Source organism: Buteo buteo, chromosome 12 (genome assembly GCF_964188355.1).
Source record: "Buteo buteo chromosome 12, bButBut1.hap1.1, whole genome shotgun sequence".
In the NCBI taxonomy this organism is placed as follows: domain Eukaryota; kingdom Metazoa; phylum Chordata; class Aves; order Accipitriformes; family Accipitridae; genus Buteo; species Buteo buteo.
In genome coordinates this window covers 26833546-26956822 of record NC_134182.1, presented here as the reverse complement: position 1 = coordinate 26956822, position 123277 = coordinate 26833546, and the positions used below count along the sequence as shown (strand labels likewise).

General features: G+C 45.5%; 1 protein-coding gene and 2 pseudogenes across 1 annotated transcript in view; all 3 read left to right on the top strand.

Moving 5' to 3' along the window:
- The first annotated feature begins 2675 nt into the window (after positions 1-2675).
- LOC142038098 (TOG array regulator of axonemal microtubules protein 2-like) lies at positions 2676-41708 on the top strand (annotated as a pseudogene).
- Positions 41709-59031: 17323 nt separating this feature from the next.
- Positions 59032-103807, top strand: LOC142038097 (TOG array regulator of axonemal microtubules protein 2-like; annotated as a pseudogene).
- Positions 103808-120724: 16917 nt separating this feature from the next.
- The window catches only part of LOC142037700 (TOG array regulator of axonemal microtubules protein 2-like), a 25335-nt gene continuing 22782 nt past the window's right edge, over positions 120725-123277 (top strand). The window contains exons 1-2 of the mRNA XM_075042183.1: positions 120725-120756; positions 121042-121371. Coding sequence (XP_074898284.1) covers positions 120725-120756; positions 121042-121371 — 362 coding nt within the window. The remainder of the gene's footprint in view (positions 120757-121041; positions 121372-123277) is intronic.

Below are 123277 nucleotides of genomic sequence, written 5' to 3'. Positions count from 1 at the left end.
TGTGTTCCATTTTTTCTTCTTCAGAAAGCCATTTTCTAACGCTTTTTTTCACTCAGCAGTGAACCACTGCTACTGTTCTCCTCTGTACAGAGAATGGCACCAGCTTGTTTTCCATGCTCCTGTCAACAGTGGCAAAAGATGAATCCTGCACACCCAGTGCTTCCCCCAGGCTGCAGGCAAACTGCTCTGCTATTATCATTTGGGTTACAGTGGTTTCAGTGCAAGGGAGAAAGGGGTGGCCCTATATAGCTGTACATTTGGGGCTTTCCATATCATGTAGCTGGCCTGAATTAGGTACTATGCCCTGAATTTAGGCAATCAAGTCTTTGGGGGCCATGGAGGTGCCATAAGTAATGCCCTTCCTAATTATGCTTTATAGCATGCTAGCATTTAGGTAGGACAGACTGGCAGAGGAACAAAACTGAGGCATGGAGAGCCTGACTTTGTGCAACAGGGTTAAGTCAGTGGTAGAGGCAGCCTCTGTTTTAGCTACAGGATAGATTAATTTCTGGTACTTACTGCTTTCTTTTGGGCATTTTTAATACCTTAAGCAATGGGACATGCTCAGCTTCATTTAGGAGGTGATCTTAACCAGGCAAAATTGCTGCTGGCATATTTCTTAGATATTCATCCTATGCAATGAGACCAAAGAAAATATACCTTAATCCCTGCTTTATGTCCTAGTCCCACTTGCAATGATACCTCTATGCCTTGTTTTAAAGTACAGTCCAAATAGACCTATATTTGTATTTTTAAGGGTGTTTAGTGCCTGCCTTTTGTTGAAAGTAATGGGAATTAGGCTCTAAAAGCTCTCCAAGCACCTTCATTCATTGACCTTAAGCTGTCTCTGTGAATTTATCTAGACTAACAAAAAGAGTGAAAGCCAGAAGTGGGTTAACTGTCTCCGCTAACTCCAGCCTTTCTGAAATCACTTGTTTTACTCCAGATGAATGCTTTGATAGCTTTTGAGCAGAGTTAAATCTTTTGGGCAGGGGGTGGAGCAGCACAGGGCCTTGCTGCAATACGAACAATTTCTACTAAAATTTGCTTGAGGATGCCATTTTATCTGATTGTAAGTTTGATTGATGGTAGGGTACCTCAAGTCCTTGTACAGCATTCCTTGTTATTTGTTTTAAGCTTACAGAACAAATGAATAGGGACCTGCCTTTGCTTCCACCGAGTACAGAGGCATTTTTCCTTCTGTAATACTTTAACTGAACTGTGTCTGTGATTGATCCTTCTGGCTGCACTGAGCTACCATGTGATAGTCGCTCTGTTTGCAGAGCTTTGGAGGCACCCATGAGTGGATTTTCAAAAGCGGTTCACACTGGCATCCTTCTGTACTTACTGACGTTTATAGGAATTTTACTGCTGGCTTACCATTCTGACCTCTGATCCTAAGGCACGCTCTGCAAAATCCCCTCTTACCTCTCACTTAGGCCATAAGAAATGGGCTGATATGTTTAAGGAAGCCCAAGTCCTGTATAGTGACTAAAGTCTGTCGGAAGGTGAAAAGAAATCTCTATAGAGAGTTTTGAAGTGAAAGAAATCAAACTGGTAAGGAAACAGACTGCAGGGACTGAAGCTGATGAGTGTCACGTTTTGCTATAGCACTAACCTGAAGGGCTAAGCCTAAACTTCCTTTACTCTCATATACCTGTGCCCTGTAACACCGTCTACAACTCCACTGGCCCTGTGGGATGTGCATTTGTTGATGTGAGCGTGGCATATAGTTTCTGGATAGCTGGCATCCCTAAATATGCGTTATGCCATAGCCTCAGGCTTTCTGAGGTGCTGCAAGTGCTATAGGTAACTCGGCAACACTATAAATGCAGGCAATTTAGCTACAAGGGCAGTTGTTTCAACCGCTTTTCTCCTTCCTTTCCCACTTGGTGGCAGATCTGGCAGTATTTGGCTTGTGTTTTAAATTGTGGCTCAGAATTACCCATGGATGTGTGATAAAATCTTACCTATCCCTTTCTATGGAAAAAATCTTGCAGATGGGTGGAAAGTGCTAGAGAATAGGGGTTACACACCAGTCTCCAGTATTGTTAGCCCAGTGCCGCCCCCCCCCCCCCCCCCCCTTAAATCCAGGTACATTTGTATTAAAAAGGAGCAAATGATTCTAACCCCCATTTTTTTGGTTGCTCTTGGGGCAAGTCCAATGTGGCCTTCAAACTCTTTGTTATCAAATGTGTGAAATGATGCTCCTGCTGCAGCGGCAGTGCCGAGTTCAGTGGGAACAACTCCAGCATGCTGCACTGGGGCCAGCAGCAGTGGGTGCGGTGAGAGCCTTGCCTCGGCTGCCATGCTCATACAGCCATGGGGAGAACAGCTGCTGGGGCGGAGTTATGTCTCCCCCGTTATGCCGACAGCAGTCTTCCTCCAGCATTTGGAGTTTGTGGCCATGATTTTGACAGAATTTGGAAAATGCATAGCTTGAATATATTTCTATGCTGTTTTAACACCACCTGACTTGAGCAGTTTCATATGCAGGAACCCCTGTATGCGGGGCAATGCCAGGGATCGGTGGCTGTCACTTGCACTAGCAGTGTTATTTTTCCATATAGGCTCCTGATGCTGCTGGGAAACCCACCAGCAGTTGTATCAGGCCCAGCGACCAGCGGCACATCGAGTAGACTCTCATCTGCAAAGAGCCCCTTGCCTCCCCTGCCATGGAAACACAAGATGATTTCGCAGCAGGTGAAGGGCTGCAGCAGACCGGAGACTTCTTCATCCAGGGCTTGTTGCAATCCCGTTCCTGCAGCCTTTGCCTGGAAGATGTTCGCCTACAGCGGCCGTGCCACTGCCCAGGAATGCTGCTCGGCTCAGGGAGGCAGAGCGTGTACAAAACCTGCATTCAAAGCGCTGATCACGAGACCCTGGAGATGCTGGCAAGTGCAGCAGCTATTCTTCATGCTGTACAAGTGCATCTTCATGCTGAGAGCCCAGCCTCAGAGGCTGCGTAGTGGGGAGGATATTGGTCAGGACAAGGGGTAGGGAAACATGCTGTGTATAATTTTGAATTTTCAGGAACAGCCAAGATGAGAAATTCTTTTTTGAGGCAGGCCATGTTTATGTTGGTTTTGAGTGTCTCTGCAGTAAAGAAAGTAGGGAATAAACCTGTGTAATAATGAAGCAGAAAAAAGGAGTGTAGGGTTCAATTATATGGAACTTAGTTATCGGGCCTGAAGGTGGCTCATGGTCACAAGAGTGTTCCAGACGCCTTTAGAAGGCTTTGAACAGACTAAACAAGAAGATAGAAAAAGAAAGATCCCAGTTAGAAAAACACAGGTGCACATTCCACGATAAAGGGAACTTGGCACAACCAACCTCAGTTCAGGGGCTTATCTTGACCAATTGGACTAAGACAAGTCTTGCATGCTCTAATTAATACGGCCAATTATGTCCTATGTTTATGCGCGTGTACAGAGCGGGTATAACTAACTTTATCTTACGTTTGTGCGCGTGGACAGTACCGATGTAACCAATCACCGTTTATGCTTGTGCGCGTGGACACCAAATGCTTGCATGCAGCAACCAATCAGAGTTTCTAAACAACTTAGAGAAGTGTATAAGAATGATCAGCTAGGCTCAATAAAGGGGCGACTTTAATCATCATATTGGTGTTCTATCGTCCGGACCCCGCGGAAATAAACCCTAAACCCTGCATTTGGTGACCCCGACGTGATCCGAAGAGGAACAAGAGGCAATGCTACTGAAAAGGCGGGGAATTGCTGCGGACCACGGTGGCTTGAAAGACAGCGCCGGACACTGCTCGAGAGAGGCAGGACAACACTGCTCGGGAGAAGCAGGACAACACTGCTCGGGAGAAGCAGGTAAATCGTAAGCTTACGTTGGTAAAAAGGGCGGCATGGGTATCGCAGCATCTGCGAAAGAAAAGGCAGCCGGAAAGATATTTATGAGGCTGGTTGAAAAAACAGAGACAGATATTAAAAAGGACAGAAACCTTTTAATTAGTGTTGGTACGGCTTTTGAACTTAGTACCTGGAAAGCTATCGGAACCTCCCTATGGGATGAAATTAGTGACGGGTCTAAAGAAGTTAAAGGTCTTGCAACTTTATGGAAATTGATTAAGACAACTCTGCAAGAAATGAAAGCAGATCGTAAAGCATCTGCGTCTGCTTTTGCTGCTCTCTCTCTCCAACCGCAAGCGAAAGGGAAAAGCGGGGAGAAAAACATAATGCAGCGAGAGAGACTTTTTGGAGCTTGTCCGCGTGCTCCTGTGCCCTTGACTTCTGCTCCACTCCCTGGGACTGCCGATATTAATCAGCAATCTGACAGTTTCCAAGCCTCCCTAACCGTACAATTAAAGGAAACCCTACAGAATCAGGGACTGAGTAAAAATCCACCTACAAGAAAACAGCCCCCAGGTACCACCGTTCAACATGAACAAATTATACCGAGCATATACCCTGATTCAAATAATGCAAACAAGGACTTGGCTACTCTAATAATAGAGCAAAAAGAGAAAATGTTAGAATTGCTGGAGGAAATGCGGAAAAGAGACGGGGGTAAAGGTGGGCAGCCGTTGACGAGAAAGAAATATGAGAAAGCAGTAACTGCGATCGTGGAAAGTATGGATTCTTTTGCTAAAATGGTGGGCAATGGGGAAGAAAAATCCCTCAAGGATAAAACGCAAGAACTGATTAACCTGTGTGTACAAAAAGGGGAATTAATGCCTGATGAGGGAAAAGGGTCTGAAGAGAGATACGAGGATAGATACAAAGGAATGTGACGGCTAACAGACCCGCCCTTACAAAACACGGAACCAGCCCGGGCAGGACCCCCACCACCACCACCCAGCGATCCGTCTTTTTCGCCGGGACAACGTTGGCGCGGAATTATTGAACAAGCCACTATAGAAGGAATAACACTGCCACCTACTATCGGATCATTTCCCGTGTTCACTGAACCAGGAGGAAAGCAACAATGAGCGCCTCTGGACTGGAAAACAGTTCGAGAACTGCAAAAAGCCATCATGCAATATGGAATAGACAATAAGTATGTACAACAAATGATACAACAATTTTTTAAGGCACAAACCTTAGTGCCAGCGGATATAAAGATTTTGGTGGAAATGTTCTTTGAACCAACTCAGAGGTTGCTGTTTCATGATCGGTGGAGACAGAAAGCAGAAGAAGCCCAGGTGAGAAATTTAGATGCTGGGGCACAAAATCCACTTGCATTTGTCAGTGTTGATATGTTACTTGGCATGGGACAGTTTGCTACTGGTCCCGTTCAGGCTGCATTAAGACCAGAGATTTTACAATTGGCACAACAACTAGCTCTGGAAGCTATTTCAGAGGTGCCCCAAGTGGGTAAACCAGTCCCACCATATTCTCAAATCATACAAGGGGAAGAGGAGCCGTACATGAAATTCCTTGACCGTTTAAAAACTGCTGTCGATGCGTCGCCCACCTTAACCCCCAAAGCGAAAGCTGCGGTCGGAAAGGACTTAGCTATTCAAAACGCGAATGCAAAATGCAGACAAATCATTGCGTCGCTTCCATGTACAGCTACATTAGTGGATGTCATAGAGGCTTGTAATCGCTTACCTCTGATACAGGAACAAGAGAAAGCTAAAATACATGCTGAAGCTCACGCTGCAGCGCTTGCGGTAGCATTACGACCGATAGTGCAACAGGGAAAAGGAGACCGCGGCCCACACAAAGACCCCTTAGCGTGTTATCGGTGTGGTCAACCGGGGCATTTGAGACGTGCGTGCCCCCAACGCATAGCAACGCAGCCTCGATCTATGCCAGCACTAACTAACAGCAGTCAGTCAAACTCTCCTGGGGTCTGTAACAAGTGCGACAAGTTCGGACACAAAGCCAGTGACTGTCGATCAAGGTTTAAAAAAGATGGAACACCGTTAACACTATATTAGGGTTTGCAAGTTGCGGAAGCCTCTGTTTGTCCACAAAAGCTGTCGCTACACAAAGACATATGAAATATACATGATGTACAAAAACTTGTCGGAGACCTACAGTGGATTTGGCCTTATTGTGGTATCACAAATACAGACTTACAACCACTGCTGGACTTATTGCGGGGCAGCAATAGCTTAACTTCTGTACTACAACTAAATGCATCGGGACAGCAAGCCTTGACAGCAATTGAGCAAAAAATTACATCATCTATGTCTGGCAGATATATCCCTGATTTACCCATGAATTTATATGTATATAACTCAGATAAGGAAGTTGTGGGAATTTTGGGTCAGTGGGATGAGCGACAGAAACAAAACCCATTGGTAATACTAGAATGGATATTCTTGCCTGCTAGCATGTCAAAAACGGTAGTCACTAGAATTGAAGCTCTGGGAATGTGCATTCAAAAAGCAGGGGTGAGGGCAATACAAATTTCAGGGAGGCAAATGGACAAAATTATTTTACCTATGTCACTTGATATTGTGAATAATGCCATGATGAAAAATGACTGTCTTGCAGTAGCTCTGCTGGACTTCAAGGGGGAAGTGGATAATCACTACCCCCCTCACCCATTCTTTAAAACAATGTTAACAATGGAACCACGCTCTATTTGCAGCGAAAAGCCGCTGGAGGCCATTACCGTTTTTTACTGATGCTAGCAGCAGAACGGGTAAAGCGGGATTTGTGTATCTTCAGGACGGATCCTGGAAGTCCGAAGTCATTTTGCCAGAGGGGTCAGTACAGGTGCTTGAGCTATTAGCTGTATGCGCTGTTTTCAAAAGGTGGGATAAAACACCTGTCAACATTATTTTGGATTCTCAGTATGTCGTTGGGGTAGTCAAACGTATGCATAGGTCCTTGCTAAAAACTGTAAATAATAAGCAGCTGTTTATGACATTTTTTGAAATTATGGATGCTATTAGAAAAACGGACAGACTTATTTTTTATCGATCATATTCGTAGTCATACAACGTTGCCAGGATTCATTGTGGAAGGTAATGCGTGCGCAGATCGACTGGTAGTAGCCAATGCAAACGTTCGTTCTAATACACCCAAGCCTGATTTGTTTGGGCAAGCGCTGCTATCCCATAAATTTTACCATCAGTTGGCAAAAGCGCTGAGTAGACAATTTAATCTTCCCTTACAACAAACCAGAGCTATTCTTGCTGCCTGCCCAAACTGTGCGAATATTCCAAGCTTACAACCACAAGGGGTGAACCCCCGGGGATTATCACCATTGCAAATTTGGCAAACAGATGTTACGGAGTATCCCAGTTTTGGGAGATAAAATTTCATTCATGTATCTATTGACACATATTCGAACCTTATGTGGGCTACTGTTCATGTATCAACCAATGCCAAGGCCGTAATTAAGCACCTATTGGCAGCATTTGCGGCCATGGGAGTACCAACAGAAATTAAAACAGACAATGGCCCGGGATATCGCGCACAGTCATTAGAAACATTTTTACAGCTGTGGGGGGTAGCTCATAATTTTGGCATACCCCATAATTCTACTGGCCAAGCTATCGTTGAACGAGCACATCGGACATTAAAGACTCGTTTAAACATTTTAAAAACAGGGGAAGACATGCGGCATTGTACCCCTCAAGAATTAATAAGTAAAGCACTGTATGTTTTGAATTGGCTACAGCCACGTGGCACTGAGGATCAGATCCCAATTAATAGGCATATGTGTGAGAACAACAATGTTGATAAATATCAGCCGCAGGTTTCAGTATTTGATCCAGTTTTAAAGCAATGGCAGGGACCTTGCAAATTATTTACTTGGGGAAGAGGGTATGCTTGTGTTTCCACAGGTAACGAACAGCCCCATTGGGTACCGGCAAAATGGGTCAAGCCGTGGATTGAGTGACCAGATGACACAAACAACTCAGAAGATCGAGAGCAAGAGGCAGCGGAGACATCAGCAGGTCCCGAAGCCCTAGACAGACCGACTAGACAAATCACGACGGAGACCGGCAGTCAATGTGGAAATTAAGAATGCGTGTGAAAAACGCGGAGTATGATACCGGCTTTAGATATGTATCTTAGTGCGAGTGGGTAGAAAGGAAAGTCAAAAAAAAAAAAAAAAAAATTTTTTTTTTGTGTGTGTAACCATTATAATAGACATTTAACTAACCAACTAACCTACTAACCTATACCTAATCGTATAGAGAATAAGCAGTTTAGAGTTCTTATAGCAGATATATATATATATATATGATTTAATATTGGCCAGCACTCGGTGAAACATTACTCTTAAGAACCGAGTGTGGAACTAGTTTTAAGATACCCTGATATGTAGTCATTTTAAAAAAAAAAAAAAAAAAAAAAAAAAAAAAAAAGAGTGAGTTAGTTAAAACTAAAATTAGAGGTAAGGTCATTGACTTAGTTAAGAATCTAGAAACAGAGCAATGGGGAAGTCCACTTTTTCATTAATAACCTGGGGCGAGATTATGCTTGTGTTTTCACAGGTGCAAGCCCACAATGGACTTCTGTTCAATTTACATGATCATCATCATCCGGAGCATCATAGATGGTGTGGCAATACGAATACCACCTCAGCCAAAAACTAATGCGTAGGTCATCTTGGCTAACATAACAGATCAAAATTCTCAGTGCATTGCAACCGCATCACAAAGCCCATGAACAAATAGACAAGATGGCTATGACTCGTGCAGCGCGCCTGGCCAGCGAGCGCATGCGTCATAGGTTTCCAGATGAGGCGGATTTTGGCACCCGCTGGCCACGTGTGCTAAAATCCGTTCCTCTACAAATATATAAATACCGGGATTTTCCAAAGCGCATCAGGCTGGTGTACAGCAAGACCATAGCTGCCTCCGTGGGGACGCCTACATAAAGCTGACACCTACTGATTGCTGGGCTGAGTTTGCGGAGCAAGACGGCACAAGAATGTACAAGATGGTCCATCCTTGTATGTTGCAACGTGTTTAAAAATTAATTGATAGATCAAGTAAGGCTGTGTTAATTGAAACAAAAAAAAAAACCAAAAAAAAAAAGGGGGGGGGGAGATGTAGGGTTCAATTATATGGAACTTAGTTATCGGGCCTGAAGGTGGCTCATGGTCACAAGAGTGTTCCAGACGCCTTTAGAAGGCTTTGAACAGACTAAACAAGAAGATAGAAAAAGAAAGATCCCAGTTAGAAAAACACAGGTGCACATTCCACGATAAAGGGAACTTGGCACAACCAACCTCAGTTCAGGGGCTTATCTTGACCAATTGGACTAAGACAAGTCTTGCATGCTCTAATTAATACGGCCAATTATGTCCTATGTTTATGCGCGTGTACAGAGCGGGTATAACTAACTTTATCTTACGTTTGTGCGCGTGGACAGTACCGATGTAACCAATCACCGTTTATGCTTGTGCGCGTGGACACCAAATGCTTGCATGCAGCAACCAATCAGAGTTTCTAAACAACTTAGAGAAGTGTACAAGAATGATCAGCTAGGCTCAATAAAGGGGTGACTTTAATCATCATATTGGTGTTCTATCGTCCGGACCCCGCGGAAATAAACCCTAAACCCTACAAGGAGACTGTTTGGATGGACAATTTGCATCATACAAATACAGTAATCAAATAAGCCCACTGAATATTGGGGACATCTAATGCAAAGTGCAAACCTTCTTTTAGTGTAACACCTGGTGAGTCATTGTTTGTGTCTTCATACTTTCTTTATTGTGATGAGAAATAAACAAACCAAGAAACCCCAACCCCAAATTGACTGGGAATTACAGAAACAAAGGACTTTCAAACTAGTTTTGGAAAGCTTCTACTTCCTAGACATTGCCAAATCCTAACGACTGTTGTGGGTTGCCTGCCCTTTGAAAGGAAAGGAAAGAGCTCTGTAAGTCCTGGCTGGGCCACCAACAGAAACGTATGCAAATTAGTAGAACGTTCCGTTGCCGTAGCGCTGGAATGGCCGTTCCACCCCAGGCAGACTAGGCTGCAGTCAAACAGACAGTTGTAGCGGTCAGGAGTGCGGGTCAGTGCTGGTATGTATCCTGGTTTGACTCCAGCTGGCAAATAAGAACCACACAGCCGCTTGCTTCCTCGCCCCTGGTGAGATGGGGGAGGGAATTGGAAGGGTAAAAGTGAGAGAATTCATGGGTTGAGCTATAGTTCAATAGGTAAAGCAAAAGCTGCATGTGCAAGCAAAGCAAAATAAGGAATTAATTCACCACTTCCCATCAGCAGGCAGGTGTTCAGCCATCTCCAGGAAAGCAGGGCTCTATCATACCTAGTGGTTACTTGGGAAGACAAAATACTATCACTCCAAACACCACTCCCCCCGCCCCCCCCCCCCGCCCCCCTTCCTTCTTTATCGCCCAGCTTTATAGGGTGAGCATGACTTCATATGGTCTGGGATATCCCTCGGGTCAGTTGGGGTCAGCTGTCCCAGCTGTGTCCTCTCCCAACTCCTTGTGCCCCCCCAGCTCCTCGCTGGTGGGGTGGGCTGAGAAGCAGAAAAGGCCTTGGCTCTGGGTAAGCACTGCTCAGCAGTAACTAAAACATCCCTGTATTACTGAGGCTGTTTTCAGCACAAATCCAAAACATAGCCCCATACTAGCTACTATGAAGAAAATTAACTCTATCCCAGCCAAAACCAGCACAGTGTGTTAGTCTTCTATGGAGAAAGGGTGTCTGTTTTTACCTCTCTATATCAAATGCTGCAAATTTGAGTATTTGTACTGTCCTTATTTTAAGGCTAAGTACCACGCCTCTGTTGCTCTGTACTACGGGACCTTTCCCAGATTCAAACCCAGATACACAGCTCTGCGAGGTGGAAGCATTCGAACTTGCAGTTTTGTGGCAGTAGTTGGATCACTGAAGAAGGTGAGAATGGAAAGGGGTTGAATATGCAATGGTGGCCTCAGCCAAATGGAATCCCCCCCCCCGATTTCAGGGAGAAATGGTCCTTGGAGGTCAGTCCTCATGTGCTGGCTCCGTGTCAGAATAGGTGGCTGGCAGAGCTCTGCAGATGATCCTGCCCTCCTCCAGTGGTATGCATGGCATCACATCTCTCTGTCACTAGTTCATTGTGCTTTCTCCTTTATCAACAGTAGCCAAATCACTACTACTGCCAGCCAGGACAGGGCCTGTGGCCCAACTGGCTATAAATTTGGCATGGGAATGAGATGTGAGTTCTGTTCCTAGCGTTGCTATCAATATGTGGTCTTGCAATAGGTAAATTCCCAGTTCTTCCTCTGCTTGCCCATCAGATCAGACCTTGGGGATGGGATGGTGCTGTAGAAACACTGGCAAGGTCTGCCTACTTGCTGACATGTCTTTATGCTTTCCAGAAATAACCAGTAGCACCGTGTGGGTCTATTGGTAGCTTTCACAGAAGCCAAGTCCTGAAATGGGAATCTTTTTTTCCCTCGTACCAGTGGGGCCTTCAACCTCTCTCTCCTGGCTTGCTAGCTCAATGCTGTTCAGAAGAATTAAACTGATGCTAGTTTATGAAAATTAAAACCAAACTGATCTTCTGAATGATTAAAAAAAAGTTGAATGCCTCACTCATTAGATGGGCTGATTGTAAATATGCGAGGTCAGCTAGCTCACTTGTTCCCTTTTACCTGATCTACAGCTTCTTTTCAGTCCATATTAACAACGCAGATGAAGAAGCAGCCCAGTTCACGGTATGGGGATGGAGTTAGGAAATTTGTGCACCCGAGGGCGATCTCTCCTGTGCCTGGCTGGTTCAGCAAGGCTAGCATGCTTGACCTCAGCACTGGGGCTGGAGGATGTCTCCCCCGCCTTTCTCACGAAGCCTTGACCCAGGACCCCCGAGAGAGGGATGTGAGCAGTGCTGCCCTGGAAAGCATTCAGATCAAGGACAAGCTGAAGACAAGGATGATGTCTGAGGACCTGTTAGCCTCACAGAGAGGTAAGGTGGGAGCCTGCATGCTCTCTTGTGGAAAGAAAGGTCTTTCCCAATGATTAAAAAAAAGTTGAATGCCTCACTCATTAGATGGGCTGATTGTAAATATGCGAGGTCAGCTAACTCACTTGTTCCCTTTTACCTGATCTACAGCTTCTTTTCAGTCCATATTAACAACGCAGATGAAGAAGCAGCCCAGTTCACGGTATGGGGATGGAGTTAGGAAATTTGTGCACCCGAGGGCGATCTCTCCTGTGCCTGGCTGGTTCAGCAAGGCTAGCATGCTTGACCTCAGCACTGGGGCTGGAGGATGTCTCCCCCGCCTTTCTCACGAAGCCTTGACCCAGGACCCCCGAGAGAGGGATGTGAGCAGTGCTGCCCTGGAAAGCATTCAGATCAAGGACAAGCTGAAGACAAGGATGATGTCTGAGGACCTGTTAGCCTCACAGAGAGGTAAGGTGGGAGCCTGCATGCTCTCTTGTGGAAAGAAGGGTCTTTCCCCAGCCTACAGAGGTAGCGCACATTCCCAGTGAACATTTCTCCCCTGCACGTGCCCCCCTGCGATAACCTGCCCAGCTCTCGGTCCCCTGTGTAGCCCTCCTGTTGCTGTAAGGGTGTACAACTGTGGGGCAGGGAGAGGAGCAGAAGGGTGTACGTGCAGGAGAGGTATTCTGTGTAAGTACAGGTCCGTGGGCTCCCTGTTGCCTGACAAGAGCCTGGAGGACCAGGGTGTTCCTCTGGTGGCTCTGTGGAAGTGGGAAAGTATTGTCCACTGGCCTGCTTCAAGTGGCTGCCAGCATGAGCATGTTTCCCTGTGCAGTTATTTAGAAGTTTCCAAGAAATCTGTCCGATGAAATATCTAGCTTCAGGTGCTTTAAGTTTGTATTGCTGCTTCTATTACGCTTTGTGTCTCCACTTTGCAGGCCTGACTGACTGCAGTGACTGTGAGGGGGTTACCCTGAAGGCAGTAGTTTCTAGGTCACCTTCCCAGAGGCTCCTGGTAACCTCCAAGTCCACGTCTCCCATCCCAAACAGCCTTCCTTTCTCAGAGCCCAGCAGGATGAGCAACGGAGAGCAGGAGCATGGGGAAAACGACACAGGCTGTGATGACAGTGATGGGAATAACAAGGAGTTGATGTCAGAGGGAAAAGGACATAAAGTAAGGAAACCAAGCCATATCACATGTGATGGATCTTCAGTTTATTTCCTGTAGGCAGAGCTCTGAGATCTTCTTCCCCTGTGGTGTGAGCCCAGGGAAGCAGCTGAGCCAAGGAAGAGCTCAGCTGGACATCACGCTTCAGGCTGTCTTTGCAACACGTGTACTGCAGACTTCATGTCCTCAACATCTATCAGTGGGAGAAGAGGGCTTTAAATAGTTTCTATGCTCTTTAATGGCTCCCGCTGTGTTTTATGATTGAAAAAACACCAGCAACCAGTCGGAGCAGCTAAATGTGTCTAATCTGGTCAAGCATATCCTTCTACAGTTAGTGAAATACATGTACCTGTGAACCATCTGTACATTGCAGTTACTGTTGCAGACCCACCAGTGTCTTGGTGGCTTTTCATATCAGCTCTGTCTGCTTTAGATGGAAAAAGATGTTTGCTGGAGCAGGCAGTCCTCCAAACTAAAGTTTAGGTTGCCTCAGCTTTTGAGTTGTACAGCTATGTCCTTCTGCACAGTTATCTTGAATAATATTTCTGGAGTTCAGCAGCTTCTGTGTAGCTTCATCCTCTCCCATGGGTCTGCCCAGGGGTAAGTTATGGGAACTGGCAATTCTGGCCATGGGGAATGGAGTCCAGACCCCATCTACTCAATTGCCTTTGCAGGAGGGGCAGAAGCTGCAGTTGTTTTTGTTTTGCCATGGTGGGGAGGAGAAGGCAGATGAATAACGGCTTTTGTAAACAGGATACCTAATATAAGGCTAGCGTACTTTATTTCAGCCCTGCAGATAGAGGGCCAAATGTATCCCTCACGTTAACTCTGTTGGTTTCACTGGAGTTTGAACAGGTCCTGATTTGGCTCTTTAGCTGTAACAAGAATGATGGGATACTAAGGAAGGGTATGCGTTTGCCCCTGCTCCCTCCACCCCCCTTCCTAGCCATGGCATGGGGAGCCTGAAGTAATTTCAGCAGGCAGGGAGACCCTACACAGAGCAGCAGGGTAGGGAGCTCTGCTGAACTTCATAAATGACAGTGAGCTTGAGATGATGGATTGCGTGGAAGCTGGAGAGAACCAAGCAACCTGAGAGCACATTAGCATCTGGGCCGAAAGGCTGGTTGGGGACTGTAGGAAGGGCAGGAGCAGAAAAAATTACGGGCTTGAAAAAAGCAAGTTTTGACAGCGTGTAAAATGACTTTGTGGGGACTTGGCTGGATTTCAGCAATGGCTGGTAGGCGCTTTAGGGACAGCGAGAGGATAGTGATCTAAACCCATTCCCATACCATCAGAAAGGCTAATAGAGGCAATGGCACCCCAGAACATCCTTATGCCAAGCAGACGGATGTCAGGTGGGAATGCAGCCACTGCCAGAGAGGTGAGCGAAGGGAGAGACCTGGCAACAGTGTGGGACATGGTCTCTCCCTCACCACTTTTCTTCCCATTGCCCATCCTAGGCCAAGCTGCTCCACCAGCTTTACTTTTCTTCTCCTGCCAAGTCCTAGCTAAAAGCGTGGCTAAACTTTTTGAGACATCAAAGGGGGAAGGTTGGATGCTCAAGCTGAGTGCTGTGTTCTACTATTTCCAGGCTTCCCCGCTGCCCTTCCCTTGCAGTGGTGGAGATGGGAAGAAGTCAATGAGAGTGGCTTTGATTCCCCCTGTCTCCAAGCCAGCAAGACCATCTGATGGGGCTCCTGGCAGTGCTGCAGTGCCTCTTCCAAGCTCTCAGCACCTGGTTTTCCAAGAGGGTCTGGAGATGAGGTAAGCCAAGGTGACCGCCTCTCTAATATGCCATTCACCTCACACTTCTTGTCTCTTGAGGTTGTTTTTCACAGTCAGCTTTCCAATATGTTTACGCAAACTTCTGTGCATTCACAATTTTTTCTTATATATGATGATCCAGCACAATGTCAAAACCAACATCATACACTCTAAGGGCAGGGGTGGGGGGGGTGTGGAGGAAGCAGGACTTAAGAGGACCTTAAAAGCAGGTCCTCTGCCGGACTCTGATACTGATTCATTCTGTAATCTTTGTGGTGCCATTTGGGAACTGTATTCCATGGATCTGAATACAGCATCTGGTTTTGTGTGTGATCTTTGACTGCCAATTTCTGTACCTGCAAGAATATGTTAAGGCAAATATTGGCTATTGTATAGCTGCCTGCAAATTCAGATGCTGCTTCTGTAAATGTCAGTCGTAACTTCTCTGTGTCGTGTCTGGGCCTTCACTGTGAAATGAGAGCCCAGGTAAATCTCAGTTTATAGATGTATAATCCTATAGACGTTTAATATTTACATATGGTTTTAAGATCAAAGGGGGCAAGGTGCTAGAGAACAGTTACAGGGCTGTAACTGATGGAAAGATATTTGCTTGGATATGCACGGGGAAATCTAGCTGTCAACCTTATCCTAGTTATAACAATAAATAAGGAGTCATAGAAATATAGTTCCAATTTAAAAGCTTCAGCATGGCTTTTAAAGCGCAATCTGAATATCCTTACCTACCAGTTGAGTTGGAAAAACCCCTTTTTCTTCTTGAAAGAGCAGGGAGGTGTAATATTCTTCTCAGGAGACAGCAGTGGTATTACCATGTGTAACCAAGATACTCTCATCAGTTGAAGTCATGACCAGGCAAAGTTAGGCTTCTGCAGCAGTATAAAGGTAGCTGCCCACAATACAGACTTATGACTGGCTTAACATCTCTTGCTGATTCAGGAAGGATGTATGTAACAGTGAGCCACTTATCTCCAAAAGGAGAGACAGCAAAATTGGATATTTAAGGCCCAAATTGAAGAATGACTCCTGTGTTTCAGCTGGAGCTTGATGAGCTCTGTGTGACTCCAGCAACTGAAAGTTTAATGGCAATTAATCAACTTTGCATATTGTTGGTTTTATGGGTTGCATTTGCTCCTTCATTGGAACGACCATGCTAAGAAAGTTTGCCTCCTTTAATGCTATCCCCCCTTTCTTTTTCTATCTCTTCATATATTCTTTTATCCTCAATTCTCTTAAGGCCAAGATCAGGCAGAAGCAATGAAGAGAAGACCCTTGAATCTCTAGGTAGGTACAAGGCATGGCTGTCCTAAAATGACAATAGGAATCCTGACCCATGGGTGGCATTGTGAAAGTTTGGTTGAAAACCATCCTGTAACTTTTTTTAATTCCTTGGTGTGCTCAGACGGCTCCCCCAGAACCCAGTCACTGGGAAATGTGCTCTGGTGATCCAGTGAAAATGACTCCAGCATGGAGTTATGAATGACAGGAGCTGGAGGGGTACCTTGGGGCCCTGGAAATGCACAGTAGGAAAAGAAAACATTCCTCTACCTCATGCTCATACCTTTTGTCCCCCTGCACACTCTCTAATGTCATGAAGATTAGAGAAAGATGAGGCATTTCACATGAAATGAGAAATGTTCCCACTCCTTCCTCCTACACTTGAAGGAGAAAACCTTCCATTGGTGCAGTTTCTGAACCAAACCCTTTGAGATCTGAAGTAGATTCATCAATATTGCTTATTTTTTGCACTGGGAGAAATAGTGAAACCTTGTGTGATAGGAAGTCCTTGTGAATTTTCCATTTCCAGAGAAAGAGACTCAAAAAAGGATCCAGCCTATGCAGGATCTGAGCTTTCCATCCTCTTAAAGCACAAGCCTAAACTCAATCCTGAGTAATGAACTGAAGTTTCCTCTGTGCAACTCATTTACTTCAAACCACATATGCTAGCTTTATGATTACAAATCTTTTCCCCTACTCTATCTGCATATGTCAGTATTGCAAACGGAGGCTGGGGTAGGAGATGCCTACTGGCTTCTCCCCCTCCCCACCTTGCATTATTACTAGTAATAAGACTTCTGCGAGACAAAATGTGGTGTCTGGTGCATCTGTGTTAGCCAATACTTTTAAGTTGAAAACCTCACTGACACCATTGCTGTCCCTTTGCCATCTGTGGGTTTGTAGTGATAGGAGAGATAAGAATTTAACAAATAATTTTGCTGGTGCAGAAGAAGGCAGAAGATCCACTGGTCCCTTAGCTCAGTGTTAGTTCCGCCAAATAATCATTCCCAACGGGCTTATGGGAATGATTCCTTTATTACTGGTATGCAGCTAGTATGCTGAATGCAACTAGGGAGAAGTACTGCTGAGTTAAGTAAGGTGACAGTTTTGCTGGATACATTCTGGACTAGAAATGAGCTATATTGTTAAACCATCTCTCTCTTTTATTATTGATCTGACCATTCTGCAGGGAAAAAAATCCTGATGTAAGAAAGTTATTCCTTTTTTCCTGCTTGGCTATCACATGATTTTATCATCTGTGAAGCCATGTTAGGAATGATTAGTTCTCTGAGTTTTAACAGCTCTGTTTGGAGAGTATTTCAGAAGGAGCTGCACTGTGCTGTTCCCATTAAGAAAATCAGCCTTTAGTCAGGCTGCCCAGAAAGTGGGCTGATCTGCTGCAATTTGGAATGAAACTCCTTGGGGAGAATGAATTCTCTAACCTCAAGAACACAGTTCTGGTTTTGGTAACACTCTAGCAATCCTAAGCTTTTCTCTAAATGCCCTCTAAAATATTCCAGCGAAGAGGAGGAAATGTTGATTCTTACCTCTACAAAGGCATATAGCCATTAAAAAGCAGGAGTTCTTTTAGTAACTAGGAAGAAGAGGATGTTTACTAAAATCAGAATGGATAGGAACAGATAAGAACCTTTTTGGCAAGAGCAATCTCCATCTCTCTGCTCTTCTCTATCAAACACAGCTAGCTGTTCACCAGAAGCCAAGGGCTGAGGCCTTTATCATGCAGTAGGTTTGAGTCTGATGGCCAACAGAGTAATGTCATTTCTGCTGCCAGTGCAGTATGGTAGTACTCCATCTGTTTGGAGAGGTCATATGTACCTCGCTTTTCTCATACACAAGCTATATCCATGTCTTATTAGAGCTCCAGACTCTGGCACCCGTCTTGCCTGTTCTCAAGCATCAACCTGTTGGTGGCATGAAGTCTCCCAGACGTTTATGTGAACCCGTGCCCCAGTTAACTGGCCTCCCACCCAGCCAGGCCGAGAAGATGGATCATCTCATGAGCGCTCCCCTTCTGAGTGACGACGACTTGAAGGACAGCAATGGAAGGGTAAGGGCTAAGGACAGGGGTGAGCAGGCTTCCTTTTCAGTGAGTGTTCAGTGCTTAGCACAAAATGTCACTGAAAATCATAGTCTTCCTCTCTTGGGGAGTGGATTCTCTTGGGAATACATTTGAAAGCTGCAGAGCAACTGCTTGAGCATTTTCACTGGTACAGAAGTCACTGGTTGGGAGATGGCGCTAAGGTTATGCCAGAAGCATTCTTTATGTACGAAGGCCAATTTAGAGCACATCTGAATGGCAGAGCAAGTTACACATCAGCGAACATGTGCAAAGTGCATGCTTGGAAGCACAGAAGCAAAGATTATAATATTGAGTGTAAGCAAGGCTGCAAAATAAAATGGGAGAGCTTAATTTTCCTTGGTTACCTTTCTTGCTGTATCTCCCAGCCCTCTCATTCTCAATTTTTCTATTCATTAAGACCAATGTTTCTCCAACTTGTTTTCACATGACTCCTTTTTTGGACTCATGTGTTTTCAGAGAGCAGCTGAATCCTTCAGAAGCAAGGAAGTGAGAAGCAGCTGCAATTACTGGCCGTGAGTGTTAGGAAGCAGCAAATTACCTCTCATTGCTAGTTATTGCAGATAGTTTTTGTTCCCCCACCCTGGCCTGAGGGAACTGAACTGCCTGTTCGCTGGTCATGTGAGCTCTTCTTACATCTCGGAGCATTCCTGACTCTCTTAGATCGAGCAGGGCTTCCTGACATAGATTGAGAAACAGTGTCTTGGACCAGTGGAAAGTTACAGTAGTAAAGTGTTATACATAACTTGGTGTAATTGTATGCCACAGTGAGGAAAGGAGGAGTTCTTCTGAAACTATTGGGATGTATATGGAGCTGCATTAAAGACTATGACGCTATACCACTGTGTTCCTGAAGAGGTGTTGTGTATGCTTTGTGTATCTCTCTTTATGCCCCATGATGTATTTCCTTTGCGGCTAGATCCGTGTTACCTTGTCTAAGTCAGCTCAGAAGAAAATAGACCAGAAGCGAATGAAACAGCTGGAGCTATTGCGTAGAGAAAAGGAGAAAGAGAGAGAGAAGGAGAAAGAGAGAGAAAAGGAAAAGTCCCTGCAACTCCCTACACAGAGCGTTGACCCTGGGGATGCAGCTGAAGAAAGTAAGTGGTTGCTATAGTTGTAGGCCTTTTTGTTCACTTGCTTGCTATTTGCATAGTGGTGCAAGTGTCTATGAAATCAGACTGGAAGGCTGTTACACTTGCATCTAAGTGGAAATTAGAAGAGAATTTATTTCCATTTTCCAAAGGAAAATACAGAGGTATGAAGTGTCTTGCCTGTGGCCCACCCTGAGTCAGTCACGGATTATCACCTTCCCCCCTTCTACAAAGTCTTTCAGGCTAGATAATTCTGTCTTGCAAACTACATTGGGGCTGCAGACTCTCTAACTGAGAGTAGCCTCCAGGAAAAGGGAATGGATGAGTCCAAAAGAATGCTTTTCAACCAAGGTGCAACTTGGAAGAAACAAAATGAAACCATTTCTAATTAAAACACAAAAGATCCTGCTCACGTGATAGGACAGATTATCCTGGTCACAGCACTCCTTGCTGAGGAGCTTGCATTGCAGAGCCATGCTGGCGCCCTTAGCCAGTGCTTATGTTTTACCCACATGAGCAAGCAGTGTTACTGACTTAATTGCAGCTGACGGGCTCTGATTGTACTGCTGCATGCGCTACCACGAGTGCAGTGGCAGGGAACTTAAAAGTCAGCACTCAGCCCAAGGGCAATGACAAGGTTATCTGCTCTTTTTCTTGCTATTATTTTGTGAAGTGCTGATGAGGAGTGCTGAGGTGGGAGCCCCAGAAATGTAACTTCTCTATCCAGCCTCTGAAACAGGAAAGCGAAAGAAAAGCAGTACTGAGTTTTCCTCATTCTTAGGGAAAGCATCACTGCATTCAGTTTTAAACTAAAAGAGGGTAGATTTAGGTCAGATATAAGGAAGATGTTTTTTACAATCAGGATGGTGAAACACCGCAACAGGTTGCCCAGAGAAGTTGTCAATGCCCCATCATTGGAGGTGTTCAAGGTCAGGCTGGACGGGGCTCTGAGCAACCTGCTCTAGTTGAAGATGTCCCTGCTCATTGCAGGGGGGTTGGACTAGATGACCTTTAAAGGTCCCTTCCAACCCAAACTGTTTTATGATTCTGTGATCACTGTCCCACATTAGAAGGCAACTGTTATTTATGCTTGGAGTTGTCTGGGACAACAAAGGGATGTTACCCAGCTCCAGCAAGTTTTCTAGCCCTTTCCAAGCCTGTAGCCACCCTGTCCAGCACTCTTCACTTACAAGGTCCTTTTCAGCCTCTGCAGGTTTTGGGCCACCGCCTGTCAATGGGACAGAGTTCACTTCCCCCAGCATGAGCAATGCACGTAGAGAGCGCGTTGGTAGTGCCTTGAGGAAGCGGGTCAACAGGCCCTCACTGCCCAGCGTGCCTGTCATCAGAGAGCGTGGCAGCTTCCCACGCAAGTCCTCAGGTGAGCCCCCTCTGCTGAAGCCCCCACATCAGCTCTTTCCTTGCACAATGAGCACAAACTGCCTCATTCCTCAACCACAGGTAGGATCTTGGGTCCAAAGCCTGTCCTGAGGACTGAAAGCAGACTTGCTTTGGTTCCACTCCAGCTTGGCGATACTGGAACAATTAGTGCTGACAGATCCATTGGAAAGCTTAGCTGAATAAAGTAGTGGTAAAGCCTTAAGCTCTAGCTTTTGCCCATACCCATAGTCCAAAATATAACACTGGTGCTGGGAGGCAGCTGTAAGTGCAGGGCTGAGCGCCGGTGAATTCTGGCAGGGTGTGCTAACTGTACGCATATGCGTACCACCATCATCAATTAGCCACTCACCATCTTGGCCCTCTGCCTGTGCTGCTGCCTGGCTCTCCAGCCAGCTTTTCTGCTATCACAGCAAGGGTTGTCTCTGCATGCAAATTAGTGACTTGGTACAATCACGCTATTGCACCTAAAAGTGCTTAATGGTTTCTAGCCTCTCTCATTCCACCGCCTGCAATGCAAGCTGGGAACAAGCAGTGCCTCTTCTGTCACCCCACCCAAACACAGTGGCTGTGTGTAGCAGATGACATACAGGAGAGGCTGCCTGGTGCTCCCAGGCTGCTTGCTACCTGCAATAAATCTACAGCAGATAGCAAGTCCATAGTGATTCTCATCTCTCCTTTGTGGGTAGCCTACCTCGTGTTATGATCCTGAGTAGTGTGAGTTAAGAAAAAGGGAGCTAGGAATGATACTTTGAATGCTCTTTTCTAGTGATGCTACTCTGATTTTCAAAATTGACCAGAACTAGCCTGACATGGCTCTCCATTCATATTGAATGTAGATGTGTATATCTACATACTCATGCAGCGACATCACTGATGTCAGTGACAGTGATATTGGTGACATCCAAATTAGTCCCCATCTGAATAGTTTTTGATTTTACAGTTCCTCCATCCTCCATACTTTGTAGAACACGTGAGGTAGCATAAAACCCCTACAGAGTCCATAGCAGTTCATCTAGTTTCTGTGCAATATTTATACTCAGTACTTTTAGACAGCTCAGATGTTTTCATCTACACTTTAGAAAATGAGCTTTTGAGTGCAAGACATGAAATTTTTGACCTACAGTGCTTTTGATGACAAATAGGTTTCATAACAAATGCATTTGTCATCTGATTTTTTTTATACCTTGTATATTTATCATCAAGAGAGTGCGTTTGCCAACAATTTGCATCTATATTTACATATTTTTATTCTCGGTTCACATTTGGAAGGCTTTTTTGTCACAACTATCTGCACTAGAAATTGCTTTTTTCCACAAGAGAAAGCTTAGGCTTTGCACAGTTTGCAAACAAGTACATTTGATGACAAATAAATTTCACCTCAGCATCTTCAAAATACAGCCAGTGAGTACCTCTGAAATAGTAAATATTCATAACGCTTGGAAAATAGCAAAATCCATAAACTACTACTTTCCCAATAGTATGCTAAAATGTGTGTGCACTCAGCTGCCTGCTGTCTAGAATACTTGAAGTAAATGGAAACAGAGGCACTGTCAGATTTAGAGGGTCAGGTATCACTGTTCCCTGGTGGTTGCTCCTTGGGGATTCACCCGAGCCCAGTGGGACTCAGGCTTGGTGCTCACTGGGGGCAGCTGGAGGTGTTTCCTCAAAGTTACAGGGTGCCTCTGTCCCCAGTGCTCCAGGTAACAGGGAGGTGATACAGGGAGTTATGTGCATATTTCAGGAGCTCATTCCTGGGGTAGCAAGTCTCGCTGGGTGGCACTGGCTCCCAGTGTGTGAGCTCGGTGGCACTAGGAAACTGCAAGCTGGCTGTGGTACCTATAGGGACTCGGGAGCTGGCTCTGTGTGGGCAATTTTCAGGTTTACACAAGAAGCTGGTGCCCAGCTGGGGGTGACTCGGAGGTGTCTGGGTGCTGGGGAAAGCAATGAGCCAGATAGCAGGGAAGTCTGAACCAATGCCGGTTTGCACCCGTATGTAACCTTGGCTGGGAGATTAAGTTGCAATCTGCTTGGTGGCCGGGTGCCTTGCCCGGGGATATGCGAAGCTGGTGCCTGACCCTCTCCTTACAGCGATCTCGCTGCCAGCCATTGCTCTGGACGTCCTGGAGGAGGAAGATGAGCCAGAGGGTGGGATCGCGGAGGAAGCCAGACCCTTCCCTCACCCACAGCAGGGGCTGCTTGATGCGCTCACGTGGCTCAGCAGTGATGACTGGTAAGAAAGCCCCCTGTTCGGTCTTTCTCCCTCTAAATGTCAAGCTCAGTTAGAAGCAATTACTTCCAGTGCCTCTGGGCCCAGACAGCCCAGATGTCCAAAGGGAACTAGTGAAACCACTCCAAAGCAGTCACAATATAAAGATGTGAGAGCAGCCTTTTATTTGCCTTGGTCTGTAGCAGTGCTACAGCCGCAGCAGGTCCATGCTGTTTCCTAGCTTTGTCTTCTGGTCCATGTAGCTGCAAACAAAAATCTTCAGGGAAGAGAGAAAGTTGTGGCACAAGATTTGCTGGCTGAAGCCAGAAGCATGATGGAAGCTGTCTTGAGTTTAGAGATTGGGGGCCTCAGGTCACTGGCCCAGGTGGGACTGATTAAGGATTTATCTCTGCTCCCGCTGCTGGCAGCAGGAGACAGGGCGTCCCTGTGACCTGCTGCACCTACGTCCCAGGAGTGCCTACGGGGAGTTCCTATTTCTGAGAAACAGACTGAGACATGGTGCAGAGTTCCTCGGCCTGTCATTTCTCCTGAAGGGCTCGTGGCAAAAGATAAGGAAAAAAAAAAAAAAATCCTTCAGGAATCTTGCACTTTTAGAATTAAACTTTTTCCTCCTTGCTGCTTAATATGGGCCTAAGATGTTTTGTTGATAATCACAGTGTGTCCTGAAATTAGACGCAGACAGGAGGACACTACAAATTTCAGGTGATACTGGTTGTCTTTTTGATTTCTGGGTCAGCATACACTCACTAGGGCTCTGTTCATACTGGGATAACCATGAAAAATCTCCCATGATGCATCTCCTTGTGCGATTGCTTTGTTTTGCACCTCTCCCCTTTCTCTTCCCTGCTCCTGTCTGGTGCCCTGTGAGGTGCGGAAAGCTGCTGCAGGTGCGTGGGGTCCGGGTTACATTCAGGGACCCCAGTGGGGATGGGTCCCTAGTCATGCCCTGCAGCCCTGGTGAACCCATGATGCGTCATGTGCCTTCATGTAGCTCAGGTCCTTCACAAAGAAAGTGCTGAAAGAGACGTGGTTTTACTACTTTTAAATAACATGTTGCTGTTGTGGGTGTTATTTTAAGTAGTCTTTTTCTGGAAAATCCAGCGTTTTGGCTGTTCTTGCCCAGGTGTGGAATCTCTTAGGACATACTGCTTTTTTTGGCAGCAGGGGTGGAGTGGGGTGGTGGTGGACATGGCGACTAGACTGCAGAGTGCAAACTCAGCTATGGAGTGGCAGTGCAGACTCTCACTCCTGAACTGCCCTCTGGGGATGGCAAAGAGGGAAAATGCCCAGTGACAGCCAGGCAGGACTGTGTCTCAGAGACAGGGTACAGAGAGGGTGCAAGAAACGGAAACATGGCACAATGTCCCAGCTTCTAGGAAGCAGTGACATAGGGCCTTTGTGTGCCAGGGATTTCAGAAAGGCTGTCTTGTTGAATGGCCACAAATTAACCCATCCCCTCTGAAACCATCTATTTGCCTTTTGGATTTATGTATGCTTTTGGCTGCCACAGCATCCTGTGGCAACGAGTTCCGTGATTTAAGTAAGTCCTGTATGAGAAGCACCTGCCTTTGTTTGTTTGAGCTGACTCCCTGGTAATTTCAGAGGGTGCTGCCTAGTTCTTGGGTGGTGAGAAAAATCAATCTTTTTGGTAATTGCCTTTCAGGGAGCAGAAGATGAAGGGACTCTTCAGCGTCAGACGCCTGGCTATCTGCCACTCAGAAGTCCTTCTCTGTAGACTTCATGATGTTTCCTTGGCAGTTACCAAGGAGGTAAGAACATTATGTTTAATTGTGTCCCATGTACCTTGTACATGGGGTGTAAAGTAGATATGTGCTTATTCATTTACATGTGTGCTCAGTGTCTGCCTTCATTACTATTTTTAGACCTCATTTTTCTAATAGCTACGTCACCTATCTATACGATCTGTCTGTACATATAGCTATATTTACTGGTATGTAGGACATCTCTTCTCTTTGAGCTAGGTGTCATTATAATGCAATATACAAATGCAGAAGCTGAGACGCTAATCAGGTGATTTGCCACAGCCCAACTCTCTGCCCAAGCTGTAATTAAACACTGCAGCTTTTGCCTCCCAGCTTCCTCCCACTTCCTCCTCCTCCCCAGCATCCTGGGGGATTGACTGCAGGTTTTTATTTTCCAGTGTTTCCTGATGATGGCTTCTCCTTCTTCCTTTCTGTGTGCGTTTTGGTAATTTGCCCATTGGTCTGTTGCCTCCGTGCACCGATGGAATTTTGCACTGCAGCCACTGGGTGCTTGGAGTGGCCTGGCTGTGGGGTTTGCAGGGCAGTCGCACACAGCTTCACTATCTCATCTCTCAGTTAACAGAGAGGTCTCAACCTCAGCTCCTTAACATCTGTGGCTATATTTCTGACTTGGCACTTGTCTCTGGCCTGAACCAGCTGCCTTGTACTCTTATTACATGATTGCCAAATACATTGAATTTTCCTTTGCTGGCAGAAGACAGTAAGACTTAGTTAATTTCCATGAAAATCAGTCCCCCTATCTAATATTTAATGACGCTGGAGGCTTGAATGCCCCTTGGGTTGTTGGACTCTTCAAACCTTTCTGTTTAGATATGCAGGACTCGGATTCTCCCACTCTGATATCTGGGTTAGGAGAAGCCCCTTCAGCTTAGCTCATCTGATTCTTATATCACTTTTGTATTTCTGAGGAAATTTCCTCCTCTCTGTCATGTGCAGAGACATCTTTCAGCTTTCATTTCATTCCAGTCCCAGATTTTGCTTTCACAAGCACTTCTAGCATTTACATGGTTCGTTTTTATTAACAGGCACAACTAAGTCCAGCAGAAAGAATCACTGGTCTGTCCTTCAAAGTATCTTTCAAATGAAGCACATGACTCTGAGATGCTTCTTCCTTACCCTTGTGGGGAGAACCTTTTGGAAGCAGGGATCACTCCAGAGCAGCACTGAATGCTGTAAAACCCCACCGATTGCAGCTGTAATTACATGTGATTTCCAGGATCCTGAAGTGCCTTAAGTCCAACTGCTAGGGTTCTCCTGAGTAGATGGAGCTGCAGAAGGACTCAAGTTCCTGCTGTGAATTAGTCTGTAGACTTGAGCCCATATCTTCTGTTTCCTGGTTGAGTGCTCAAACTGCCAGTGCTGCAATTTTTGATAGGAGGAAACTACTACTTTTCCTCTATCTTGTCTTTATGAATTGCACCTTTATAGTTTAAGAACAGCCCTTGCTTTAATTTTGTTGTTTGTTTGTTTGTTTTCAGTAAAAGGGCCTAAAATCAAAGCAGTGTACGTTATGGCTGAGTAGCACAATTTGTTCTAGGTGAAACAATATTTTTAAGCCTGCAGCCTCATTAAAATTGTATTGTATAAGTGGGCCTGAGGCCAGAGAAGAAGTTGGTATCAGAGTAAGTGTGGTTTTGTTCTTGTAGTCTTCTGCTCTTACCATGTTCTTATGTTCCACCTGGACACAGCAAGAAGTCTTGTTGTTTCCTAGGACTTTTGTCTAGGGGAACTGATTTTCTTTACAAGGTGATTCTTACGTTTCCCCTCATGAATTCCCCAGGTGAACAACCTCCGCTCAAAGGTGTGTCGCTTTGCAATCAGCACTCTTGGAGAGCTCTTCAGGACCGTGACGAAACACATGGACCACGAAGTGGATGAGGTTGCTCGGGTCTTGCTCCAGAGGATGGGGGATTCCAACGAGTTCATTCAGAAAGCCGCCGATCGATCCCTGGGGATCATGGTGGGGACCGTGACTCCTGCACGAGCAATGACTGCTTTCATGGCTATTGGAGTCCAGTACGTTCTTCTCTTAGTGATAGCCTTCACCTTAAATTGTGTGGTAGGGGGAAGGGATGGGAGGCAGAAGGGGAATGATGGGAGGGAAGGGTCATTTCTCCTGCATCCTCTGTGAACTCGGTGATTAGATTCTCTGATCAACCTCACTCCCTTTCTCTTGTTGTCTGGTTCTGCCCTACTGCAGCCTATTTGTTCTCACAGTCTGTCAACATTGCCTAGATATGGTAAATGATGGGGAAGTGAAAGTCCCTGTAGAGGGTGGTGATACAGCCTTCTGGCTTTGTGGGAAGAGGGACAATGGCAATTCCAGCAGTGAGCGCCCTTTGATATTTCATGCTAACCACAGAGGCCCTGGGAAAAAACATGCATCATCATTATGCCATTAACTTGAGAAATAAAGACGCTAATTGCTGGGACATGGAGCACGTGGGGGAGAACCCGCTGCGTGTGGCACAGCCTGCTCAGCAGGTACAGCTCCTGCTGAGAGGAGTCTGTCTGACTCTCATGTCCTTAGAGTTCCACTTTCTATTCACATTGAAGCTGCATGTTAGCATTGAGATGGTGAGTCACTTTACAGGCGCCTTCACAGGCTGGCTCCCATGGGATAGCTGAAGCAAATGCTGCCTTAAAATAGCAGTGCTGTGCCTGATAGTTTCAAACAGGCACCTTCTAGAAAGGACAACCTGGCTAAAATGACTGCTACCTTTTCCTCAGCTTTTGAAAAGGGTAAAACATTCAAATGCACCTCTTGCCCCAAAGAACAAACTGGCTGCATTGCTGGATATTCTGCGGCTTCGTGCCCCACAGGGCTTTTCCCCCCATTTGTTTTTTTTCAAGGGTCTGCTGATTTGGAGATAAACGGGTGAAATAAGCCTAAATCCTGCTGCAGCTCTGCCTGTGTAGGGGAAGCCCTCGGCCAAGTCAGCATGAATTGTCTTTCATTTCGCTCTTTCTCAGAGTTAATTTTGGGAAAGAAATGGAGTATCAGATAGTCCAGGGAGATTAAATTCCTCCCTCTTCCTTGCGGGTAGTCTCTTTGTACAATGCCAACTTTGTGTTTATCTGAGGACAGAATCTTCTACAGGTGGCTACAATTGCAGCAAGAACACATGCCTCCTTCCCCCAGCCATTATGGGGAGCATGCTGTGACCAAGGACTGTGCTTCTGGCCCTCCTTTTCCCTCTGCCCCAGTGTTTGTTCTCTTGTTTCAGGCACCGCAACGTCCTGGTGCGGAGGTGTGCGGCCAAACACCTAGTGACTGTGATGGAGCGAATCGGAGCTGAGAAGCTCCTGTCGGGCGCGCGTGCCAGTACTGAGGTACTGGTGAGCACGCTGGTGAAGCTTGCTCAGGACTGTCATCCGGACACAAGGTGATGATCTTCATTTCACCTCCTAAAATATGAAAACTGTTTGATGTCTGGCTATTAATGATAAAACCACAAAAGAATGGAAGGTGAAGTAAATATTAAGAAAGTTACTTCACAGTGTGGATAATGTTGTCTTGGGAAATGGCAGTACTGGGTAACATGAGGTTGTCCAGCAAGAATGACCATTGCCAAATGCCTGTGACTTGAATGATTCTTTGCTCAGATCAGCTGAGCTCAGATTAGTCAGTCAAACAATTTTGTTTGGTCTCATGTGCTTAATGCCAAGCTGAAGCGTTGGCCACTGTTCATCACTGAAAGATCCCAAGCATATATTTCTGATAAGGCTAAGACTGTCCTAGAAAAATTCCAGCTGTCTTTAACCAATGTAATCAGTCTTTCTAAACCTCTTCTTCAGATATAGCTAAGATAGTCACAAATTTTTCCTCCCAGTCATTGTATAATGTTGTTGTCTGTGGCTGAACGACCTCCAGATTTTCTCTTGAAGATAGCTGTAGTTCCATAGTAGCAAAACCAAACCAACCAACCAACCAAAAAACCCCCTTACTTTGATTATTAATTTAAATTCCCATTAACAGATGCCAAGAACACATGAGCAGCTAGCTGCCCGTGTGCATACATGTAGTATAGAAAACAAATAGTAAGCATGAGGCGATTTGTCCTAGCTTCTCTGCCAGTTAAAGAAAGGTAAATTATTGTCAACAGCAGAAAGGCACTGCAAATAAGCCATGACAGCAAAGCAGGAGATACGCTCTGCTCGTCCCATGGGATCCTTCGATCCCACAGAAGCATACGCACAATTTCAGAGTGAAATTGTATTTTCCTGTTGCCCTGTGTTCTCTTCTTGCCTCTCGTGTTCAGCTGGCAGTGTTGTGCAGTGACAACAAGTGGAGGTAAATATCTCTCTTTGCTGAATGGGTAATACCTTCTCATGAATGTATTGCACATTATAAGTTTAAAATATCAGCTTATTCTATTAACACTTCCTTTGTTTATTCACAAGGGAGAAAAAACAGTAGTAGTCTGTATTCATTTCTCTCCTTCCTGCGTTAGGTGTTATGGACGGAAGATGATGAATATATTGATGAATCATCGAAAATTTGATAGGTATTTGAAACAGTCTGTCCCCTCACGTGACTTGGAAGATGTTATGGCAACAGTTAAGCAGCAAGTAAGTGCTTGGCAGGAGAAATGTCTCCTATATGCAAGTACTGAGATTGCTAGTATGAGATTAAACATACCTATTCTTTCTTTATCTCATTCTTCTTCCACTGAATCATTTTGCTCCTGGGAATGAACTGTTGATCCTCAGCCTGTTTATCTGCAGGCAGTGAACGAACTAGTTTGGTTAGAAATAAAGTGGCTGTATTTTGAATATCAGCCACAAACAGGAAGGGGAAGTAGGAGAAAATGGTTTTACCTTTAAGCATAAGAAACCTCAACACTCCCCCCACCCCCCCCCAATTAAGCAATGAAGTGAGAATAGTGCTTCTGAAGATAATAGAGTCTTTGCAACAGATGAAGGAAGTAGTAGTGCCAAGAAAACTTCCAAATACACAAAAGATGCGCAAGGCAACCATAATTAGTACATATATTGTCTGTATTCTGGGAATACTGCCCTGCTGTCATGCACTGTGGAGCTGGAAGAAGCTTCGTGAATTCAGCATCCAGTGGAAACTCATCCCTGGTTTGTTTTATTTGGGTTTTGGTCCGTCCGTGTGTCCCCCCCTTAATTTACATTCTAGAAAGGAATGTGCCTTTGTGCAGGAATAGGGAGAGTTAAGTGTGAACCAAATCAACTCCCAACACAGTGGGACCTCCAGAAAGTCCAAAAGTTTTCTGCTATTCCCTTTAAGAAAGCTTGTTCCCTACCAGTTTGTATTATTCCCATTTGTGCTCAAGAATAATGAATTCAGGATTTTTTACTGCTGCCCAGTATAGTAGCACCTATAACTTGCTTCGGGTTATTGAAAACAAATAGTAGACATCACTGAATCTCTGGCCTGTCTCCCTCTTTAAGTTATGAAATGTTTTCCTAAGCCTTTCTTGGTAGCAGTGATTCTGGTTATAACTTGTGTTTTAAACAAGTAATTTCCTATTTTATCTTCTATAGATTCATGTTTTTTTTATATATATCTAGGGAACAGAAGATCATAAATGTGAATATCCACCTGTCAAGGACACCAGGAAGTCTAGGAGCCACGGCTTGAAGATGTCCCAGGACAACTTGCCTTCTGATGGAGGGTACTGAGCACTTCTGTTATATCTGACAAAGCGCATGACAAGCTTTACATGTCTCTTCCTCAGTAAAATCTTTCTGGTGGAGATGAGCTGTGCCAGAGATTGTTTCCTTGCCCCACAAATCTTCTACGATAAAAAATGTCTATTTCTGCATTATGCTGAACACAAGTTCTCTGGAGGGTTTTCTAGAAAAATTGAGAGAGAGGAAGAGACAGCGAGCAGTTGCAGCTCAGAAGATCCAGTGCAGTGGCAAGGACAGTGTTGTGGAGGCTGTGAGAGGGTCGTGTCTCTGCTGTTTGACTTTGGACCAGTAATTTCGATCAGGGTATTCTTATCTGAGTGGAGTCTTTTTTAGATGGGTGGTTTGATGAGAAGTCCCAGTCTAGAACCATGATGCCATTCCCCAAAATAGCACTTTTGATACATGTGGTTTGGCCTCACTGAATCATGGCTTTCTGTCCCTCAAACAGTACCAGCAAGACAATTCCTGAGCAGTTCTGGTCAACAGATGTCTCAACGTGGACTTTTTCTGTAGCTGTTCATGTCATTCAGACCCATTACTGCTTGGCTGATGGACAGCATGTTCTTTTCCCCTGTGCTGCAGTCAGCATTCAAGATAGGAATTTGGTCCTTGCTGTCTCCCCATGCCGGTGGGAGAGCTACTTGTACCTGTTCTCTGATAACAGAGTGGATTTATTTAGCTCTGTTGTGCTCAGTAGTGGCAGGAAGGTGACCACACTTCTTATTAGCATAGTTAGGATCTCCCCATGCTCATGGCAGAGAGAGGTTGGTTCAAGAGAATTTTTCCCATCAGGTTTGTTAAGCTGTGGATCTAGTCCCTAGGGAAGCAATAATGTGAGTGTAGTGGTGGGATGTCTGCCTTCTGTTTTTATCTCTGTTACTGAGCCTCTGGATTCTTTCAGATATGCCCCTTAATTTCTCTGGGTAGGATTCATCTGTTCAGATGCATCTGAGCTATTTATCCAGATCCCCGTACCTGTTGTAGATACACTTCTCCAGAGTAAGAAATTTCCTTATAATACAGACACCTCCCATTCAAATGCCCAAAGACATTTAAACTTTGAAGTAGTGCCTATTTTTCCCCACAAAGGGATGCTAGATGAGTACCTGGGAAGACATCTGAAGATAAGTGAGATGAATCCCATCCTTGGTGCCTTGGTTTTTCTGAGTAAGCACTAGCAATAATGTTACTTGCAAATTGTCTCTGGTAACGATTGTCCTGAGATCCAAGTTGTTTTTCAGATAGGATCTAGCTGAAATCACGTCATTAGGAAGTCTCCTCAAGATGTTTTCCTCACAATTAACTGAAGACATTATCACTAAAAGGTCTTGCCTTGTTTTTATTTTCCAGCTTGAGGTCTGGCTCTGATGTACACGTCTTACCCCGTCAGACAGTCCGTCGCACATCACTTCGGACCGCGGAAGAAATTGAACAGCTCAGGGAGCTTTCCAGGCTCCTGACAGCCACGGAGTTCCAGACACGAATGGAGGGAGTGGACCTCCTCCTAGATCACTGCAGAAGCAGCCCCCAGTTCGTCTCCACTAACATTGTCCAGGTATACAGGGCATCTCTATTGCTCCTTTCCCATTAGCTCCCTTCCCAAACCTGTACCAGTAAAGTTAACTCAGTGTGTCTTGGCACTACATACTAGTTGTTTGGGACAGGCTGGCCGCTTCTTACCCAGAATAATTTAATTCAATTCCAGGCTTCACGGCAAGTAGTTTCAGTCCAGATGTATTTCTCTGGCAGGTGCCTATCGGTGCTGTTCATGAGATCACGACAGTTTACTGCTGCTGTAGCTTCTGCTGTCTCCTGCTACCAGTTAGGTTGAAATAAAGGAAATCTAGCCACTGAAAGCTTGGCAATTATTCTTTAGAAGAAGAATGTGTTGGAATGGGGAAGAGAAGTATCAGGCTGGGCTGATTAAAAAAAAAATAAAATATTATTTTTTCAAGGATGCTCCTGTAAACTTTATCTTGCCTTGCACGGACACAGCTCTGCCTATTCACTTTCATCCTCATCCCCTTCCTGCTTAGGAAAGACTGTTCTCACACTTCCCAGGGGTCCTTTTTTCTCTTTGGAAAGAGGAGGAAAGTGGCTAGAGACAGATCTTCTCTTCCTTCTCTTCCCAGCAGCTGCTTTTTTCCTCTTTTCCCAAAAATGGCACCTGATAATGTGGCTGTCAAGGGACTGAACCTGCTCTCATGAGAACTGCACAGCACATTAAACTTCAGAAGTCTACCTGTTAGCTAGACAAATGGCCTGGATCCTGAAGAGTTTATCAGAGCCCTGCACTCCTCCAGACGCAGGTTCTGAGACAGATAAAACAAAACCTGGATCTCATCCAGTCACAGTTTTGGCAAAATGAAAACTACTCTCAGTACTTGAGACAGCTTTATGGAAAAATGGCCATCTTAAATACCTGTTTTCATACCTCTATACCAAAGATACTATTTTGCATTAATAATGTGGGATTGATTTAACTATTTGTGGGTAAAGAGAACAGCATATGAACTATCCTGTCCCCACCCAAACCTCTTAATAAAATATGAAAATCTTTTCCACCAGCATGAGGTTGTGCAACCACTACAGTGAGGAGCCCACAGGAAAACAGTGAAATTGTGCTAGCAAGTGCTGACCTGACAGAAAGAATTACATTCATCTTTTACATTGCTGGGTACTTGTTTCTACATCCCCTCTTGAAACAAAGACGTTTTAATCCAGCTTTCATGTCGTTTGTTTTCTTAACAGATTTTTGATATTTTTGTCCTGAGACTTCAGGATTGCAACAAGAAAGTGAACCAGCAGGCGCTGGAGGTGCTGGCTTTGATGACGCCCATACTCAAATATGCCTTACACCCAGTGCTGGTCCCTCTGGTAGCAGCAGTCACTGACAACCTGAACTCAAAACGCTCAGGGATTTATGCTGCAGCTGTGAAAGTGCTGGAAGCATCCATTGCTCACCTAGGTAAGGCTGACCTCTAACACTGACTTTCCTCAACTGTGGCTTCTATGTCTCAGAGTCAAGTGAACACCAAGTCTATTGATAGCTGGTGTCGTCTGTGGAAATATCCAGCTGCTGCAAGATATTTATGAAGTCCTGCCTGCATTCTTTCTATCCCAGTCTGTTGTATCATGTTGTGATCTGCAGCTGAATGGATGCTGCTTATCACCTGGCTCTTATGTCTGATTATTAACTCAGTAGAGAAGACATTATAGGGATTATTTTAAGTTCCTGCCAGAAGAGCATGAGGGAAGTGACTAGCATCTGGCATGACTGTTTTTCCCTCTTCCTCCTGGGAAACTGCATGCATTTTGTTTTTATTGAATTGGATTTCTAAGATGTGCGTTCTGTTAAGTTTATACCCACTAAAACAAGATGAAAGGAATGTGCCTTTCCCTCGAAACACATGGTGGGAAGGATGGTGGAGGCTCTTTGCTCTCGCTGGGCTTTGTTCCACGCTCTGGCAGTGGCAGCTCTCCTGAGCAGATGTGTCTGTCCCTTGCTGACTACCATATGAAAACCTTTGAACTCAGTTACTCATTTTGTAGTTTTAGGTAGTAGTTTAGCCATGTAAAGCCCAGTGAAAATGTCCTTATGAATCTAAAGATTGAGACCTTAAATTTAATAAGATACTGTGTTACGAAAGATCACAGTGGAGATCAGATGAAGGATGAAATGCTTGTTCTATAGTCAGTCTGGAGGTCTCACGTGTGGGGGGTTAGAATTGCCTTGGCTTCCTTCTTCCAGAAGGGAAAGGAGCCCATTATTGTCCCCTTTTCTAGGTGCTTGAGCATGGGGCTGCAAGTATGTCTGTTGATGTAAAATATGCACCTGCAGTAGGGAGAGGGTGAGGTCCCGATCTGCCCTGTGTCCTGAACCATATGGCCTGCTGCAGGTTGTGCAGCATGTGTTCTGCTGCCTACCAGGGTCATGCTGAAGCTCTCAGGGATCCTCAGGCTCATTTCGGCTGGAGGCACCTGCCCCACAGAGCGCAGCTCCAGCCCATCCCTTATCGCAGTCCAAAAACTGTGTTTGCATGCTGTGCCTTGGCAAATATAGTGGCATGGTCCTTCATGGCTAGTACTACAGAAGTCTGCATCAGTGTCTTTACAGTTCATCAAAACTTCTTTTAACAGCTACTTTTTGGTCAGCGTATTCAGAATAATTTCCTTGTGATCTGCTCTAGAAACTGATTGTATGCATGTGGGTAGTATGTATTTCTTAAAAGCATATGGAGATACTGTCCTGAAGTTAGCTCCCTGTTTCCCCTCACCTGCCACAGGTTTAAATTTGCCTTAATTTGGAGGCAGTAACCTAAAAATAAGGGAGTCAGAAAAGCAGAAGTAAAAGGATGGGAGTAAAATAGAATGGGATTATACTAAGTTGTTGTTTTTTTTTTGTCTCACCTTAGTTTTACGGTTGATATTAATGATTCACAACAATGAGTACAAGGACAGACAACTGGGTGGCTCTTTAAGTGAAGAAGGGGCTGGTAGGGTTGGTTGCAGCCAGGGGACACAGTTGAAAACCAGACCCAAGTCTATGGAAAGTGTTGTTCTCTGTGACTCGTAGGTTATTCTTATGCACTTTGTTTTAGGCAGCTGGATCCCCTGGAGGATCCAGCGGCAAGGATCTAGTGGAGAGGTGTTGATGTTGCCTGGTTTTCTTTTTGCACACATTTCCATCAGGCAGAGAGACTCAGGCTGCTCTGTGTAGCTTGCTGTAGGTGTTTACATCTACCCACTGAAACCTCAGTGAAGTGTTTAAAGTTTGGCGAGATGAATCCAGTCCTGAATTTCCCTCTTGATCTTCTGCTGTAGATTCAGCAGCGCACTGGCAATACTTGTGTTACTGCTGTCATCGCTGCAGCTGTGACCAGAAGTTTCTGGTCCCTGGGGCTCTTCATCTGCTGTTTACTCCAGCTCTGATTTCTGTTGAAATGTGAGATGAGAGCTGGTGTGTGTGCACTTAGAGATGCAAGGAGTTTGGTTTTGGAAAGATGAATGCCATCAATAAAAGTGTTCACCAGGACTTTCTTACACTGGTTAAAATGTACAGAAAAGCGGGTTCCACATAAAGTGTTTGGATTCTGTGTTTGATTCCAGGTTTGCAGATCGTTCATGTCATTTATGCTATATATCAAAGAACCTGAATTCCTGCCAACTGTCACTGGTGAGCTGGGTAACCAGAAGCCGTGGTGGTGCAGTCTTTATGCACCAGTTCCCAGGCAGGCTTGAATATGTACCAGCATTTCCCCAAAGCCCCAGGAGCCTTTGGCTCTGTGCTCCTTGTCTGCTTTGGTGCAGAAGGAGCTGAACAATAAATCCTGGAGTACAACTTTGCTAGAATTCAGGGACAAAGGGGTTTTTGGAGGTTGTTTGGGCCTGATTTTACTTCCCAAATGAATTGCTTTGCTATTGGTGTGAAGGGACACTGGCCCATCAGAGCTGCTGCAGTACGGCTTCCTGGAAGGCTCTACATTATAGGCATTAGCCAGTCCTGTCTATTTTCCACCTTTCTTCTTTGTCTTCTTTTTTAAAAAGGGAATTTATGATTTGCCAAGTTCATTTCTTTAGAACAAACAGGTATAAATCCAGCTGTAAATGATGGCTTGTTCCACATGTTGCTCTGCATAGGGCAAGATTGCTATAGCAAATAACTACATAGCCAAGGTCTGCTGTAAATGCCCTTGCCACACAGATTTATGTCAGCTGTGAAAATGCAGCACTGGGTGAATATGCCTGAAAAATTTAGTGTTGAAGAGGCAGGTCTTAGAGGGAAATTAACAACTTTCTCCACATCAGCTGCTTTGCAAACTCAGTGAATTTGCTGACCTGTTGCCTTTCTGTGTCCCAAGTATAGGGTTATTCCTGATCATGAAATGGGGAGAAGGGTGTGAGACCTGTAGTGCTCTTGGCCCTTATGCATTTTTTGTGGTGCCTGGGAGAAGGTTGGGGAAAAGTTGCGGAATCCTGCTAATAGAGGATGGGGCAAACAGATCCCTTCAGGGGTTTGTATGTAGCTTTCTGTCATTCCCCTCTCACCAATTCTGAAAGATCCCTGTAAATTTTCCATGCTCGCAGATGTCAGAACAGGAGTGAGGTACATCTGTCTCTCATCACACTGACTTTACCCAGAGACAGGTTCAAGCAAACAGGGTGGGATGTATTTTTTTGGTTCTGCTCATTTTTATGGACATTTGCAAAAATTCAAACAGGCAACTGAGTCACAAAGATTTCAAAATTCAACACCTAGGGCTTTAGTGGGGGAAGGAAGGGTCTACTGGAAAAATGCATGAGCGAAACCTTCCCACATGCTTTAAAATTGTCTGCCTTTTCAATTTAAAATCAAGTGGCAAATGACAACCCCCCCCAAGAACTCTAAAGGATTGTGCAACGCTCCTAGCTTAGAGTAAGTGAGCACAATGTCTTGCCCCATTGCTCCACTGAGTTTCATAGCTAAGAGCCCAGGTATTGCTCCAAGACTCTGTGTTGACATGCCTCAGATTCTGAGTTTTAGGTGAGACTTCCTCATCTGTCACCTTTAATGATCCATGCAAAAATGTAAGCTGGTGAGGAAATTGCTTTATCACTCGATGTAAAAACAAAACAAAAAAACCCCAAGCCCAAAACAAATCCCCCCCATCCTCAAGACAAAAATTCTACCCACCAACAAACTAATTTGCTTCCAAATAATGCCTGAATCATTTATTTAGCTTAACCCTGACATTGGCTTGGACGTCCTCAGCTGAAGGCCCCACACATTCATTAGCTGTGACCTGGGACCCTAATCCCACTCGAGGGAGCCACCTTGTAGATGGCGGCAAATCAGCAAATCAAGCCCGACTGCAATGGGACCAAGGCATAGATCTTGCTCTCCTCTGACATCTGTCCTACCCTGTCCTCTGTCTTGAAAGAAATGCCATTCAGATGGCCGCTGCCTGACACTAGGGTGTGGAGTGAGGCCAGCAGCCCGAGTAGCTCCCAGAGGAACCAGCCCTCTGCAAGAGGGGAAGGGAAATTTCCCCTGTAGGTGTTTACATAGCAAAGAGGTGACCACAGTGCAAACGAGAGCGCAGAGAAGCAGATTCTTCTTTTGCTTGTATTGCAAATGCTGGGGTGTGTGTCCTGTGGCCAACAGGTTCAGCTAATATGTAGTGCAAAGAATTAAAGCTGAATTAATAAGAATTGAACTGCCTGCTGCCTTGTTTTCTCTAACAGCCATTAAAAGCTCCTCTGCCTTTAGGTCTCTCAAGGCAGCTAAAGTAATGGTTGGGTAAACTTGTTATCGACTCCAGCTTTACTGTTTCAAAATGCACAGGGCATTTGAAACCCTTAACTTGAAAGGTGAATAGTGCCTATACACTTAGATTCCTAAAAACCAAGCAAACAACCAGTTCTCCCTCACCCACCCAAACCCCAAGTGTTCCCCTGAAAATCTGTGTAGATACTGATCTTAATGATTAATTAACATTTTGTGCTCCTTCAACATCTCCAGATCTCAGGGTGTTTTTTTCAAAGCAGCAGCTGTAAGTTAACTCTCTGGGGAGGAACAGCACGTATGAAACAGGGTCTGCCAATACTGCAAGAGTGTGAGGCAAAAAGTGAAGTGTCTGTTTAAAAAGGTGGATGAGAAGAGTGTAATTACCAAAGCAGAAGCTTAATTAGGATAGCGGGATCAGTTCTTTACTGCACACTTCCAAGAAGATCATTAGGGACTTCCTTTTTGTATCTCATGTGAAAAGGAGCACTTAATAGCACAGTGCTACTTAAAACCACTTCAGGATTTAGCTCTGTCGTGGTTCACAAAGAAGTACGTTGCCTGCTTTATCGGTGCCACTCCTGGTGACATCATGAGGTATCGTATCGCATCCCACGTGCATTCTGCCTCTGAGAAAAGCTTTGCTGGACTTATCAAAGTGGTAAGACTGGAGGCTTGCAGAACAAGCCAGGCAACAGTTTATAAGTTAAAACAAGACCCTAAATCAACAACAGACAGCATAGGAAAAACTAAAATACATATGACTGTCAAGTATTGGGAAATCAGTTCGTTTTCCAGTCTGTCTGCCAAGATCTGATTTCAGAGATGTTACAAGAGCCCCCAAGAGTGGATGGTGTTGGCAATGAGCAGTAATTCTCTCTTGTAAGAGTAACTTGGAATCTTGTCTGTAGATTCCAACAGGTAACTTAAAGATTTAACAGTAGTTTATCCTTAAAATGTGAACGGATGTGTGGACTTTTGAGCCTTCTCACCCTTTTCCTTAGACGAGGGAGGACGTCACTTCTGCAAAGCTCCAGCACGCACAACCTTTTCACTGCTTACATGTGATTTAAATTTTGAGGGCCCTGATGTGACATGTTTAACACAGTTCCTTGTGCAGCAGTCAACTTTGTATTTACAAATGTGAAATTAGAGCTTTTCTTTTTGAATTTTAAATCCTCCCAAGTAGGCCTGAAGGAAAGAAGAAGAAAAGCACTGAGAAAATGGCAGAATTTTATTTAAAAAATGCAGTTACCTCTGCCGCCCCTACCCCCCCCCCCCTTTTTCTTTATAACCTCAGAAGAGTGAGTAGAAAGAAATGTTTCTCTTTCAGATAACGCATTGCTGCTGCAAGCCTTGGCCCAGCCAGTGCGTTTCCTCAGTGGCCAAGCTCTGCTGGATGTCACAGAATATCTCTCAGGTATCACTTGCTTCAGCTAATTTCCACTGCTAAGTCAAGAAGCCTTCAGAGGCAATACTTAGAAGAAATGCCTCTGAATAGACAGTGCAGTAGCTCATCAAACACTAGAAGGTCCCGAGCTTGTCCGTCCTGCAAAATACACATAGTAGGTGTATTTGGCAGGGGTTTGCCTGGCTGCTGCAGAGGCATGCAGTGTGTGAGATGAGGATGGTGCTTGGGCTCCAGCGCTGAGATCTCACTGGGGCATATTGGGACCCACCTCCAGGAAAGAGAGGGGCTAAAAATACCCTGGCTGGCTCCTCTCTTTGAAGGACAGTACAGTAAAGGCCATGGAGGTCTGTAAGAGGTCCCTTTTCTAAAGCGAACAACCATCCTTTAGAAAAAATTGTGGCAACAGGTGTTTCTGAGGATCAGTTTGTTTTGTCATCATGGGATTCTTGTTTTCCTGTTGGAAACTTTTGAGGCTGAATTCTGCAGAGCCTGGGGCTCATAGCGTAGATGAAAACTCAACACACATATTACAGGCAAGGATTTTGTGCAAGGCAGGATTTGGGGGCAGAGAGGCAGAAGCGGGCAGTTCAGCCCAACCTACTGAGGCTCCCTGCCTGTATTGCAGATATGACGTTGGACTCTGAGCGTTTCAGGATGTGCAAACAAGTCTATTTCTGTATCAGCAGTGTCCGACACACCGCAAATGAAGCTGATAATTGATTTATAATAGTAGCTTGCTATGTCCAGCAATAGCCAAGGAATGGAAAAAATTATAATCTCAATATATACTAGAAAAGACCATTTATAGCCTTGCTTCAATTAGGGCTAAATCCACTGCTAATTATGCCAGCATCTTGTAATCCAAGGCTTAATACACTTTGCTTCTTCCTTATGAATCTCAAAAGGGCATGTTTAGCCACAGCGAATGTAAAAGGGCCTTTAAAGATAATTTGAATCGAGTAAATCTCCATAAACATAGAATATAATCTTAGAGTTATTTTAATCTCCTGAAAAAATAAAGCATTTGAAAATAAATTGGGACTACTTTGGAGAGAGCAGATGTTCTCTCTGGGATTTAGAGGGAACAGACAGCGCTTTCTCTTCTGAAGCTCCACGGTGACCACGGTGTTTAATAGCATTTAAACTCACATTAACTCCCATTTTCAAATAGGTACCATAACCCTTTTCTTGCTTACCAGAATTGGTTTTAGGTGCTTTCAGGAGCTGTTTAAATGTTGATGACTGATGCTAGATTAACGGTGTAGAGAAAATGAAGGTCCTTCCACTACAGAATAATAAATGGTTACTGCATAACTTTTCCACTGAACAGAAAATAAGAACTCTGTCTCCAGACCATTTCAGATTTTGATCTCTCAGCAAAATCTGCCATGCGAGGAGCCTATTGGGAGTAAATTTTTGTTTGTATTTAATATAGTTCAGAAAATGAGCTGAGAGCAGACTTCAGAGAGAATGAGAGGGAATGCTTGTTTTTTGGTTAAATGTCAGCCCCCTGCGTAAGATTTTTCTCTCTCTATTCCCCTATTTCAGAAAACATTATGAGGGTAAATCCCATTAAAATCATGAGATGCTCAAATGCCATGGCAATGGGGTCTGGGTAATTATCTAAGGCGTCCTGAAGTTTGAAACAGCTGTTCATTAGAAGCCACCAAGTATGAGGGGAAAAAAGCTCAAACTAGACCATTCTGCCAAAGACATCAGTTAGTCACTGATGTTTCTAATAAAACTGTCAAGCAGCACACATCTTTTGTGGGCTGGAATTTTGAAGTGTAGTATAATACTGCTGTTCGCTGTGTGCCACTGAGCAAAGGGAACTGCCAAATTAGACTTCCGGCATTTTTCATCAAAGGTCACAAAAAAGTAATCATCCTTTTTATTAGAAATCTTTCAATTACCTCTCTAAGCTGCATTTCAAAATCTTCAGCAGATGGTTTAGACAACTTCTTAATGGAAATAAACAGTGATTTGACATTTTTGTCATTTGTAATGCAGAAGCGGATAGTGAAATGATTTGCAAAATGTGTATGATTCACTTTGCTAAGTCTATCACAGATGTAAAGCCTCTAATTTGGAGAAATTAAGGTCCTCAGAGGTTGATTGTTCTGTTCAGTGGATGGTCAGAGACTGTTGCCTGTTTCTGGATCGTCGGGCAATTTGTGCTTGCTGATATTAGCCAGAAAAGGCTTCCAAGAACCAAAAATAAAGGTAGGTACTTGTTTGCACTAACGTTTTTAAGAAGCTTGTCTCTCTTGTCCGGCAGTGCTTGTGGAATCTGTTTATCCTCGGAAACCCCAAGTCATCAAGCGCTACGCCCTGCCCGCGCTCTGGTCCTTCCTGGAAAACAGGGTCCTGCCTACCCGAAGCAGCAAAGTCAAGGCTGTGGTCACCAAGTTTGCAGCTACCCTCTACCAAGTGATGGGCTCCAGGCTGAAGGAGCATGCCGCCAAGCAGTCTCTGTGTGTGGCGAAAAACCTCTACGACATTTTGGACCTGAATGTTAATTGAAGGCTTGGTGTGCTCCAGGAAGCTGATGGGAAAGGTGGAGGCAAAGGTGGATGTGGCGGTGGCATTGGTTTCATTCTTTGTGTTTGAAGAAAAGGATTTACCCTACAGAGTTTCCTGTTACGGACATACATTATATATTTTGATGTAGGGTTTTAAAAACTAATAAAAAATAAAAGGAATTCTCAAAAATTTTATATCTTGAGCTCATGTTCCTTAAGATGCTTGCACAGATACCAAAAAAAAAAACAACCTGTGTGTAAATGCAATTTGTAACTGTAAAAAGGAAAAGAATATATTTCTATACATACTTACAAAGTAAGAGATGTGCATGTATATATACATATATTTACTTACAAAGTAAGAGATGGGCTTTGGAAGCATTGGGGTTACAGGATTAGATGGCTTGATTTGGGAAGCAGACGATGAGAGACCAGGACCTGCTAGCCCAGAGGATACGCCATGGGGTTATCGGAGGATGTGCATCTCACTGTATGTGCCAGTGTATGTCATACGTGCCAAGCTACTGGGTGGCCCCTTTACAAGTCTCTGGTAGCTGCTGGTGCAGTGGCAGATACCTGAGATGTCCAGGTCAAGCTCAGACTCCCTGTCCCATGACAGCAGAAATCTCCCCAGCTGCACTGAAATTTTCTTCCCATTTCAGGGGATGCATCTTGTCTGTAGTCCCCCGTGCAACGGACTGATGTGGCGAGGTGACCGGTGCCATCCGACTGCCTCCCAGCACCTTGGGGCACACCTGAGGAGGTGCAGGAGAGGGGCTTGGGGCAGGGGGCTGTGCCACCTTGCAGGGGGTGCTGGGTGGAACATGGAGTGCTGGGCAGTGAGTGGGCTAAGGGTGTCCTACAGAAGCTGGGGAGACCTAAGCTGTGGGACAAGGTATAGTTTTTTAAAGGATATACATTTTTTAAATGTCTTTTTTTCTGTCTTTTGAGAAGTGAAGGGTTTGCCTTATATGTGGAGCAATAAAGCACTTCTGAACCTGAGCTTCAGGAAACAGAGTGAGGAAGGGATGTGCCAGACCTTCACCATAGAAAGGTTTGGAAGCACAAGGGGAGAACTGATGAGAGAAGAGAGGAAGGGCTGAAAGCAGCAGATGTTGGTGCATCTGTATAGTCAGATATGAAAACAGAGCAGCCTGATCTATGTTCATATAGTCTGCAATATACTGGCAGAGTTCTGAAAGAAAGGAAAATGGAAGTTTTGGGGAGGAAAAAAAATAGGACAATAATGGCATGAAACACACTGGGCCCATGGAAGGTTAAAAGAGCCTTGACAGGTTCTTGACACGTACAAGGACCTTGTACGAAGCGGGGTGGCCAAAGAGTAGTCCAGGGAGATCTGCCCATCCCAGGGGTCTTGGGGTCTTGCATTTATTTGCTGCATTGTTTGGTATGTCTATATCTGTACAGGATTCCAACTTGCCAGATGCTATTGTTGCCTTGGGTCACCTCTTAAGGAATCTCTTTTTCTTCTTAGTACAGTACTAAAGCGGCAAAGTTATTTAGTAGACTCTTCTAAAATGTTTGGGGGTTTTTTTTGCTACTGCTTTTTGTTTTTAACTCCCAACTTTTAGTAGCAGGGAGCACTCAGGAACTCATCTCTGAAGTCTTGGCATGTGAGCTAGCCCAGGGACCTGGCTCTGAAACACTGGTGTCTCTGGGGATCCTGCAGAGCCTGCTGGAAGCCATAGTCCTTGCAGATCCGCTAGAACATTTTGGAGTTTAGCATCTCAAGAAATTTTTCTAATAGCTTACCAGAAACAGGAACAGCCTGGTAGCATGCACTTGTTTTGCAGGCGTGACAGGGCTCCGCAGATTATATGTGTGCACCCAATGCTAAGGGTGAAACACTGGAGAGTGTTAAAGGATGGATGAGTTTAAATAGCAGACCTCGAACTATGTCATGTAATTAAGCACCTGCAGTTTGCTACCTCCCGAGATCTATTTTAACAGGCAATTTTTATTTTTTTTTTAAGCGGTTGGCATCTCTAGAGGGCCTCCTGGTTTTGCTTCCTCTACCTCAATAGTTGTTCTTGCTGTTTCCTTCCTCTCCAGATCTCTCACTCAGGAGCTCCGTAAATGCTGCTCTGCCCAGGCTGCTTTTGCTGGGCTGAGTAAAAGCTCTTTGGTTTTACTTGCTTTTCGGCTGTGCTTGGGCTCTTGAGAATGTGGGGGGAAGTTTCTGCACTTGGGAGAAAAAAAGCTTTTGTGCATGTCACATGATGCCTCCCAGAGCCTGTTTTTTATGCATTTAGTTATAGCACTTGAAAAAGTAGGTTTGAAAAGTTACCCATGTAACTGGTTTCTTAACTCTGTTGGCCTCAAGTGGTGCTTTCACGCATACTGTTCCCCACAGTCAATGAGAATAAAGCATTGCCTGCCAGTACCTATTTTCTGTCTAGGTGTTTTATTTTTCTAACTCTCCAGCGGAGACAGTTTCCCCATGAGAGGGGCACTCCTACCACAGCGAGATCAAATTTAGCTGCGAGTGTGACTCTCTGCAGTGACAAGCAGAGGGGTTAATGGGCAGGGGTTGATTCAGCTCAGGTGAGCTCTCCTGCCACATGTTTGCACAGGTGCACATCTCAGAAGTTATTAAGGAGCTACTAAGGTTTGTGGATGATACAAACAGAAGGCAGAGCAGTGTTGGATCTTCTTCTGGCACTGGTAAGAATTTAAATACTTAATTTTTCTAACTTATTTTTATTATAACTTGATTACAGAAGTCTCACCAGAGAGGGGACTGCAAACTGCACTTGCAGGGCCAGCTTAATTAATTTAATTATTGCATTTAATGTGGAGTGCAGCTGCTAACCCGCAGAAGTTAGTATAGCAAAAGAAATTTATGGCAATCTTGAACGTTGGCTTACTCTTACCCTACATCCTGCCAGAGCCCCAAGACAGACCCTGGCTGTCACAGATGGTTCCTCCTGCTTGCTGAAGGTAAGAGTTGTTGTCATCAAGCAAAGGTGGAGGGTAAAAGGTGAGATGGCTTCTACCATAAAGGAGCGAATAAAGCTTACCTTCCCCTACAGAGTAGGAAGGTAGCGAGTTTGTGCCGTCTCCCTGTGCAAGGGGGCATTAGACCTCTGAAGTTGTGTGAATAGAGAGACTGGTGCTACGCACTCTGAATGCAGTCTGCAAAATTCATCATTTCCTCAAATGGGCACTTTCTTCTCAGCAAGAGTCAAAGCAAGTACCTGGTGGCATGGCTCGCCTGCTCTTCTGAGTGCTTGTGCCATGCAAATGTGTTAGCTGGACCCTAATCTCCCTGTGGAAATGCAACCACAAAGCCCTGCAGCAATGTGAACGTATGAACTTGGCAGTGCCAAGAAGACTTTGGGGATGGTATGGAAAAAGGAATGGCAAATAGGGAGGGTGGCCGGGGAGGGAGAACAAGGAAGGAAGGAAGGATGGCCCCAAAGTGTGGCGTGGAGGCTGAAGGCTGCTGTTGTAAGTAATGTTGGTGCTGTCTCATGGTGCTGCTGTGAGAGGTGGAGGAGAGAATTGAAGAATGCACCTGAAGGGAGCTGCTTTTGCAGAGGTGCAGCTGGGTCATGGAGTGTAATAAGGTGATTCTGGTAGAATTTGCTTTTGCAGAGGTGCAGCTGGGTCATGGAGTGTAATAAGGTGATTCTGGTAGAATTTGCTTTTGCCAAGGTTAAAGGTGGGATTGGGAACCAGCTGCTGAAGTCTCTCTCTCAAGCAGAGGGAGGGGGGCTGCACTGAGGTGGCTATTTTCATCCTTATTAAATAGTGACAATGGGAATAAAAGTGGTTGCATTGCTACCGAATCTCTGACAGCTGACACTGAATCCTGATGCTGTGATACTGCCTTTGATACAGGCAGAGGTGAGAAAACCACTCTAGTTAAAATTAGAGTTGACCTGAACCTTTAAGCCTCTACTGTGCCTTGGTATCTTGAGCTGAAAAAACCAGTAACTTTGTTTGGCCAACAAACTGCCCTGTGTATCCTTAAAAGCCCCCCAGTACTTTCTTAATGCAGCTGGCAATGGTAAAGGAGCTTGTAAAGCCTCTCTCTATGTTAAAAGCTGTGCCCCAAATAAATGAAGGCTGTGCTACTTTCACAGCCGTTTAGCATGTTCTGCCGCATTTGAGAGCGGAAAGGAAAAACTGTCCCCTTTGGAGACCGCAGTGAAGGCTGCAGGATGCGCAGGTCTGTCACTACCCGCTGCTGGGTCCTGCAAAGGACGTACGTGCCCAGCGGCCAGCACTGCAGTTAAGCCCAGGCTCTCAGGCAGAGCCTGAAATTTCATGTCCCTTGTGATTCGACTGCTGCTGCTCCAGCTTTCTCTACGGACACATGCACATCTATACGCACTCGTCTATGCATGGAGACACTTCCTCTGCACAATAGTCCTCCTCTGTGTATACTGCCAGTGTATGTAATGTATTAGGCTGTAAAACTCCTCAGCGTTGACACATTTCTGTCACTGCAAATATTCGAATAGTAGTACGTGTTATTTCAAGAAGGGAAATTGGCTATACTAATAAAACGACTTTCATATGGATATAATTGTGCCAGTACTAGGATCCCTATTGCTTTGACTGCTGTATTATTCTGGCAGGTTTTTATTTTCAGTATCACCCAGTGCGAACAAAACATGCTCCTGTTTCCCCAAGGAACAGCTGCCCTCCAGCTAAATCAGCCCGCTGGCTCTGGGAGGTGCCCTTGCAGGCTGGACCTCTGCAGCTGTGGGACGTCACTGCGCCGTCTGGCAGCTGCTGGCAGGTACTGCTCATTCATTCCCCAGGGATTCTGCAATTAATACTCCATTTGAAGGTAATGGTAACACCATACCTCTCTTCTGGGCCTGCCCAGGGCTGATAGTAGTTCACATTTCACACCTGTAGAAAGCTATTATTTTTTTTTTTTTTTCAAACTTACAGACTGCTCTTGTCCCAGTAAGTGATGGCCTAAAATCTTCCTCTGTGCAATTGCAATAAGGAATAAATCTGTCTCACCATATCCTTTCCTCACTGGGCCTCTCCTCTTCCTCTTTTGCCATGGCTTCTTTGTGTCATCTCCAGCTGCTGTTGATCATTTGGCATTACAATGGTGCCATTTATTTACATGTTTGGGGGACAACATACCCAAAAGGTCCTGTATAGAATGAAGTTTTCTAACTAAATGTATTCTGTGCTCACAATAGACCTGAACAAAGAAAACTTGGTCCAAATCCCGAAGCTTTGCACATTTGCAATCTGAGTCATTTCTGGCTCGTAGCTATCTTCAATCACAATTGTCTGTGTACGAGGAGGAACCATATTTCATTGGGAAAACATGCACTGCTTTTGAAAAAGCATATATATGTGTATTTACCCAGGACAGCACATAAGTGGTGTTGTTTGTAACTTGTTTGCAGAAGGACGAGTTGACCGTGAAGCCAATAACAGGCGAGAAGGGTTTCTCAAAACTATTTCTACTCCAGCCGGCGTGCCATTCAGCCCAGAGGCTGATTAGGGGACAGTGTCTAATGAATAAGGAACAGGCAGAGAGGTCTTGATGCTCCCCAGGGCTGGGCAAAACAGAGGCAGATGGAGAGCGGCAGATACAGCAGTATCTGTGTTTTTCCTGTTGTCTGTCCATCTTTCTTCTCTCTTTTCCTATCACTGTGAATTCAGGATTGATAAAAATGAACATTTTAAAAAGGTCTGTATAAGCTCACCAGCTCCAGACCTGTCTGCTGGGCTCTAATTAACATTTGCTTTGTGCACTTGGGCCGTTTCCCTCACAGGCTCGAATGCCACGCAATATTGATCGCCCTTGCCCAATGCACAAATGAGGTTGCCATGGGGAAAGCCCAAGGGCTCCCAATGCTGCGAACAAAAAAGAAACTGCCTGCGTGCCAGGAGGCTGCTGCGAAGGGCTGTGCTGCTCAGCAAGTGTACTATGTGAAAGAAAATGTGCTGAGAGGAATAGCTGAGCAGGTTTCTGGGTACAGGCACGTAAGGTGGCATGATTTCCGTCCCTGCTGCAGATGGCGGGGGGAAGCCCTGCTCAGCCCTGTGCTCCTGCCTACGGTGCCCCAAGGCTTCAAAGCAGAGTGTGGAGGTTTAGCCAAATAAGTCCAAGATGTGTTTATTGAAATAGAGAGGCCATGCTTCATGTCTAGAGAAAGGGGATTTCAAGGGAATTTTTGTTAACTTGTGAGGAATGATTGGACTGCTCTGTCAGGGAGGACTGGCGGAGGTGCTTGGGGTGCTATGGATGGATGCGAGAGAGGGTTTGATCTCGTAGCAAGGTTTATCCCATGGCTGTCTCAAGGAATGATGTGATAGCCATCACCAGGTTCGTTTCCAGGATGCACGTGAACACACGGACACTGCCCCTTCCTTGTGTAACGTAATGCATCATTACAGGGTGTGCAGGTGACATAAGAGCATGGCCACGTGGATGATGCTGCTGGAGGTGAAGTGGGTCTGACACAAGTTAGGTTCAGGAGGGAAGGTACTCTGTTCCCTGATTATGGCTGCAATTTTTTTCTTCCTTTTAGAAAGGATGAAATAAAACTTTGGCTTGCTGTTTTTAAGGCTAAGCATGTAGGCTTTCAAGTTTCTCTTTGGTTGCATCTGTCCCATCAGCTTCAGTATTACTGAGCCAAAAGAAAAGAGAGTGTAAGCAGGTGTTTGGGGAGAGAGACTGGACATTAGATGCTCCTGGGTGGTCCTTAGTCTGACCAGCTGACTACCTTTGCTCTACTTTTGTCACTTTTGCGTGATTTAACAGTGGTCACGCTTTTCAGTGCTGCTAATGCTGTTTCCCTGTAGAAGTGCTCATTTTGAGACACCCAGGAGCTTAACTTTTTCACTAGAGCTGAGCTTGTAGCTCATTGCTGGCCCCTTCAATTAAAGGGAACAACCAAACACTGTTTTGGGGAAAGTCCTTTGAAGAGCTACTGCCACCAATATTTTATGGTAACATCCCTAGCTGATGGCTGTGCCAGTTCTGTTAGATGATGCACACACATGTAGGAAGAGACAATTCCCTACCTTAAAGGGTTTGCCTTAAAAGAAAATACGGGGAAAGGTGAGCAAGCAGCATTTCTGCTATGCTTGCTTTGCAGGCAGGAGCTGGAGTAGATTAAGTCTTGCCTGAAGCCTCCAACACAGCTGAGACAGAATTTTCCTTGTGTCTCTTAAGGTCTAAAGCAGCGCTGGAGTCTGAGGGTAGTCCTCTGCCTCTTGTTTGTAGCAAAAGGGAGAAGCCTTTTGGGAGAATACTCCTGTTTCATGCAGGAGATGTCACATTTGGGGACCCATTTGCTGCAGTCAGCTCGTTTTCTGCCGTTCTGTGATATATAGAGTTGTCATTTTCTCACATGTCTGATTACTCAGCCTTGAAGAAGCTGAGAGAGTTGTGTGGTTTAAGATGACTCATTGTAAGGCTGAATCCTTTACTCCTACAGCACCAGTACCAACGGGGTGGCTCAGCAGTAACAGGAAGATGCTTCCCTTTGGCTTTGCTGCTGCTTTTACCAAGTGAGGTGACAGTCATCTCCCCAAATCGCAACAGGGTGTGTGTGCTGCCTTTGCTTGTTGGAGAAGGATTGCTAACTCCTGCAGATGGTTTTCTGTGGTTTTTTTTTTTTTTCCCCTGTAGGAGCTGAATTATTGTACATTTTTACAGCTAAAACCCCCTTCCCACTTATCTGTTGGCTTGCAGGTTGGATACAGTGGCTCGGGACTTGCTGCTTGGTGTCTGAATTCCTTTTCTCATAATACTTGTGTGGACACTCTCCATCCAAATAATTGTAAAGACAGGTTGAGCTGCCATTCCCCATGGTTAACAGAGAACCTCATGCGAACCCTTGCACCTCTGCACAAAATTTCTCTCTCTTTTTGTGTGCTGGGTGTTTATAAAACCAGCCAGCAGTGACCTTGTTATGGAAAATTTCCAAACAAAATATTATTTTCACATTTGGAAGTAGCTTTTGAGTGAGCATAACAACAACAAAACACACACAGTAGCAAAACTAAATTTCTGCTCTGTGTTGCGTATTGCATAATTAGCAGCAGCACAGGGGAGCGGTATAAAAAATTTGTAATGGGGCTGGTGGAGAATTCCAGTTTGGCAGCATTTAGTGGAGAGTGCAGCGACTGTGGACATGCCACATTGGAGAGGGCCAGGCTGAAGCAATTAGCTCTTCTCTTTTCCTAACCTTGCCTGAATGTGGTGCTTTCTGTAGGGCTGATATGGATTTACAGCAATCTAACTGAGAGGGGCTCCAGGCTCACGCTGCCTAGCTAAGCAATTTACCATGCAGAGATGTCATCAAATCCTGCAGTGAAGGGGGTGGAAACTTTCCCCTCCCTTTTACCAGTTTCCAGCAGATGCATACTTTGCTGTTTGCTTGGGCGTTGCGCACAGCTTTAGGCATGATTCTCACGCAGTGGTGGCAAGCAGGCAGGGAGGGACCGGGAACATGTTGCAGGTCAGAGTGTGTCCCTGCCTGAAGGTCTGGGTGCTGCGGAGGTCCCTCAGGTGTTTGCAGCTGCGGCACCCAGGGATCTGCCTGCCAGGCCTGCAGGCAAAAGATATTCCTTGCATCTCACGCCTCAAGATTTCTTCAGAGAAGTGGTTGCTATGCAGCCTTGTTTTTTCCTCGTGTCTGGCACTGTTTGCCTGCTGAGCTCGTGCACCTGGAAAGGGGAGCCTGCTGTACTCCTGGAGAAGGGGTCCAGCTTCACAAATGGCTGTCCCTGCTTCCAGTCGTGGAAACACAGGGTCTGGAACAGAAGAAATCCTTGTTTCCTTGTGGGAGGCAACCCACAGCAGGGTTTTACAGCTCCCGGGGGGAATACAAGCTTAACAACGTGGAGCTAGATTTCCGCAGTGAAGGACACGCATGTTTGTGAAGGAGGTTGGTGGACAGCCCTGTCTCATGCGCTGTTGCTTTCTCAGCAAGGTGGTGCTCCGGCGGGGGCTGGCAGGAGCCAGGCAGAGGGGTTGCTTTTACTATGCTCTGGTGGAGGTTGCTGGGTGCAAGCGTCTCTCCCAGAAGGCAATAAAATCTGGGAGAAAGATTTGATGATTTTTCCTTTTCTTTTTCTCTTTTCAAAAGTTGTTTTGAAGTCTTAAAGCCACATGAGGGAAGCTTCTGCTGGGTGACTCCAGCCGTGTGCTGGAGAGTTTGGGTGTCATTTAAAAAAGACACAGTCCTGGGACGTGTGGAAGAGCAGCAGCGCTTCGGTGGCGGATGGAAGGAGGGGAGAGGAGGACAGGTGGGAGCTGCAGAGCAGATGGAGTGGTTTGTTGACAGGGAAATGGGAAGCTCCTCTTCATAAGAAGAGCAACAGCCTGGTCTCTGCCTCACCACAGGAGGCAGAGTGAGAGCTCCCACCTTGGCTCAGGTGCTGCCCTCAGGCTCCCAGGGCTTGTTTTGCTGCTGTGTGTGGGCAAATGGGCAAGTGCCCCACTCAGCTCCTGCTCAAACTCCCCTTGCTCTGACTGAGGCCAAAAAGCAAACACTGCACCTTTGGTCCTTCCTGGGCTCACACTGTTATTTTCCAGGTAGAATCAAGGAAGGTCGAACTCAAATCAACTTTCTGAAGCGGGCCCTGCTGAGGTTTAGGTCAGTGTTATATGGCTCCCGGGGGTGAGGGTTCACCCCTGCAGGATGGTAATCAAGTCTGCTCTTGCCAATGGTTTAAATTGCTGCGTTTCACTGAGTTTAAGCATGGCACCTCACTCCAAAGGATGTGGGGGAAAAGTGCATTTTCCTGCAAGCAAAGAGAGTAGAAGCAAACTTTAGTGAGCTCACAGTCTCTCTGATACGTAAATGCCCAGTCCCAAAGCGATATCACGCTGACGAACAAACTTGCCTCCAGGTTAGCCTCTGTTTTCAAAGGTGTTTTTTACTAAAAGCATGGAGCTCTGAAAATTGAATCTGGGAAAGGCGTAGGAGGAAGAGGAGGAAAGAGCCATGGTCTAACACATCTTGAATTTCTTTTAGGGTGCAGAGATGCTGGCCTGCCACAGCAGTAGGGGGAGGACAAACCAAACTCTCTGAAGGTTTGAGATACAGGGACTCTGCACATTATCAGAGGTGTTTGCTGGTTACTTTCTCCCTCCGTTTCTCTCTTTCTCTCTCCGGAGATAATGCCTTTGCTTCACTTGTTTTTTCATTCCCTTTCTTCCTGGTAATATCTGTGCTCCCTCACCCCTAACAATTTAGCAAGCTGGGGCTTTGCTGCAGAGACTGCTGCTGTAATGACAGTGGTAACTGCTCCTATTTGCATAATATCCATCACCCCAGGGCATTTGAGAGCTTTGCAAAGCTTCCAAGCATCATTTGCATTTTTCCGTTGGAGATACTGACCTGTAAGAAGCAAAAGTTGACTTGTTAAAAAATCTGCGGCCTGCAGAGGTCACGCTTATACGCTCCTAACTTTTTTCTGGCCTTAAGATTTGTATTTCTGGCCTTGAGATTTATATTTCTATTTCTTTGCAGGCCAGGCAATGAATCAGCAGTAGAGCTAGCCTGCTTCTGCAGTCTTCCACTTTCCATGCTCTTCTTCGGCTGTGTTCACTTTTGGATGTTGGAAGTGATGGCAGTTTGGAAACGTGGTATTTTCTGTCAGGTCAGTGAGCCAAACCATTGCAAGGTTTCATCAGACAGCAGTACTGTGTTGCGTGTTCATATCTGGCAGCTCTTGTTTGTCCCCTTGCCTGTAAAGCATTGCTGTTTGCTGCAGAGACAGCCTATTACTCCTTTACCTCTCCAGCTCACCCAATGCTGCCAGCTGGTAGATGTTGAAAAATAGTAATTTGTCCACCTTGACTGAAGATCCTGCATTGGGGCCTCTGGGCACCATGGTGTGGGGCTCTAAGCAGCAGGTCAGATGCAAGACACCTCCTGTGTTTAGCAGGCGTGAGCCCATGGACACTTGGGCGCTCTAGGGATTTAAATCCCTTGGAGTTAGGTGATACCTTGTAGGTTAGGTGAATGGAGGTGGTGTGCTTTAACCCCAGCTGGCAACTAAGCACCACACAGCCGCTCACTCACCTCCCTCACAGTGGGATGGGGGAGAGAATCAGAAGGGTTAAAGTGAGAAAAACTTGTGAGCTGAGATAAAGACATTTTAATAGGTAAAGCAAAAGCTATGCACACAAGCAAAGCAAAACAAGGAATCCATACAACACTTCCCATCAGCAGGCAGGTATTCAGCCATCTCTAGGAAAGCAGGGCTCCATCACGTGTAACGGTTACTTGAGAAGACAAATGCCAGTACTCCAAACACCCCCCCCCCCCTTCCTTCTTTATCCCCCAGCTTTATAGGGTGAGCACGACGTCATATGGTCTGGGATATCCCTTGGGTCAGCTGGGGTCAGCTGTCCCGGCTGTGTCCTCTCCCAACTCCTTGTGCCCCCCCAGCTCCTCGCTGGTGGGGTGGGCTGAGAAGCAGAAAAGGCCTTGGCTCTGGGTAAGCACTGCTCAGTGATAATGAAAACATCCCTGTGTTATCAACACCGTTTTCAGCACAAATCCAAAACATAGCCCCATACTAGCTACTGTGAAGAAAATTGACTCTATCCCAGCCAAAACCAGCACAGGAGGCTTTAAATATTTCAGTGATGCTTGAAGAGCAGACTTAGGCCCTGAACAAAACAGAGGTGCTTAGATACTGTAAAGACCAGGGAATAAATTCTAAGCGGTGGGAACTGTTGTATTTCAAGGTTCATACAGCACTAACAACAGTACTGGGACTTTAGTGGAATAGACATAAGAGTAGTAAAATGGACAATTAAGCTGGTCTCGTTAAAGGATATGCTCCTGTTTTTGCATGTCAGCCCTGCACCTCATGCTCCCAATGCTTGTTACTCATAATGAAAAATTTCAATACAGAACTCGGATCCCAGGTTGCAACTGAATGAAATTGCTTCATATCATTGAGAATTTCCCTGCCTGGTGATTACACAGGAACAGGACAGAGCCCTTAGGATGCTCACTTGGAGTTATCTTGGATTTATGCAGCTGTTTGTGGAAACCTGCTCTAGTCAGACTGCTTGGAGTTGGTTTGTGCCTTTACGAAAGATGTGTGGAACAGTATGCAGGGCCCTATCAGGAGAAAACTACTGGCCAGGGAACATATTTTAGTAGCCCTCTGGGATGGCTTCACACAGGAGTATGGGGTGGGAGACCGCTCTCCCTGAGGCAGCTGAGAGGAAGGCACTGAGGCAGACAAGCCTGGTATTTCTAAGGAAAATGCTTTTACAAGAAACCAGTGTGAACCAACAAACAGCTGGCCTAGCATTTCAAGACATGGGCCACTGGTTGGACTTAATTTGAGGATATATTAGTTCAAGGTGCTGATTGTGACTGCTTCTGTAGCCAAGCCTTGAGTGTTGGGCATTTAGAGCCTTTCCAAGAGTCCTTCATGGCAGAAATCCCACGTGCTGTGAAGACCTGCTCTCAGAAGAGATGGCAGCAGCTGATCGGTGCCTGCTTTTTCTAGCGCTAGGCCCCGCAGCTTTACTGCTGTCAGCTAATTTATGTTCATACGGCATTAGCAGCTGGAGGCCCCTCAGGGCGAGGACCTCTCTGCATGAGGTGCTCTGCAAACCCCTGCATGGCCTCAGCATCTCGCAGTTTCAGGGTCTTCTTCAAAGTGCCTCGATAAGGAGGGGAAATCTTTCAATGCTTTTGGTCCAGGCTGGGTTATGCTCAAGGCAAAGGTGTGTCAGTGTACTTGGCTTCTCCTCATCTCATTGTGTCTGGCAGTCACAGGAGCCCAGAGAGCAATCAATCACCCACCTTTGGGGAACAACCGCTCTGGGCCACAGCTCTAACAGAGACCGTCGCAGTGCTCAGTGGGAGCAAACTTGTGTACAGTACTCAAATAACCGTGGTGTCCAGCACAACACCTCATTAGAGCTGGAATGAGGGCTTGTTCAAGTGCTTTTTGAAGGAGCTAATGAGGTTTGGCATTCAGATCAGCTTATTCTCAACTCTTCATTTGCTGCCCTGCGTAAGCTGCTGCTTGTGGTAACTCTTGTTTTGATATAGAGAGCAAACTGCTAATTGCTTAATGATTGTTTCTCTCTGTAACTTTACATACCAAAGACTGGTGTTCCTCAAGGATTAAGCCTGTCAGAGACTGGTACTTGGGAGTGATGAGCAAGAAGGAACCATGAACAATCACAAAACTTAATTAAATGTTTGATGTATTTACGATCTTGTTAAGAAGGCACAAGTAGAGACCTTGCTTGAATAGATAGGGCCAGAAAAGACAAGAACTCCTGCTTTTGTTCTCATCCTTGTAGATAATTTAACTTAAACTAACCATATGATTTTACACCACTGAGAACTTAGATAATAAAAGCACTAACGAGCACTGATGTATCAAAATATGTAAAAGACCATACTGCGCAGTGTGGGATGATTAAAAGAATAGATACATAGCGAACGAGAGACACAATGGGGCTGTTCAATCTGAGCCAGAGGCACCCACAAGCAGCAGGCCTCACGGACGCAGCGAAGGCTAACTGTTTCTACAAAGTTTGATGAAACAGGCACAAAAAGCCAAGCAAGATGGGCCTTCGTGACCGAAAGCAGAATCATCTGAGGAGGGTCAAATAGCGGACAAGTGAGGAAGACTATGGAAGACCACCAGAGGACTTCCGAAGACCACCAGAGACCTTCAATGCGCCTGCGTAAAAGACATTTGCATATGCTAATAGTTTCCTGGAAAACTAAGGAATATGTATAACATTTCTCGGAAATCTAATGAATGTGTATGTAGAACATGTACTTAACCTGCACAATTAGGCCCGACGGCGCGCACGACTTTGGTGGGACGACCCCCCCCCACCCCGTGCTGCCCAGCGCTGAATAAACATACCTACTTTACAATCTCACCGATTGTGGAGTCTGTTTTCCGCACGTCAGTTTCATGGTTGAGCAGCCCTGCTCTGCTGAGAAGCAGCCATTGTAGGAGCTTTCGATAGGGACATTGAACTTTTAAGATCTTCCAAATGAATGCTGAGGGCACAACTTGTAAAAAGAGCATCACGTGGGCGATGCTTTTCACGTTACATCTTTTGTCTGTGCTTCTTGCCATGCACAGTAAATATATGAGGAAGCAAGTTTGCTGGTTCAGAAATTCCTCAAAATGGTAAGAGAAAACAGATTTTGGCTGTGTTATCTTGCTTGGATCATTGTGCAGAAAGATACAGGAGCACTTCTTGTGACCTGTGTGTCTAACCTAAGTGGCTTTGACACCAAGAACTTAGAAAAGTGGGGAGAGATGCAATTAGTAGCACAGGGACCTGCCTTGTGATTCTCCTGCAGGCCTGGGGAAACTGCCCAGGTCCACTGGGCGATGGCTTTTTACTCTACATAAAAACTTCATCCTACAGACGCGTTATGGCCCTGCAAGCTGAAATCCTCTGGCCAAAAAAAACCCCAAACAACTGTCATCACTCCAATTCCATTTTATCCTCACAACTAGCCTCTGGCTGGTGAGATACTGGGTTCAACCTCCACAGTGGCTCCAGTCCTGACGGGCTCTGTAGGGTTGTTGGAATCAGCATGTTTCACATAACAATACTGTATGTTTGCTGTGCTGGGAAGCCACCAGAGAAATAGCTTGTTAATTGGGAAAGAAAGTAATGATAGCATTAAATAATCTCTGTTTTCATTTACTGGGTGCTAATGATCCAAAGAAGCTGAAAATCCCAAAGGATGCGTTTCCTTTTGATTAACCCAGCAGAAGGATGACAAGGAGTACAGTTACTGTCTATTGAAACATCACCAGGGCCTGGAGCTGTTCACATGCAGCTGTGTTCCATTTTTTCTTCTTCAGAAAGCCATTTTCTAACGCTTTTTTTCACTCAGCAGTGAACCACTGCTACTGTTCTCCTCTGTACAGAGAATGGCACCAGCTTGTTTTCCATGCTCCTGTCAACAGTGGCAAAAGATGAATCCTGCACACCCAGTGCTTCCCCCAGGCTGCAGGCAAACTGCTCTGCTATTATCATTTGGGTTACAGTGGTTTCAGTGCAAGGGAGAAAGGGGTGGCCCTATATAGCTGTACATTTGGGGCTTTCCATATCATGTAGCTGGCCTGAATTAGGTACTATGCCCTGAATTTAGGCAATCAAGTCTTTGGGGGCCATGGAGGTGCCATAAGTAATGCCCTTCCTAATTATGCTTTATAGCATGCTAGCATTTAGGTAGGACAGACTGGCAGAGGAACAAAACTGAGGCATGGAGAGCCTGACTTTGTGCAACAGGGTTAAGTCAGTGGTAGAGGCAGCCTCTGTTTTAGCTACAGGATAGATTAATTTCTGGTACTTACTGCTTTCTTTTGGGCATTTTTAATACCTTAAGCAATGGGACATGCTCAGCTTCATTTAGGAGGTGATCTTAACCAGGCAAAATTGCTGCTGGCATATTTCTTAGATATTCATCCTATGCAATGAGACCAAAGAAAATATACCTTAATCCCTGCTTTATGTCCTAGTCCCACTTGCAATGATACCTCTATGCCTTGTTTTAAAGTACAGTCCAAATAGACCTATATTTGTATTTTTAAGGGTGTTTAGTGCCTGCCTTTTGTTGAAAGTAATGGGAATTAGGCTCTAAAAGCTCTCCAAGCACCTTCATTCATTGACCTTAAGCTGTCTCTGTGAATTTATCTAGACTAACAAAAAGAGTGAAAGCCAGAAGTGGGTTAACTGTCTCCGCTAACTCCAGCCTTTCTGAAATCACTTGTTTTACTCCAGATGAATGCTTTGATAGCTTTTGAGCAGAGTTAAATCTTTTGGGCAGGGGGTGGAGCAGCACAGGGCCTTGCTGCAATACGAACAATTTCTACTAAAATTTGCTTGAGGATGCCATTTTATCTGATTGTAAGTTTGATTGATGGTAGGGTACCTCAAGTCCTTGTACAGCATTCCTTGTTATTTGTTTTAAGCTTACAGAACAAATGAATAGGGACCTGCCTTTGCTTCCACCGAGTACAGAGGCATTTTTCCTTCTGTAATACTTTAACTGAACTGTGTCTGTGATTGATCCTTCTGGCTGCACTGAGCTACCATGTGATAGTCGCTCTGTTTGCAGAGCTTTGGAGGCACCCATGAGTGGATTTTCAAAAGCGGTTCACACTGGCATCCTTCTGTACTTACTGACGTTTATAGGAATTTTACTGCTGGCTTACCATTCTGACCTCTGATCCTAAGGCACGCTCTGCAAAATCCCCTCTTACCTCTCACTTAGGCCATAAGAAATGGGCTGATATGTTTAAGGAAGCCCAAGTCCTGTATAGTGACTAAAGTCTGTCGGAAGGTGAAAAGAAATCTCTATAGAGAGTTTTGAAGTGAAAGAAATCAAACTGGTAAGGAAACAGACTGCAGGGACTGAAGCTGATGAGTGTCACGTTTTGCTATAGCACTAACCTGAAGGGCTAAGCCTAAACTTCCTTTACTCTCATATACCTGTGCCCTGTAACACCGTCTACAACTCCACTGGCCCTGTGGGATGTGCATTTGTTGATGTGAGCGTGGCATATAGTTTCTGGATAGCTGGCATCCCTAAATATGCGTTATGCCATAGCCTCAGGCTTTCTGAGGTGCTGCAAGTGCTATAGGTAACTCGGCAACACTATAAATGCAGGCAATTTAGCTACAAGGGCAGTTGTTTCAACCGCTTTTCTCCTTCCTTTCCCACTTGGTGGCAGATCTGGCAGTATTTGGCTTGTGTTTTAAATTGTGGCTCAGAATTACCCATGGATGTGTGATAAAATCTTACCTATCCCTTTCTATGGAAAAAATCTTGCAGATGGGTGGAAAGTGCTAGAGAATAGGGGTTACACACCAGTCTCCAGTATTGTTAGCCCAGTGCCGCCCCCCCCCCCCCCCCCCCTTAAATCCAGGTACATTTGTATTAAAAAGGAGCAAATGATTCTAACCCCCATTTTTTTGGTTGCTCTTGGGGCAAGTCCAATGTGGCCTTCAAACTCTTTGTTATCAAATGTGTGAAATGATGCTCCTGCTGCAGCGGCAGTGCCGAGTTCAGTGGGAACAACTCCAGCATGCTGCACTGGGGCCAGCAGCAGTGGGTGCGGTGAGAGCCTTGCCTCGGCTGCCATGCTCATACAGCCATGGGGAGAACAGCTGCTGGGGCGGAGTTATGTCTCCCCCGTTATGCCGACAGCAGTCTTCCTCCAGCATTTGGAGTTTGTGGCCATGATTTTGACAGAATTTGGAAAATGCATAGCTTGAATATATTTCTATGCTGTTTTAACACCACCTGACTTGAGCAGTTTCATATGCAGGAACCCCTGTATGCGGGGCAATGCCAGGGATCGGTGGCTGTCACTTGCACTAGCAGTGTTATTTTTCCATATAGGCTCCTGATGCTGCTGGGAAACCCACCAGCAGTTGTATCAGGCCCAGCGACCAGCGGCACATCGAGTAGACTCTCATCTGCAAAGAGCCCCTTGCCTCCCCTGCCATGGAAACACAAGATGATTTCGCAGCAGGTGAAGGGCTGCAGCAGACCGGAGACTTCTTCATCCAGGGCTTGTTGCAATCCCGTTCCTGCAGCCTTTGCCTGGAAGATGTTCGCCTACAGCGGCCGTGCCACTGCCCAGGAATGCTGCTCGGCTCAGGGAGGCAGAGCGTGTACAAAACCTGCATTCAAAGCGCTGATCACGAGACCCTGGAGATGCTGGCAAGTGCAGCAGCTATTCTTCATGCTGTACAAGTGCATCTTCATGCTGAGAGCCCAGCCTCAGAGGCTGCGTAGTGGGGAGGATATTGGTCAGGACAAGGGGTAGGGAAACATGCTGTGTATAATTTTGAATTTTCAGGAACAGCCAAGATGAGAAATTCTTTTTTGAGGCAGGCCATGTTTATGTTGGTTTTGAGTGTCTCTGCAGTAAAGAAAGTAGGGAATAAACCTGTGTAATAATGAAGCAGAAAAAAGGAGTGTAGGGTTCAATTATATGGAACTTAGTTATCGGGCCTGAAGGTGGCTCATGGTCACAAGAGTGTTCCAGACGCCTTTAGAAGGCTTTGAACAGACTAAACAAGAAGATAGAAAAAGAAAGATCCCAGTTAGAAAAACACAGGTGCACATTCCACGATAAAGGGAACTTGGCACAACCAACCTCAGTTCAGGGGCTTATCTTGACCAATTGGACTAAGACAAGTCTTGCATGCTCTAATTAATACGGCCAATTATGTCCTATGTTTATGCGCGTGTACAGAGCGGGTATAACTAACTTTATCTTACGTTTGTGCGCGTGGACAGTACCGATGTAACCAATCACCGTTTATGCTTGTGCGCGTGGACACCAAATGCTTGCATGCAGCAACCAATCAGAGTTTCTAAACAACTTAGAGAAGTGTATAAGAATGATCAGCTAGGCTCAATAAAGGGGCGACTTTAATCATCATATTGGTGTTCTATCGTCCGGACCCCGCGGAAATAAACCCTAAACCCTGCATTTGGTGACCCCGACGTGATCCGAAGAGGAACAAGAGGCAATGCTACTGAAAAGGCGGGGAATTGCTGCGGACCACGGTGGCTTGAAAGACAGCGCCGGACACTGCTCGAGAGAGGCAGGACAACACTGCTCGGGAGAAGCAGGACAACACTGCTCGGGAGAAGCAGGTAAATCGTAAGCTTACGTTGGTAAAAAGGGCGGCATGGGTATCGCAGCATCTGCGAAAGAAAAGGCAGCCGGAAAGATATTTATGAGGCTGGTTGAAAAAACAGAGACAGATATTAAAAAGGACAGAAACCTTTTAATTAGTGTTGGTACGGCTTTTGAACTTAGTACCTGGAAAGCTATCGGAACCTCCCTATGGGATGAAATTAGTGACGGGTCTAAAGAAGTTAAAGGTCTTGCAACTTTATGGAAATTGATTAAGACAACTCTGCAAGAAATGAAAGCAGATCGTAAAGCATCTGCGTCTGCTTTTGCTGCTCTCTCTCTCCAACCGCAAGCGAAAGGGAAAAGCGGGGAGAAAAACATAATGCAGCGAGAGAGACTTTTTGGAGCTTGTCCGCGTGCTCCTGTGCCCTTGACTTCTGCTCCACTCCCTGGGACTGCCGATATTAATCAGCAATCTGACAGTTTCCAAGCCTCCCTAACCGTACAATTAAAGGAAACCCTACAGAATCAGGGACTGAGTAAAAATCCACCTACAAGAAAACAGCCCCCAGGTACCACCGTTCAACATGAACAAATTATACCGAGCATATACCCTGATTCAAATAATGCAAACAAGGACTTGGCTACTCTAATAATAGAGCAAAAAGAGAAAATGTTAGAATTGCTGGAGGAAATGCGGAAAAGAGACGGGGGTAAAGGTGGGCAGCCGTTGACGAGAAAGAAATATGAGAAAGCAGTAACTGCGATCGTGGAAAGTATGGATTCTTTTGCTAAAATGGTGGGCAATGGGGAAGAAAAATCCCTCAAGGATAAAACGCAAGAACTGATTAACCTGTGTGTACAAAAAGGGGAATTAATGCCTGATGAGGGAAAAGGGTCTGAAGAGAGATACGAGGATAGATACAAAGGAATGTGACGGCTAACAGACCCGCCCTTACAAAACACGGAACCAGCCCGGGCAGGACCCCCACCACCACCACCCAGCGATCCGTCTTTTTCGCCGGGACAACGTTGGCGCGGAATTATTGAACAAGCCACTATAGAAGGAATAACACTGCCACCTACTATCGGATCATTTCCCGTGTTCACTGAACCAGGAGGAAAGCAACAATGAGCGCCTCTGGACTGGAAAACAGTTCGAGAACTGCAAAAAGCCATCATGCAATATGGAATAGACAATAAGTATGTACAACAAATGATACAACAATTTTTTAAGGCACAAACCTTAGTGCCAGCGGATATAAAGATTTTGGTGGAAATGTTCTTTGAACCAACTCAGAGGTTGCTGTTTCATGATCGGTGGAGACAGAAAGCAGAAGAAGCCCAGGTGAGAAATTTAGATGCTGGGGCACAAAATCCACTTGCATTTGTCAGTGTTGATATGTTACTTGGCATGGGACAGTTTGCTACTGGTCCCGTTCAGGCTGCATTAAGACCAGAGATTTTACAATTGGCACAACAACTAGCTCTGGAAGCTATTTCAGAGGTGCCCCAAGTGGGTAAACCAGTCCCACCATATTCTCAAATCATACAAGGGGAAGAGGAGCCGTACATGAAATTCCTTGACCGTTTAAAAACTGCTGTCGATGCGTCGCCCACCTTAACCCCCAAAGCGAAAGCTGCGGTCGGAAAGGACTTAGCTATTCAAAACGCGAATGCAAAATGCAGACAAATCATTGCGTCGCTTCCATGTACAGCTACATTAGTGGATGTCATAGAGGCTTGTAATCGCTTACCTCTGATACAGGAACAAGAGAAAGCTAAAATACATGCTGAAGCTCACGCTGCAGCGCTTGCGGTAGCATTACGACCGATAGTGCAACAGGGAAAAGGAGACCGCGGCCCACACAAAGACCCCTTAGCGTGTTATCGGTGTGGTCAACCGGGGCATTTGAGACGTGCGTGCCCCCAACGCATAGCAACGCAGCCTCGATCTATGCCAGCACTAACTAACAGCAGTCAGTCAAACTCTCCTGGGGTCTGTAACAAGTGCGACAAGTTCGGACACAAAGCCAGTGACTGTCGATCAAGGTTTAAAAAAGATGGAACACCGTTAACACTATATTAGGGTTTGCAAGTTGCGGAAGCCTCTGTTTGTCCACAAAAGCTGTCGCTACACAAAGACATATGAAATATACATGATGTACAAAAACTTGTCGGAGACCTACAGTGGATTTGGCCTTATTGTGGTATCACAAATACAGACTTACAACCACTGCTGGACTTATTGCGGGGCAGCAATAGCTTAACTTCTGTACTACAACTAAATGCATCGGGACAGCAAGCCTTGACAGCAATTGAGCAAAAAATTACATCATCTATGTCTGGCAGATATATCCCTGATTTACCCATGAATTTATATGTATATAACTCAGATAAGGAAGTTGTGGGAATTTTGGGTCAGTGGGATGAGCGACAGAAACAAAACCCATTGGTAATACTAGAATGGATATTCTTGCCTGCTAGCATGTCAAAAACGGTAGTCACTAGAATTGAAGCTCTGGGAATGTGCATTCAAAAAGCAGGGGTGAGGGCAATACAAATTTCAGGGAGGCAAATGGACAAAATTATTTTACCTATGTCACTTGATATTGTGAATAATGCCATGATGAAAAATGACTGTCTTGCAGTAGCTCTGCTGGACTTCAAGGGGGAAGTGGATAATCACTACCCCCCTCACCCATTCTTTAAAACAATGTTAACAATGGAACCACGCTCTATTTGCAGCGAAAAGCCGCTGGAGGCCATTACCGTTTTTTACTGATGCTAGCAGCAGAACGGGTAAAGCGGGATTTGTGTATCTTCAGGACGGATCCTGGAAGTCCGAAGTCATTTTGCCAGAGGGGTCAGTACAGGTGCTTGAGCTATTAGCTGTATGCGCTGTTTTCAAAAGGTGGGATAAAACACCTGTCAACATTATTTTGGATTCTCAGTATGTCGTTGGGGTAGTCAAACGTATGCATAGGTCCTTGCTAAAAACTGTAAATAATAAGCAGCTGTTTATGACATTTTTTGAAATTATGGATGCTATTAGAAAAACGGACAGACTTATTTTTTATCGATCATATTCGTAGTCATACAACGTTGCCAGGATTCATTGTGGAAGGTAATGCGTGCGCAGATCGACTGGTAGTAGCCAATGCAAACGTTCGTTCTAATACACCCAAGCCTGATTTGTTTGGGCAAGCGCTGCTATCCCATAAATTTTACCATCAGTTGGCAAAAGCGCTGAGTAGACAATTTAATCTTCCCTTACAACAAACCAGAGCTATTCTTGCTGCCTGCCCAAACTGTGCGAATATTCCAAGCTTACAACCACAAGGGGTGAACCCCCGGGGATTATCACCATTGCAAATTTGGCAAACAGATGTTACGGAGTATCCCAGTTTTGGGAGATAAAATTTCATTCATGTATCTATTGACACATATTCGAACCTTATGTGGGCTACTGTTCATGTATCAACCAATGCCAAGGCCGTAATTAAGCACCTATTGGCAGCATTTGCGGCCATGGGAGTACCAACAGAAATTAAAACAGACAATGGCCCGGGATATCGCGCACAGTCATTAGAAACATTTTTACAGCTGTGGGGGGTAGCTCATAATTTTGGCATACCCCATAATTCTACTGGCCAAGCTATCGTTGAACGAGCACATCGGACATTAAAGACTCGTTTAAACATTTTAAAAACAGGGGAAGACATGCGGCATTGTACCCCTCAAGAATTAATAAGTAAAGCACTGTATGTTTTGAATTGGCTACAGCCACGTGGCACTGAGGATCAGATCCCAATTAATAGGCATATGTGTGAGAACAACAATGTTGATAAATATCAGCCGCAGGTTTCAGTATTTGATCCAGTTTTAAAGCAATGGCAGGGACCTTGCAAATTATTTACTTGGGGAAGAGGGTATGCTTGTGTTTCCACAGGTAACGAACAGCCCCATTGGGTACCGGCAAAATGGGTCAAGCCGTGGATTGAGTGACCAGATGACACAAACAACTCAGAAGATCGAGAGCAAGAGGCAGCGGAGACATCAGCAGGTCCCGAAGCCCTAGACAGACCGACTAGACAAATCACGACGGAGACCGGCAGTCAATGTGGAAATTAAGAATGCGTGTGAAAAACGCGGAGTATGATACCGGCTTTAGATATGTATCTTAGTGCGAGTGGGTAGAAAGGAAAGTCAAAAAAAAAAAAAAAAAAATTTTTTTTTTGTGTGTGTAACCATTATAATAGACATTTAACTAACCAACTAACCTACTAACCTATACCTAATCGTATAGAGAATAAGCAGTTTAGAGTTCTTATAGCAGATATATATATATATATATGATTTAATATTGGCCAGCACTCGGTGAAACATTACTCTTAAGAACCGAGTGTGGAACTAGTTTTAAGATACCCTGATATGTAGTCATTTTAAAAAAAAAAAAAAAAAAAAAAAAAAAAAAAAAGAGTGAGTTAGTTAAAACTAAAATTAGAGGTAAGGTCATTGACTTAGTTAAGAATCTAGAAACAGAGCAATGGGGAAGTCCACTTTTTCATTAATAACCTGGGGCGAGATTATGCTTGTGTTTTCACAGGTGCAAGCCCACAATGGACTTCTGTTCAATTTACATGATCATCATCATCCGGAGCATCATAGATGGTGTGGCAATACGAATACCACCTCAGCCAAAAACTAATGCGTAGGTCATCTTGGCTAACATAACAGATCAAAATTCTCAGTGCATTGCAACCGCATCACAAAGCCCATGAACAAATAGACAAGATGGCTATGACTCGTGCAGCGCGCCTGGCCAGCGAGCGCATGCGTCATAGGTTTCCAGATGAGGCGGATTTTGGCACCCGCTGGCCACGTGTGCTAAAATCCGTTCCTCTACAAATATATAAATACCGGGATTTTCCAAAGCGCATCAGGCTGGTGTACAGCAAGACCATAGCTGCCTCCGTGGGGACGCCTACATAAAGCTGACACCTACTGATTGCTGGGCTGAGTTTGCGGAGCAAGACGGCACAAGAATGTACAAGATGGTCCATCCTTGTATGTTGCAACGTGTTTAAAAATTAATTGATAGATCAAGTAAGGCTGTGTTAATTGAAACAAAAAAAAAAACCAAAAAAAAAAAGGGGGGGGGGAGATGTAGGGTTCAATTATATGGAACTTAGTTATCGGGCCTGAAGGTGGCTCATGGTCACAAGAGTGTTCCAGACGCCTTTAGAAGGCTTTGAACAGACTAAACAAGAAGATAGAAAAAGAAAGATCCCAGTTAGAAAAACACAGGTGCACATTCCACGATAAAGGGAACTTGGCACAACCAACCTCAGTTCAGGGGCTTATCTTGACCAATTGGACTAAGACAAGTCTTGCATGCTCTAATTAATACGGCCAATTATGTCCTATGTTTATGCGCGTGTACAGAGCGGGTATAACTAACTTTATCTTACGTTTGTGCGCGTGGACAGTACCGATGTAACCAATCACCGTTTATGCTTGTGCGCGTGGACACCAAATGCTTGCATGCAGCAACCAATCAGAGTTTCTAAACAACTTAGAGAAGTGTACAAGAATGATCAGCTAGGCTCAATAAAGGGGTGACTTTAATCATCATATTGGTGTTCTATCGTCCGGACCCCGCGGAAATAAACCCTAAACCCTACAAGGAGACTGTTTGGATGGACAATTTGCATCATACAAATACAGTAATCAAATAAGCCCACTGAATATTGGGGACATCTAATGCAAAGTGCAAACCTTCTTTTAGTGTAACACCTGGTGAGTCATTGTTTGTGTCTTCATACTTTCTTTATTGTGATGAGAAATAAACAAACCAAGAAACCCCAACCCCAAATTGACTGGGAATTACAGAAACAAAGGACTTTCAAACTAGTTTTGGAAAGCTTCTACTTCCTAGACATTGCCAAATCCTAACGACTGTTGTGGGTTGCCTGCCCTTTGAAAGGAAAGGAAAGAGCTCTGTAAGTCCTGGCTGGGCCACCAACAGAAACGTATGCAAATTAGTAGAACGTTCCGTTGCCGTAGCGCTGGAATGGCCGTTCCACCCCAGGCAGACTAGGCTGCAGTCAAACAGACAGTTGTAGCGGTCAGGAGTGCGGGTCAGTGCTGGTATGTATCCTGGTTTGACTCCAGCTGGCAAATAAGAACCACACAGCCGCTTGCTTCCTCGCCCCTGGTGAGATGGGGGAGGGAATTGGAAGGGTAAAAGTGAGAGAATTCATGGGTTGAGCTATAGTTCAATAGGTAAAGCAAAAGCTGCATGTGCAAGCAAAGCAAAATAAGGAATTAATTCACCACTTCCCATCAGCAGGCAGGTGTTCAGCCATCTCCAGGAAAGCAGGGCTCTATCATACCTAGTGGTTACTTGGGAAGACAAAATACTATCACTCCAAACACCACTCCCCCCGCCCCCCCCCCCCGCCCCCCTTCCTTCTTTATCGCCCAGCTTTATAGGGTGAGCATGACTTCATATGGTCTGGGATATCCCTCGGGTCAGTTGGGGTCAGCTGTCCCAGCTGTGTCCTCTCCCAACTCCTTGTGCCCCCCCAGCTCCTCGCTGGTGGGGTGGGCTGAGAAGCAGAAAAGGCCTTGGCTCTGGGTAAGCACTGCTCAGCAGTAACTAAAACATCCCTGTATTACTGAGGCTGTTTTCAGCACAAATCCAAAACATAGCCCCATACTAGCTACTATGAAGAAAATTAACTCTATCCCAGCCAAAACCAGCACAGTGTGTTAGTCTTCTATGGAGAAAGGGTGTCTGTTTTTACCTCTCTATATCAAATGCTGCAAATTTGAGTATTTGTACTGTCCTTATTTTAAGGCTAAGTACCACGCCTCTGTTGCTCTGTACTACGGGACCTTTCCCAGATTCAAACCCAGATACACAGCTCTGCGAGGTGGAAGCATTCGAACTTGCAGTTTTGTGGCAGTAGTTGGATCACTGAAGAAGGTGAGAATGGAAAGGGGTTGAATATGCAATGGTGGCCTCAGCCAAATGGAATCCCCCCCCCCGATTTCAGGGAGAAATGGTCCTTGGAGGTCAGTCCTCATGTGCTGGCTCCGTGTCAGAATAGGTGGCTGGCAGAGCTCTGCAGATGATCCTGCCCTCCTCCAGTGGTATGCATGGCATCACATCTCTCTGTCACTAGTTCATTGTGCTTTCTCCTTTATCAACAGTAGCCAAATCACTACTACTGCCAGCCAGGACAGGGCCTGTGGCCCAACTGGCTATAAATTTGGCATGGGAATGAGATGTGAGTTCTGTTCCTAGCGTTGCTATCAATATGTGGTCTTGCAATAGGTAAATTCCCAGTTCTTCCTCTGCTTGCCCATCAGATCAGACCTTGGGGATGGGATGGTGCTGTAGAAACACTGGCAAGGTCTGCCTACTTGCTGACATGTCTTTATGCTTTCCAGAAATAACCAGTAGCACCGTGTGGGTCTATTGGTAGCTTTCACAGAAGCCAAGTCCTGAAATGGGAATCTTTTTTTCCCTCGTACCAGTGGGGCCTTCAACCTCTCTCTCCTGGCTTGCTAGCTCAATGCTGTTCAGAAGAATTAAACTGATGCTAGTTTATGAAAATTAAAACCAAACTGATCTTCTGAATGATTAAAAAAAAGTTGAATGCCTCACTCATTAGATGGGCTGATTGTAAATATGCGAGGTCAGCTAGCTCACTTGTTCCCTTTTACCTGATCTACAGCTTCTTTTCAGTCCATATTAACAACGCAGATGAAGAAGCAGCCCAGTTCACGGTATGGGGATGGAGTTAGGAAATTTGTGCACCCGAGGGCGATCTCTCCTGTGCCTGGCTGGTTCAGCAAGGCTAGCATGCTTGACCTCAGCACTGGGGCTGGAGGATGTCTCCCCCGCCTTTCTCACGAAGCCTTGACCCAGGACCCCCGAGAGAGGGATGTGAGCAGTGCTGCCCTGGAAAGCATTCAGATCAAGGACAAGCTGAAGACAAGGATGATGTCTGAGGACCTGTTAGCCTCACAGAGAGGTAAGGTGGGAGCCTGCATGCTCTCTTGTGGAAAGAAAGGTCTTTCCCAATGATTAAAAAAAAGTTGAATGCCTCACTCATTAGATGGGCTGATTGTAAATATGCGAGGTCAGCTAACTCACTTGTTCCCTTTTACCTGATCTACAGCTTCTTTTCAGTCCATATTAACAACGCAGATGAAGAAGCAGCCCAGTTCACGGTATGGGGATGGAGTTAGGAAATTTGTGCACCCGAGGGCGATCTCTCCTGTGCCTGGCTGGTTCAGCAAGGCTAGCATGCTTGACCTCAGCACTGGGGCTGGAGGATGTCTCCCCCGCCTTTCTCACGAAGCCTTGACCCAGGACCCCCGAGAGAGGGATGTGAGCAGTGCTGCCCTGGAAAGCATTCAGATCAAGGACAAGCTGAAGACAAGGATGATGTCTGAGGACCTGTTAGCCTCACAGAGAGGTAAGGTGGGAGCCTGCATGCTCTCTTGTGGAAAGAAGGGTCTTTCCCCAGCCTACAGAGGTAGCGCACATTCCCAGTGAACATTTCTCCCCTGCACGTGCCCCCCTGCGATAACCTGCCCAGCTCTCGGTCCCCTGTGTAGCCCTCCTGTTGCTGTAAGGGTGTACAACTGTGGGGCAGGGAGAGGAGCAGAAGGGTGTACGTGCAGGAGAGGTATTCTGTGTAAGTACAGGTCCGTGGGCTCCCTGTTGCCTGACAAGAGCCTGGAGGACCAGGGTGTTCCTCTGGTGGCTCTGTGGAAGTGGGAAAGTATTGTCCACTGGCCTGCTTCAAGTGGCTGCCAGCATGAGCATGTTTCCCTGTGCAGTTATTTAGAAGTTTCCAAGAAATCTGTCCGATGAAATATCTAGCTTCAGGTGCTTTAAGTTTGTATTGCTGCTTCTATTACGCTTTGTGTCTCCACTTTGCAGGCCTGACTGACTGCAGTGACTGTGAGGGGGTTACCCTGAAGGCAGTAGTTTCTAGGTCACCTTCCCAGAGGCTCCTGGTAACCTCCAAGTCCACGTCTCCCATCCCAAACAGCCTTCCTTTCTCAGAGCCCAGCAGGATGAGCAACGGAGAGCAGGAGCATGGGGAAAACGACACAGGCTGTGATGACAGTGATGGGAATAACAAGGAGTTGATGTCAGAGGGAAAAGGACATAAAGTAAGGAAACCAAGCCATATCACATGTGATGGATCTTCAGTTTATTTCCTGTAGGCAGAGCTCTGAGATCTTCTTCCCCTGTGGTGTGAGCCCAGGGAAGCAGCTGAGCCAAGGAAGAGCTCAGCTGGACATCACGCTTCAGGCTGTCTTTGCAACACGTGTACTGCAGACTTCATGTCCTCAACATCTATCAGTGGGAGAAGAGGGCTTTAAATAGTTTCTATGCTCTTTAATGGCTCCCGCTGTGTTTTATGATTGAAAAAACACCAGCAACCAGTCGGAGCAGCTAAATGTGTCTAATCTGGTCAAGCATATCCTTCTACAGTTAGTGAAATACATGTACCTGTGAACCATCTGTACATTGCAGTTACTGTTGCAGACCCACCAGTGTCTTGGTGGCTTTTCATATCAGCTCTGTCTGCTTTAGATGGAAAAAGATGTTTGCTGGAGCAGGCAGTCCTCCAAACTAAAGTTTAGGTTGCCTCAGCTTTTGAGTTGTACAGCTATGTCCTTCTGCACAGTTATCTTGAATAATATTTCTGGAGTTCAGCAGCTTCTGTGTAGCTTCATCCTCTCCCATGGGTCTGCCCAGGGGTAAGTTATGGGAACTGGCAATTCTGGCCATGGGGAATGGAGTCCAGACCCCATCTACTCAATTGCCTTTGCAGGAGGGGCAGAAGCTGCAGTTGTTTTTGTTTTGCCATGGTGGGGAGGAGAAGGCAGATGAATAACGGCTTTTGTAAACAGGATACCTAATATAAGGCTAGCGTACTTTATTTCAGCCCTGCAGATAGAGGGCCAAATGTATCCCTCACGTTAACTCTGTTGGTTTCACTGGAGTTTGAACAGGTCCTGATTTGGCTCTTTAGCTGTAACAAGAATGATGGGATACTAAGGAAGGGTATGCGTTTGCCCCTGCTCCCTCCACCCCCCTTCCTAGCCATGGCATGGGGAGCCTGAAGTAATTTCAGCAGGCAGGGAGACCCTACACAGAGCAGCAGGGTAGGGAGCTCTGCTGAACTTCATAAATGACAGTGAGCTTGAGATGATGGATTGCGTGGAAGCTGGAGAGAACCAAGCAACCTGAGAGCACATTAGCATCTGGGCCGAAAGGCTGGTTGGGGACTGTAGGAAGGGCAGGAGCAGAAAAAATTACGGGCTTGAAAAAAGCAAGTTTTGACAGCGTGTAAAATGACTTTGTGGGGACTTGGCTGGATTTCAGCAATGGCTGGTAGGCGCTTTAGGGACAGCGAGAGGATAGTGATCTAAACCCATTCCCATACCATCAGAAAGGCTAATAGAGGCAATGGCACCCCAGAACATCCTTATGCCAAGCAGACGGATGTCAGGTGGGAATGCAGCCACTGCCAGAGAGGTGAGCGAAGGGAGAGACCTGGCAACAGTGTGGGACATGGTCTCTCCCTCACCACTTTTCTTCCCATTGCCCATCCTAGGCCAAGCTGCTCCACCAGCTTTACTTTTCTTCTCCTGCCAAGTCCTAGCTAAAAGCGTGGCTAAACTTTTTGAGACATCAAAGGGGGAAGGTTGGATGCTCAAGCTGAGTGCTGTGTTCTACTATTTCCAGGCTTCCCCGCTGCCCTTCCCTTGCAGTGGTGGAGATGGGAAGAAGTCAATGAGAGTGGCTTTGATTCCCCCTGTCTCCAAGCCAGCAAGACCATCTGATGGGGCTCCTGGCAGTGCTGCAGTGCCTCTTCCAAGCTCTCAGCACCTGGTTTTCCAAGAGGGTCTGGAGATGAGGTAAGCCAAGGTGACCGCCTCTCTAATATGCCATTCACCTCACACTTCTTGTCTCTTGAGGTTGTTTTTCACAGTCAGCTTTCCAATATGTTTACGCAAACTTCTGTGCATTCACAATTTTTTCTTATATATGATGATCCAGCACAATGTCAAAACCAACATCATACACTCTAAGGGCAGGGGTGGGGGGGGTGTGGAGGAAGCAGGACTTAAGAGGACCTTAAAAGCAGGTCCTCTGCCGGACTCTGATACTGATTCATTCTGTAATCTTTGTGGTGCCATTTGGGAACTGTATTCCATGGATCTGAATACAGCATCTGGTTTTGTGTGTGATCTTTGACTGCCAATTTCTGTACCTGCAAGAATATGTTAAGGCAAATATTGGCTATTGTATAGCTGCCTGCAAATTCAGATGCTGCTTCTGTAAATGTCAGTCGTAACTTCTCTGTGTCGTGTCTGGGCCTTCACTGTGAAATGAGAGCCCAGGTAAATCTCAGTTTATAGATGTATAATCCTATAGACGTTTAATATTTACATATGGTTTTAAGATCAAAGGGGGCAAGGTGCTAGAGAACAGTTACAGGGCTGTAACTGATGGAAAGATATTTGCTTGGATATGCACGGGGAAATCTAGCTGTCAACCTTATCCTAGTTATAACAATAAATAAGGAGTCATAGAAATATAGTTCCAATTTAAAAGCTTCAGCATGGCTTTTAAAGCGCAATCTGAATATCCTTACCTACCAGTTGAGTTGGAAAAACCCCTTTTTCTTCTTGAAAGAGCAGGGAGGTGTAATATTCTTCTCAGGAGACAGCAGTGGTATTACCATGTGTAACCAAGATACTCTCATCAGTTGAAGTCATGACCAGGCAAAGTTAGGCTTCTGCAGCAGTATAAAGGTAGCTGCCCACAATACAGACTTATGACTGGCTTAACATCTCTTGCTGATTCAGGAAGGATGTATGTAACAGTGAGCCACTTATCTCCAAAAGGAGAGACAGCAAAATTGGATATTTAAGGCCCAAATTGAAGAATGACTCCTGTGTTTCAGCTGGAGCTTGATGAGCTCTGTGTGACTCCAGCAACTGAAAGTTTAATGGCAATTAATCAACTTTGCATATTGTTGGTTTTATGGGTTGCATTTGCTCCTTCATTGGAACGACCATGCTAAGAAAGTTTGCCTCCTTTAATGCTATCCCCCCTTTCTTTTTCTATCTCTTCATATATTCTTTTATCCTCAATTCTCTTAAGGCCAAGATCAGGCAGAAGCAATGAAGAGAAGACCCTTGAATCTCTAGGTAGGTACAAGGCATGGCTGTCCTAAAATGACAATAGGAATCCTGACCCATGGGTGGCATTGTGAAAGTTTGGTTGAAAACCATCCTGTAACTTTTTTTAATTCCTTGGTGTGCTCAGACGGCTCCCCCAGAACCCAGTCACTGGGAAATGTGCTCTGGTGATCCAGTGAAAATGACTCCAGCATGGAGTTATGAATGACAGGAGCTGGAGGGGTACCTTGGGGCCCTGGAAATGCACAGTAGGAAAAGAAAACATTCCTCTACCTCATGCTCATACCTTTTGTCCCCCTGCACACTCTCTAATGTCATGAAGATTAGAGAAAGATGAGGCATTTCACATGAAATGAGAAATGTTCCCACTCCTTCCTCCTACACTTGAAGGAGAAAACCTTCCATTGGTGCAGTTTCTGAACCAAACCCTTTGAGATCTGAAGTAGATTCATCAATATTGCTTATTTTTTGCACTGGGAGAAATAGTGAAACCTTGTGTGATAGGAAGTCCTTGTGAATTTTCCATTTCCAGAGAAAGAGACTCAAAAAAGGATCCAGCCTATGCAGGATCTGAGCTTTCCATCCTCTTAAAGCACAAGCCTAAACTCAATCCTGAGTAATGAACTGAAGTTTCCTCTGTGCAACTCATTTACTTCAAACCACATATGCTAGCTTTATGATTACAAATCTTTTCCCCTACTCTATCTGCATATGTCAGTATTGCAAACGGAGGCTGGGGTAGGAGATGCCTACTGGCTTCTCCCCCTCCCCACCTTGCATTATTACTAGTAATAAGACTTCTGCGAGACAAAATGTGGTGTCTGGTGCATCTGTGTTAGCCAATACTTTTAAGTTGAAAACCTCACTGACACCATTGCTGTCCCTTTGCCATCTGTGGGTTTGTAGTGATAGGAGAGATAAGAATTTAACAAATAATTTTGCTGGTGCAGAAGAAGGCAGAAGATCCACTGGTCCCTTAGCTCAGTGTTAGTTCCGCCAAATAATCATTCCCAACGGGCTTATGGGAATGATTCCTTTATTACTGGTATGCAGCTAGTATGCTGAATGCAACTAGGGAGAAGTACTGCTGAGTTAAGTAAGGTGACAGTTTTGCTGGATACATTCTGGACTAGAAATGAGCTATATTGTTAAACCATCTCTCTCTTTTATTATTGATCTGACCATTCTGCAGGGAAAAAAATCCTGATGTAAGAAAGTTATTCCTTTTTTCCTGCTTGGCTATCACATGATTTTATCATCTGTGAAGCCATGTTAGGAATGATTAGTTCTCTGAGTTTTAACAGCTCTGTTTGGAGAGTATTTCAGAAGGAGCTGCACTGTGCTGTTCCCATTAAGAAAATCAGCCTTTAGTCAGGCTGCCCAGAAAGTGGGCTGATCTGCTGCAATTTGGAATGAAACTCCTTGGGGAGAATGAATTCTCTAACCTCAAGAACACAGTTCTGGTTTTGGTAACACTCTAGCAATCCTAAGCTTTTCTCTAAATGCCCTCTAAAATATTCCAGCGAAGAGGAGGAAATGTTGATTCTTACCTCTACAAAGGCATATAGCCATTAAAAAGCAGGAGTTCTTTTAGTAACTAGGAAGAAGAGGATGTTTACTAAAATCAGAATGGATAGGAACAGATAAGAACCTTTTTGGCAAGAGCAATCTCCATCTCTCTGCTCTTCTCTATCAAACACAGCTAGCTGTTCACCAGAAGCCAAGGGCTGAGGCCTTTATCATGCAGTAGGTTTGAGTCTGATGGCCAACAGAGTAATGTCATTTCTGCTGCCAGTGCAGTATGGTAGTACTCCATCTGTTTGGAGAGGTCATATGTACCTCGCTTTTCTCATACACAAGCTATATCCATGTCTTATTAGAGCTCCAGACTCTGGCACCCGTCTTGCCTGTTCTCAAGCATCAACCTGTTGGTGGCATGAAGTCTCCCAGACGTTTATGTGAACCCGTGCCCCAGTTAACTGGCCTCCCACCCAGCCAGGCCGAGAAGATGGATCATCTCATGAGCGCTCCCCTTCTGAGTGACGACGACTTGAAGGACAGCAATGGAAGGGTAAGGGCTAAGGACAGGGGTGAGCAGGCTTCCTTTTCAGTGAGTGTTCAGTGCTTAGCACAAAATGTCACTGAAAATCATAGTCTTCCTCTCTTGGGGAGTGGATTCTCTTGGGAATACATTTGAAAGCTGCAGAGCAACTGCTTGAGCATTTTCACTGGTACAGAAGTCACTGGTTGGGAGATGGCGCTAAGGTTATGCCAGAAGCATTCTTTATGTACGAAGGCCAATTTAGAGCACATCTGAATGGCAGAGCAAGTTACACATCAGCGAACATGTGCAAAGTGCATGCTTGGAAGCACAGAAGCAAAGATTATAATATTGAGTGTAAGCAAGGCTGCAAAATAAAATGGGAGAGCTTAATTTTCCTTGGTTACCTTTCTTGCTGTATCTCCCAGCCCTCTCATTCTCAATTTTTCTATTCATTAAGACCAATGTTTCTCCAACTTGTTTTCACATGACTCCTTTTTTGGACTCATGTGTTTTCAGAGAGCAGCTGAATCCTTCAGAAGCAAGGAAGTGAGAAGCAGCTGCAATTACTGGCCGTGAGTGTTAGGAAGCAGCAAATTACCTCTCATTGCTAGTTATTGCAGATAGTTTTTGTTCCCCCACCCTGGCCTGAGGGAACTGAACTGCCTGTTCGCTGGTCATGTGAGCTCTTCTTACATCTCGGAGCATTCCTGACTCTCTTAGATCGAGCAGGGCTTCCTGACATAGATTGAGAAACAGTGTCTTGGACCAGTGGAAAGTTACAGTAGTAAAGTGTTATACATAACTTGGTGTAATTGTATGCCACAGTGAGGAAAGGAGGAGTTCTTCTGAAACTATTGGGATGTATATGGAGCTGCATTAAAGACTATGACGCTATACCACTGTGTTCCTGAAGAGGTGTTGTGTATGCTTTGTGTATCTCTCTTTATGCCCCATGATGTATTTCCTTTGCGGCTAGATCCGTGTTACCTTGTCTAAGTCAGCTCAGAAGAAAATAGACCAGAAGCGAATGAAACAGCTGGAGCTATTGCGTAGAGAAAAGGAGAAAGAGAGAGAGAAGGAGAAAGAGAGAGAAAAGGAAAAGTCCCTGCAACTCCCTACACAGAGCGTTGACCCTGGGGATGCAGCTGAAGAAAGTAAGTGGTTGCTATAGTTGTAGGCCTTTTTGTTCACTTGCTTGCTATTTGCATAGTGGTGCAAGTGTCTATGAAATCAGACTGGAAGGCTGTTACACTTGCATCTAAGTGGAAATTAGAAGAGAATTTATTTCCATTTTCCAAAGGAAAATACAGAGGTATGAAGTGTCTTGCCTGTGGCCCACCCTGAGTCAGTCACGGATTATCACCTTCCCCCCTTCTACAAAGTCTTTCAGGCTAGATAATTCTGTCTTGCAAACTACATTGGGGCTGCCGACTCTCTAACTGAGAGTAGCCTCCAGGAAAAGGGAATGGATGAGTCCAAAAGAATGCTTTTCAACCAAGGTGCAACTTGGAAGAAACAAAATGAAACCATTTCTAATTAAAACACAAAAGATCCTGCTCACGTGATAGGACAGATTATCCTGGTCACAGCACTCCTTGCTGAGGAGCTTGCATTGCAGAGCCATGCTGGCGCCCTTAGCCAGTGCTTATGTTTTACCCACATGAGCAAGCAGTGTTACTGACTTAATTGCAGCTGACGGGCTCTGATTGTACTGCTGCATGCGCTACCACGAGTGCAGTGGCAGGGAACTTAAAAGTCAGCACTCAGCCCAAGGGCAATGACAAGGTTATCTGCTCTTTTTCTTGCTATTATTTTGTGAAGTGCTGATGAGGAGTGCTGAGGTGGGAGCCCCAGAAATGTAACTTCTCTATCCAGCCTCTGAAACAGGAAAGCGAAAGAAAAGCAGTACTGAGTTTTCCTCATTCTTAGGGAAAGCATCACTGCATTCAGTTTTAAACTAAAAGAGGGTAGATTTAGGTCAGATATAAGGAAGATGTTTTTTACAATCAGGATGGTGAAACACCGCAACAGGTTGCCCAGAGAAGTTGTCAATGCCCCATCATTGGAGGTGTTCAAGGTCAGGCTGGACGGGGCTCTGAGCAACCTGCTCTAGTTGAAGATGTCCCTGCTCATTGCAGGGGGGTTGGACTAGATGACCTTTAAAGGTCCCTTCCAACCCAAACTGTTTTATGATTCTGTGATCACTGTCCCACATTAGAAGGCAACTGTTATTTATGCTTGGAGTTGTCTGGGACAACAAAGGGATGTTACCCAGCTCCAGCAAGTTTTCTAGCCCTTTCCAAGCCTGTAGCCACCCTGTCCAGCACTCTTCACTTACAAGGTCCTTTTCAGCCTCTGCAGGTTTTGGGCCACCGCCTGTCAATGGGACAGAGTTCACTTCCCCCAGCATGAGCAATGCACGTAGAGAGCGCGTTGGTAGTGCCTTGAGGAAGCGGGTCAACAGGCCCTCACTGCCCAGCGTGCCTGTCATCAGAGAGCGTGGCAGCTTCCCACGCAAGTCCTCAGGTGAGCCCCCTCTGCTGAAGCCCCCACATCAGCTCTTTCCTTGCACAATGAGCACAAACTGCCTCATTCCTCAACCACAGGTAGGATCTTGGGTCCAAAGCCTGTCCTGAGGACTGAAAGCAGACTTGCTTTGGTTCCACTCCAGCTTGGCGATACTGGAACAATTAGTGCTGACAGATCCATTGGAAAGCTTAGCTGAATAAAGTAGTGGTAAAGCCTTAAGCTCTAGCTTTTGCCCATACCCATAGTCCAAAATATAACACTGGTGCTGGGAGGCAGCTGTAAGTGCAGGGCTGAGCGCCGGTGAATTCTGGCAGGGTGTGCTAACTGTACGCATATGCGTACCACCATCATCAATTAGCCACTCACCATCTTGGCCCTCTGCCTGTGCTGCTGCCTGGCTCTCCAGCCAGCTTTTCTGCTATCACAGCAAGGGTTGTCTCTGCATGCAAATTAGTGACTTGGTACAATCACGCTATTGCACCTAAAAGTGCTTAATGGTTTCTAGCCTCTCTCATTCCACCGCCTGCAATGCAAGCTGGGAACAAGCAGTGCCTCTTCTGTCACCCCACCCAAACACAGTGGCTGTGTGTAGCAGATGACATACAGGAGAGGCTGCCTGGTGCTCCCAGGCTGCTTGCTACCTGCAATAAATCTACAGCAGATAGCAAGTCCATAGTGATTCTCATCTCTCCTTTGTGGGTAGCCTACCTCGTGTTATGATCCTGAGTAGTGTGAGTTAAGAAAAAGGGAGCTAGGAATGATACTTTGAATGCTCTTTTCTAGTGATGCTACTCTGATTTTCAAAATTGACCAGAACTAGCCTGACATGGCTCTCCATTCATATTGAATGTAGATGTGTATATCTACATACTCATGCAGCGACATCACTGATGTCAGTGACAGTGATATTGGTGACATCCAAATTAGTCCCCATCTGAATAGTTTTTGATTTTACAGTTCCTCCATCCTCCATACTTTGTAGAACACGTGAGGTAGCATAAAACCCCTACAGAGTCCATAGCAGTTCATCTAGTTTCTGTGCAATATTTATACTCAGTACTTTTAGACAGCTCAGATGTTTTCATCTACACTTTAGAAAATGAGCTTTTGAGTGCAAGACATGAAATTTTTGACCTACAGTGCTTTTGATGACAAATAGGTTTCATAACAAATGCATTTGTCATCTGATTTTTTTTATACCTTGTATATTTATCATCAAGAGAGTGCGTTTGCCAACAATTTGCATCTATATTTACATATTTTTATTCTCGGTTCACATTTGGAAGGCTTTTTTGTCACAACTATCTGCACTAGAAATTGCTTTTTTCCACAAGAGAAAGCTTAGGCTTTGCACAGTTTGCAAACAAGTACATTTGATGACAAATAAATTTCACCTCAGCATCTTCAAAATACAGCCAGTGAGTACCTCTGAAATAGTAAATATTCATAACGCTTGGAAAATAGCAAAATCCATAAACTACTACTTTCCCAATAGTATGCTAAAATGTGTGTGCACTCAGCTGCCTGCTGTCTAGAATACTTGAAGTAAATGGAAACAGAGGCACTGTCAGATTTAGAGGGTCAGGTATCACTGTTCCCTGGTGGTTGCTCCTTGGGGATTCACCCGAGCCCAGTGGGACTCAGGCTTGGTGCTCACTGGGGGCAGCTGGAGGTGTTTCCTCAAAGTTACAGGGTGCCTCTGTCCCCAGTGCTCCAGGTAACAGGGAGGTGATACAGGGAGTTATGTGCATATTTCAGGAGCTCATTCCTGGGGTAGCAAGTCTCGCTGGGTGGCACTGGCTCCCAGTGTGTGAGCTCGGTGGCACTAGGAAACTGCAAGCTGGCTGTGGTACCTATAGGGACTCGGGAGCTGGCTCTGTGTGGGCAATTTTCAGGTTTACACAAGAAGCTGGTGCCCAGCTGGGGGTGACTCGGAGGTGTCTGGGTGCTGGGGAAAGCAATGAGCCAGATAGCAGGGAAGTCTGAACCAATGCCGGTTTGCACCCGTATGTAACCTTGGCTGGGAGATTAAGTTGCAATCTGCTTGGTGGCCGGGTGCCTTGCCCGGGGATATGCGAAGCTGGTGCCTGACCCTCTCCTTACAGCGATCTCGCTGCCAGCCATTGCTCTGGACGTCCTGGAGGAGGAAGATGAGCCAGAGGGTGGGATCGCGGAGGAAGCCAGACCCTTCCCTCACCCACAGCAGGGGCTGCTTGATGCGCTCACGTGGCTCAGCAGTGATGACTGGTAAGAAAGCCCCCTGTTCGGTCTTTCTCCCTCTAAATGTCAAGCTCAGTTAGAAGCAATTACTTCCAGTGCCTCTGGGCCCAGACAGCCCAGATGTCCAAAGGGAACTAGTGAAACCACTCCAAAGCAGTCACAATATAAAGATGTGAGAGCAGCCTTTTATTTGCCTTGGTCTGTAGCAGTGCTACAGCCGCAGCAGGTCCATGCTGTTTCCTAGCTTTGTCTTCTGGTCCATGTAGCTGCAAACAAAAATCTTCAGGGAAGAGAGAAAGTTGTGGCACAAGATTTGCTGGCTGAAGCCAGAAGCATGATGGAAGCTGTCTTGAGTTTAGAGATTGGGGGCCTCAGGTCACTGGCCCAGGTGGGACTGATTAAGGATTTATCTCTGCTCCCGCTGCTGGCAGCAGGAGACAGGGCGTCCCTGTGACCTGCTGCACCTACGTCCCAGGAGTGCCTACGGGGAGTTCCTATTTCTGAGAAACAGACTGAGACATGGTGCAGAGTTCCTCGGCCTGTCATTTCTCCTGAAGGGCTCGTGGCAAAAGATAAGGAAAAAAAAAAAAAAATCCTTCAGGAATCTTGCACTTTTAGAATTAAACTTTTTCCTCCTTGCTGCTTAATATGGGCCTAAGATGTTTTGTTGATAATCACAGTGTGTCCTGAAATTAGACGCAGACAGGAGGACACTACAAATTTCAGGTGATACTGGTTGTCTTTTTGATTTCTGGGTCAGCATACACTCACTAGGGCTCTGTTCATACTGGGATAACCATGAAAAATCTCCCATGATGCATCTCCTTGTGCGATTGCTTTGTTTTGCACCTCTCCCCTTTCTCTTCCCTGCTCCTGTCTGGTGCCCTGTGAGGTGCGGAAAGCTGCTGCAGGTGCGTGGGGTCCGGGTTACATTCAGGGACCCCAGTGGGGATGGGTCCCTAGTCATGCCCTGCAGCCCTGGTGAACCCATGATGCGTCATGTGCCTTCATGTAGCTCAGGTCCTTCACAAAGAAAGTGCTGAAAGAGACGTGGTTTTACTACTTTTAAATAACATGTTGCTGTTGTGGGTGTTATTTTAAGTAGTCTTTTTCTGGAAAATCCAGCGTTTTGGCTGTTCTTGCCCAGGTGTGGAATCTCTTAGGACATACTGCTTTTTTTGGCAGCAGGGGTGGAGTGGGGTGGTGGTGGACATGGCGACTAGACTGCAGAGTGCAAACTCAGCTATGGAGTGGCAGTGCAGACTCTCACTCCTGAACTGCCCTCTGGGGATGGCAAAGAGGGAAAATGCCCAGTGACAGCCAGGCAGGACTGTGTCTCAGAGACAGGGTACAGAGAGGGTGCAAGAAACGGAAACATGGCACAATGTCCCAGCTTCTAGGAAGCAGTGACATAGGGCCTTTGTGTGCCAGGGATTTCAGAAAGGCTGTCTTGTTGAATGGCCACAAATTAACCCATCCCCTCTGAAACCATCTATTTGCCTTTTGGATTTATGTATGCTTTTGGCTGCCACAGCATCCTGTGGCAACGAGTTCCGTGATTTAAGTAAGTCCTGTATGAGAAGCACCTGCCTTTGTTTGTTTGAGCTGACTCCCTGGTAATTTCAGAGGGTGCTGCCTAGTTCTTGGGTGGTGAGAAAAATCAATCTTTTTGGTAATTGCCTTTCAGGGAGCAGAAGATGAAGGGACTCTTCAGCGTCAGACGCCTGGCTATCTGCCACTCAGAAGTCCTTCTCTGTAGACTTCATGATGTTTCCTTGGCAGTTACCAAGGAGGTAAGAACATTATGTTTAATTGTGTCCCATGTACCTTGTACATGGGGTGTAAAGTAGATATGTGCTTATTCATTTACATGTGTGCTCAGTGTCTGCCTTCATTACTATTTTTAGACCTCATTTTTCTAATAGCTACGTCACCTATCTATACGATCTGTCTGTACATATAGCTATATTTACTGGTATGTAGGACATCTCTTCTCTTTGAGCTAGGTGTCATTATAATGCAATATACAAATGCAGAAGCTGAGACGCTAATCAGGTGATTTGCCACAGCCCAACTCTCTGCCCAAGCTGTAATTAAACACTGCAGCTTTTGCCTCCCAGCTTCCTCCCACTTCCTCCTCCTCCCCAGCATCCTGGGGGATTGACTGCAGGTTTTTATTTTCCAGTGTTTCCTGATGATGGCTTCTCCTTCTTCCTTTCTGTGTGCGTTTTGGTAATTTGCCCATTGGTCTGTTGCCTCCGTGCACCGATGGAATTTTGCACTGCAGCCACTGGGTGCTTGGAGTGGCCTGGCTGTGGGGTTTGCAGGGCAGTCGCACACAGCTTCACTATCTCATCTCTCAGTTAACAGAGAGGTCTCAACCTCAGCTCCTTAACATCTGTGGCTATATTTCTGACTTGGCACTTGTCTCTGGCCTGAACCAGCTGCCTTGTACTCTTATTACATGATTGCCAAATACATTGAATTTTCCTTTGCTGGCAGAAGACAGTAAGACTTAGTTAATTTCCATGAAAATCAGTCCCCCTATCTAATATTTAATGACGCTGGAGGCTTGAATGCCCCTTGGGTTGTTGGACTCTTCAAACCTTTCTGTTTAGATATGCAGGACTCGGATTCTCCCACTCTGATATCTGGGTTAGGAGAAGCCCCTTCAGCTTAGCTCATCTGATTCTTATATCACTTTTGTATTTCTGAGGAAATTTCCTCCTCTCTGTCATGTGCAGAGACATCTTTCAGCTTTCATTTCATTCCAGTCCCAGATTTTGCTTTCACAAGCACTTCTAGCATTTACATGGTTCGTTTTTATTAACAGGCACAACTAAGTCCAGCAGAAAGAATCACTGGTCTGTCCTTCAAAGTATCTTTCAAATGAAGCACATGACTCTGAGATGCTTCTTCCTTACCCTTGTGGGGAGAACCTTTTGGAAGCAGGGATCACTCCAGAGCAGCACTGAATGCTGTAAAACCCCACCGATTGCAGCTGTAATTACATGTGATTTCCAGGATCCTGAAGTGCCTTAAGTCCAACTGCTAGGGTTCTCCTGAGTAGATGGAGCTGCAGAAGGACTCAAGTTCCTGCTGTGAATTAGTCTGTAGACTTGAGCCCATATCTTCTGTTTCCTGGTTGAGTGCTCAAACTGCCAGTGCTGCAATTTTTGATAGGAGGAAACTACTACTTTTCCTCTATCTTGTCTTTATGAATTGCACCTTTATAGTTTAAGAACAGCCCTTGCTTTAATTTTGTTGTTTGTTTGTTTGTTTTCAGTAAAAGGGCCTAAAATCAAAGCAGTGTACGTTATGGCTGAGTAGCACAATTTGTTCTAGGTGAAACAATATTTTTAAGCCTGCAGCCTCATTAAAATTGTATTGTATAAGTGGGCCTGAGGCCAGAGAAGAAGTTGGTATCAGAGTAAGTGTGGTTTTGTTCTTGTAGTCTTCTGCTCTTACCATGTTCTTATGTTCCACCTGGACACAGCAAGAAGTCTTGTTGTTTCCTAGGACTTTTGTCTAGGGGAACTGATTTTCTTTACAAGGTGATTCTTACGTTTCCCCTCATGAATTCCCCAGGTGAACAACCTCCGCTCAAAGGTGTGTCGCTTTGCAATCAGCACTCTTGGAGAGCTCTTCAGGACCGTGACGAAACACATGGACCACGAAGTGGATGAGGTTGCTCGGGTCTTGCTCCAGAGGATGGGGGATTCCAACGAGTTCATTCAGAAAGCCGCCGATCGATCCCTGGGGATCATGGTGGGGACCGTGACTCCTGCACGAGCAATGACTGCTTTCATGGCTATTGGAGTCCAGTACGTTCTTCTCTTAGTGATAGCCTTCACCTTAAATTGTGTGGTAGGGGGAAGGGATGGGAGGCAGAAGGGGAATGATGGGAGGGAAGGGTCATTTCTCCTGCATCCTCTGTGAACTCGGTGATTAGATTCTCTGATCAACCTCACTCCCTTTCTCTTGTTGTCTGGTTCTGCCCTACTGCAGCCTATTTGTTCTCACAGTCTGTCAACATTGCCTAGATATGGTAAATGATGGGGAAGTGAAAGTCCCTGTAGAGGGTGGTGATACAGCCTTCTGGCTTTGTGGGAAGAGGGACAATGGCAATTCCAGCAGTGAGCGCCCTTTGATATTTCATGCTAACCACAGAGGCCCTGGGAAAAAACATGCATCATCATTATGCCATTAACTTGAGAAATAAAGACGCTAATTGCTGGGACATGGAGCACGTGGGGGAGAACCCGCTGCGTGTGGCACAGCCTGCTCAGCAGGTACAGCTCCTGCTGAGAGGAGTCTGTCTGACTCTCATGTCCTTAGAGTTCCACTTTCTATTCACATTGAAGCTGCATGTTAGCATTGAGATGGTGAGTCACTTTACAGGCGCCTTCACAGGCTGGCTCCCATGGGATAGCTGAAGCAAATGCTGCCTTAAAATAGCAGTGCTGTGCCTGATAGTTTCAAACAGGCACCTTCTAGAAAGGACAACCTGGCTAAAATGACTGCTACCTTTTCCTCAGCTTTTGAAAAGGGTAAAACATTCAAATGCACCTCTTGCCCCAAAGAACAAACTGGCTGCATTGCTGGATATTCTGCGGCTTCGTGCCCCACAGGGCTTTTCCCCCCATTTGTTTTTTTTCAAGGGTCTGCTGATTTGGAGATAAACGGGTGAAATAAGCCTAAATCCTGCTGCAGCTCTGCCTGTGTAGGGGAAGCCCTCGGCCAAGTCAGCATGAATTGTCTTTCATTTCGCTCTTTCTCAGAGTTAATTTTGGGAAAGAAATGGAGTATCAGATAGTCCAGGGAGATTAAATTCCTCCCTCTTCCTTGCGGGTAGTCTCTTTGTACAATGCCAACTTTGTGTTTATCTGAGGACAGAATCTTCTACAGGTGGCTACAATTGCAGCAAGAACACATGCCTCCTTCCCCCAGCCATTATGGGGAGCATGCTGTGACCAAGGACTGTGCTTCTGGCCCTCCTTTTCCCTCTGCCCCAGTGTTTGTTCTCTTGTTTCAGGCACCGCAACGTCCTGGTGCGGAGGTGTGCGGCCAAACACCTAGTGACTGTGATGGAGCGAATCGGAGCTGAGAAGCTCCTGTCGGGCGCGCGTGCCAGTACTGAGGTACTGGTGAGCACGCTGGTGAAGCTTGCTCAGGACTGTCATCCGGACACAAGGTGATGATCTTCATTTCACCTCCTAAAATATGAAAACTGTTTGATGTCTGGCTATTAATGATAAAACCACAAAAGAATGGAAGGTGAAGTAAATATTAAGAAAGTTACTTCACAGTGTGGATAATGTTGTCTTGGGAAATGGCAGTACTGGGTAACATGAGGTTGTCCAGCAAGAATGACCATTGCCAAATGCCTGTGACTTGAATGATTCTTTGCTCAGATCAGCTGAGCTCAGATTAGTCAGTCAAACAATTTTGTTTGGTCTCATGTGCTTAATGCCAAGCTGAAGCGTTGGCCACTGTTCATCACTGAAAGATCCCAAGCATATATTTCTGATAAGGCTAAGACTGTCCTAGAAAAATTCCAGCTGTCTTTAACCAATGTAATCAGTCTTTCTAAACCTCTTCTTCAGATATAGCTAAGATAGTCACAAATTTTTCCTCCCAGTCATTGTATAATGTTGTTGTCTGTGGCTGAACGACCTCCAGATTTTCTCTTGAAGATAGCTGTAGTTCCATAGTAGCAAAACCAAACCAACCAACCAACCAAAAAACCCCCTTACTTTGATTATTAATTTAAATTCCCATTAACAGATGCCAAGAACACATGAGCAGCTAGCTGCCCGTGTGCATACATGTAGTATAGAAAACAAATAGTAAGCATGAGGCGATTTGTCCTAGCTTCTCTGCCAGTTAAAGAAAGGTAAATTATTGTCAACAGCAGAAAGGCACTGCAAATAAGCCATGACAGCAAAGCAGGAGATACGCTCTGCTCGTCCCATGGGATCCTTCGATCCCACAGAAGCATACGCACAATTTCAGAGTGAAATTGTATTTTCCTGTTGCCCTGTGTTCTCTTCTTGCCTCTCGTGTTCAGCTGGCAGTGTTGTGCAGTGACAACAAGTGGAGGTAAATATCTCTCTTTGCTGAATGGGTAATACCTTCTCATGAATGTATTGCACATTATAAGTTTAAAATATCAGCTTATTCTATTAACACTTCCTTTGTTTATTCACAAGGGAGAAAAAACAGTAGTAGTCTGTATTCATTTCTCTCCTTCCTGCGTTAGGTGTTATGGACGGAAGATGATGAATATATTGATGAATCATCGAAAATTTGATAGGTATTTGAAACAGTCTGTCCCCTCACGTGACTTGGAAGATGTTATGGCAACAGTTAAGCAGCAAGTAAGTGCTTGGCAGGAGAAATGTCTCCTATATGCAAGTACTGAGATTGCTAGTATGAGATTAAACATACCTATTCTTTCTTTATCTCATTCTTCTTCCACTGAATCATTTTGCTCCTGGGAATGAACTGTTGATCCTCAGCCTGTTTATCTGCAGGCAGTGAACGAACTAGTTTGGTTAGAAATAAAGTGGCTGTATTTTGAATATCAGCCACAAACAGGAAGGGGAAGTAGGAGAAAATGGTTTTACCTTTAAGCATAAGAAACCTCAACACTCCCCCCACCCCCCCCCAATTAAGCAATGAAGTGAGAATAGTGCTTCTGAAGATAATAGAGTCTTTGCAACAGATGAAGGAAGTAGTAGTGCCAAGAAAACTTCCAAATACACAAAAGATGCGCAAGGCAACCATAATTAGTACATATATTGTCTGTATTCTGGGAATACTGCCCTGCTGTCATGCACTGTGGAGCTGGAAGAAGCTTCGTGAATTCAGCATCCAGTGGAAACTCATCCCTGGTTTGTTTTATTTGGGTTTTGGTCCGTCCGTGTGTCCCCCCCTTAATTTACATTCTAGAAAGGAATGTGCCTTTGTGCAGGAATAGGGAGAGTTAAGTGTGAACCAAATCAACTCCCAACACAGTGGGACCTCCAGAAAGTCCAAAAGTTTTCTGCTATTCCCTTTAAGAAAGCTTGTTCCCTACCAGTTTGTATTATTCCCATTTGTGCTCAAGAATAATGAATTCAGGATTTTTTACTGCTGCCCAGTATAGTAGCACCTATAACTTGCTTCGGGTTATTGAAAACAAATAGTAGACATCACTGAATCTCTGGCCTGTCTCCCTCTTTAAGTTATGAAATGTTTTCCTAAGCCTTTCTTGGTAGCAGTGATTCTGGTTATAACTTGTGTTTTAAACAAGTAATTTCCTATTTTATCTTCTATAGATTCATGTTTTTTTTATATATATCTAGGGAACAGAAGATCATAAATGTGAATATCCACCTGTCAAGGACACCAGGAAGTCTAGGAGCCACGGCTTGAAGATGTCCCAGGACAACTTGCCTTCTGATGGAGGGTACTGAGCACTTCTGTTATATCTGACAAAGCGCATGACAAGCTTTACATGTCTCTTCCTCAGTAAAATCTTTCTGGTGGAGATGAGCTGTGCCAGAGATTGTTTCCTTGCCCCACAAATCTTCTACGATAAAAAATGTCTATTTCTGCATTATGCTGAACACAAGTTCTCTGGAGGGTTTTCTAGAAAAATTGAGAGAGAGGAAGAGACAGCGAGCAGTTGCAGCTCAGAAGATCCAGTGCAGTGGCAAGGACAGTGTTGTGGAGGCTGTGAGAGGGTCGTGTCTCTGCTGTTTGACTTTGGACCAGTAATTTCGATCAGGGTATTCTTATCTGAGTGGAGTCTTTTTTAGATGGGTGGTTTGATGAGAAGTCCCAGTCTAGAACCATGATGCCATTCCCCAAAATAGCACTTTTGATACATGTGGTTTGGCCTCACTGAATCATGGCTTTCTGTCCCTCAAACAGTACCAGCAAGACAATTCCTGAGCAGTTCTGGTCAACAGATGTCTCAACGTGGACTTTTTCTGTAGCTGTTCATGTCATTCAGACCCATTACTGCTTGGCTGATGGACAGCATGTTCTTTTCCCCTGTGCTGCAGTCAGCATTCAAGATAGGAATTTGGTCCTTGCTGTCTCCCCATGCCGGTGGGAGAGCTACTTGTACCTGTTCTCTGATAACAGAGTGGATTTATTTAGCTCTGTTGTGCTCAGTAGTGGCAGGAAGGTGACCACACTTCTTATTAGCATAGTTAGGATCTCCCCATGCTCATGGCAGAGAGAGGTTGGTTCAAGAGAATTTTTCCCATCAGGTTTGTTAAGCTGTGGATCTAGTCCCTAGGGAAGCAATAATGTGAGTGTAGTGGTGGGATGTCTGCCTTCTGTTTTTATCTCTGTTACTGAGCCTCTGGATTCTTTCAGATATGCCCCTTAATTTCTCTGGGTAGGATTCATCTGTTCAGATGCATCTGAGCTATTTATCCAGATCCCCGTACCTGTTGTAGATACACTTCTCCAGAGTAAGAAATTTCCTTATAATACAGACACCTCCCATTCAAATGCCCAAAGACATTTAAACTTTGAAGTAGTGCCTATTTTTCCCCACAAAGGGATGCTAGATGAGTACCTGGGAAGACATCTGAAGATAAGTGAGATGAATCCCATCCTTGGTGCCTTGGTTTTTCTGAGTAAGCACTAGCAATAATGTTACTTGCAAATTGTCTCTGGTAACGATTGTCCTGAGATCCAAGTTGTTTTTCAGATAGGATCTAGCTGAAATCACGTCATTAGGAAGTCTCCTCAAGATGTTTTCCTCACAATTAACTGAAGACATTATCACTAAAAGGTCTTGCCTTGTTTTTATTTTCCAGCTTGAGGTCTGGCTCTGATGTACACGTCTTACCCCGTCAGACAGTCCGTCGCACATCACTTCGGACCGCGGAAGAAATTGAACAGCTCAGGGAGCTTTCCAGGCTCCTGACAGCCACGGAGTTCCAGACACGAATGGAGGGAGTGGACCTCCTCCTAGATCACTGCAGAAGCAGCCCCCAGTTCGTCTCCACTAACATTGTCCAGGTATACAGGGCATCTCTATTGCTCCTTTCCCATTAGCTCCCTTCCCAAACCTGTACCAGTAAAGTTAACTCAGTGTGTCTTGGCACTACATACTAGTTGTTTGGGACAGGCTGGCCGCTTCTTACCCAGAATAATTTAATTCAATTCCAGGCTTCACGGCAAGTAGTTTCAGTCCAGATGTATTTCTCTGGCAGGTGCCTATCGGTGCTGTTCATGAGATCACGACAGTTTACTGCTGCTGTAGCTTCTGCTGTCTCCTGCTACCAGTTAGGTTGAAATAAAGGAAATCTAGCCACTGAAAGCTTGGCAATTATTCTTTAGAAGAAGAATGTGTTGGAATGGGGAAGAGAAGTATCAGGCTGGGCTGATTAAAAAAAAAATAAAATATTATTTTTTCAAGGATGCTCCTGTAAACTTTATCTTGCCTTGCACGGACACAGCTCTGCCTATTCACTTTCATCCTCATCCCCTTCCTGCTTAGGAAAGACTGTTCTCACACTTCCCAGGGGTCCTTTTTTCTCTTTGGAAAGAGGAGGAAAGTGGCTAGAGACAGATCTTCTCTTCCTTCTCTTCCCAGCAGCTGCTTTTTTCCTCTTTTCCCAAAAATGGCACCTGATAATGTGGCTGTCAAGGGACTGAACCTGCTCTCATGAGAACTGCACAGCACATTAAACTTCAGAAGTCTACCTGTTAGCTAGACAAATGGCCTGGATCCTGAAGAGTTTATCAGAGCCCTGCACTCCTCCAGACGCAGGTTCTGAGACAGATAAAACAAAACCTGGATCTCATCCAGTCACAGTTTTGGCAAAATGAAAACTACTCTCAGTACTTGAGACAGCTTTATGGAAAAATGGCCATCTTAAATACCTGTTTTCATACCTCTATACCAAAGATACTATTTTGCATTAATAATGTGGGATTGATTTAACTATTTGTGGGTAAAGAGAACAGCATATGAACTATCCTGTCCCCACCCAAACCTCTTAATAAAATATGAAAATCTTTTCCACCAGCATGAGGTTGTGCAACCACTACAGTGAGGAGCCCACAGGAAAACAGTGAAATTGTGCTAGCAAGTGCTGACCTGACAGAAAGAATTACATTCATCTTTTACATTGCTGGGTACTTGTTTCTACATCCCCTCTTGAAACAAAGACGTTTTAATCCAGCTTTCATGTCGTTTGTTTTCTTAACAGATTTTTGATATTTTTGTCCTGAGACTTCAGGATTGCAACAAGAAAGTGAACCAGCAGGCGCTGGAGGTGCTGGCTTTGATGACGCCCATACTCAAATATGCCTTACACCCAGTGCTGGTCCCTCTGGTAGCAGCAGTCACTGACAACCTGAACTCAAAACGCTCAGGGATTTATGCTGCAGCTGTGAAAGTGCTGGAAGCATCCATTGCTCACCTAGGTAAGGCTGACCTCTAACACTGACTTTCCTCAACTGTGGCTTCTATGTCTCAGAGTCAAGTGAACACCAAGTCTATTGATAGCTGGTGTCGTCTGTGGAAATATCCAGCTGCTGCAAGATATTTATGAAGTCCTGCCTGCATTCTTTCTATCCCAGTCTGTTGTATCATGTTGTGATCTGCAGCTGAATGGATGCTGCTTATCACCTGGCTCTTATGTCTGATTATTAACTCAGTAGAGAAGACATTATAGGGATTATTTTAAGTTCCTGCCAGAAGAGCATGAGGGAAGTGACTAGCATCTGGCATGACTGTTTTTCCCTCTTCCTCCTGGGAAACTGCATGCATTTTGTTTTTATTGAATTGGATTTCTAAGATGTGCGTTCTGTTAAGTTTATACCCACTAAAACAAGATGAAAGGAATGTGCCTTTCCCTCGAAACACATGGTGGGAAGGATGGTGGAGGCTCTTTGCTCTCGCTGGGCTTTGTTCCACGCTCTGGCAGTGGCAGCTCTCCTGAGCAGATGTGTCTGTCCCTTGCTGACTACCATATGAAAACCTTTGAACTCAGTTACTCATTTTGTAGTTTTAGGTAGTAGTTTAGCCATGTAAAGCCCAGTGAAAATGTCCTTATGAATCTAAAGATTGAGACCTTAAATTTAATAAGATACTGTGTTACGAAAGATCACAGTGGAGATCAGATGAAGGATGAAATGCTTGTTCTATAGTCAGTCTGGAGGTCTCACGTGTGGGGGGTTAGAATTGCCTTGGCTTCCTTCTTCCAGAAGGGAAAGGAGCCCATTATTGTCCCCTTTTCTAGGTGCTTGAGCATGGGGCTGCAAGTATGTCTGTTGATGTAAAATATGCACCTGCAGTAGGGAGAGGGTGAGGTCCCGATCTGCCCTGTGTCCTGAACCATATGGCCTGCTGCAGGTTGTGCAGCATGTGTTCTGCTGCCTACCAGGGTCATGCTGAAGCTCTCAGGGATCCTCAGGCTCATTTCGGCTGGAGGCACCTGCCCCACAGAGCGCAGCTCCAGCCCATCCCTTATCGCAGTCCAAAAACTGTGTTTGCATGCTGTGCCTTGGCAAATATAGTGGCATGGTCCTTCATGGCTAGTACTACAGAAGTCTGCATCAGTGTCTTTACAGTTCATCAAAACTTCTTTTAACAGCTACTTTTTGGTCAGCGTATTCAGAATAATTTCCTTGTGATCTGCTCTAGAAACTGATTGTATGCATGTGGGTAGTATGTATTTCTTAAAAGCATATGGAGATACTGTCCTGAAGTTAGCTCCCTGTTTCCCCTCACCTGCCACAGGTTTAAATTTGCCTTAATTTGGAGGCAGTAACCTAAAAATAAGGGAGTCAGAAAAGCAGAAGTAAAAGGATGGGAGTAAAATAGAATGGGATTATACTAAGTTGTTGTTTTTTTTTTGTCTCACCTTAGTTTTACGGTTGATATTAATGATTCACAACAATGAGTACAAGGACAGACAACTGGGTGGCTCTTTAAGTGAAGAAGGGGCTGGTAGGGTTGGTTGCAGCCAGGGGACACAGTTGAAAACCAGACCCAAGTCTATGGAAAGTGTTGTTCTCTGTGACTCGTAGGTTATTCTTATGCACTTTGTTTTAGGCAGCTGGATCCCCTGGAGGATCCAGCGGCAAGGATCTAGTGGAGAGGTGTTGATGTTGCCTGGTTTTCTTTTTGCACACATTTCCATCAGGCAGAGAGACTCAGGCTGCTCTGTGTAGCTTGCTGTAGGTGTTTACATCTACCCACTGAAACCTCAGTGAAGTGTTTAAAGTTTGGCGAGATGAATCCAGTCCTGAATTTCCCTCTTGATCTTCTGCTGTAGATTCAGCAGCGCACTGGCAATACTTGTGTTACTGCTGTCATCGCTGCAGCTGTGACCAGAAGTTTCTGGTCCCTGGGGCTCTTCATCTGCTGTTTACTCCAGCTCTGATTTCTGTTGAAATGTGAGATGAGAGCTGGTGTGTGTGCACTTAGAGATGCAAGGAGTTTGGTTTTGGAAAGATGAATGCCATCAATAAAAGTGTTCACCAGGACTTTCTTACACTGGTTAAAATGTACAGAAAAGCGGGTTCCACATAAAGTGTTTGGATTCTGTGTTTGATTCCAGGTTTGCAGATCGTTCATGTCATTTATGCTATATATCAAAGAACCTGAATTCCTGCCAACTGTCACTGGTGAGCTGGGTAACCAGAAGCCGTGGTGGTGCAGTCTTTATGCACCAGTTCCCAGGCAGGCTTGAATATGTACCAGCATTTCCCCAAAGCCCCAGGAGCCTTTGGCTCTGTGCTCCTTGTCTGCTTTGGTGCAGAAGGAGCTGAACAATAAATCCTGGAGTACAACTTTGCTAGAATTCAGGGACAAAGGGGTTTTTGGAGGTTGTTTGGGCCTGATTTTACTTCCCAAATGAATTGCTTTGCTATTGGTGTGAAGGGACACTGGCCCATCAGAGCTGCTGCAGTACGGCTTCCTGGAAGGCTCTACATTATAGGCATTAGCCAGTCCTGTCTATTTTCCACCTTTCTTCTTTGTCTTCTTTTTTAAAAAGGGAATTTATGATTTGCCAAGTTCATTTCTTTAGAACAAACAGGTATAAATCCAGCTGTAAATGATGGCTTGTTCCACATGTTGCTCTGCATAGGGCAAGATTGCTATAGCAAATAACTACATAGCCAAGGTCTGCTGTAAATGCCCTTGCCACACAGATTTATGTCAGCTGTGAAAATGCAGCACTGGGTGAATATGCCTGAAAAATTTAGTGTTGAAGAGGCAGGTCTTAGAGGGAAATTAACAACTTTCTCCACATCAGCTGCTTTGCAAACTCAGTGAATTTGCTGACCTGTTGCCTTTCTGTGTCCCAAGTATAGGGTTATTCCTGATCATGAAATGGGGAGAAGGGTGTGAGACCTGTAGTGCTCTTGGCCCTTATGCATTTTTTGTGGTGCCTGGGAGAAGGTTGGGGAAAAGTTGCGGAATCCTGCTAATAGAGGATGGGGCAAACAGATCCCTTCAGGGGTTTGTATGTAGCTTTCTGTCATTCCCCTCTCACCAATTCTGAAAGATCCCTGTAAATTTTCCATGCTCGCAGATGTCAGAACAGGAGTGAGGTACATCTGTCTCTCATCACACTGACTTTACCCAGAGACAGGTTCAAGCAAACAGGGTGGGATGTATTTTTTTGGTTCTGCTCATTTTTATGGACATTTGCAAAAATTCAAACAGGCAACTGAGTCACAAAGATTTCAAAATTCAACACCTAGGGCTTTAGTGGGGGAAGGAAGGGTCTACTGGAAAAATGCATGAGCGAAACCTTCCCACATGCTTTAAAATTGTCTGCCTTTTCAATTTAAAATCAAGTGGCAAATGACAACCCCCCCCAAGAACTCTAAAGGATTGTGCAACGCTCCTAGCTTAGAGTAAGTGAGCACAATGTCTTGCCCCATTGCTCCACTGAGTTTCATAGCTAAGAGCCCAGGTATTGCTCCAAGACTCTGTGTTGACATGCCTCAGATTCTGAGTTTTAGGTGAGACTTCCTCATCTGTCACCTTTAATGATCCATGCAAAAATGTAAGCTGGTGAGGAAATTGCTTTATCACTCGATGTAAAAACAAAACAAAAAAACCCCAAGCCCAAAACAAATCCCCCCCATCCTCAAGACAAAAATTCTACCCACCAACAAACTAATTTGCTTCCAAATAATGCCTGAATCATTTATTTAGCTTAACCCTGACATTGGCTTGGACGTCCTCAGCTGAAGGCCCCACACATTCATTAGCTGTGACCTGGGACCCTAATCCCACTCGAGGGAGCCACCTTGTAGATGGCGGCAAATCAGCAAATCAAGCCCGACTGCAATGGGACCAAGGCATAGATCTTGCTCTCCTCTGACATCTGTCCTACCCTGTCCTCTGTCTTGAAAGAAATGCCATTCAGATGGCCGCTGCCTGACACTAGGGTGTGGAGTGAGGCCAGCAGCCCGAGTAGCTCCCAGAGGAACCAGCCCTCTGCAAGAGGGGAAGGGAAATTTCCCCTGTAGGTGTTTACATAGCAAAGAGGTGACCACAGTGCAAACGAGAGCGCAGAGAAGCAGATTCTTCTTTTGCTTGTATTGCAAATGCTGGGGTGTGTGTCCTGTGGCCAACAGGTTCAGCTAATATGTAGTGCAAAGAATTAAAGCTGAATTAATAAGAATTGAACTGCCTGCTGCCTTGTTTTCTCTAACAGCCATTAAAAGCTCCTCTGCCTTTAGGTCTCTCAAGGCAGCTAAAGTAATGGTTGGGTAAACTTGTTATCGACTCCAGCTTTACTGTTTCAAAATGCACAGGGCATTTGAAACCCTTAACTTGAAAGGTGAATAGTGCCTATACACTTAGATTCCTAAAAACCAAGCAAACAACCAGTTCTCCCTCACCCACCCAAACCCCAAGTGTTCCCCTGAAAATCTGTGTAGATACTGATCTTAATGATTAATTAACATTTTGTGCTCCTTCAACATCTCCAGATCTCAGGGTGTTTTTTTCAAAGCAGCAGCTGTAAGTTAACTCTCTGGGGAGGAACAGCACGTATGAAACAGGGTCTGCCAATACTGCAAGAGTGTGAGGCAAAAAGTGAAGTGTCTGTTTAAAAAGGTGGATGAGAAGAGTGTAATTACCAAAGCAGAAGCTTAATTAGGATAGCGGGATCAGTTCTTTACTGCACACTTCCAAGAAGATCATTAGGGACTTCCTTTTTGTATCTCATGTGAAAAGGAGCACTTAATAGCACAGTGCTACTTAAAACCACTTCAGGATTTAGCTCTGTCGTGGTTCACAAAGAAGTACGTTGCCTGCTTTATCGGTGCCACTCCTGGTGACATCATGAGGTATCGTATCGCATCCCACGTGCATTCTGCCTCTGAGAAAAGCTTTGCTGGACTTATCAAAGTGGTAAGACTGGAGGCTTGCAGAACAAGCCAGGCAACAGTTTATAAGTTAAAACAAGACCCTAAATCAACAACAGACAGCATAGGAAAAACTAAAATACATATGACTGTCAAGTATTGGGAAATCAGTTCGTTTTCCAGTCTGTCTGCCAAGATCTGATTTCAGAGATGTTACAAGAGCCCCCAAGAGTGGATGGTGTTGGCAATGAGCAGTAATTCTCTCTTGTAAGAGTAACTTGGAATCTTGTCTGTAGATTCCAACAGGTAACTTAAAGATTTAACAGTAGTTTATCCTTAAAATGTGAACGGATGTGTGGACTTTTGAGCCTTCTCACCCTTTTCCTTAGACGAGGGAGGACGTCACTTCTGCAAAGCTCCAGCACGCACAACCTTTTCACTGCTTACATGTGATTTAAATTTTGAGGGCCCTGATGTGACATGTTTAACACAGTTCCTTGTGCAGCAGTCAACTTTGTATTTACAAATGTGAAATTAGAGCTTTTCTTTTTGAATTTTAAATCCTCCCAAGTAGGCCTGAAGGAAAGAAGAAGAAAAGCACTGAGAAAATGGCAGAATTTTATTTAAAAAATGCAGTTACCTCTGCCGCCCCTACCCCCCCCCCCCCCTTTTTCTTTATAACCTCAGAAGAGTGAGTAGAAAGAAATGTTTCTCTTTCAGATAACGCATTGCTGCTGCAAGCCTTGGCCCAGCCAGTGCGTTTCCTCAGTGGCCAAGCTCTGCTGGATGTCACAGAATATCTCTCAGGTATCACTTGCTTCAGCTAATTTCCACTGCTAAGTCAAGAAGCCTTCAGAGGCAATACTTAGAAGAAATGCCTCTGAATAGACAGTGCAGTAGCTCATCAAACACTAGAAGGTCCCAAGCTTGTCCGTCCTGCAAAATACACATAGTAGGTGTATTTGGCAGGGGTTTGCCTGGCTGCTGCAGAGGCATGCAGTGTGTGAGATGAGGATGGTGCTTGGGCTCCAGCGCTGAGATCTCACTGGGGCATATTGGGACCCACCTCCAGGAAAGAGAGGGGCTAAAAATACCCTGGCTGGCTCCTCTCTTTGAAGGACAGTACAGTAAAGGCCATGGAGGTCTGTAAGAGGTCCCTTTTCTAAAGCGAACAACCATCCTTTAGAAAAAATTGTGGCAACAGGTGTTTCTGAGGATCAGTTTGTTTTGTCATCATGGGATTCTTGTTTTCCTGTTGGAAACTTTTGAGGCTGAATTCTGCAGAGCCTGGGGCTCATAGCGTAGATGAAAACTCAACACACATATTACAGGCAAGGATTTTGTGCAAGGCAGGATTTGGGGGCAGAGAGGCAGAAGCGGGCAGTTCAGCCCAACCTACTGAGGCTCCCTGCCTGTATTGCAGATATGACGTTGGACTCTGAGCGTTTCAGGATGTGCAAACAAGTCTATTTCTGTATCAGCAGTGTCCGACACACCGCAAATGAAGCTGATAATTGATTTATAATAGTAGCTTGCTATGTCCAGCAATAGCCAAGGAATGGAAAAAATTATAATCTCAATATATACTAGAAAAGACCATTTATAGCCTTGCTTCAATTAGGGCTAAATCCACTGCTAATTATGCCAGCATCTTGTAATCCAAGGCTTAATACACTTTGCTTCTTCCTTATGAATCTCAAAAGGGCATGTTTAGCCACAGCGAATGTAAAAGGGCCTTTAAAGATAATTTGAATCGAGTAAATCTCCATAAACATAGAATATAATCTTAGAGTTATTTTAATCTCCTGAAAAAATAAAGCATTTGAAAATAAATTGGGACTACTTTGGAGAGAGCAGATGTTCTCTCTGGGATTTAGAGGGAACAGACAGCGCTTTCTCTTCTGAAGCTCCACGGTGACCACGGTGTTTAATAGCATTTAAACTCACATTAACTCCCATTTTCAAATAGGTACCATAACCCTTTTCTTGTGTCGCCTGGCATGCAGGCGTGGCGACCTGGTTCAGGAACGGCGACCCCCGTCCATCAGCTTGCGGACACCAATGTGGTGGACAGCAAATGGCGTTTATTAGTGGTCGACACGGTGTTATATACCTTTGGTTTACGACGCCACTTCCGTCTGCTTACATCGTAAATTAAACACTATTGGTCATTAGGAGAGGGGCTCTAACTTTCCGTACAACGCGAGATCTTCCGACCGCCAGGCCCTAATTACCTACATTTCCCCCCTCCCTATGCATTGTTAAATTAGTTAAATTAATTAAATTAGTTATAAAAATTATATTAATACAATTAGCAAAAAATTTTTAGTTTTATAAAAAGTCTTAAAAAATATATGTAATATATTATAAATCTAAGTAGAAAACTATATTAAAAACTATAAACACCGTAAATTAGTTAGTTAAGATAGGTAAGTAAGGAAGTCAAGGAGTAAGTCAGGAAATTGTTAGGGACAATGTTAAATATTCTTAAAGCATTTGTTGGTGCTCTACAAACATGATGTTAACGCTTTGTAGTCGTTTTTTGACAAACGACACGAGCCTGTTCAGTATACAGGGTCCGAAAATCAGTGTCAGCAGGATTATTGTGATCGGCCCGATCAAGGAGGATATCAGGGTGGTTAACCACAGTGACTGGTTTTGTTGCGTCTCCCGTTCTCTTTTTCGCTTTTCCAGTCCTTCTCGCAGTTTAGCCATGGTGTCTCTCACTATTCCGGTGTGGTCTGCATATATACAACATTCTTGTGTCATCTTGTTCCGCAAACTCAGCCCAGCAATCGGTAGGTGCCAGCTTTGCGTGGGCGTCCCCACGGAGGCAACGATGGCCTTGCTGCACACCAGCCCGATGCTCTTCGGAAAATCCCGGTATTTATACATTTGCAGAGGAACAGGTTTTAGCACACGTGGCCAGCGGGTGCCAAAAGTCTGCCTCGATTGCAGTCTATGACACATGCGCCTGCTGGCCAGGCACGCTGCACGAGTCATAGCCATCTTGTCTCTTGGTTCATGGGCTTTATGATGAGGTTGCGGTGCACAGAGATCTTGACCTGTTAAGACCTATGCATTAGTTTTTGATTGAGGTGGTATTCATATTGCCACATCATCTATGATGCTTCAGATGATGATGATCGTACAAATTCAACAGGAGTCCGTCGTGGGCCTGTATCTGTGGAAACACAATCAACCTTGTTCCCAGGTTATTAATGGAAATAAACTTTACCTTTAACTTTGGCTTTAACTAACTTTTACGTATACCCCACACTGTCTTCTCATAGTCACACTATGTTTAACCAAATTATGCTTACTGCTGGTCCGCATCATTTCCCGGACTCTGGGTCCTTATACATTACCATGATTCCTGTGCTTTGACGCGTCCTTTCCGCCTGTAAAAGAGCATGATGCACTACCATTGGTGGGTCTTTGTGATCACTTGTCAATCTAAGATAATTTAGCACAAATAAGGCTTTGGCCAATCGTTCCTCTGGGAGTAAGCCCTGGGTTCCCCTCTTTTTGTTTTGCAGCATGCTCTTTAGGGTTTGGTTGGCCTGTTTGACAATAGCTTGTCCTGTGGGAAGATGTGGAATACCCGTACCATGGTGAATTTTCCACAAATTATAAAATTGAGCAAATTGTGTAGAACCATAGACCAGGCCGTTGTCTGTCTTAATTTCTTTAGGCACACCCAGTACTGCAAACGAAGTGTGAAGATGTCATTCAATATGTAAGGCCTATTCTCTAGTTTGTACCGTGGTCCACATGGCAGCAGGATAGGTATCAATATACACGTGGACTCGAACTCAAGAGTTTTACCAGAAGGGCCCTATTGTTATTAGTGATACCGCAAAGATTTCGTACTCACTGGATGTCTCCCACAAGCTTCTGGACATCATGTACCATTGAAATTTCTAACATTGCTAACATCTATGTGCCACCCCAAATACTTCCAAGGTGTTGCCTTTTGTACCTTTTCAGGAGTAATTGTTACTCCACAATGGCTTGAGATGTCCTGCAATTGAGTTAAAATTCCATCTTGTGGCAAGTTCTTTCCTGCTATCAAAATGTAACCAAGGAAACTGCTTTCTTACAGGCTCTAATGCCCAGGCTGCATATACCTGACACATAGTTGGGGGAATTGCACATTCCTTGCGGTAACACGACCCAATGGTATCTCTTATAGGGCTCTGTCTTGTCAATCAATGGTACCGAAAAGGCGAACCATTCGATGTCATCTGGGTGCAAGGGAATGGTGAAAAAACAATCCTTTAGATCTATAATTAACAAATCCCATTATTCTGGAAGCATAACTGGAGATGGCAAACCTGGCTGCAGGGCTCCCATACTGTGCATCACTGCATTCACAGTTCTGAGATCATGTAACAGTCTCCATTTCCTAGTTTTCTTGGGAATGGTAAACATTGGTATGTTCCATGGACTAGTAGAAGGAACAACATGTCCCACTCTCAATTGGTCCTTAACTAACTCTTGTATTTTTAGCAGCTTTTCAAAATTTAGCGGCTATTGATCAATCCAAACAGGCTCATCTGTTTTTTAGTTAATTTTCAGGATTGGCTGCCCCTCAGTGACTGCTTCTAAAAAGGATGGGTCACTAACATTGCCTTCATTTGGCTCAATACATCGCGGCTTATGAGGCTAAACAATTCAGTTGGGGTAGTCATGACATATGGACGTGTCGTAACGTTGTCACCGTAGGGGAACACAAATGTAATCGGTAGCTGATTTACTAAGGTGGCTTGTGTGCCCCCTATCCCTGCAATGCCAAAATTTGGATTGACCAATGGCCATGATGGAGGCCAAATATATATTGTGAAATAATTGTAACATCAGCTCCTGTATCGATTGTCGTCAGTTTCTTGACAATAACTCCGTCAGTCCCTTCCGATTGCATTACCTTTTCTGGTTTACCTTTTGATATGTCCATGGCAAGGTATACCTGTGATTCCCCTGTGGAGCCGAATCCACCATCTCCATGTTGTACTTCACCCGGGTTTGGAACACACAACCTGAATGGAACTAATTGTGTTATTCTGGTACCTTTAAGAACAGAAACAGGAGGGATTAAAACATGAATCATAATTTTCACAGCCCCACAAAAATCTGCATCAATAAACTCTGGGACTACCAAAATTCCTTTTAGAGCTGTTGAAGATCACCCTATCACAAATGCACTAAGCCCAAACCCCAATAGTCCCTTTATGTTGAATGTGTACTGCGGTTTCCACGTCCACTCCTGAGCTCCCTGCAGTGGCGGATCTGGTGGTTGTGAGGCTGCCTGAGGGCTGGCAGCCCAAGCTCCTTGTGTTTGTGTTATCGCGCAAGGGGTCTTCGTGCTCGGTGTAAAGTTTTCCCTTCTTCCTGTATTCTTGGTGGTATTGTCATCTTTCTCAGCAGAAGCTGTGCATTTGCTCCTAATGTGTCCACGTTTGCCACAGTTAAAACACTTGACCAAGGGTGTCTTACTGGCCTTGTGCTTCTTTGTAGCTCCTTGTGGAGCTGCATGTTTTCTTTCATGCCCTGTTCATGTCATGGTGGTCGTAGATTGTCCTATGCAGTCTATAAAGAAACTGTGCGAAAGGTTCATTATGCTCCTGTTTCACCTGAGTAAAAGTATGGCTTTGCATATTGTCTGGTATGGAAAGAAAAGCTTAATATGCCAAGATCTGTGATAGGTGATGAACCTTAGTGATACATTGTAACTGAGCGTTCCCTGATGTGAAGGGTCTAGTGCTCATCAGCATCTGTGTGGTTACTCTCCATAAGGGATCTGTTTGTTGTGGTATTGCTTGTTCCAGATCACAGAGCGTCTCCCACTGCCGGAAAAACACTAACTTCGGAGGGCTCTAAAACTAACCGTGCTATCTGTTTAATATCTTGAGGTATCAGGGTATCAGCAGAAAAAGTGAATTGCAGTATTTGTTGAGCTAACGCAGATTTGATTCTGTACTGACTTACCACATTCTTTAATTTCTCAATGACATTCCAGTCAAATGCTTCCCATTTTTTTCTGCCCATTTAATGCAATAACTGGGAATGCTTGGAGCATAGTCCCTTCTATAATGGCATCTTTTATTACTCCTCTCCAATGTCTCTGTTTCTCGTCCGCAGCGGCTACTGCAAGCGACTCCGCGTCTATCGCGGGCGCAGTTGGTTTCACCGTCTCCGGTTCGGCAAGGCGGGATGGATGAACGGGCGCGGATGGTTCTGCCCGGGGGCCAGCCGCGACAGCGCCAGGCGGCGGCCGCTCCATGGCCGGCGGACACGGGCCGCTGCAAGGCGGCGGAGGGGGGGGGGGGGCGGAAAAGAAAGGGAGGAGGAAGCGCCGGAGGGGGTGCGGGTGACGGCTCAGCAGGCATAGGCTCAGGCAAAGATTCAGGAGGCTCAGTTCGCTCTCCCGGCAAGGGCACCTGATTTCCCCAGCGGGGAGGTGTTTCATCCTCTGAAGTTGGATCGGCTGCGAGCGACCGGAGTCGGAACTCGACTGACTGGTCACTTCCGGGCTCCAGTACCTTTCTGTTGGGCTCCGGCCCCGCCCCCTGTGGGTGGGCCGTTCCCTCCCTCTAGGCTCGCCCCGCCTTCTGTTCGGGGGGGTGGTCGGCCGTTTTTTCAAATGGCCGCTACGATTGGCTCTCCGCCCCTCACCCGCACTCCCCCCTCTGTGTCGGTCACTCCCATCGCCTGCCTCCTTCTCGTTCCCCTCCCCTTCTCTTTTGTGTGCGCTTGTTAGTTCTAGCGCTTTGTCTTTGTTCTCGCCGGGGGCATTCTCGCCCCGCCTTTCCCCTAGGGGCTCCGCGCCATCTTGGGGCGCATAGGGCGGTGGTTTAGCCCGGATATTTTCTGACTGTGATCTCTCCGCGGCGGTCCTAGCTTCCTCGGCTAACCCTCCCCAGAAAGATTTCGCTTGATCTTTTGCCTCCGCGAGCGGACCGGGGCTTGGGGATTTTTGGGACGCGCCGCCCTCCCGCGGGTGTTCCAACTCGGCAGAATTGCCGTCGCCTGGGGGGCACTGAGTCTGTGTGGCTGCCCCGACTCCCAATTTCGGGGTGACCAGCAGGCAGTCTCTTGCAGCCCTCCAGGTTTCCTGCTCTTGTATGGCTTTTTGTAAAGCCTGTTCAACTTTTCCCCACGCTTTAAGGTTTTTTCCGCTGCCCGAGGACTTCGTCTCCTCGGCTAACGCTTTAGTGCACTTATCCCACACCTCAGGGTGGAGTATATCTACCGGCTGATCAATGGCTCCAAACTGCAAAAGCCTCGCAATCGCAAGGATAAAATCTTTGGGCCTACACTCAATCCCCCACTGTTTACACAATTGGGATACGACCTTCACAAGGGCTTCCATCCTCCTTGTTGGTCCTGGTCCGGGAGCGTCCCCCCTCGACCTCTTCCCGTCGAGCTGGTCCAGCAGCCCGTCTGACCGTTCACCCGTCCAGGCGATCTTCCCGGGTTTCGGCACCACTTGTCGCCTGGCATGCAGGCGTGGCGACCTGGTTCAGGAACGGCGACCCCCGTCCATCAGCTTGCGGACACCAATGTGGTGGACAGCAAATGGCATTTATTAGTGGTCGACACGGTGTTATATACCTTTGGTTTACGACGCCACTTCCGTCTGCTTACATCGTAAATTAAACACTATTGGTCATTAGGAGAGGGGCTCTAACTTTCCGTACAACGCGAGATCTTCCGACCGCCAGGCCCTAATTACCTACATTCTTGCTTACCAGAATTGGTTTTAGGTGCTTTCAGGAGCTGTTTAAATGTTGATGACTGATGCTAGATTAACGGTGTAGAGAAAATGAAGGTCCTTCCACTACAGAATAATAAATGGTTACTGCATAACTTTTCCACTGAACAGAAAATAAGAACTCTGTCTCCAGACCATTTCAGATTTTGATCTCTCAGCAAAATCTGCCATGCGAGGAGCCTATTGGGAGTAAATTTTTGTTTGTATTTAATATAGTTCAGAAAATGAGCTGAGAGCAGACTTCAGAGAGAATGAGAGGGAATGCTTGTTTTTTGGTTAAATGTCAGCCCCCTGCGTAAGATTTTTCTCTCTCTATTCCCCTATTTCAGAAAACATTATGAGGGTAAATCCCATTAAAATCATGAGATGCTCAAATGCCATGGCAATGGGGTCTGGGTAATTATCTAAGGCGTCCTGAAGTTTGAAACAGCTGTTCATTAGAAGCCACCAAGTATGAGGGGAAAAAAGCTCAAACTAGACCATTCTGCCAAAGACATCAGTTAGTCACTGATGTTTCTAATAAAACTGTCAAGCAGCACACATCTTTTGTGGGCTGGAATTTTGAAGTGTAGTATAATACTGCTGTTCGCTGTGTGCCACTGAGCAAAGGGAACTGCCAAATTAGACTTCCGGCATTTTTCATCAAAGGTCACAAAAAAGTAATCATCCTTTTTATTAGAAATCTTTCAATTACCTCTCTAAGCTGCATTTCAAAATCTTCAGCAGATGGTTTAGACAACTTCTTAATGGAAATAAACAGTGATTTGACATTTTTGTCATTTGTAATGCAGAAGCGGATAGTGAAATGATTTGCAAAATGTGTATGATTCACTTTGCTAAGTCTATCACAGATGTAAAGCCTCTAATTTGGAGAAATTAAGGTCCTCAGAGGTTGATTGTTCTGTTCAGTGGATGGTCAGAGACTGTTGCCTGTTTCTGGATCGTCGGGCAATTTGTGCTTGCTGATATTAGCCAGAAAAGGCTTCCAAGAACCAAAAATAAAGGTAGGTACTTGTTTGCACTAACGTTTTTAAGAAGCTTGTCTCTCTTGTCCGGCAGTGCTTGTGGAATCTGTTTATCCTCGGAAACCCCAAGTCATCAAGCGCTACGCCCTGCCCGCGCTCTGGTCCTTCCTGGAAAACAGGGTCCTGCCTACCCGAAGCAGCAAAGTCAAGGCTGTGGTCACCAAGTTTGCAGCTACCCTCTACCAAGTGATGGGCTCCAGGCTGAAGGAGCATGCCGCCAAGCAGTCTCTGTGTGTGGCGAAAAACCTCTACGACATTTTGGACCTGAATGTTAATTGAAGGCTTGGTGTGCTCCAGGAAGCTGATGGGAAAGGTGGAGGCAAAGGTGGATGTGGCGGTGGCATTGGTTTCATTCTTTGTGTTTGAAGAAAAGGATTTACCCTACAGAGTTTCCTGTTACGGACATACATTATATATTTTGATGTAGGGTTTTAAAAACTAATAAAAAATAAAAGGAATTCTCAAAAATTTTATATCTTGAGCTCATGTTCCTTAAGATGCTTGCACAGATACCAAAAAAAAAACCAACCTGTGTGTAAATGCAATTTGTAACTGTAAAAAGGAAAAGAATATATTTCTATACATACTTACAAAGTAAGAGATGTGCATGTATATATACATATATTTACTTACAAAGTAAGAGATGGGCTTTGGAAGCATTGGGGTTACAGGATTAGATGGCTTGATTTGGGAAGCAGACGATGAGAGACCAGGACCTGCTAGCCCAGAGGATACGCCATGGGGTTATCGGAGGATGTGCATCTCACTGTATGTGCCAGTGTATGTCATACGTGCCAAGCTACTGGGTGGCCCCTTTACAAGTCTCTGGTAGCTGCTGGTGCAGTGGCAGATACCTGAGATGTCCAGGTCAAGCTCAGACTCCCTGTCCCATGACAGCAGAAATCTCCCCAGCTGCACTGAAATTTTCTTCCCATTTCAGGGGATGCATCTTGTCTGTCGTCCCCCGTGCAACGGACTGATGTGGCGAGGTGACCGGTGCCATCCGACTGCCTCCCAGCACCTTGGGGCACACCTGAGGAGGTGCAGGAGAGGGGCTTGGGGCAGGGGGCTGTGCCACCTTGCAGGGGGTGCTGGGTGGAACATGGAGTGCTGGGCAGTGAGTGGGCTAAGGGTGTCCTACAGAAGCTGGGGAGACCTAAGCTGTGGGACAAGGTATAGTTTTTTAAAGGATATACATTTTTTAAATGTCTTTTTTTCTGTCTTTTGAGAAGTGAAGGGTTTGCCTTATATGTGGAGCAATAAAGCACTTCTGAACCTGAGCTTCAGGAAACAGAGTGAGGAAGGGATGTGCCAGACCTTCACCATAGAAAGGTTTGGAAGCACAAGGGGAGAACTGATGAGAGAAGAGAGGAAGGGCTGAAAGCAGCAGATGTTGGTGCATCTGTATAGTCAGATATGAAAACAGAGCAGCCTGATCTATGTTCATATAGTCTGCAATATACTGGCAGAGTTCTGAAAGAAAGGAAAATGGAAGTTTTGGGGAGGAAAAAAAATAGGACAATAATGGCATGAAACACACTGGGCCCATGGAAGGTTAAAAGAGCCTTGACAGGTTCTTGACACGTACAAGGACCTTGTACGAAGCGGGGTGGCCAAAGAGTAGTCCAGGGAGATCTGCCCATCCCAGGGGTCTTGGGGTCTTGCATTTATTTGCTGCATTGTTTGGTATGTCTATATCTGTACAGGATTCCAACTTGCCAGATGCTATTGTTGCCTTGGGTCACCTCTTAAGGAATCTCTTTTTCTTCTTAGTACAGTACTAAAGCGGCAAAGTTATTTAGTAGACTCTTCTAAAATGTTTGGGGGTTTTTTTTGCTACTGCTTTTTGTTTTTAACTCCCAACTTTTAGTAGCAGGGAGCACTCAGGAACTCATCTCTGAAGTCTTGGCATGTGAGCTAGCCCAGGGACCTGGCTCTGAAACACTGGTGTCTCTGGGGATCCTGCAGAGCCTGCTGGAAGCCATAGTCCTTGCAGATCCGCTAGAACATTTTGGAGTTTAGCATCTCAAGAAATTTTTCTAATAGCTTACCAGAAACAGGAACAGCCTGGTAGCATGCACTTGTTTTGCAGGCGTGACAGGGCTCCGCAGATTATATGTGTGCACCCAATGCTAAGGGTGAAACACTGGAGAGTGTTAAAGGATGGATGAGTTTAAATAGCAGACCTCGAACTATGTCATGTAATTAAGCACCTGCAGTTTGCTACCTCCCGAGATCTATTTTAACAGGCAATTTTTATTTTTTTTTTAAGCGGTTGGCATCTCTAGAGGGCCTCCTGGTTTTGCTTCCTCTACCTCAATAGTTGTTCTTGCTGTTTCCTTCCTCTCCAGATCTCTCACTCAGGAGCTCCGTAAATGCTGCTCTGCCCAGGCTGCTTTTGCTGGGCTGAGTAAAAGCTCTTTGGTTTTACTTGCTTTTCGGCTGTGCTTGGGCTCTTGAGAATGTGGGGGGAAGTTTCTGCACTTGGGAGAAAAAAAGCTTTTGTGCATGTCACATGATGCCTCCCAGAGCCTGTTTTTTATGCATTTAGTTATAGCACTTGAAAAAGTAGGTTTGAAAAGTTACCCATGTAACTGGTTTCTTAACTCTGTTGGCCTCAAGTGGTGCTTTCACGCATACTGTTCCCCACAGTCAATGAGAATAAAGCATTGCCTGCCAGTACCTATTTTCTGTCTAGGTGTTTTATTTTTCTAACTCTCCAGCGGAGACAGTTTCCCCATGAGAGGGGCACTCCTACCACAGCGAGATCAAATTTAGCTGCGAGTGTGACTCTCTGCAGTGACAAGCAGAGGGGTTAATGGGCAGGGGTTGATTCAGCTCAGGTGAGCTCTCCTGCCACATGTTTGCACAGGTGCACATCTCAGAAGTTATTAAGGAGCTACTAAGGTTTGTGGATGATACAAACAGAAGGCAGAGCAGTGTTGGATCTTCTTCTGGCACTGGTAAGAATTTAAATACTTAATTTTTCTAACTTATTTTTATTATAACTTGATTACAGAAGTCTCACCAGAGAGGGGACTGCAAACTGCACTTGCAGGGCCAGCTTAATTAATTTAATTATTGCATTTAATGTGGAGTGCAGCTGCTAACCCGCAGAAGTTAGTATAGCAAAAGAAATTTATGGCAATCTTGAACGTTGGCTTACTCTTACCCTACATCCTGCCAGAGCCCCAAGACAGACCCTGGCTGTCACAGATGGTTCCTCCTGCTTGCTGAAGGTAAGAGTTGTTGTCATCAAGCAAAGGTGGAGGGTAAAAGGTGAGATGGCTTCTACCATAAAGGAGCGAATAAAGCTTACCTTCCCCTACAGAGTAGGAAGGTAGCGAGTTTGTGCCGTCTCCCTGTGCAAGGGGGCATTAGACCTCTGAAGTTGTGTGAATAGAGAGACTGGTGCTACGCACTCTGAATGCAGTCTGCAAAATTCATCATTTCCTCAAATGGGCACTTTCTTCTCAGCAAGAGTCAAAGCAAGTACCTGGTGGCATGGCTCGCCTGCTCTTCTGAGTGCTTGTGCCATGCAAATGTGTTAGCTGGACCCTAATCTCCCTGTGGAAATGCAACCACAAAGCCCTGCAGCAATGTGAACGTATGAACTTGGCAGTGCCAAGAAGACTTTGGGGATGGTATGGAAAAAGGAATGGCAAATAGGGAGGGTGGCCGGGGAGGGAGAACAAGGAAGGAAGGAAGGATGGCCCCAAAGTGTGGCGTGGAGGCTGAAGGCTGCTGTTGTAAGTAATGTTGGTGCTGTCTCATGGTGCTGCTGTGAGAGGTGGAGGAGAGAATTGAAGAATGCACCTGAAGGGAGCTGCTTTTGCAGAGGTGCAGCTGGGTCATGGAGTGTAATAAGGTGATTCTGGTAGAATTTGCTTTTGCAGAGGTGCAGCTGGGTCATGGAGTGTAATAAGGTGATTCTGGTAGAATTTGCTTTTGCCAAGGTTAAAGGTGGGATTGGGAACCAGCTGCTGAAGTCTCTCTCTCAAGCAGAGGGAGGGGGGCTGCACTGAGGTGGCTATTTTCATCCTTATTAAATAGTGACAATGGGAATAAAAGTGGTTGCATTGCTACCGAATCTCTGACAGCTGACACTGAATCCTGATGCTGTGATACTGCCTTTGATACAGGCAGAGGTGAGAAAACCACTCTAGTTAAAATTAGAGTTGACCTGAACCTTTAAGCCTCTACTGTGCCTTGGTATCTTGAGCTGAAAAAACCAGTAACTTTGTTTGGCCAACAAACTGCCCTGTGTATCCTTAAAAGCCCCCCAGTACTTTCTTAATGCAGCTGGCAATGGTAAAGGAGCTTGTAAAGCCTCTCTCTATGTTAAAAGCTGTGCCCCAAATAAATGAAGGCTGTGCTACTTTCACAGCCGTTTAGCATGTTCTGCCGCATTTGAGAGCGGAAAGGAAAAACTGTCCCCTTTGGAGACCGCAGTGAAGGCTGCAGGATGCGCAGGTCTGTCACTACCCGCTGCTGGGTCCTGCAAAGGACGTACGTGCCCAGCGGCCAGCACTGCAGTTAAGCCCAGGCTCTCAGGCAGAGCCTGAAATTTCATGTCCCTTGTGATTCGACTGCTGCTGCTCCAGCTTTCTCTACGGACACATGCACATCTATACGCACTCGTCTATGCATGGAGACACTTCCTCTGCACAATAGTCCTCCTCTGTGTATACTGCCAGTGTATGTAATGTATTAGGCTGTAAAACTCCTCAGCGTTGACACATTTCTGTCACTGCAAATATTCGAATAGTAGTACGTGTTATTTCAAGAAGGGAAATTGGCTATACTAATAAAACGACTTTCATATGGATATAATTGTGCCAGTACTAGGATCCCTATTGCTTTGACTGCTGTATTATTCTGGCAGGTTTTTATTTTCAGTATCACCCAGTGCGAACAAAACATGCTCCTGTTTCCCCAAGGAACAGCTGCCCTCCAGCTAAATCAGCCCGCTGGCTCTGGGAGGTGCCCTTGCAGGCTGGACCTCTGCAGCTGTGGGACGTCACTGCGCCGTCTGGCAGCTGCTGGCAGGTACTGCTCATTCATTCCCCAGGGATTCTGCAATTAATACTCCATTTGAAGGTAATGGTAACACCATACCTCTCTTCTGGGCCTGCCCAGGGCTGATAGTAGTTCACATTTCACACCTGTAGAAAGCTATTATTTTTTTTTTTTTTTCAAACTTACAGACTGCTCTTGTCCCAGTAAGTGATGGCCTAAAATCTTCCTCTGTGCAATTGCAATAAGGAATAAATCTGTCTCACCATATCCTTTCCTCACTGGGCCTCTCCTCTTCCTCTTTTGCCATGGCTTCTTTGTGTCATCTCCAGCTGCTGTTGATCATTTGGCATTACAATGGTGCCATTTATTTACATGTTTGGGGGACAACATACCCAAAAGGTCCTGTATAGAATGAAGTTTTCTAACTAAATGTATTCTGTGCTCACAATAGACCTGAACAAAGAAAACTTGGTCCAAATCCCGAAGCTTTGCACATTTGCAATCTGAGTCATTTCTGGCTCGTAGCTATCTTCAATCACAATTGTCTGTGTACGAGGAGGAACCATATTTCATTGGGAAAACATGCACTGCTTTTGAAAAAGCATATATATGTGTATTTACCCAGGACAGCACATAAGTGGTGTTGTTTGTAACTTGTTTGCAGAAGGACGAGTTGACCGTGAAGCCAATAACAGGCGAGAAGGGTTTCTCAAAACTATTTCTACTCCAGCCGGCGTGCCATTCAGCCCAGAGGCTGATTAGGGGACAGTGTCTAATGAATAAGGAACAGGCAGAGAGGTCTTGATGCTCCCCAGGGCTGGGCAAAACAGAGGCAGATGGAGAGCGGCAGATACAGCAGTATCTGTGTTTTTCCTGTTGTCTGTCCATCTTTCTTCTCTCTTTTCCTATCACTGTGAATTCAGGATTGATAAAAATGAACATTTTAAAAAGGTCTGTATAAGCTCACCAGCTCCAGACCTGTCTGCTGGGCTCTAATTAACATTTGCTTTGTGCACTTGGGCCGTTTCCCTCACAGGCTCGAATGCCACGCAATATTGATCGCCCTTGCCCAATGCACAAATGAGGTTGCCATGGGGAAAGCCCAAGGGCTCCCAATGCTGCGAACAAAAAAGAAACTGCCTGCGTGCCAGGAGGCTGCTGCGAAGGGCTGTGCTGCTCAGCAAGTGTACTATGTGAAAGAAAATGTGCTGAGAGGAATAGCTGAGCAGGTTTCTGGGTACAGGCACGTAAGGTGGCATGATTTCCGTCCCTGCTGCAGATGGCGGGGGGAAGCCCTGCTCAGCCCTGTGCTCCTGCCTACGGTGCCCCAAGGCTTCAAAGCAGAGTGTGGAGGTTTAGCCAAATAAGTCCAAGATGTGTTTATTGAAATAGAGAGGCCATGCTTCATGTCTAGAGAAAGGGGATTTCAAGGGAATTTTTGTTAACTTGTGAGGAATGATTGGACTGCTCTGTCAGGGAGGACTGGCGGAGGTGCTTGGGGTGCTATGGATGGATGCGAGAGAGGGTTTGATCTCGTAGCAAGGTTTATCCCATGGCTGTCTCAAGGAATGATGTGATAGCCATCACCAGGTTCGTTTCCAGGATGCACGTGAACACACGGACACTGCCCCTTCCTTGTGTAACGTAATGCATCATTACAGGGTGTGCAGGTGACATAAGAGCATGGCCACGTGGATGATGCTGCTGGAGGTGAAGTGGGTCTGACACAAGTTAGGTTCAGGAGGGAAGGTACTCTGTTCCCTGATTATGGCTGCAATTTTTTTCTTCCTTTTAGAAAGGATGAAATAAAACTTTGGCTTGCTGTTTTTAAGGCTAAGCATGTAGGCTTTCAAGTTTCTCTTTGGTTGCATCTGTCCCATCAGCTTCAGTATTACTGAGCCAAAAGAAAAGAGAGTGTAAGCAGGTGTTTGGGGAGAGAGACTGGACATTAGATGCTCCTGGGTGGTCCTTAGTCTGACCAGCTGACTACCTTTGCTCTACTTTTGTCACTTTTGCGTGATTTAACAGTGGTCACGCTTTTCAGTGCTGCTAATGCTGTTTCCCTGTAGAAGTGCTCATTTTGAGACACCCAGGAGCTTAACTTTTTCACTAGAGCTGAGCTTGTAGCTCATTGCTGGCCCCTTCAATTAAAGGGAACAACCAAACACTGTTTTGGGGAAAGTCCTTTGAAGAGCTACTGCCACCAATATTTTATGGTAACATCCCTAGCTGATGGCTGTGCCAGTTCTGTTAGATGATGCACACACATGTAGGAAGAGACAATTCCCTACCTTAAAGGGTTTGCCTTAAAAGAAAATACGGGGAAAGGTGAGCAAGCAGCATTTCTGCTATGCTTGCTTTGCAGGCAGGAGCTGGAGTAGATTAAGTCTTGCCTGAAGCCTCCAACACAGCTGAGACAGAATTTTCCTTGTGTCTCTTAAGGTCTAAAGCAGCGCTGGAGTCTGAGGGTAGTCCTCTGCCTCTTGTTTGTAGCAAAAGGGAGAAGCCTTTTGGGAGAATACTCCTGTTTCATGCAGGAGATGTCACATTTGGGGACCCATTTGCTGCAGTCAGCTCGTTTTCTGCCGTTCTGTGATATATAGAGTTGTCATTTTCTCACATGTCTGATTACTCAGCCTTGAAGAAGCTGAGAGAGTTGTGTGGTTTAAGATGACTCATTGTAAGGCTGAATCCTTTACTCCTACAGCACCAGTACCAACGGGGTGGCTCAGCAGTAACAGGAAGATGCTTCCCTTTGGCTTTGCTGCTGCTTTTACCAAGTGAGGTGACAGTCATCTCCCCAAATCGCAACAGGGTGTGTGTGCTGCCTTTGCTTGTTGGAGAAGGATTGCTAACTCCTGCAGATGGTTTTCTGTGGTTTTTTTTTTTTTTCCCCTGTAGGAGCTGAATTATTGTACATTTTTACAGCTAAAACCCCCTTCCCACTTATCTGTTGGCTTGCAGGTTGGATACAGTGGCTCGGGACTTGCTGCTTGGTGTCTGAATTCCTTTTCTCATAATACTTGTGTGGACACTCTCCATCCAAATAATTGTAAAGACAGGTTGAGCTGCCATTCCCCATGGTTAACAGAGAACCTCATGCGAACCCTTGCACCTCTGCACAAAATTTCTCTCTCTTTTTGTGTGCTGGGTGTTTATAAAACCAGCCAGCAGTGACCTTGTTATGGAAAATTTCCAAACAAAATATTATTTTCACATTTGGAAGTAGCTTTTGAGTGAGCATAACAACAACAAAACACACACAGTAGCAAAACTAAATTTCTGCTCTGTGTTGCGTATTGCATAATTAGCAGCAGCACAGGGGAGCGGTATAAAAAATTTGTAATGGGGCTGGTGGAGAATTCCAGTTTGGCAGCATTTAGTGGAGAGTGCAGCGACTGTGGACATGCCACATTGGAGAGGGCCAGGCTGAAGCAATTAGCTCTTCTCTTTTCCTAACCTTGCCTGAATGTGGTGCTTTCTGTAGGGCTGATATGGATTTACAGCAATCTAACTGAGAGGGGCTCCAGGCTCACGCTGCCTAGCTAAGCAATTTACCATGCAGAGATGTCATCAAATCCTGCAGTGAAGGGGGTGGAAACTTTCCCCTCCCTTTTACCAGTTTCCAGCAGATGCATACTTTGCTGTTTGCTTGGGCGTTGCGCACAGCTTTAGGCATGATTCTCACGCAGTGGTGGCAAGCAGGCAGGGAGGGACCGGGAACATGTTGCAGGTCAGAGTGTGTCCCTGCCTGAAGGTCTGGGTGCTGCGGAGGTCCCTCAGGTGTTTGCAGCTGCGGCACCCAGGGATCTGCCTGCCAGGCCTGCAGGCAAAAGATATTCCTTGCATCTCACGCCTCAAGATTTCTTCAGAGAAGTGGTTGCTATGCAGCCTTGTTTTTTCCTCGTGTCTGGCACTGTTTGCCTGCTGAGCTCGTGCACCTGGAAAGGGGAGCCTGCTGTACTCCTGGAGAAGGGGTCCAGCTTCACAAATGGCTGTCCCTGCTTCCAGTCGTGGAAACACAGGGTCTGGAACAGAAGAAATCCTTGTTTCCTTGTGGGAGGCAACCCACAGCAGGGTTTTACAGCTCCCGGGGGGAATACAAGCTTAACAACGTGGAGCTAGATTTCCGCAGTGAAGGACACGCATGTTTGTGAAGGAGGTTGGTGGACAGCCCTGTCTCATGCGCTGTTGCTTTCTCAGCAAGGTGGTGCTCCGGCGGGGGCTGGCAGGAGCCAGGCAGAGGGGTTGCTTTTACTATGCTCTGGTGGAGGTTGCTGGGTGCAAGCGTCTCTCCCAGAAGGCAATAAAATCTGGGAGAAAGATTTGATGATTTTTCCTTTTCTTTTTCTCTTTTCAAAAGTTGTTTTGAAGTCTTAAAGCCACATGAGGGAAGCTTCTGCTGGGTGACTCCAGCCGTGTGCTGGAGAGTTTGGGTGTCATTTAAAAAAGACACAGTCCTGGGACGTGTGGAAGAGCAGCAGCGCTTCGGTGGCGGATGGAAGGAGGGGAGAGGAGGACAGGTGGGAGCTGCAGAGCAGATGGAGTGGTTTGTTGACAGGGAAATGGGAAGCTCCTCTTCATAAGAAGAGCAACAGCCTGGTCTCTGCCTCACCACAGGAGGCAGAGTGAGAGCTCCCACCTTGGCTCAGGTGCTGCCCTCAGGCTCCCAGGGCTTGTTTTGCTGCTGTGTGTGGGCAAATGGGCAAGTGCCCCACTCAGCTCCTGCTCAAACTCCCCTTGCTCTGACTGAGGCCAAAAAGCAAACACTGCACCTTTGGTCCTTCCTGGGCTCACACTGTTATTTTCCAGGTAGAATCAAGGAAGGTCGAACTCAAATCAACTTTCTGAAGCGGGCCCTGCTGAGGTTTAGGTCAGTGTTATATGGCTCCCGGGGGTGAGGGTTCACCCCTGCAGGATGGTAATCAAGTCTGCTCTTGCCAATGGTTTAAATTGCTGCGTTTCACTGAGTTTAAGCATGGCACCTCACTCCAAAGGATGTGGGGGAAAAGTGCATTTTCCTGCAAGCAAAGAGAGTAGAAGCAAACTTTAGTGAGCTCACAGTCTCTCTGATACGTAAATGCCCAGTCCCAAAGCGATATCACGCTGACGAACAAACTTGCCTCCAGGTTAGCCTCTGTTTTCAAAGGTGTTTTTTACTAAAAGCATGGAGCTCTGAAAATTGAATCTGGGAAAGGCGTAGGAGGAAGAGGAGGAAAGAGCCATGGTCTAACACATCTTGAATTTCTTTTAGGGTGCAGAGATGCTGGCCTGCCACAGCAGTAGGGGGAGGACAAACCAAACTCTCTGAAGGTTTGAGATACAGGGACTCTGCACATTATCAGAGGTGTTTGCTGGTTACTTTCTCCCTCCGTTTCTCTCTTTCTCTCTCCGGAGATAATGCCTTTGCTTCACTTGTTTTTTCATTCCCTTTCTTCCTGGTAATATCTGTGCTCCCTCACCCCTAACAATTTAGCAAGCTGGGGCTTTGCTGCAGAGACTGCTGCTGTAATGACAGTGGTAACTGCTCCTATTTGCATAATATCCATCACCCCAGGGCATTTGAGAGCTTTGCAAAGCTTCCAAGCATCATTTGCATTTTTCCGTTGGAGATACTGACCTGTAAGAAGCAAAAGTTGACTTGTTAAAAAATCTGCGGCCTGCAGAGGTCACGCTTATACGCTCCTAACTTTTTTCTGGCCTTAAGATTTGTATTTCTGGCCTTGAGATTTATATTTCTATTTCTTTGCAGGCCAGGCAATGAATCAGCAGTAGAGCTAGCCTGCTTCTGCAGTCTTCCACTTTCCATGCTCTTCTTCGGCTGTGTTCACTTTTGGATGTTGGAAGTGATGGCAGTTTGGAAACGTGGTATTTTCTGTCAGGTCAGTGAGCCAAACCATTGCAAGGTTTCATCAGACAGCAGTACTGTGTTGCGTGTTCATATCTGGCAGCTCTTGTTTGTCCCCTTGCCTGTAAAGCATTGCTGTTTGCTGCAGAGACAGCCTATTACTCCTTTACCTCTCCAGCTCACCCAATGCTGCCAGCTGGTAGATGTTGAAAAATAGTAATTTGTCCACCTTGACTGAAGATCCTGCATTGGGGCCTCTGGGCACCATGGTGTGGGGCTCTAAGCAGCAGGTCAGATGCAAGACACCTCCTGTGTTTAGCAGGCGTGAGCCCATGGACACTTGGGCGCTCTAGGGATTTAAATCCCTTGGAGTTAGGTGATACCTTGTAGGTTAGGTGAATGGAGGTGGTGTGCTTTAACCCCAGCTGGCAACTAAGCACCACACAGCCGCTCACTCACCTCCCTCACAGTGGGATGGGGGAGAGAATCAGAAGGGTTAAAGTGAGAAAAACTTGTGAGCTGAGATAAAGACATTTTAATAGGTAAAGCAAAAGCTATGCACACAAGCAAAGCAAAACAAGGAATCCATACAACACTTCCCATCAGCAGGCAGGTATTCAGCCATCTCTAGGAAAGCAGGGCTCCATCACGTGTAACGGTTACTTGAGAAGACAAATGCCAGTACTCCAAACACCCCCCCCCCCCTTCCTTCTTTATCCCCCAGCTTTATAGGGTGAGCACGACGTCATATGGTCTGGGATATCCCTCGGGTCAGCTGGGGTCAGCTGTCCCGGCTGTGTCCTCTCCCAACTCCTTGTGCCCCCCCAGCTCCTCGCTGGTGGGGTGGGCTGAGAAGCAGAAAAGGCCTTGGCTCTGGGTAAGCACTGCTCAGTGATAATGAAAACATCCCTGTGTTATCAACACCGTTTTCAGCACAAATCCAAAACATAGCCCCATACTAGCTACTGTGAAGAAAATTGACTCTATCCCAGCCAAAACCAGCACAGGAGGCTTTAAATATTTCAGTGATGCTTGAAGAGCAGACTTAGGCCCTGAACAAAACAGAGGTGCTTAGATACTGTAAAGACCAGGGAATAAATTCTAAGCGGTGGGAACTGTTGTATTTCAAGGTTCATACAGCACTAACAACAGTACTGGGACTTTAGTGGAATAGACATAAGAGTAGTAAAATGGACAATTAAGCTGGTCTCGTTAAAGGATATGCTCCTGTTTTTGCATGTCAGCCCTGCACCTCATGCTCCCAATGCTTGTTACTCATAATGAAAAATTTCAATACAGAACTCGGATCCCAGGTTGCAACTGAATGAAATTGCTTCATATCATTGAGAATTTCCCTGCCTGGTGATTACACAGGAACAGGACAGAGCCCTTAGGATGCTCACTTGGAGTTATCTTGGATTTATGCAGCTGTTTGTGGAAACCTGCTCTAGTCAGACTGCTTGGAGTTGGTTTGTGCCTTTACGAAAGATGTGTGGAACAGTATGCAGGGCCCTATCAGGAGAAAACTACTGGCCAGGGAACATATTTTAGTAGCCCTCTGGGATGGCTTCACACAGGAGTATGGGGTGGGAGACCGCTCTCCCTGAGGCAGCTGAGAGGAAGGCACTGAGGCAGACAAGCCTGGTATTTCTAAGGAAAATGCTTTTACAAGAAACCAGTGTGAACCAACAAACAGCTGGCCTAGCATTTCAAGACATGGGCCACTGGTTGGACTTAATTTGAGGATATATTAGTTCAAGGTGCTGATTGTGACTGCTTCTGTAGCCAAGCCTTGAGTGTTGGGCATTTAGAGCCTTTCCAAGAGTCCTTCATGGCAGAAATCCCACGTGCTGTGAAGACCTGCTCTCAGAAGAGATGGCAGCAGCTGATCGGTGCCTGCTTTTTCTAGCGCTAGGCCCCGCAGCTTTACTGCTGTCAGCTAATTTATGTTCATACGGCATTAGCAGCTGGAGGCCCCTCAGGGCGAGGACCTCTCTGCATGAGGTGCTCTGCAAACCCCTGCATGGCCTCAGCATCTCGCAGTTTCAGGGTCTTCTTCAAAGTGCCTCGATAAGGAGGGGAAATCTTTCAATGCTTTTGGTCCAGGCTGGGTTATGCTCAAGGCAAAGGTGTGTCAGTGTACTTGGCTTCTCCTCATCTCATTGTGTCTGGCAGTCACAGGAGCCCAGAGAGCAATCAATCACCCACCTTTGGGGAACAACCGCTCTGGGCCACAGCTCTAACAGAGACCGTCGCAGTGCTCAGTGGGAGCAAACTTGTGTACAGTACTCAAATAACCGTGGTGTCCAGCACAACACCTCATTAGAGCTGGAATGAGGGCTTGTTCAAGTGCTTTTTGAAGGAGCTAATGAGGTTTGGCATTCAGATCAGCTTATTCTCAACTCTTCATTTGCTGCCCTGCGTAAGCTGCTGCTTGTGGTAACTCTTGTTTTGATATAGAGAGCAAACTGCTAATTGCTTAATGATTGTTTCTCTCTGTAACTTTACATACCAAAGACTGGTGTTCCTCAAGGATTAAGCCTGTCAGAGACTGGTACTTGGGAGTGATGAGCAAGAAGGAACCATGAACAATCACAAAACTTAATTAAATGTTTGATGTATTTACGATCTTGTTAAGAAGGCACAAGTAGAGACCTTGCTTGAATAGATAGGGCCAGAAAAGACAAGAACTCCTGCTTTTGTTCTCATCCTTGTAGATAATTTAACTTAAACTAACCATATGATTTTACACCACTGAGAACTTAGATAATAAAAGCACTAACGAGCACTGATGTATCAAAATATGTAAAAGACCATACTGCGCAGTGTGGGATGATTAAAAGAATAGATACATAGCGAACGAGAGACACAATGGGGCTGTTCAATCTGAGCCAGAGGCACCCACAAGCAGCAGGCCTCACGGACGCAGCGAAGGCTAACTGTTTCTACAAAGTTTGATGAAACAGGCACAAAAAGCCAAGCAAGATGGGCCTTCGTGACCGAAAGCAGAATCATCTGAGGAGGGTCAAATAGCGGACAAGTGAGGAAGACTATGGAAGACCACCAGAGGACTTCCGAAGACCACCAGAGACCTTCAATGCGCCTGCGTAAAAGACATTTGCATATGCTAATAGTTTCCTGGAAAACTAAGGAATATGTATAACATTTCTCGGAAATCTAATGAATGTGTATGTAGAACATGTACTTAACCTGCACAATTAGGCCCGACGGCGCGCACGACTTTGGTGGGACGACCCCCCCCCACCCCGTGCTGCCCAGCGCTGAATAAACATACCTACTTTACAATCTCACCGATTGTGGAGTCTGTTTTCCGCACGTCAGTTTCATGGTTGAGCAGCCCTGCTCTGCTGAGAAGCAGCCATTGTAGGAGCTTTCGATAGGGACATTGAACTTTTAAGATCTTCCAAATGAATGCTGAGGGCACAACTTGTAAAAAGAGCATCACGTGGGCGATGCTTTTCACGTTACATCTTTTGTCTGTGCTTCTTGCCATGCACAGTAAATATATGAGGAAGCAAGTTTGCTGGTTCAGAAATTCCTCAAAATGGTAAGAGAAAACAGATTTTGGCTGTGTTATCTTGCTTGGATCATTGTGCAGAAAGATACAGGAGCACTTCTTGTGACCTGTGTGTCTAACCTAAGTGGCTTTGACACCAAGAACTTAGAAAAGTGGGGAGAGATGCAATTAGTAGCACAGGGACCTGCCTTGTGATTCTCCTGCAGGCCTGGGGAAACTGCCCAGGTCCACTGGGCGATGGCTTTTTACTCTACATAAAAACTTCATCCTACAGACGCGTTATGGCCCTGCAAGCTGAAATCCTCTGGCCAAAAAAAACCCCAAACAACTGTCATCACTCCAATTCCATTTTATCCTCACAACTAGCCTCTGGCTGGTGAGATACTGGGTTCAACCTCCACAGTGGCTCCAGTCCTGACGGGCTCTGTAGGGTTGTTGGAATCAGCATGTTTCACATAACAATACTGTATGTTTGCTGTGCTGGGAAGCCACCAGAGAAATAGCTTGTTAATTGGGAAAGAAAGTAATGATAGCATTAAATAATCTCTGTTTTCATTTACTGGGTGCTAATGATCCAAAGAAGCTGAAAATCCCAAAGGATGCGTTTCCTTTTGATTAACCCAGCAGAAGGATGACAAGGAGTACAGTTACTGTCTATTGAAACATCACCAGGGCCTGGAGCTGTTCACATGCAGCTGCGTTCCATTTTTTCTTCTTCAGAAAGCCATTTTCTAACGCTTTTTTTCACTCAGCAGTGAACCACTGCTACTGTTCTCCTCTGTACAGAGAATGGCACCAGCTTGTTTTCCATGCTCCTGTCAACAGTGGCAAAAGATGAATCCTGCACACCCAGTGCTTCCCCCAGGCTGCAGGCAAACTGCTCTGCTATTATCATTTGGGTTACAGTGGTTTCAGTGCAAGGGAGAAAGGGGTGGCCCTATATAGCTGTACATTTGGGGCTTTCCATATCATGTAGCTGGCCTGAATTAGGTACTATGCCCTGAATTTAGGCAATCAAGTCTTTGGGGGCCATGGAGGTGCCATAAGTAATGCCCTTCCTAATTATGCTTTATAGCATGCTAGCATTTAGGTAGGACAGACTGGCAGAGGAACAAAACTGAGGCATGGAGAGCCTGACTTTGTGCAACAGGGTTAAGTCAGTGGTAGAGGCAGCCTCTGTTTTAGCTACAGGATAGATTAATTTCTGGTACTTACTGCTTTCTTTTGGGCATTTTTAATACCTTAAGCAATGGGACATGCTCAGCTTCATTTAGGAGGTGATCTTAACCAGGCAAAATTGCTGCTGGCATATTTCTTAGATATTCATCCTATGCAATGAGACCAAAGAAAATATACCTTAATCCCTGCTTTATGTCCTAGTCCCACTTGCAATGATACCTCTATGCCTTGTTTTAAAGTACAGTCCAAATAGACCTATATTTGTATTTTTAAGGGTGTTTAGTGCCTGCCTTTTGTTGAAAGTAATGGGAATTAGGCTCTAAAAGCTCTCCAAGCACCTTCATTCATTGACCTTAAGCTGTCTCTGTGAATTTATCTAGACTAACAAAAAGAGTGAAAGCCAGAAGTGGGTTAACTGTCTCCGCTAACTCCAGCCTTTCTGAAATCACTTGTTTTACTCCAGATGAATGCTTTGATAGCTTTTGAGCAGAGTTAAATCTTTTGGGCAGGGGGTGGAGCAGCACAGGGCCTTGCTGCAATACGAACAATTTCTACTAAAATTTGCTTGAGGATGCCATTTTATCTGATTGTAAGTTTGATTGATGGTAGGGTACCTCAAGTCCTTGTACAGCATTCCTTGTTATTTGTTTTAAGCTTACAGAACAAATGAATAGGGACCTGCCTTTGCTTCCACCGAGTACAGAGGCATTTTTCCTTCTGTAATACTTTAACTGAACTGTGTCTGTGATTGATCCTTCTGGCTGCACTGAGCTACCATGTGATAGTCGCTCTGTTTGCAGAGCTTTGGAGGCACCCATGAGTGGATTTTCAAAAGCGGTTCACACTGGCATCCTTCTGTACTTACTGACGTTTATAGGAATTTTACTGCTGGCTTACCATTCTGACCTCTGATCCTAAGGCACGCTCTGCAAAATCCCCTCTTACCTCTCACTTAGGCCATAAGAAATGGGCTGATATGTTTAAGGAAGCCCAAGTCCTGTATAGTGACTAAAGTCTGTCGGAAGGTGAAAAGAAATCTCTATAGAGAGTTTTGAAGTGAAAGAAATCAAACTGGTAAGGAAACAGACTGCAGGGACTGAAGCTGATGAGTGTCACGTTTTGCTATAGCACTAACCTGAAGGGCTAAGCCTAAACTTCCTTTACTCTCATATACCTGTGCCCTGTAACACCGTCTACAACTCCACTGGCCCTGTGGGATGTGCATTTGTTGATGTGAGCGTGGCATATAGTTTCTGGATAGCTGGCATCCCTAAATATGCGTTATGCCATAGCCTCAGGCTTTCTGAGGTGCTGCAAGTGCTATAGGTAACTCGGCAACACTATAAATGCAGGCAATTTAGCTACAAGGGCAGTTGTTTCAACCGCTTTTCTCCTTCCTTTCCCACTTGGTGGCAGATCTGGCAGTATTTGGCTTGTGTTTTAAATTGTGGCTCAGAATTACCCATGGATGTGTGATAAAATCTTACCTATCCCTTTCTATGGAAAAAATCTTGCAGATGGGTGGAAAGTGCTAGAGAATAGGGGTTACACACCAGTCTCCAGTATTGTTAGCCCAGTGCCGCCCCCCCCCCCCCCCCCCCTTAAATCCAGGTACATTTGTATTAAAAAGGAGCAAATGATTCTAACCCCCATTTTTTTGGTTGCTCTTGGGGCAAGTCCAATGTGGCCTTCAAACTCTTTGTTATCAAATGTGTGAAATGATGCTCCTGCTGCAGCGGCAGTGCCGAGTTCAGTGGGAACAACTCCAGCATGCTGCACTGGGGCCAGCAGCAGTGGGTGCGGTGAGAGCCTTGCCTCGGCTGCCATGCTCATACAGCCATGGGGAGAACAGCTGCTGGGGCGGAGTTATGTCTCCCCCGTTATGCCGACAGCAGTCTTCCTCCAGCATTTGGAGTTTGTGGCCATGATTTTGACAGAATTTGGAAAATGCATAGCTTGAATATATTTCTATGCTGTTTTAACACCACCTGACTTGAGCAGTTTCATATGCAGGAACCCCTGTATGCGGGGCAATGCCAGGGATCGGTGGCTGTCACTTGCACTAGCAGTGTTATTTTTCCATATAGGCTCCTGATGCTGCTGGGAAACCCACCAGCAGTTGTATCAGGCCCAGCGACCAGCGGCACATCGAGTAGACTCTCATCTGCAAAGAGCCCCTTGCCTCCCCTGCCATGGAAACACAAGATGATTTCGCAGCAGGTGAAGGGCTGCAGCAGACCGGAGACTTCTTCATCCAGGGCTTGTTGCAATCCCGTTCCTGCAGCCTTTGCCTGGAAGATGTTCGCCTACAGCGGCCGTGCCACTGCCCAGGAATGCTGCTCGGCTCAGGGAGGCAGAGCGTGTACAAAACCTGCATTCAAAGCGCTGATCACGAGACCCTGGAGATGCTGGCAAGTGCAGCAGCTATTCTTCATGCTGTACAAGTGCATCTTCATGCTGAGAGCCCAGCCTCAGAGGCTGCGTAGTGGGGAGGATATTGGTCAGGACAAGGGGTAGGGAAACATGCTGTGTATAATTTTGAATTTTCAGGAACAGCCAAGATGAGAAATTCTTTTTTGAGGCAGGCCATGTTTATGTTGGTTTTGAGTGTCTCTGCAGTAAAGAAAGTAGGGAATAAACCTGTGTAATAATGAAGCAGAAAAAAGGAGTGTAGGGTTCAATTATATGGAACTTAGTTATCGGGCCTGAAGGTGGCTCATGGTCACAAGAGTGTTCCAGACGCCTTTAGAAGGCTTTGAACAGACTAAACAAGAAGATAGAAAAAGAAAGATCCCAGTTAGAAAAACACAGGTGCACATTCCACGATAAAGGGAACTTGGCACAACCAACCTCAGTTCAGGGGCTTATCTTGACCAATTGGACTAAGACAAGTCTTGCATGCTCTAATTAATACGGCCAATTATGTCCTATGTTTATGCGCGTGTACAGAGCGGGTATAACTAACTTTATCTTACGTTTGTGCGCGTGGACAGTACCGATGTAACCAATCACCGTTTATGCTTGTGCGCGTGGACACCAAATGCTTGCATGCAGCAACCAATCAGAGTTTCTAAACAACTTAGAGAAGTGTATAAGAATGATCAGCTAGGCTCAATAAAGGGGCGACTTTAATCATCATATTGGTGTTCTATCGTCCGGACCCCGCGGAAATAAACCCTAAACCCTGCATTTGGTGACCCCGACGTGATCCGAAGAGGAACAAGAGGCAATGCTACTGAAAAGGCGGGGAATTGCTGCGGACCACGGTGGCTTGAAAGACAGCGCCGGACACTGCTCGAGAGAGGCAGGACAACACTGCTCGGGAGAAGCAGGACAACACTGCTCGGGAGAAGCAGGTAAATCGTAAGCTTACGTTGGTAAAAAGGGCGGCATGGGTATCGCAGCATCTGCGAAAGAAAAGGCAGCCGGAAAGATATTTATGAGGCTGGTTGAAAAAACAGAGACAGATATTAAAAAGGACAGAAACCTTTTAATTAGTGTTGGTACGGCTTTTGAACTTAGTACCTGGAAAGCTATCGGAACCTCCCTATGGGATGAAATTAGTGACGGGTCTAAAGAAGTTAAAGGTCTTGCAACTTTATGGAAATTGATTAAGACAACTCTGCAAGAAATGAAAGCAGATCGTAAAGCATCTGCGTCTGCTTTTGCTGCTCTCTCTCTCCAACCGCAAGCGAAAGGGAAAAGCGGGGAGAAAAACATAATGCAGCGAGAGAGACTTTTTGGAGCTTGTCCGCGTGCTCCTGTGCCCTTGACTTCTGCTCCACTCCCTGGGACTGCCGATATTAATCAGCAATCTGACAGTTTCCAAGCCTCCCTAACCGTACAATTAAAGGAAACCCTACAGAATCAGGGACTGAGTAAAAATCCACCTACAAGAAAACAGCCCCCAGGTACCACCGTTCAACATGAACAAATTATACCGAGCATATACCCTGATTCAAATAATGCAAACAAGGACTTGGCTACTCTAATAATAGAGCAAAAAGAGAAAATGTTAGAATTGCTGGAGGAAATGCGGAAAAGAGACGGGGGTAAAGGTGGGCAGCCGTTGACGAGAAAGAAATATGAGAAAGCAGTAACTGCGATCGTGGAAAGTATGGATTCTTTTGCTAAAATGGTGGGCAATGGGGAAGAAAAATCCCTCAAGGATAAAACGCAAGAACTGATTAACCTGTGTGTACAAAAAGGGGAATTAATGCCTGATGAGGGAAAAGGGTCTGAAGAGAGATACGAGGATAGATACAAAGGAATGTGACGGCTAACAGACCCGCCCTTACAAAACACGGAACCAGCCCGGGCAGG